This window comes from Schistocerca cancellata, chromosome 7 (genome assembly GCF_023864275.1).
Source record: "Schistocerca cancellata isolate TAMUIC-IGC-003103 chromosome 7, iqSchCanc2.1, whole genome shotgun sequence".
Classification (NCBI taxonomy): Eukaryota; Metazoa; Arthropoda; class Insecta; order Orthoptera; family Acrididae; genus Schistocerca; species Schistocerca cancellata.
Window position 1 is genome coordinate 4,553,769 of NC_064632.1, and position 144,179 is coordinate 4,697,947.

At 43.4% G+C, this 144,179-nt stretch overlaps 1 pseudogene; it reads left to right on the plus strand.

Moving 5' to 3' along the window:
• Nucleotides 1-1,623: 1,623 nt before the first annotated feature.
• LOC126092390 (twinfilin-like) lies at nucleotides 1,624-110,109 on the plus strand (annotated as a pseudogene).
• The last annotated feature ends 34,070 nt before the right edge of the window (nucleotides 110,110-144,179 follow it).

Sequence of the window (144,179 nt, forward strand, 5' to 3'; positions counted from 1 at the left end):
ACAATACTGCTTACAACAACAAAAATTTACAGATGAATTAGCTTCCTGGATGTCGGGAAATGACTCATTGCTCACTGAAAGAATACATACAAAGGTACAAGAAGCAATCGGTAGAATGAAAAATAAGGTTACGTCTGAACAGGATCGTCCAGTCAGTTATGCAGAAATGGAACTGTAAATTAAACGAAAATTAGAACAGCATTTGGAACTGTGGTGTAACGCCATCAGTGAGCAAATAAAGAACGAGAAAAAATAATTATCTGAGGTAAAGGACAGTTCGATAGGTATTCACAATTTACAACCTACGTGGAGGAAGCGGCAGTGAGGCAATGTGAGATGTTGGCGATACTGCTCGATGCACCAAGTAATGTGGGGCTGCAGCCTCGTCACTTCTGCTGGAGGAAAATGTGAGCAGACATCGGCAATTACAGGTGATTTTCTCTCACGAAAGAAATACTCATTCTGATCCAGCGGCCACTATGAATTAAGATAGAAGAATTAGAGACATTGGCTGTGAGCGGGCAATGATTCAAATCAATGGGGAATTTGAAAATTTGTGGCGGACCGGGATTCGAACCCAGGCCTCCTGCTTATTAGGTAGATGCGCTGACCACTTTTTTCTTTTTGTGCAGTAGAGTTGATAGCGTTTGGCAGGGGCGGACGTCACGTGACACCCGTTCCAAGTTCATCGTTGATCCTTTCACTCAGTTTTTTTTATTTTTTATTTTTTTCTTATTACAGAGGCCAGTCTTGCCCTCTGACCGAAAACATGCTGAGCTACCGCGCAGGCACCACTGAGCCATCCACACACAGCGTTCATTGCAAATGCACGTACTACTGTAGCACGCAGCCAATGTGTGTAATTGCTTTATGTTTTAACTCATGTGGCTGCTGGATCAGAATGGTGTCTGTTCTTTTGGACATATTTAAGTAAGGTGAGGACGACCAAAGATCTCTTCAGGGCTGATACACACCAGGTACGAACCGATACGGAAATCGCTGAAATGCCGGCGAGTAACGAGGACAGTTGACGTGGGACACTGCGTTAGTTTTGTTTGGGTAAGATGAGAATTTGAGTCTGGTGGGAGACGTGTTAGGGTAGTCCATGCATTGTGTCTCGATGGCACAGTGTTCAGTGCATCTGCCCAATAAACAGGAGACCCCGGTTCGAATCCCGGTCGAGCAGAAATCTTCAACATTTCTATTGATTTAAATCAATCCCTGCTCACAGCCAATGTCTGCAATTCCTTTGTGTCTTAATACATAGTGGCTGCTAATTCAAAATGGCGTCTGTGCTTTTGGACATGTTCGAAATAATAGACACCACACACACACACACACACATATGTATACATAGTAAGGCGAGGGCAGCCAGTGGTCCCTCCAGTGCAGATGCACACCAGGCTCGAACTGTTACAAGAATTGGCGAAAAGCTGCGAGTCAAGAGGATCATGTGTAAGGGGCTGAGTTAAAAATTTGGTTCTGTTGGGAGGCGTGCTGGGTGATTCCAGGCAGTTGCGATGAATACCGTGTCTCGATGGCATTGAAGAGTTTGGTAGGTTTTCCGAAAAAGGAGGGTTGGGAAGTATTTTGTTTCTATATTTATATTTTCTACAGTATTAAATGTCTTATCAGACGGTAAAACGCGAAAATGATGCCCTCAAAAAGTTTTTTTTGAAAATGTGAAGAAGGAAATATTCCTGTATTTAAGGTCTCTAAAGAGAACGAGTAACTCTCTTTGAAACATTTAAAGAGGCAGTTCGAACATGGAAAGAAGATTTTGACAACGGTATTATTCCTCTTGTCGAAGATGAGCAGCCATCATACATATTATACAGGTTGGCCTCAAAAAATACGTCTATGAATGGGTAGTCATTACATGGTCGCCAGACAGCTCTCGTATCTGCCAGGAAGTTCTTTATGCATCAACAAAGCTACCCTTAGACAAGAATTCAGTAGTGGTCAGATGAAACAAGAACTTCATGGTACAACTTTGGAAGACATTGCATTACATGGTTTTATGCGTCATAAACAAGCTGCGAAGGAGCCAGCGCCTTTGACAACAGCCGAAGAAGAACTAGCAGAACTCAAATGCACTGAAGTTCGTGTCAATGCTGACGCCAGACACCAGACTGTGTCAGGAGTTGCCTTTCCCATCACAAAAGAAGCTCGGCAAGCTATTTGTGGTATGCTTGATGACGCATACAACTAAGTACAGGTAAGGATCGATCTCGATGAAGAAAAGAAACATCTTCCCACTGCTAGAAATGTTCCTGTAGCTAAATTAAGCCAGAAAGTTCTTACTAATAACGCCCGCTATCACTTATACAATTTCAAGCACACTCATGAAGGGGATTACATGGAAACCATAGTGTTTCATATATTCAGTGGCAGGGTACTAGTTTTCGATAAAGGAGTGAATGTTGTATTCAAGCTGCAAAGGTCCTCTTTTAGGAACGATTGAGACAGATATTGGTCTCTCAGTTACACAAAAGATGAAAATACATGGTAGAGATGGAAGCTGGATTGTATGATGCAATTCATCCAAAAACAAATCTTCACCAGCCAAAATTCGCAAAACCAAAGAGCCCACCAAACCGTGGAACTGCATTCCTAGAAAAAAAATGGCAAATTGGTCAGCGCATCTGCCTAGTAAGCAAGAGACAAGGGCTCGAATCTTGGCCCAGCGCAAATTTTCAAATTTCTCCGTTGATTTAAATGAATGCCCGCTCGCAGCCAAAGTCCGTAATTCCTTTGTGTCTTAAATAAATATTTGTAAAATTCTGTTCATTTGAGCGTTCTGCAGAGCATTGCCGTGGTCCTGGTACCATCCTCAGAAAACAGGTTTTGCTAGTCGTTACAGTGAGGAACACGCCCTATTCTGGGCTAAGGCGGTAGCCGAGTATTACCAGACACAAGACAGTTTTGAGAAGTCTTTTGTAGCCATATACAGGTCTGTGGGAATAGGGGAACGACTCAACAGTGAGGATTTCAAAACTGAACTATTTCATGCCCGTCGAGGTAACTTGTGCAAATACATCAACAAAACAAGGTACTGGGATATCGCCATGTCTCACCATGATATATTGAGAATATTAAGGACTAAACGGCCCAGAAACGTAAGACGAAACTCTTATTTTTTCCCAAAACAAATCTTGAGAAGTTCCTGTCTGTACTTGAATCCTTTGATGTCATTCATGGAGGGTGAAAATACGGACACACAGTGTAAAATTTAAATACAGCGACACCAAAAGTCACAATTCTGGGCCAAATCAAGATGTAAATCCTACCGAGCTACATACTGTGCCAGGAGGGCAGAACAATGGCAATAACAGCCACCGCCAGAATCATTATAATCATTCAAGCAGATGCAGACTAAATTACAGTAGATACTGCCCTGATCGCTCAAACAGCAGCACACAAAGTGAGTGGAAAAACTGACAACAAGGGCATCAAACTGATGAAATCTGAGGCGATCAGGTTCCTGACAGAAATGTGGCAGAGAAGGGCAGTCGCCCATTTACATCAGCACTGGGAAACTAATTGCGGTGTGCTTGTACCCCGAGATGATTATCACGAAGTGGGGTAAGTGCAGTGACGAATCGATGTAGCTGGTACCATATGACAACACAAATTACATTATAAATGAATTTCAGTCCGATCCAGTTCATTGGAAAGATCGACACACTACAACGTCACAGTCGCCGAAAACTTCATATGTGGGTAACAGCCTGACAACAATAATGTGTAACCTCCCCCTCACTTATCGACCTTTCTGACAGTCAAAAATTAAACCACGTGTACCTAATGGAAATTTGGGATAAGCAATCGTCACCGAAGTTAATCTGTCGGTAAAGAGGGAGGAAAGGGTTACTTCTAAATGAAAGGAAACATGAAAATGAAATTGGTGGAAATTAATTTTTAGAAAAGGGTAAAATTAATAAAGAAAGTAAATGTGCGGCCGTTACGTTAACAATTAATTGGCGTTAATTAGATCTTTGAGATTTGGGGAAAATTACGGTCGCCAGTCCTATGGACAACTACTATAATAACTGAAAATTGAAGATTAATGCACATATAATTAGCACTAAAAGCGTGGCAACTGAAGGTTGACACGTGTTGTGTGAAAACCGAATGTTTGCCAGAAGTCATAAATTTCGGTACACTCTTGACTTAATTTAGCAAAGGAATTAATAAAACTGGAAAATTGAAAGTTAATTTAGTGACTGAAATTAATAGTGAGCTTTGTTTCTGAAGCACATCGAAATTCAGTAAAATACGGTTAGTATTGGGCTACCTCAACAATCATTTCAAAAGCTACTTGAATCTACGCAATTTAGAAATAAGAGATTTAACTCTGAACTTGAATTAAATGATTCTGAACAATTAACAATAGTAAAACTTAGTACGTACCAAGCTGAGCTGCAGTCACAGGTAAGCTAAAATATGGTAACAAAACTCGCACTCTTGATTTGTGTTTGTATAATCTAAATGTTGTAGCCAGCTATGAAAGCCTTAACTGAACTTTGAAATTAAAGCAGTTAGATCCAATGATATTACTTTAATCATGGCGTTTGAATTTCAACGACACTCGGGCTCATTCCGGAAAAGGAAGGGACCCTGCTTGGTGATGCAATTGGGACAATGAGCAACAAAGGTTCATGCTAAGTTGCTGTATTTTTGTGAGGCAAATGGGACAGTTTGAAAAGCTGAGGTCTTCCATACAGTTCTAAAACTTTTCGTGCTTCCTGTCTTCCTTGTTGGTTGATTGAAGGTTTGAAGCCGTCGAACAAGGAGGTGGCGACAGTCACTCATTGTCGGCCGTCGCTGTTGCAGAAGCTGGATGTTGGCGCGCCTTCTTCTCGACACTGTCACCATGCGAAACGGGCTCTTGATGTGCGCCATCTAATGCTCCCCGTCCGCGACACCGTGTCAGAAACTATCGTAGCAAGTAGCGCAATTACATGCTGCCAAACCCCGAAAGCGCGGCAACTCGTGGGAGCGTCACACAACACACCTGCTCCACCGCCCTACCCCAGCCAGACTCCCCGCTTGCGCTCCACGCGGCAGAGTCAACACCGCCAAAGATCCTAAACACTTCGGTTCTCCACACGACCTATCGATGTAATAGTTGATAGCATAGTTTTCCCTAGGCAAGACCCAGCAAAAAAGTACAAGTAATATTTACAAAACAAACTAATTATACATCGACATAAATGCATAAATATACATATATACAAATTGTGAAACAGTTACAATATATAAAGACACAGGAATGTCATATCTTCAGGTAACATAATAAGGAAAAAAAATTATAATACAATAGATGGAAATAGGAGGATATGTATTTCCGGCGTTACAAATGTAAAAGAATAAAGTTACAAAATGATACAAGGAAGCAGCAGAGAAAAGCCATATTAAAACCAGGCCACCAAGGTGGTCCCAGCGGACCAGAGGACTGCGTAATAAACTATTCTGCGACGACAGAAAACGCAGCCAATTCGTGAAGCAGCCTGCAGGAGTATTAGGACAGACTCACGTCAGCCAGGGCACCACCGACCCATTCCAGATGATTTGGTGCGACACTCTAACCGTGGTAACCATCAGAAATCAGCACGAAGAGGCAGGACGTCTGAACCAGCCCGCCATCGCCGAACAGCTGGCAGTGATGTAACGTCGAGCCAATGGACTCTGCGTCACGCCGATGATGCAAACGTTTCTGCCTCTGCTACGGCATGAATCACTGCCTGACACATAAGACTGCACACACCTGAGGCAGCTCCACACTTGGCCGCCTTCCCATTAGTGTGAGAGGAAATTCCAGCTATCTTTGTTCTTGCTGGGGTGCCTACAGAAAACCACTTCACCCCCAACACAACGCCCCTGTAGCTGTCGCAACCATCCACACTCACTGCAAGATTCTGGTGACTTGAGACACCAGATCTCGTAATTACCTGTTTAGCAAACCAATACATATTTTTACGTATTACTTCTTCGGTTGTAGATTGTATTTTACATGTAGATTGGTTCGACAAAGGGATGAAATGATTGATAGTTCTTCCAGGAAATGCCACTTTGTATTTGACTGTGCTGTGGTGAACGTGAAATTCATGAAAACAGTTACTGGCCAAGGTAAATATTACCGAGGCATAGAAATAAAACTGATCAGGAGTAAGACTAGTAGTACACAAGGGCAGCACTTGAGATAAGTATCATTATCTGTGGTAAGGGAACAAACCATTAATAAAGTAGATGAATCTAAATATTTAAGCGGTAATCAGCAGTTTGATTTAGCAAGAACTTTTTATCGTATTCAGACGGCTTTGAAGGAAGGTCTAATCAAATAGGAGGTTATAATTGCCACCTTCATATCATTCGACATGAGATCTTCTGTTATAATTGCTACTCCATTCCATGGGCAAAATCCCTGACATCACTAGCGTAATAAGGAAATTTGCTGAGTTGGAACGCAACTGAACCATTCATGAGCAGGGCACTACTTGCAGTAGCGAAACCAGGAGGGAATACCAGACTGATTATAAATGCCCGAGCTATTAATAAATTAATAAGATCTTTGTACCTGTTTGGACCCAGCCAGAAGATAACGAGGAATAAATCCCAAAATTCCATGGAATTAAAAATCTAAGTAGTACAGATCTCTCTACCTCCAGTTCGCAAATTCCACTATCTGAGGAGTCATGGAAATATACCTACTTTGTCTACGCAGGTAGAAACTGTCAGTTTTATGTGTTGTCCTTCTTCTTAAACGCTAGTTCAGGTGTCTTTAACGCAGGGCCGTATCTGTACTGGATCCAGAGCTGGTTAATAGGGTATCCCTCTCCGTCAACAATTTCTTAATAGCGACAAAAATATGGCAAGATCATACTGAACTTATAGAAAGCGTATTACATGAAATTCAGGATGCTGTCGTAAGTACCAACTTACGAAGATCAAAATTCGGATACCAAATCTTTCTTACAGCATATTGAAACCCATGGAATACATCTGGACAGCGTAAGGAAAATAATAAATGGGAACTCTATATACAAGTCCACTTGAGATTGCTATCGTGCCATACGATGGAGCTTTTTTACTTAGATTCAGCCGACTGCACCCCATGTTGGATCTGAAAGGAAACTTCCAGTAGTATTCTGTAAGTGTATGTGTAAGTAATTATGTGAATGTAGAATGTATGTTCTGAGGAGTGAATATCTGTAACTGGACGTTTTACCAGTAGCGTGAGAAGTTTTTAACCACTAGACAGGAACTGCTTTACACTTAAAGAAGTATGCATTGTACAAGATGTATTTATATGTGGAATGAAGTTTATATGCCTTTGTATTGATTAATGTTGACTCCACAGGAAAGAAATCTAAAACGATTTTTAATTAATTGCTATTAGTAATTTGGTGGATTGTGTTTTCCCTATAGACAGATGAACTTTTGCAAGTAAAGAACAAATTTCATACAGCCGGGAGGCTGGGCATAATTGTGTGCACAAAGGTATAATAATGATTTCTGATACTGATTAAAAGACAACCGTTACTATTACTTGTGGCTATAGAGTTACATTAGCGTTGAATATGATGTAGGCTTTTGAGCACTACAATGAAAAAGTTATTTTTGGCGCTGCTAGCACATGAGTTGTCTACGTTACTTAAATGAGTACAAATTGCAACAATGAGAAGGTATGAAATGAAATGTGCGTGTGGCTATGGTCTCGAAGAGTTAATGATACATTAAATGTTTTGCTGGGTTTTGAATAGTCTAAATTGAGCAAGGTAATATAAGTTAGGTGCAGTCTTAATTCAGATTTAAACTGATGTTAAAAGTTTTCTGTTTGACTTATTGTTGACGTCAGTGCATGTCCTATTCTGCGTTCATGTTAGTAACGATGGTTTCGAATAGAATACGTAATAAGACGTGCGGTATTATTTACTGTGGAAGTTCTGTACACTTTTTCATTCATATTTGTAGGCCATACGATGTATTCATGTTAATGTACTAACTTTATTTAATCACACGTATTATCTAAAGTTGCTTCAGATTTGGGAAGACAGTCTTAAAAGTTGTATTGCGAGGTTGCGATATGAGTCTGTTGAAATTGTATTCTCAGACGGTCACTATAAACATGCAACCCTTCGTTGATCAGACTACTTGTATGTGTACTGAAATGAGAGTGTGGCCGACAGAAATGAACTTAAGCTATGCATGTTCAAAAGCTGAGAATAACACATACCTTCAAGCAGCAACTGTGCTATTGAGGATGAGAGCTTCCCTTGTGTATAATGAATTCGAGGCGACAGTTAAAATATCCAAACAGTGCTGTTAGTGAAATAGTGTGCATTAAGTATTTTCATAATATACAGTCTATAGGTTCTTAAAAAACAGCGAAGACGCTATGTGAGTGCGCTTGTACATTGTATGGACAGTACTGAAGTAATATGAATTGTAGGTGCGTTTTGAGTCATAAGATGAACAGAGAACAACTTAGGAGGAGACTGAGTTATTTATTACATTAGTGAAAAGTTAAGTCACGTAGGTATGATGAGATATCAAGCTGACTTATGAAGAAACACTAGTTCGTAAAAGTACTTTTTTTTAAATAAAGGGGATAAAGAGTTGCTAGATATAAACATCTGTCAGTATCATTGCTATAAGTGGTTTTCAAGACTTTCGGGAATTCAGTTTACAAGAGCATAGTTAACATAATTAGTTGTCAGACTCGCTGCTACATTTAAAAAGAGGGACATAAACAGAAAATGCGATCTGTTCTATTGTGTGGGCTGTACTATGCAGGACTACATGATAACCTGAGGACAGCAGGTATTTTCTTTTATCTAACAAAAACCTAAATTGGAACCTTATAGCGTCAGAGGAAACTTGAACAACAGTTCAAGCTTCTTCACCTCCCAGTACCTACTGAAACCTATATCCTTCTGAATCTGATTAGTGTATTCATCTCTTGGTCTCCCTCTACGACTTTTACCCTCCGCGCTGCCCTCTAGTACTAAATTTGGTGATAACTTAATGCCTCAGAATATGTCCTACCAACCGATCCCTTCTTCTAGTCAAGTTATGCCACAAATTTCTCTTCTCCCCAATTCTATTCAATACCTCCTCATTAGTTGTGAGATCTACCCATCTAAGCTTTAGCATTCATCTGTAGCACGACATTTCGAAAGCTTCTATTCTCTTTTTGTCTAAACTATTTGTCGTCTACGTTTCACTTCCATACATGGCTACACTCTATACAAATACTTTCAGAAAAGACTTCCTGACACTTAACTCTATACTCGATGTTAACAAATTTCTCTTCTTCAGAAACACTTTCCTTGCCATTGCCAGTCTATATTTTATATCCTCTCTACTTCGACAACCATCAATTATTTTACTCCTCAAATAGCAAAACTCATTTACTACTTTAAGCGTCTCATTTCCTAATCTAATACCCTCAGCATCACCCGATCTAATTCGACTACATTCCATTATCCTCGTTTTGCTTTTGTTGATGTTCATCTTATATCCTCCCTTCAAGGCGCTGTCCATTCTGTTCAACTGCTCTTCCAAGTCCTTTGCTGTCTCTGACAGAATTACATTGTCATCGGCGAAACTTAAAGTTTTTATGTCTTCTCCATGGATTTTAATACCTACTCAGAATTTTTCTTTTGTTTCCTTTACTGCTTCCCTTTCATGCCCTTCGACTCTTATAACTGCCATCTGGTTTCTGTACAAACTGTAAATAGCTTTTTACTCCCTGTATTTTACCCCTGCCACATTCAGAATTTGAAAGAGAGTATTCCAGTCAACATTGGCAAAAGCTTTCTCTAAGTCTACAAATGCTAGAAACGTAGGTTTGCCTTTCCTGAATCTTTCTTCTAAGATAATTCGTAGGGTCAGTATTGCCTCACGTGTTCCAACATTTCTACGGAATCCAAACTGATCTTCCCCGAGGTCAACTTCTACCATTTTTTCCATTCGTCTGTAAAGAACTCGCGTTAGTATTTTGCAGCCGTGGCTTATTAAACTAACAGTTCGGTAATTTTCACATCTGTCAACACCTGCTTTCTTTGGGATTAGAATTATTATATTCTTCTTGAAGTCTGACGGTATTTCGCCTGTCTCATACATCTTGCTCACCAAATGGTAGAGTTTTGTTAGGCCTGGCTCTCCCAAGGCTATCAGTAGTTCTAATGGAATGTTGTCTACTCCCGGGGCCTTGTTTCGACTTAGGTCTTTCAGTGCTCTGTCAGCCTCTTCACGCGGTATCGTATCTCCCATTTCACCTTCATCTACATCCTCTTCCATTTCCATAGTATTGTCCTCCAGAACAACGCCTTGGTACAGATCCTCTATATCCTCCTTCCACCTCTCTGCTTTCCCTTCTTTGCTTAGAACTGGGTTTCCATCTGAGCTCTTGATATTCATGCAAGTGGTTCTCTTTTCTCCAAAGGTCTCTTTAATTTTCCTGTAGGCAGTATCTATCTTACCCCTAGTGACATAAGCCTCTACATCCTTGCATTTGTCCTCTAGCCATCCGTGCTCAGACAATTTGCACTTCGTGCCGATCTCATTTTTGAGACGTTTGTATTCCTTTTTGCCTGCTTCATTTACTGCATTTGTATATTTTCTCCTTTCATCAATTAAATTCAGTATCTCTTCTGTTACCCAAGGGTTTGTATTTGCCCTCGTCTTTTTACTTATTTGATGCTCTGCTGCCTTCACTATTTTATCTCTCAAAGCTACCCATTCTTCTTCTACTGTATTTCTTTCTCCCCTTCTTGTCAATCGCTCCCTAATGCTCTCCCTGAAACTCTCTAAAACCTCTGGTTCTGTCAGTTTATCCAAGTCCCATCTCCTTAAAGTCTCACCTTTTTGCAGTTTCTTTAGTTTTAATCTACAGTTCATAACCAATGCTATTGACAGAGAAATATATTTGAATCCGCCCTGGACGCCGGAAAGTTCAGGGCTTCACAGGGTTCCATCCTTCGTCCACTGCTTTTCCTACTGTTTATGAACCATCAACCAATATCGTGGAAGGTAAATCAAAAACGTTTCTACATGCAGGTGACACTAGTGTCAGTTTTATAGATGTGGAATGTAACATAGACGTTACGGCAAGAATGGTAGTGTGGAAGATCAGATACGAAACTGACGCATAACTGCAACAAACGGTTCAAATGGTTCAAATGGCTATGATAACTATGGGACTTAACATCTGTGGTCATCAGTCCCCTAGAACCTAGAACTACTTAAAACTAACTAACCTAAGGACATCACACACACGGTTCAAATGGTTCAAATGGCTCTGATAACTATGGGACTTAACATCTGTGGTCATCAGTCCCCTAGAACCTAGAACTACTTAAAACTAAATAACCTAAGGACATCACACACATCCATGCCCGAGGCAGGATTCGAACCTGCGACCGTAGCAGTCGCGCGGTTCCGGGCTCAGCGCCTAGAACCGCTAGACCACCGCGGCCGGCTAACTGCAACAACATTGGACTCAGAAGGTAAATTTTACTGTCGAAAGGTGATCAAATTGTCAGTAAAATCGAATACTTTAATGTTTCGGGACTGTTGATAGATGGAAACCTATTTTGGAATTATCGCTTTCCGGATCCAGTGTATTAACTAGATTTCGCTATCTACATCTACATCTACATTGATACTCCGCAAGCCACCCAACGGTGTGTGGCGGAGGGCACTTTACGTGCCACTGTCATTACCTCCCTTTCCTGTTCCAGTCGCGTATGGTTCGCGGGAAGAACGACTGTCTGAAAGCCTCCGTGCGCGCTCTAATCTCTCTAATTTTACATTCGTGATCTCCTCGGGAAGTGTAAGTAGGGGGAAGCAATATATTCGATACCTCATCCAGAAACGCACCCTCTCGAAACCTGGCGAGCAAGCTACACCGCGATGCAGAGCGCCTCTCTTGCAGAGTCTGCCACTTGAGCTTATTAAACATCTCCGTAACGCTATCACGGTTACCAAATAACCCAGTGACGAGACGCGCCGCTCTTCTTTGGATCTTCTCTATCTCCTCCGTCAACCCGACCTGGTACGGATCCCACACTGATGAGCAATACTCAAGTATAGGTCGAACGAGTGTTTTGTAAGCCACCTCCTTTGTTGATGGACTACATTTTCTAAGCACTCTCCCAATGAATCTCAACCTGGTACCCGCCTTACCAACAATTAGTTTTATATGATCATTCCACTTCAAATCGTTCCGTACGCATACTCCCAGATATTTTACAGAAGTAACTGCTACCAGTGTTTGTTCCGCTATCATATAATCATACAATAAAGGATCCTTCTTTCTATGTATTCGCAATACATTACATTTGTCTATGTTAAGGGTCAGTTGCCACTCCCTGCACCAAGTGCCTATCCGCTGCAGATCTTCCTGTATTTCGCTACAATTTTCTAAAGCAGCAACTTCTCTGTATACTACAGCATCATCCGCGAAAAGCCGCATGGAACTTCCGACACTATCTACTAAGTCATTTATATATATTGTGAAAAGCAATGGTCCCATAACACTCCCCTGTGGCACGCCAGAGGTTACTTTAACGTCTGTAGACGTCTCTCCATTGATAACAACATGCTGTGTTCTGTTTGCTAAAAACTCTTCAATCCAGCCACACAGCTGGTCTGATATTCCGTAGGCTCTTACTTTGTTTATCAGGCGACAGTGCGGAACTGTATCGAACGCCTTCCGGAAGTCAAGAAAAATAGCATCTACCTGGGAGCCTGTATCTAATATTTTCTGGGTCTCATGAACAAATAAGGCGAGTTGGGTCTCACACGATCGCTGTTTCCGGAATCCATGTTGATTCCTACATAGTAGATTCTGGGTTTCCAGAAATGACATGATACGCGAGCAAAAAACATGTTCTAAAATTCTACAAGAGACGACGTAAGAGATATAGGTCTATAGTTTTGCGCATCTGCTCGACGACCCTTCTTGAAGACTGGGACTATCTGTGCTCTTTTCCAATCATTTGGAACCCTCCGTTCCTCTAGAGACTTGCGGTACACGGCTGTTAGAAGGGGGGCAAGTTTATTATAAGAGTAATGCAAACAACTCCGGCACAGAAATGCAAAACTTCCTTATTTTTCGTACTTGCAACATTCTCAATATCGAGTCCATGTTATTGTTGATTTACTTTTTGAGAAATACGGGAAGATTTTCTTCATAAACTTGTTCTCATTCATTTGCATGTACTATTATAAATCTTTTTTTTTTTTTTTTTTTTTTTTGAGGTCCTTCCTGTGAAGTATTTACTGGCTCGTTCCATGAAAAAGTAACTGAGGCTCTCATAGTCCCTACTAACTGCGTAAATTAATTTGCCCAGTCTGTTGTATAAAGTTCTTTTCAGTTATGTGCTCCTTGTTGTTGACATGGTCACACACTGACTCTGCTGCAGACAGACGTCGCGTGTGGTAACATAGAGGATGTGCTGTTAAGCGTGCTACGACCTCATACTTGTTGGGGAGCTCTCCAGAAACAAGAGGTGGCTTTCTACTGGTCTCCAGTGACAAATGTTGCCCCTTCGGCAGAGAATCAACAGGCTGCAGCCTCGGCTTCAAAAATGGGTTTGTCGCCGACACAAGGGCTCTCGCAGCCGGCAGGTGTGTGAGATGAGATACTGGCGAGCCGCGGGCGCAGAGTCGCGCAGGTGCGATTATCGAGTTAGCCGGAGGCAATCGAAGCGCGGCCTGTTGCCACCTGTTGCGGTACAGCACACACAGGCGCCAGAACTCAACTTCCCCGCCCCTATGCACTCGTGCTGCCTGCTGACAGATGGGGAACTATACTGAGGCACCGCTACCGCAATGATCGACTGCAATGGAGTCGTTCAGTGAGCCTATAACATAGTTGTCTGTTTATTTACCCACAGTCATTTCAAAATTATGTTAGTTTTATGAGCATGAGGCAGATAAAATAAATCACTCCAAGTTCAGACTGACAAATAATTACCTACAAAATTTATTAGCACTAGTACGTACACTATGTGATCAAAGGTATCCGGACACCCCCAAAAACATACGTTTTTCACATTAGTTGCATTGTGCTGCCACATACTGCCAGGTACTCCATATCAGCGACCGCAGTAGTCATTAGAGATCGTGAGAGAGCAGAATGGGGCTCTCTGCGGAACTCACGGCCTTCGGAAGTGGTCAGCTGATTGGATGTCACTTGTGTCATTCGTCTGTATGCGAGATTTTCACACTCCTAAACATCGCTAGGTCCACTCTTTCCGATGTGATAGCGAGGTGGAAACGTGAAGGGATCCGTACAGCACAAACGCGGACAGGCCGACCTCGTCTGTTGACTGACAGAGACCGCCGACAGTTGAACAGGGTCGTAACGTGTAATTGCCAGACATCTATCCAGACCATCACACAGGAAGTCCAAACTGCGTCAGGATACACTGCAAGTACTATGACAGTGAGGCGGGAGGTGAGAAAACTTGGATTTCAAAGTCGTGCGGCTGCTCATAAGCCACACATCACGCCGGTAAATGCCAAATGACGCCTCGCTTACTGCAAGGAGCGTAAACATTGGACGATTGAACAGTGGAAAAACGGTGTGTGGGGTGACGAATCACAATACACAATGTGGCGATGCGATGGCAGGGTGTGGGTATGGCGAATGGCCGGTGAACGTCATCTACCAGCGTGTGTAGTGCCAACATATAATTCGGAGGCAATGGTGTTATGGTGTGGTCGTGTTTTCCACGGCGGGGGCTTGTAGCCCTTGCTGTTTTGCGTGGCACTATCACAGCACAGGCCTACATTGATCTTTTAAGCACCTTCCTCCTTCCCACTGTTGAAGAGCAATTCTGGGATGGCGATCGCATCTTTCAACACGATCGAGCACCTGTTCATAATGCAAGGCCAGTGGTGGAGTGGTTACGCAACAATAACATTCCTGTAACGGACTGTCCTGCACAGAGTCTTGAGCAGAAACATAGAGCACTTTTCGGATGTTTTGGAACGCCGACTTCATGCCAGGCCTCACCGACCGACATCGATATCACTCCTCAGTGCTGCACTTCGTGAAGATCGGGCTGTCATTCCCCAAGAAACCTCCCAGCACCTGATTGAACGTATGCCCGCGAGAGTGGAAGATGTCATCAAGGCTAAGGTTGGGCCCGCACCATACTAAATTCCAGCATTACTGATGGAGGGCGCCACGAACTTGCAAGTCATTTTCAACCAGGTGTCTGGATAGTTTTCATCACATAGAGGATAAGTTGCATATAGTGGTTTGTTGTGTGGAATACAAGGTGCATCTGGAAAGTTCGGTGAGTGGTCTCAAAAAATAAAGGAAACAAGAGTTACAAACGAAGTACCTTTACTGCCTTTCAAAGTACTGAGCAAAGGTACAGCTCACTTATTGCATCGGTTGTATAGCTGTTGGAAACTGTCAGAAAATCCTTCTTGTGGATTTTCTAGCTGCACCTTGCTCACACGTTGTCGGCTATCCACATCATTCCAGGAGATGAGACCTTGTGTGACCAAAACGTTCCAGAGACAAATTCTTACGGATTATCTGCGGCTCGCGCCGCCTCTTCGCCCCTTAATGCCATCTTCCGTCTTGATTTTCCTCAACGATCATAATTTTGCTTACATAGCCTCCTCCACATCACGTTTCCGGTTGCAACGTAAGTGATACCTTTCCTTAATCTGGGATGGTATCTACTGAAGTTTCCCATCTGGTATCTCGTCTTCATTCGTGCTGTTCACATGGCCGAGCAGCATCAGCTGTATCGTCACTGTCCACGTAACCGCCGTACAACCCATGATGTGATGAATTGTCCAACCAAAGGCCATATAAATGCATCTAGATTCCACTCCTACAGTCACGGACGATTCTAGAAGTCGGTCAAAGGTGGGCGGTGGGGGGGTGGCTAATGGGGGGGGAGGAGGTTTGGATGAATGGAATATCGCTTAACAAAGGAGAGTTGGGGTCCTCCACCGACAAATTGGTAAAATTTGGTGTTGCTTAGAGTAGTTTTTGGTAACTGTTTTGGAGTTCAGGGTAAAAACGTGTCTACAGAATATGTGTTCCAGAAAATAATACGATTTGACCCAGGCGTCCGGCGATTTCGAAGTTTTTGTCTGGGGTCAGCAGTTCACGTGTAGGTAGGCATACCCGGCATATTTAGCTTGCTTGATTATTGCAAGTGGTACTCTTACATTAATATACATCCAGTGTATATTAATAAATAATAAGACGCCCATTTTAAATTATATTTATTGGTTTGGATAGTAAGCTATTTGTCGCTATTATTCTTTTGTTAAAATGTGTTTGAAATACATTGCAACCTATACTGCTACATAATTATAAAAAAATATTGGCTGACTTCTGAAGTCATTTTATCCAGTGTAATATGGCACTCCATTGGGGGGGGGGGGGCTATAGCCCCCATAACCCCCCCGCCCTTGCCACCGCCCCTACCTGCAGTCATATACTCCTTCACTTACCCCACCTCTTCACGTACCTCGCCTCCTCAACTAACACTTGTACATCGCTACTAGATGGGCTCTGATAATCAGTCAAATCTTTCACCACTTCTGCCTCTAACCACATCGCCACCAAACAAACCACCAAAGTCCGAAGCACGACTATCAGGATAATCATATGCAGTAGTAAACGTAGCACCATCACCAGTTCTGTCACGAACACCATTACCGTCTCTGTTTTCAAGGCCATCGGACATCACCAGACACCCTTCCTCCCCCCTCCAAGAAAGAAGCTCAAGCATCATTTGTGATTCAATCATTCTGACCGAGACCTCCGAAACGAAATTCCATTTACCAACATCTCAACAAAAACGCAAAGAACATCCAGACGAGACAAGAAGATTTTAATAAATATTATGTGCATTCAACACCGACTTCTTCTTACTTTCAACCAACTGCTTCCACGAGGTGCGTTTACTTACTCTCCAAATCAGACCAATCCAGAATCTTGACGCTTTAATCAAAGAAGGTAAAAAGTTTTCACTTGCTAAGTAACTCGCACATATCAGCTTCATGAAGTTACTGTCATTAAATCCAGAGATCTCAACTTTCGCACAAACCTATTCTGCCAAGTTCTCACTCTTGGAACTCATTCCAATCTCTGTGCCTCGCAAGCAAAGAAATTCGCCCTTTCACCGGTGTCCAGTGATCCATAGTGCCATGGCCTGGAGGAGATTGTGCAGGAAATTCGTTCTGTTCTTGTCAGGGAGATCTGAACAGATGCAAGCCTAATATTAAATTAATACGAGGCGTATTTCGAAATTAAGGTCGGATTAAGTGCAAAATGGAAACCACTGTGCAAATTCGATGGAACTTTGCACAGATGTATTGGCCAGGGTCTTTAGTGTGCCTGTCGATCGTTTCACCTCGCTCTTTTCAGTTCGGAGCGCAATGTGATCATGCAAAAATGCTTAAAACAACAGTTTCTCCCGCCAAGTATGTGAGTCTGGTGAGATTTCGCCTGAAGCTATGCAGCCCACATAACATAAATGGCATGTGTTTCATTCTTCAAGACAATTTTCAGCCGCATTCTGTTGGGGCAATGAAGACGCTCCTCCAGTATTTTCAATGGGAAGTGTCTGATGACGCACAATACAGCCTTTAATTGGCTGCCTTCGTTGTTCATCTCTGTTCACACGAACCACTGGCTACGAAGACAACATTTTGGCACAAACAACGAAAGGCAGACCAGCGTAGACAATTGGCAGACAGCGCAGGAGGCTGTTTCCTGTGACAAGGGTACTTCAAAGTTTATAAAAGGGCACGGCAGATGTGTAAGTCGCAGTGGTGGGTATTTAGAGAGATAGCTGGAAGGTGTTGCTAACTGTCTCGAACAAAAAATGTTTGATTTTTGCTGTGGTTTTCACGTCGCCACCGATCGGAACTTATTTTCCGAACAGCCCTAGTAACAAATAATACCGAACATCCTTATGTTGCTTATAATCCAGTGGAGTTCTCTTCTCTAATGTAGCCACTTCTTCTTAGCAATAACAAAACTTGACAAATAGAGAAATGAAACAGTAGTACACGGAATTACAGAGAAATGAACATGTTCTGTAACACGAAAATATCAAAAGGCTACGCTTAACGAAACTCATAAAGTGCTAGCCAGTATAGACATATAAACCTGAGTGTTTTTGCACAGTGAAGAAGTAACCGGAATGTCCTCTGCTTAATATTATGAGCAGAAAAGAAGACACGAGGAGTAGCAGGCGTTTGTACGACGGGAAATAAATACTACAACAGTCACAATTTATCCTAACTTCGGATGTCGGTTCATCTCTCGAGGGGAAGACAATTTAACCTCTTCTGCTTTTATTAATATCATATCGCGTATATCCATTGCAGTACTGCCAGGGTGAAGCCGAACGTTATTTTAGCAAACAGATTCAGAACTTTGGGGGGCAATTAACTTCAGGTTTGAACAGAGAATCAATGTATGTAGTTAGGAAATTAGCTCATCAGTTCGGTGGAGAACTAGCGAGCACAGGTGAGCAATTATTGCATCACGGTCAGCAATTCACAGTGGGATGAGTTTCGTAATGGAACGTTTAGTAAATAGGTTTAAAATCAGTGGGCTTTTCAGTTCAGTGTGAAAGTATCCTCCAAATATTTTAATACTTGTATAATGGTGGGGTCAGACCGTAATATGCGAAAATCTGAGAAAATGAGAATTTTGGCTGAAAGTATGTGAAGCTTAATTGTGAATGAAACGTGTGAAGCCTGAAAGATTGTGAATTTTAATTGAGAATGAAATGCGTGAAGATCACGGTATACGATGTGAAATCAAGTAACCGACTGTTGAAACCATACGACTGCGAGAAATAAATCTATCTATATCTGGATCCCGTTCCAGCTACTGTTGGGTCTGGGTGCTGACAAGTCCTCTCCATTTGGCTCGGTCCTCCCACCACTTTTCTTCCTCTACTTGCTGCCAGGTCACACTTCTCCTTTCCACAGATATTCTCACTCCCATTTTCCTCCGTGTTCTTGGGCGCCCTCTAGGTCTTTTCCCATCCATCTTTAGTTCTTCCATAATTTTGGGGAGTCTCTGCCCATGCATCCTCTTAACATGCCCATACCACCTTGATCTCTTTTTTTCAGTTTCTTCTCTCGTATTTTCTTGGTTTAGGTCCTTTCTAATCTCTACATTCCTAGAGGTCTAAGGCGCTGCAGTTATGGACTGTGCGGCTGGTCCTCCCTCGAGCATGGGTGTGTGTGTTTGTCTTTAGGATAATTTAGGTTAAGAACTGTGTAAGCGTAGGGACTGATGACCTTAGCAGTTAAGTCCCATAAGATTTCACACACATTTGAACATTTTGAATCTCTACATTCCTTACTCTGTCCGTTCTTGTTTTTCCCTAAACTGCTTTGAGAAATTTCGTTTCCCCTGCTTGCAGTCTGCTCCAGTCCCTTTCGTTATTGTTCATGTAGCTCCACCGTATGTGAGTATAGGGAAGTAACAGTTGTTATACATAAGGAGTTTTGCTTTTCCTGAAACTTCATTATTCCAGATCAGGTGTTTTATTGTTTGGTAGGAATTTCCTCCCTTCTGTAACCTCCTATTAATTTCGTTAGTTATTCTTCCATCCCTAGATATTTCACTCCCTAAATAAGTGGAACTTTCTACCACTTTGAGGGGTTCTCCATTCAAGGTAATATTTCCGTTGATCCCTTTCTCTCTTCCAAATACCATTACTCCACTATTATCTTTACTTATTTTTAATCCATACTTTTTTAATTATGTCCTGCTCTCAGTAAAATTTACGTATGCTATCTGTGACAAAATGACTGTGTTAAATGTTAGCTATGAATGTTGCGAATCTTTGTTAGCTTAGAAAACAATTTGTATACTTGAATTGTTATTCTTAATAACACAACGATTATCACTGAATAAAACGCATCTGACTTTATCTGTTGGTCCGGTATTACGCTATGGTTTTTTTTTTTTTGGTCATGTACCAAATATTTATGGTTTAATACGGAACTTTGACAAATCTCGCCTGTCGTCAAATAAATATGATCAAATCTAGAGCCTCGCCGTAGATTTGACCCATAAAAGTCGTTCATCTTCTGTTCACTGCAATGTGAAATGTAACCTCTTGGAGCGCTGGCGTCTCCACAACTATTCGACGTCTCTGCGATGTGTTTGTAAGAATGGGTTCAAAGTTGGTGTGTTCCTTCGATTCTTTTCTTTCTTTAGTAAACTTTCTTCGACTAGGCTGGGGGCTGAGCAAGAGGCACATTCCATGCTATTAATTGTGTGTTGATGGGCAGGCGGAATATGCTGCAGGCGACTTCAGTCACCGGTACAACCATCCACTTCCACATCTGGAAACATCCAGGCAGCTTTTCAGCAAGCCGGAATAGACGACATGGTCACACTCTAAAATAAAAAAAATTCTTTCTTAACTTTCCATTCTACTTTTGAACTCTGGATGTCACAAGCTAAAAAGCGCTTAATCTGTTTCGTATTGTTTATTAATTTTGTAGTTGTTGGAACACTAATCCATTACTTAAATTATTCAAAAAAGAAAATAGTTCTTATTGTACGAAACACTTATTTACACATTCCCTCTTCAGTTGTTTATAAATCGCTTTACACGTTTCTGGGATTATTTTGGTTAATGGGCAAGGTGATATTCGAGTGCTGTGTTGTAAACTAGAGTAGCTCTCTCCTCTGTTAGGAAATCACAGTGTCACAGTTTGCCTGTCTTCTACACGTATACAGTTACTCAAGAGAGTATGCTGTTTAGTAATATGAGAAGACACTTTGCTGCGCAAATACTGAAATACGCTCTCATACATTGCAAGTAATATGCTCAATGGTTTTGCTATGTCGGCGTAATACCTTTGGCTTCATCCATACATGTTTCCCCTTTTTCTGCTGCTTTTTTTCCAAATGTACATACAGTACAAATGTGGTGCTAGTAACTGCAGCACATAGTAACAAGCTGTTGTTCGCCATCTTGAAATCTGACGAAAAATTTGACGGCAGTGTTATACCCCTTTTAAGGTGAATTGAAACGCTCTATCCCGACAACGTTAAGTTTAGTGACTTGGCTTCCCAGTATTTCAGGAACCACTGTAGCCATTGACATGAAACTTTTGCAGGACATTAAACTGTATGTTCTGAGTCTACTGAACTACAATACTTGTATTTCAGCCTCTACGTTCGGAAATAAAATATTTTAATTACACAGTTGAAATGTTGTGTACTTTTTTTGTACGCTATCCTAATAATTTTAATTATACATTACATATATTCTTCTTTTTGTTCAGTAGACTCAGGATATGTATGTTATTACTCCAAGAAAATTTTAGTACTCTACTGGAAGTGGTTTCTGACATTTAGGAAAAAATGCAACAGAAAATGTATATTTCCAGGAACGGCTTCTAAAGTTTCAAAGGGTTGTAACTCAATTAGAATATGTTTAGTTTTTTTTTTTAATTTTAGTCACTGGGAAGCACCCTGCACCATACTGTAAATCTTCCTCTTGATCTTTTTCCAAGTTTTTTCTCCTTTTCTTGTTTCTGGGCTCCTTAGTGGCCTACTGTGCTGCATACTCTGCTTTATCAATGCGAACCTTGTCCATCCGTTCAAGTACTCTGGTGCAGTGTGCTCCAGGATTAATTCACATATGCTGTATTACTTTTACCCTACCAATGCTGCCAACAGCATCACTGACGGACATTATGACTGTATGAACTGTCTGAGTACAGGGCATTGCGGTAATTACACCATGAATCAGCTCTGGGAGGGCAAAGTTGGTGTACTCGTTTTTCATCAGATGACAGTCTGTGGAAGAAGGTAGGCCATACTAGCTAGGTCATTTTCAACAAATCTTCACTATTATTTCTAATGGCCATCCCATAATGCAGTGTGCTCCAGGATTAATTCACATATGCTGTATTACTTTTACCCTACCAATGCTGCCAATGCTGTAGTTCATCAATCATTTTGTCTGTCAACCTGTCTCTTATGGTTTTACCATCATAAAATTTCTTGTCTGTCAAACATCGTTCCAACTTCCTCAACCTGGTGCCCATCCTCTTCTGGACGTGACCAACACATTCCAGTTTTCCGATGCTCTTCTTACCAAAAGGCTGAGCAGCTACTACACTGTTATATGCTTCTGAGTCTCCATCAACCAAGAACTTAGTGTAACACTCTCCCTATTTGTTCACAGATCGACTAAAAATTTCAATAGGTGCAGAGGCCTTGATACCACCACTTGTTCCTTTATAATTTCTGTCACAGATATGCCCTTCTTCATTCCCTGATTTACACTTATAACAATGTTTGGTTAAAATTTGGAAATCTATTACCTTTCCAGTATCCACACTGGCCACCGTAGCAACAGAATTCTCAGAACTGTAGCCACACTTCTGCCAAGTGCCATCAAAAGCTACTGGTATATCTGTCATACCATCATTTATTTCAACAGTTTTGTTTGCAGCACCCTTCATTGACTAACATGCAACAGATTCCACTACAGCTGCAACAGATCCTGCTTACTTGTCGATTTTACAAGGTGGGTGTGACGTATTCATCATGGCACACATTGTGTCTGCTGCAGTGTGTCCTTTGCCAATAGCTCTCAATCCATAAAACTACCTAACTTCAGCTTCAAAATAATTATCTGTACACCTATCAAAATTCCAAAATGAATGGGTATATTTACAACTGGCACAATTAATAAGTTTCCTGGCTAGCCCATTTAATACCACAGTGTCTTCATGTAAACTAACTGGTCCTCCACATATTTTATAACACACACATTCACGTAACACTCTTGTTAGGATGAATAAATCTATCAGAATATAACCTAACCTACCATTGTCATCGCTTTCGTTTTGAGAAAACTGTGTATAACAACGTTTTATTTTCATCTTTGAAGTATTAATGGGTGTTTCTCTAGATACTGACGAGTTTGTGTGTATTTCATTATCTGTAACTTCACACACCACATGTTGAACACAATGTTTCCCTTTATTCGAAAATCTATTACCATGAAACACACGTTTCTTAAAAACACTTCGTTTTGGGGTGACACATTACTTTCTGAGATATTTACCAATCTATTCGCCACTTTTCCTCAGACAAACGTTAGCACTTCGACATACAACGCGTGTTTATGCTATGAAACGATACGATACTGTTTTTGACAGTGCTACCAATACGATCACGTAATTTAACCTTTATAACACAACTACCCAAGCCTTCGAGATAAAAAGTTACCGATTTTATTAGGTCTTCAAGTAATGCACGTAAAATTAATAACATTTTCAACTGGTGTAGATTGTTGTTGTTGTGGTCTTCAGTCCTGAGACTGGTTTGATACAGCTCTCCATGCTACCCTATCCTGTGCAAGCTTCTTCATCTCCCAGTACTTACTGCAACCCACATCCTTCTGAATCGGCTTAGTGTATTCATCTCTTGATCTCCCTCTACGATTTTTACCCTCCACGCTGCACTCCAATGCTAAATTTGTGAACCCTTGATGCCTCAGAACATGTCCTACTAACCGGTCCCTTCTTTTTGTCACGTTGTGCCACATACTCCTTTTCTCCACAATTCTATTCAATACTTCATCATTAGTTATGTGATCTACCCATCTAATCTTCAGCATTCTTCTGTAGCAACACATTTCGAAAGCTCCTATTCTCTTCTTGATCAAACTATTTTTCGTCCATGTTTCACTTCCATACATGGTTACACTCCATACAAATACTTTCAGAAACGACTTCCTGACACTTAAATCTATACTCGATGTTAACAAATTTCTCTTCTTCAGAAACGCTTTCCTTGCCATTGCCAGTCTACATTTTATATCTTCTCTACTTCGACCATCATCAATTATTTTGCTCCCCACATAGCAAAACTCCTTTACCACTTTAAGTGCCTCATTTCCTAATCTAATTCACTCAGCATCACCCGACTTAAGTCGACTACATTCCATTATCCTCGTTTTGCTTTTGTTGGTGTTCATCTTATATCCTCCTTTCAAGACACTGTCCATTCCGTTCAACTGCTCTTCCAAGTCCTTTGCTGTCCCTGATAGAATTACAATGTCATCAGCGAACCTCAAAGTTTTTATTTCTTCTCCATGGATTTTAATACCTACTCCGAATTTTTCTTTTGTTTCCTTTACGGCTTGCTCAATATACAGATTGAATAACATCGGAGAGAGGCTACAACCCTGTCTCACTCCCTTCCCAATCACTGCACTGCTTCCATTTCATGCCCCTCGACTCTTATAACTGCCATCTGGTTTCTGTACAAATTGTAAATAGCCTTTCGCTCCCTGTATTTTACCCCTACCACCTTTAGAATTTGAAAGAGAGTATTCCAGTCAACATTGGCAGAAGCTTTCTCTAAGTCTACAAATGCTAGAAATTTAGGTTTGCCTTTGCTTAATCTTTCTTCTAAGATAAGTCGGAATGTCAGTATTGCCTCACGTGTTCCAATATTTCTACGGAATCCAACTGATCTTCCCCGAGGTCGGCTTCTACTGGTTTTTCCATTCGTCTGTAAAGAATTGGCGTTAGTATTTTGCAGCTGTGACTTATTAAACTGATAGTTCGGTAATTTTCACATCTGTCAACACCTGCTTTCTTTGGGATTGGAATTATTATATTCTTCTTGAAGTCTGAGGGTATTTCGCCTGTCTCATACATTTTGCTCATCAGATGGTAGAGTTTTGTCAGGACTGGCTCTCCCAAGGGCATCAGTAGTTCTAATGGAATGTTGTCTACTCCCGGGGCCTTGTTTCGACTCAGGTCTTTCAGTGCTCTCTCAAACTCTTCACCCAATATCGTATCTCCCATTTCATCTTCCTCTACATCCTTTTCCATTTCCGTAATATTGTCCTCAAGTACATCGCCCTAGTATAGACCCTCTATATTCTCCTTCCACCTTTCTGCTTTCCCTTTTCTGCTTAGAACCGGGTTTCCATCTGAGCTCTTGATATTCATACAAGTGGTTCTCTTTTCTCCAAAGGTGTCATTAATTTTCCTGTAGGCAATATCTATCTTACCCCTAGTGAGATAAGCCACAACATCCTTACATTCGTCCTATAGCCATCCCTGCTTAACCATTTTGCACTTCCTGCCGATCCCATTTTTGAGACATCTGTATTCCTTTTTGCCTGCTTCATTTACTGCATTTATATATTTTCTCCTTTCATCAATTAAGTTCAATATTTCTTCTCTTACCCAAGGAGTTCTTCTAGCCCTCGTCTTTTTACCTACTTGATCCTCTGCCTGCCTTCACTTCTTCATCCCTCAGAGCTACCCATTCTGCTTCTAATGTACTTCTTTCCCCTATTCCTGTCAACTGTTCCCTTATGCTCTCCCTGAAACTCTGTACAACCTCTGTGTCTTTCAGTTTATTCAGATCTCATCTCCTTAAATTGCCACCTTCTTGCAGTTTCTTCAGTTCTAATCCACAGTTCATAACCAATAGATTGTGGTCAGAGTCCGCATCTGCCCCTGGAAATGTTTTACAATTTTAAACCTGGTTCCTAAATCACTGTCTTACAATTATATAATCTATTTGATACCTTCTAGTATCTCCAGGATTCTTCCATGTATACAACCTTCTTTCATGATTCTTGAACCAAGTGCTAGCTATGATTAAGTTATTCTCTGTGCAAAACTCTACCAGGCGGCTTCCTCTTTCATTTCTTAGCCCCAATCCATATTCACCTTCTATGTGTCCTTCTCTCCCTTTTCCTACTCTCGAATTCCAGTCGTCCATGACTATTAAATTTTCGTCTCCCTTCACTATCTGAATAATTTCTTTTATCTCATCATACATTTCATCAATTTCTTCATCATCTGCAGAGCTAATTGGCATATAAACTTGTACTACTGTAGTAGGCGTGGGGTTCGTGTCTATTTTGGCCACAATAATGCGTTCACTATGCTGTTTGTAGTAGCTTACCCGCACTCCTACTTTTTATTCATTATTAAACTTACTCCTGCATTTCTCCTATTTGATTTTGTGTTTATAACCCTGTATTCACCTGACCAAAAGTCTTGTTCCTCCTGCCACCGAACTTCACTAATTCCCACTATATCTAACTTTAACCTATCCATTTCCCTTTTTAAATTTTCTAACCTGCCTGTCCGATGAAGGGATGTGACATTCCACGCTCCGATCCGTAGAACGCCAGTTTTCTTTCTCCTGATAACGACATCCTCTTGCGTAGTCCCCGCCCGGAGATCCGAATGGGGGACTATTTCACCTCCGGAATATTTTACCCAAGAGGACGCCATCATCATACAGTAAAGCTGCATGCCCTCGGGAAAAATTACGGCCGTAGTTTCCCCTTGCTTTCAGCCTTTCGCAGTACCAGCACAGCAAGGCCGTTTTGGTTAATGTTGCAAGGCCAGGTCAGTCAATCATCCAGGCTGTTGCCCCTGCAACTACTGAAAAGGCAGCTGCCCCTCTTCAGGAACCACACGTTTGTCTGGCCTCTCAACAGATACCCCTCCGTTGTGGTTGCACCTACGGTACGGCCATCTATATCGCTGAGGCACGCAAGCCTCCCTACCAACGGCAAGGTCCATCGTTCATGGGGAAGGTGTTGTAGATTATATTTAAGAAAATAAAATACTTCCTATGTATGTTTATAATTATTCGGGAAATTGTAAATTTTATAATGAGGTAAAAATCCGGAAATGTGAAAAATAATTTTTCCGATCAAACTTCCCTTAAGCTCCGCTTCAGAGATGTTTGCCAAAGAAATTTTACGAATATTTGATCATATTTGTTAGTCAAAGAAATATGATAGTGCAATACCGGCCTTAAATCTGTTTGAAATCACAATGTACCACTTTGATAAAACAGGAGATTAGTCGAAAAAATTCTGGAGCTTTGTCCAAGAAATTTTTCTGCGCTTACCTTTTACTTATTGTGCTTGGTCTTCTTCGAAATACTCTCATCCACAATTGATACTCCGGTCCCAACGCCTTTTCCGCTTCCGGAAAGAGTCTGTCGTTCGATCGCGGGAAGCGCGGTATGCGAATTTTCTTTTATTTCATCTATAGTAGCAAATCTTCGTCCTTTAAACATGGTTTTGAACTTTGGGAGAAAAGAAGAAATCTGCAGGGGCCAAGTCTGGAGAGTACGGAGGGTGAGGCAGCATGGTGATTTAGTTTTTTGTGCAGTTGCCTCACACCACCACGGATGGTGCATTATCGTGATGCAAGAGCTGTGAATTGTCTCGCCACATTCCAGGCCGTTTCCTTCTCATATTTCGTCGCAGGTTTCGCAACACGTCCCGATAGTTCCATCGATAAACAGTTTGTTCAAATTTTCAAACGTGTGTGAATTCCTAAGGGAGCAAACTGCTGAGGTCATCGGTCCCAAGACTTACACACTAGTTAAACTAACTTATCCTAAGAACAACACACATAGCCATTCCCGAGGGAGGACTCGAAGCTCCGTCGTGAGGGGCCTCGCAACCCCTGACATGGCGCCTGAAACCACCTGGCCACTCCGCGCTGCACTGTGTGTCCCTGTGGAACGAATTCATGATGAACTAATCCTCCAGATTCGAAGAAAACTATCAGCCTGACATTGACATTACACCTGACCTGACCTGACGAGCTTTTGTTGGTCTCGGGGAACGTTTCCCGACCCACTGTGAAGACTGAACCTCGGTCTCAACATCATATACGTGGACCCACGTCTCATCACCAGTTATGATTCTCTTACGGAACATCTTTTTCGCATATGCGTAATCCACAAGATCTTCACAGATTGTGTGGCGAAGATCTTTCTGGTCATAACACATGAACTGTAGTTACTCAAAATGAAGATACTGAAAATTAGGAACACACTAAATTTTGTGGTGACACCGGCAAACGAACACAGAGTTACACTACTGGCCATTAAAATTGCTACACCAAGAAGAAAATACAGATGATAAACGGTTATTCATTGTTCAAATATATTATACTAGAACTCACATGTGATTGCATTTTCACGGAATTTGGGTGCATAGATCCTGAGAAATCAGTACCCAGAACAACCACCTCTGGCCGTAATAACGGCCTTGATACGCCTGTGCATTGAGTCAAACAGAGCTTGGATGGCGTGTACAGGTACAGCTGCCCATGCAGCTTCAACACGATACCACAGTTCATCAAGAGTAGTGACTGGCGTATTGTGACGAGCCAGTTGCTCGGCCACCATTGACCAGACGTTTGCAGTTTGTGAGAGATCTGGAGAATGTGCTGGCCAGTATCCAAAAAGGCCCGTACAGGACCTGCAACATGCGGTCGTGCATTATCCTGCTGAAATGTAGGGTTTCGCAGGGATCGAATGAAGGGTAGAGAGACGGGTCTTAACACATCTGAAATGTAAAGTCCACTGTTCAAAGTGCCGTCAATGCGAACAAGAGGTGACCGAGAAGTGCACCATCGCAGGCGCTCCTCTCTGTGATGCAGCGTCAAGGGTAACCGCAGCCATTGCCTCCGAGCTGATAGTCCATGCTGCTGCAAACGAAGTCGAACTGATCGTGCACATGGTTGTTGTCTTGCAAAAGTCCCCATCTGTTGACTCAGGGATCGTGACGTGGCTGCACGCTCCGTTACAGCCATGCGGATAAGATGCCTGTAATCTCGACTGCTAGTGATTCGAGGCCGTTGGGATCCAGCACGGCGTTCTGTACTACCCTCCTGAACCCACCGATTCCGTATTCTGCTAACAGTCATTGCATCTCGACCAACGCGAGCAGCAATGTCTCGATACGATAAACCGCAATGGCGATAGGCTACAATCCGATCTTTAGCAAAATCGGAAACGTGACGGTACGCATTTCTCCTCCTTACACGAGGCATCACAACAACGTTTCACCAGGCAACGCCGGTCAATTGCTGTTTGTGTATGAGAAATCGGTTGGAAACTTACCTCATGTCGTGACGTTTTAGGTGTCGCCACCGGCGCCAACCTTGTGTGAATGCTCTGAAAAGCAAATCATTTGCATATCTCAGCATCTTCTTCCTGTCGGTTAACTTTCGCGTCTGTAGCACGTCATCTTCGTGGTGTAGCAATTTTAATGGCCAGCAGTGTAGTTCCGTTTAGTCGTAGGCCAAAGTAGGCGAAAAAATCACTCTAATACACAACGTTCGATGTGCCCGACGGTAATTACGTTTCGTTTTCCACTGTCGACAATAGCAACGTCATAGCATTTGTGTCATTTTAGTTGTCCGGTATAAGTGCGTTACTGAAGATGAACTACCTGCAATATTTAAACATGAACGTCCATAGCATGTAGCTTCAAGAAACTTTGTTACTTTCATGTGTCGTTTCTACCATAGCACCCGATCGTTACCCGTCGTAGAAGTCTGTAGCAATGTCGGAGGCAAAGAAAAACTTTTCACATGTGTGTCTACTTCCTTTGACCTCTCCTAATGGCTATGTGTAAACACGATTTTTTCTTTTCTTCACATCTGAAGCGCAGTTCTATTCGAATTGTGTACGTTTTATTGGCCACCTTCTATAATTAATTTTAAAAAATCGATGCTTCAATTTTCGATTCTCGCGTATTGATATTATGATCGTCAAATAAAGCAGATGCATTACCGTTATGAATGTCCACATTGCTATTACTTTCTCTATGCAAAAATTGTGTATCTGTCTCTGCGTCTTTCACTCTGATCCGCTGGCATTCTACTTCTAGGCATACCATAAAAAATATAGTTTCCGCATAATAAGGGAAGTTGGAAGTTATAGTTATTCAAAATGAAGTAATTAAAAATTAGGAACTTACTTGAAATTTTCTGGTAGTGGTAGCAAATGACCACACAATTACTCTTAGAGAAAAGTAAGCAAAATAACGACGCCAATATGCAACGTTATTTACAGACTTCGTTACTGCGATATGTTGATTTTTACTGCTCACATCATCAACCTAGCAGTTTTACGCTTGTTTCACTGCAAATGAACGATGTGAACATGAAAGCCCCTAGAATGCGATTTCACGAGATGTTGTTACTTTCGTGTGCTATTTTTATCATAGCGCCTGATCGGTGCGCAGGGCAGAGGTAGGTAGCTCTTCAGTTTTCGATGTTCAGATATTGGAGGTTTTGATGAATGATAGAGGAATGTAAAAGTGTTGAGAGGAGCTAATTTGGACTCTGATCACTACCTCTCCAAAATAAAGCTGAGATTTCTGCCTAGGAACACTAGGAGAACCAAGTCACTCAAGCTTACTAAGTTTTATATAGAAAAACTTTCAACTTGCAACCAGTTCGCAGAGAATTGGAATCACTGGAAAGTAGAGATTGGGGAGAATTGAGGAAGAACATAGTGAAAGTTGCCACAGTGACTGCACCATTACTGAAACTATAGAAACATGCTTGGTGGACAATTACCTTTGAGGAAGCAGTGATGCTGGGATAGATGGCTTGGCTGCAGTGGAACTAGCAGAAGACACAAGAGAACAGAGAATAGTTCATGGAACAATGAAAGTTATCTGTCAGAACCATCAGACAAGTAAATCGGCAGGTCACAAAAGACCAACTGACACAACTGGATGATGACTTCAAGAAAAACAACACCACGAATTTCTACAGAAGTTTTAAACGGAACCAAAGCCACTACAGGCAGACAGAGGACCAGATGGGAAGCTAGCCTACAACGATACAGACAACTGCCATCTTGTGGCGACGTATTTTGAGAATATCCTGAACTATGAATCACTTGACACATTTTTTTATTACCAGGACAGCACCATGCATCCAAACTCGCAACCACCGACGAAAGAAGAAGTAATAGAAATCATCCAGTCCTTGAAAAACGACAACGCATCAGTAGAAGACACAATACTGGCCGAACTATGGAAGCAAGCGGGAAACATTACTGTAAGCAAGTTGACGGAAGTCTTAAATATTTGGGAGACTGAAATACTACCCAGTGACTGGACCTCTGCCCTGATTCATCCCTTACATATGAAAGGGGACTTGACTGACATCACTAATTATTAAGGAATATCATTGGTACCTGTCACATACAAGATTTTTTCCGAGGCCTTATTAAACAGAACCGAACCTCAACTGAAGCGACAGGTAGGGGAATACCAGGCAGGATTTAGAAAAGGACGGTCTTGTACTGAACAGATACTAACCCTGATGTCAGTGCTACGACAAGTAAGAATGGCTGGTAAGAAGTATGTCGTCATCTTCGTTGACTTCAAGAAGCATATGACTCAGTTGCTAGGCCCACTCTCAAGAAGATCCTGCGAGAACTCGGGCTAGACGAGAAGACCCACAGCCTTATCCAACAGACTTGAAGCAACACCAGGTCACGAGTAAAGTTCAGAGTAAACCTCCCAAAAAGTTATGAAATCAAATCGGCAATACGACAAGGAGGTGGTATGTCCCCTCTCCTCTTCAACTGTGCCCTGGAAAAGGTAATAGGAGAGGGGCGGAAGCAGTCAGCTCGAGAGGGGATTCCAAATGGCATCTCTCTGGGACATAAGTGCGATGGACGCAGTGTTGATTACCTGGCATTTGCCGAAAACCTAGTACTATCATATTCAATGGAAACTTCCGTGAAGCAACTCAACGTTCTCAGACAGCAAGCGCCCAGGTTTGCGCCTCGTGTATCACTTGTAAAAACGCAGTACACCACGAACATAGGTGAATATCCTCTTACACTGCATCTAGACAATGGAAAGATCATGAAAACCAACAGGTTTAAATACTTGGGAGAATGGCTGGAGCTTAATCTATCTGAAGGAACAGCACTATCAACTCGAGTCAACAAGCTGGTGCTGGCATACCAGCTGACCAAGAATACTTATAATAAAGAATGTTTCTCCTGTAACACTAAACTGAAGCACCCGTCCTGAAACCTTATATGCATCAGAATGTTTAATACTCAGTAGGAAGGGACTTACTGAAAAGCTTGAAATCTAGGAGAGAAAGATAATGAGGAAGATACTGGGGCCAGTAAAGGAAGGCGACAATTATAAAAGGCGACCCAGCCGAGAGTTCTACGAGTACTGTGAAAGAATCACAGATGTAGCTAGGAAAAGACGTCTAGCATTTTAGGGACACGTTTACAGGATGTATCGTGACAGATTGACCAACCAGCTTGTCCGTTACTGGCAAAAGAGGAAGACCAAGTCAGCATGGTTGATGGAAGTGGAGAAAGATCTTCAGGAACTGGCCAAAACAGAAGGAAAATTGAAGGATCGGACAATAATCAGGACGAAGCTTAGACAGAAGAGGTTCAAGGACAGACTATCTAGAAAGAAGATTGGTAACCTCTGGACACAGGAGAGGAAGGAAGAACACAGTCAGAGGATGCGTAACTACTGGGAAAACTTCAAAGCCCACTCCAAGCGCAATAGCTGAACGTCGTGGTCCTTAGTTGGCCTATACGAAATAAGAAGATAGAGAATGTAACATCAATGTTATGAAAGTGAAAGCTTCTCTTCCTCTTGCCACTCTTAAGAGACTACATCAACACATTAATTTTGCTTTGCGCACATCTGTGGTAAGGTACCTTTCGAATCGTATAAGGATTATTGGTCCTCTGGACACAGGAGAGGAAGGTATAACACATCCAGAGGATGCGTAACTACTGGGATATCATCAAAGACCACTCCAAACGTGATAGTTGAACGTTCACATTGAAAATCGGTACTTCAGTTTTCGTCTTCAAGTATCAGTATTATGATTTGTGTTAATCTAATTTGATCCATTATAAATGGTTCTGAAAGCCTGCGACTGTGAAAACAATAGGTTTGTTTATAAATAACTCATCTGCTGCCAGTCACGATTAGTCTTTGTTCCCATTTTCTCTCGAAAATGGGAATCATTTCCCGAAAGGCGTCGTGCGAAAAATAAAATAAAGAAAAATAGTGACTGGAAGCAGATGAGTTATTTATAAACAAATCTGTTGTGATTTGTGCTGTTAGCAGCAACTACCGTAAAATAGCTATTAGTAACCATATCGACCTAAGGAGAAATAACCACACAAAACTCATTGCAGGCAAATCAGATGTTAATCTGAGTCCGCAGCTCGTGGTCGTGCGGTAGCGTTCTCGCTTCCCGCGCCCGGGTTCCCAAGTTCGATTCCCGGCGGGGTGAGAGATTTTCTCTGCCTCGTGATGACTGGGTGTTGTGTGATGTCGTTAGGTTTAGGTAGTTCTAAGTTCTAGGGGACTGATGACCATATATGTTAAATCCAATAGAGCTCAGAGCCATTTGAACCATTTTTTTGTTAATCTGAGTTGAAGAGAAAGAATCTAAAGGAAAAGTAATTCATCGACGAAACTAGTGTCTTACAGAACATTTCCTCGAGCAGTCGTTGAGTATTGCTCATTAACCTGCGACACTTATCAGGTTCAATTTGTTAAAGGAATACACAAAATCCAACAAAGAGCTGCGTTTTTCGTTACGGGGTCGTTTAGTCGGCAGGAAAACATTACGAAGGAGCTCAACAAATATCCAGCGACAGACGCTACAAGAGAGATATTGTAATTCATGAAATGGTCTATTAACTAAAGTCCGAGGCAGTACGAGGAGGCGCATAACATACATCTACATCTACATACTTTCTCCGCAAGCCACCGTATGCTTCATGACGGAGGGTACCTTGTATTACTAGTAGCAATGTTTTTGCCATTCCACTCGCAAACAGAGCGAGCAAAAAACGACTGTCCATATTCCTCCACACAAGCCCTAATCTCTATCACCGTGGTTATAATGCGCAATTTACGCTGTCGGCGGTAGAAAGGTTCCGCAGCCAGCTTCAAATGCCGATTCTTTAAATTTTCTCAACAGCGTATCGCGAAAAAAGTGTAGCCTTCTTTCCCGAGATTCACATTCGAGTTGACGAAGGATCTCAGTAATACGTGCGTGTTGATCGATACCACCAGAAACAAATCCAGCACCAGGCCTTTGTATTGCTTCGGTCTCTCTCCTCAGTCTGGCCTACGGGGGATTCCGAACACTTGAGGAGTGGGGGAACCCGGGGCACGTTTCCACAAACATCACGGAACCAGCTGAGTAAACTTCTTAGCGTGGAGAACATGTTTATGTTTTTGGGCAATGTGAGAAAGTTTTGGTACTCAAATATCGAAGCTCCTAGTGACCATACCTTTTAGAATGTGGAATAATTAAACATATGTTGGTTTGCAGGAGCTTATTCTATTTTACAAAGTGCATTTGTACAATTTAAAAGCCTGAAAGTTGCTACTGTTGTTTCAAAACCATCTCAAGCATTGCAATGGGGCACAATTATGCAGTTATCCAGGGACACGTTTACGCACTGTTTTGCATTGACGTCCTAACTAATACCACAGTCAAGGAAACTTTAGGACGATAGTCGCTGGAAAGGGAAAGTAAAAAAAAAAAAGGCACACGAGAATAAAACGCAGAATTTGCTAATAAAACTATTTGAGCCTAATGAGTCTCAAGCAGAGATAATTATTTCTGTGATAACACAGAGACAAGTGCAAGATATTACTAGAAGCAAGAATAAGGCAATATGAGGATTGTCCTACTTTGACGTCAACTTTAGTGTTCTGACCAAAGGTGGATTCTCACGCAGTAACTCTCCATGCAATCCTGTTTTCTGCCATCCCCTTCAGGTCAGCGTAATATCCTGTCCCCTTTATGTCGTTCGTCATCTTGTATCTCCTCCTTCCTCTAAATCTCCTCTCACAAAATACTTCTTCCAAAGCGTCTGTTAATAAGCATTCTCGTCTTAATTAATGGCCTATTCAGCTCTTCTTCGTTTCTCTTATAACTTGTTGCCTTCTGATAAAGATGTTGAAAACCGACATTGTATCTGCTGCTTGAAACGAAACAACCAATCAAAAGAAGTCAAGAAGGGGTCCATTGCCTTCATTACGTGGAAAAGGTGCGTTCACGACGATTATGCCACAGGAAATACATTACTTTCTTCTGCGCATTAATAGCAACTCGGACAGTGATGGGGAATAGAGCTTTAATTAACTTTTAAACTTCTCTATGGACCTTCACAGTAACAGGTGGAATTCGCCAAAAGATTTGATCACTAGAAGAAAAATATATGTATTTTACCATGTTAATTGGTGAAAACAAGCCTGTAATTTCATGTACTCCAAATGAAACTCATATTGAAAATTTTGGTACTGGATTTTGTTCACACATTATGTTGTATGATAGGCGTAAATTGTCCCCATTGATGTGTAAACTAGTCCCATGCCCGGCACACATTTACGCACTCGACCTGAGACTGTATAAAATTATTTTCCACTCTTAAATGTAATGTTGAAATTCAAGTATTTTTTTTGTGCTCTTCAGTCCAGAGACTGGTTTTATGCAGCTCTCCATGCTACTCTATGCTGTGCAAGTTTATTCATCTCACAGTACCTACTGCAACCTACATCCCTCTGAATCTGCTTAGTGTATTCATCTCTTGGTCTACCTCTACGATTTTTCCGCTCCACGCTGCCCTCCAATACTAAACTGGTGATCCCTTGATGCCTCAGAACATGTCCTATCAACCGATCCCTTCTTCTATTCAAGTTGTGCCACAAACACCTCTTCTCCCCAATTCTATTCAATACCTCCTCATTAGTTATGTGATCTACCTATATAATCTTCAGCAATCTTCTGTAGCACCACATTTCGAAAGCTTCTATTCTCTTCTTTTCCAAACTATTTATCGTCCATGTTTCACATCCATGCATGGCTACATTCCATACACAAACTTTCAGAAACGACTTCCTGACACTTAAATCTATACTCGATGTTAACAACTTTCTCTTCTTCAGAAACGCTTTCCTTGCCATTGCCAGTCCACATATTATATCCTCTCTACTTCGACCATCATCAGTTATTTTCCTCCCCAAATAGCAAAAGTCCTTTACTATTTTAAGTGTCTCATTTCCTTATCTAGTTCCCTCAGCATCACCCGACTTAATTCGACTACATTCCATTATCCTCGTTTTGCTTTTGTTGATGTTCATCTTATGTCCTCCTTTTAAGACACTGACTATTCCTCCAACTGCTCTTCCAGGTCCTTTGCTGTCTCTGACAGAATTACAATATCATCGGCGAACCTCAAAGAGTTTATTTCTTCTCCATGGATTATAATAACTACTCCAAATTTTTCTTTTGTTTCCTTTACTGTTTGCTCGATATACAGATTGAATAACATCTGGGATAGGCTACAACCCTGTCTCACTCCCTTCCGAACCACAGCTTCCCTTTCATGTCCCTCGACTCTTACAACTGCCATCTGATTTCTGTACAAATTGTAAATAGCCTTTCGCTCCCTGTATTTCACCCCCGCCACCTTCAGAATTTGGAATAGAGTATTCCAGTCAACATTGTCAAAAGCTTTCTCTAGGTCTACAAATGCTAGAAACGTCTATCTTCTAACATACGTCGTATGGTCAGTATTGCCTCACGTGTTCCAACATTTCTACGGAATCCAACTGATCTTCCCCGAGGTCGGCCTCTACCAGTTTTTGCATTCGTCTGTAAAGAATTCGCATTAGTACTTTGCAGCCGTGACTTATTGAACTGATAGTTCGGTAATTTTCACATCTATCAATACCTGATTTCTTTGGGAATGTAATTATTATATTCTTCGTGAAGTCTGAGGGTATTTCGCCTGTCTCATACATCTTGCTCACCAGATGGTAGAGTTTTGTCAAGACTGGCTCTCCCAAGGCTGTCAGAGGTTCTAATGGAATGTTGTCTACTCCCGGGGCCTCGTTTCGGCTTAGGTCTTTCAGTGCTCTGTGAAACTCTGCACGCAGTATCATATCTCCCATTTCATCTTCATCTACATCCCCTTCCATTTCCATAATATTGTCCTCAAGTACATCGCCCTTGTATAGACCCTCCATGTACTCCTTCCACCTTTCTGCTTACCCTTTTTTACTTAGAACTGGGTTTCCATCTGAGCTCTTGATATTCATGCAAGTGGTTCCCTTTTATCCAAAGGTCTCTTTAATTTTCCTGTAGGCAGTATCTGTCTTACCACTAGTGAGATAAGCCTCTATATCCTTCCATTTGTCCTCTAGCCATCCCTGCTCAGCCATTTTGTACTTCCTGTCGATCTCATTTTTGAGATGTTTGTATTCCTTTTTGCCTGCTTCATTTACTGCATTTTTATATTTTCTCCTTTCATCAATTAAATTCAATATTTCTTCTGTTACCCAAGGATTTCTACTAGCCATCGTCTTGATCCTCTGCTGCCTTCACTACTTCATCCCTCAAAGCTACCCATTCTTCTTCTACTGTATTTCTTTCCCCTTTTCCTGTCAATTGTTCCCTTATGCTCTCCCTGAAACTCTGTACAACCTCTGGTTTAGTTAGTTTATCCAGGTCCCATCTCCTTAAATTGCCACCTTCTTGCAGTTTCATCAGTTTTAATCTACAGTTCATAACCAATAGATTGTGGTCAGAGTCCACATCTGCTCCTGGAAATGTCTTACAATTTAAAACCTGGTCCCTGAATCTCTGTCTTACCGTTATATCATCAATCTGATACCTTCTAGGATGTCGAGGCTTCTTCCATGCATACAATCTTCTTTCATGATTCTTGAAAGAGGTGTTAGCTATGATTAAGTTATGCTCTGTGCAAAATTCTACCAGGCGGCTTCCTCTTTCATTTCTTACCCGCAATCCATAATCACCTACTACATTTCCTTCTCTTCCTTTTCCTTCTATCGAATTCCAGTCACCCATGACTATTAAATTTTCGTCTCCTTCCACTATCTGAATACTTTCTTTTATGTTATCATACATTTCATCAATTTATTCGTCATCTGCAGAGCTAGTTAGCATATAAACTTGTACTACTGTAGTAGGCGTGGGCTTCGTGTCTATCTTGGGCATAATAATGCGTTCACTATGCTGTTTGTAGTAGCTTACCCGCATTCCTATTTTTTTCGTTATTAAACCTACTCCTGAATTACCCCTATTTGATTTTGTATTTATAACCCTATATTCAGCTGACCAAAAGTCCTCTTCCTTCTGCCACCGAACTTGACTGATTTCCACTATATTTAACTTTAACCTATCCGTTTCCCGTTTTAAATTTTCTAACCTACTAGCCCCATTAAGGGATCCTACATTCCACTATCCGATCCGTTGAGCGCCTGTTTTCTTTCTCCTGATAACGACGTCCTCTTGAGTAGTCCCCGCCCGGAGGTCCAAATGGGGGACTATTTTACCTCCAGAATATTTTACCCAAGAGGTTTCTATCATAATTTAACAATATAGTACAGCTGTATGCCCTCGGTAAAAACTACGACAGTAGTTTCCCAATACTTTCAGCCGCTCGCAGTACCAGCACAGCAAGGCCGTTTTGGTTATTGTTACAATACCAAATCAGTCAATCTTCCAGACTATTGCCCTTGCAACTATTAAAAAGGCTGCTGCCCCTCTTGAGGAATCACACGTTTGTCTGGCCTCTCAGCAGATGCCCCTCCGTTGTGGTTGCACCTATGGTACGGCCATCTGTATCGCTGAGGCACGCAAGTCTCCACACCAACTACAAGGTCCATGGCTCGTGGGTGGGGGCGTGTGAATTGAAGTCTATTTAGCAATATATGTTCCACTAGCCATGTGATAAGACTAAACAACTTCAAACACAACTAATATAAGCAAAAAAGCTTAAAAAATCCCGTAAAGAAATCCGCGGAAATGTGCCCAGATCTCCACTCCTAAAAAGTGGGCCGCGCTATTTCTCCATACCAGGTCTCTTATATAGATGAGCTATACTGTCGTAAAATTCTCGTAATAAAACGACGTCAGCCATTCGCCTTCCCTAATACCGTTCTTCGTGATCGTTCCATTCTATGTCGATTTGCAACGTTCCGCCTAGGTATTTAATCAACATGACTGTGCCAAGCAGAGCTCTACTTACTCTGAATTCAATCGTTACTAGACTGTTACTCCTAGTGATATGCATTAACTTACCTTTACCTACATTTAAAGCAAACTGCCATTCATTATATCAAACTGAAATTTTGTATAGTTATCTCGTATCCTCCCTCCGTCACACAGCGACGACACATTTTCGTAGACCGCAACGTTATCATCTTAGGGCTCGGATTTTAATGCAGTAACAGTCCCTTGAATACGTATGCATTTATACAGCACAGAATCAATACTATGCACATAAAATATGCACGTAACATGTTCGCATAAAATGATGTAGAAGCTGAACTGTTATCGTTTTAGTACAAAAAGGACTTACTTAAATGACTGTGAATCATTCACAGAGAAACGTAAACAAATCATGCAATTGAACTAGTATTTGATATTAATTTACGGAAAGCTACCGTACTCACAATTAGTTTTCCACTTCCCTTCTGTTACACTTGAGAATCGCTCTACATTTTAGGTGTTCGAAAGCAAGCCGTCTAATGTTGTCTCGTAAAAGCTGCTTGTGGCTGAAGGAACTTCTCTCTGCCTCACAGGGAAAGGGTGTATTAATCATATGCCAAGCTTGCCATTTTTGACTGAAATCGATAGTCTGACGACAGTTTCTTTGTGATCATTGATTGGAATTAAGAAAAATAAATTCTGTACTTCGTGGAATACTGTCATTGTCCGGGATACGTCGTAACTTATTGCGTGAATATCGCTGCTGTTCGTTTTACTCGTATCAATATAACTCTTCTAACAAATTCTAGCGTTACCACCTACTATGTCGCCCCTAAATATTCCGAATTGAACTTTACGCCACACAACACTTCATAGCGACACACTGTAAACCAGTGCTCTCGCAACTGTATATCAAATAATACCCTTCAGATAAGGAGGAGTCTTCGATACGAGTCGTTGGCTTCGGCAAGTGACGTAATAAACATGCGACAAACGAGGTAAATATTTTGCCTACTGTGACGTCATATATGGATTTCTCCATCGTAAGAGAAACAGTGAGAAAAAAAATTAAATAACATAAGAAAATAAATAGAAAAAAAATTACAAAATCGCAAAACAAAAGCTTCGATCTACGAGTATTGTAATAAAAGAATTATATAAAGATAATTTCATTGCGGATTTACAAGCACTGTAGATGAACTGTTAGAAACTACATCTAACCATAATGGAGAACCATAACAACGGATATGTGTTGAAAACGCAAGAAACTATAAAAGTAAAAAATACACATTAATTTTCTCAAAATACAGTTCACGGAAGTGAAAAAACCATGCTACTAAACGAAAGAGTCGAAACTATCACACAAAAATGTAAAGTAGAGGTAGGCTCAGCTACTTTTCCTAAGTTTGGTACCTTTGAAAATAACTTCGATGATACTCGGAAATAATATTTGCGTCGAGAATAAACGTAGCTCATAATATTCACTGAACAGCGAAATATTTCTAATAAATAATTCCTAGCAAAAGGAGTCAGATTCAGAACTAAGTCAAAGAAGTATCACAAAACGTTAAATCGTTAGTATGCTGTCAGCCAGTGAAAATATTCATTCGTAGATAATATCAGCTGCAGTTTTCAACTAATAACTCTTAATTGATCCACACAGTACACATATTCGGCGAAATAGTAAATACAGGTAGAATGTTGCGAAGAACATCGTATATCACGACAACCGATACAGATCTCGCACAGGTACCGTACATTCGTGTTGACAAGAAAAATGTTGAATTATAACCTAATCAAGACCACGGGTTACGCTAAAAGTCAGCCTGGGACCACAGAAAGCCTTACCGCTATCAGACTAGTAGGCAATTCACACCAAACTATGGCATTCCAACCTAACCTGGACCTCAGTCTGTCACTACAGAAAGCTTTTCCGCTGTCACATTCGTTGGCTTCTCCAACGTACATCCAAACTGTTGCGTTCCATCCTATCTAACCCAGACGTCGGGTTACGCTACGTGTCAGTGTGTCACCATAGATAACTTTTCCATTGTAAGATTCGTCGGCTTTTCACCCCAGTCGTCACATTTCATCCTAACGTAAGTACCAGGCTAAACCAGTGCATGATCGTGGTATTAAGCTGGTCTGTTCACTCACGAGGTAGCCGCTCTCTCGGAAATTCGGAACTTCTTCAATAATCTCAAAAAATACACCTCTCTTTCCTCTCCATCTTCTTCTCGATATGTACCCAACTGCTATCTACAAATTCGCTATCACCTACGTCAAACAATTACCAACATCAGCACACAGTGCAAGAGCCACTGCACAGCAAGTCACTTAGATAAAACAAATATAAAAATGAAAATTATTGTAACAGGGTACGCAGCAGTACTTACCAATAGCAGATTAGTATCCCCAGTAGGTTGACGTCCAAGAAATCAAGGCTACCTACGAACTATTAAAAAGATCCTAATTCTTGAAAACCAAACGTGAGACAAAATTAACGAAATAAAAGTAAATGCAAAAATTAAAATAAAAAAAAACGAAAAATGCACCTCCCTTCCAAAATAGAAACTTAACTTTCTTTCTTTGACACATCCTTTCTTCACACACTTTCCGAAAACAACTTAAGCGCCGATTTTGTGGAACATTCTTCCTCCAGATACACTAACCTAGATAGCTACGTGATGCTGGAACTTTCCTTTTTCCTCGCTCAATAACACCTTTTATTGCCCCCAATACCCTTGACCTGTGTTTCTACGTTCCCCCTTTTTTTGTCTCTAACTTCAGCGGAATGATTCATAGCCAAATGCATGCACCCAATTTCGTCTAATCCATTATAACTAGACCACCCATCTGACATTATGATTGACCCATCTGCTACTCCTGTTTAGAAACTGAAACCTCCTTCTAGTGTTCTTTCTTTAATTACCTTAAAAATAATGTTTGGAGTAGAGAGATTCATTGAAACAACTGCGCCCCTCTCCCTCAGACACACATGATCCAACAACATCATGCCCTACCACCCCCCACCCCCCCTTTTTTTTTCAAATAACGATTCGTCAATAATTTTAATAATACTCGGCCCATCAATTTTACCCCTCATCATAACCTAATCGGAACAAACTTTCTGGCAAGACGAATACCAGTCTAAAACAGTTTTTCGGTCGGTTTCTGTGTCATGAGTAGAAAGCCAAATAGGAGATCCTAGACAAAGAAATAAGTAAGTAAAAAAATAATTTTCATAAGAAGCCTTGATTTCTCAAACCGCGTCCCTCTACGAACAGACCGCCAAATCTTTTGCACAACGCCTCTTACACAAGTCGCTCTTGCGTTTCTTCCAAACATTACATAATGTCATCTCTTTGCAACAAACACTATACTTACAACAGCAAGCAATTAATTCCATCTGGCAGAACTAATGGTATCCATTGCTTCCCTCAGCTCATCAGGCAGTTTCACAATACTGAAACGAACGCGAGGAAAATGTTGTACACTACGCCTATTCCCATTATTTCATCTTCAAAATCAGGAACAGAACTTGGCCCGCATTTGCCTCCATATTTCGCGATGCTACTAATACTTGAAAAGCAATTCCAAGCGCCGCACAAAGATTAACAGATTACTTTATACGTAAATCAACGAGATTACTGTCGATAGATAGTAAGACTACACAGAAATTCAATTCGGAATACGCATCAAAACGTGTCCTCACAATAGCCATTACGTCACAGGCCAAACCCGATGGCTTCGGACTTATAAATTCCTCTTTCCGTTCGGTCTAATACAGAGGATACAGAAGATCAGTCACTCAAAGAAATACAAAATATCATTGAGTGTAGGACATTCTCAAATGACTGAGAAATCCTAACACTAGTAACACGTCTTAAGAGTACCTGTATGCATGGATGTTTCCTGCTATGTTCACTTTAGAAAACAATATTTATTGTAAACATGTCCCATTGTGGAGAAGTATTCAGAAGTTAAATAAGGAACGAGAAAGCTTGCCTGTTTTGTGTACACATCTTTCAGGTTACAAAAGTTGTTTTTACGTTTATGTAAGTTCATCGAATTCTACGTACAAAGTTTTCGTATATTCTATGAGTCAAACAATATTCGTTTTTCTTCTTTGCCTTGTTCTTATCAAGTAGTTGCACTAGACGAAATCGAATGTGTATGAAACGGCTGCAGTCTCCCTGCCCTTGAGCTGAAACTGCCTCCCTAATCTGTTTGATATTCACGCCCTCTGCCAAACTTCCAGCAGGCGCGTCGCTGGCACATACTTCTTGCGAAATGAGCGGAACCGCGTATCTATGGAAACGCTTCAAAGAAATTGGATTATCCAGAAGGGCTTCCCTTATCTTCATTCGGGGCAGATTGGATGGGTTATTTTAGGTATACGTCCTCCTTTCCTTTCCGTTGCGCGCAGGAGGAAGCAGAGGCCACCGCAGGTCGATCGTCTATCGAGCGAGCGCGCCCTCATAGCATCGCATCGCATCGCATCGCATCGCGCCGTATTCCCATGCGCCGAGTTGCGCCCTCTTACACGGCCAGCATACTGTGTAGCAGGAGCAGGCAGCACGGGTAGCCACCCCGTCCAGGGGCTGCAGCTGTGGACGCGTGGTTACCGTTGACGGCGCGGCGTCTTCAAGGTGAGTCCTAATTGCACCGACCACACTTTGGAGGTTATTCATAGAAGTACGCTACTGGCCATTAAAATTGCTACACCAAGAAGAAATGCAGATGATAAACGGGTATTCATTGGACAAATACATTATAATAGAACTGACATGTGTATACATTTTCACGCAGTTTGGGTGCATAAATCCTGAGAAATCAATACCCAGAACAACCAAATCTGGTGATAATAACGGCCTTATACACCTGGACATTGACTCAAACAGAACTTGGATGGCGTGTACAGGTACAGCTGCCAATGCAGCTTCTACATGATACCACAGTCCATCAAGAGTAGTGACTGGCGTATTGTGACGAGCCAGTTGCTCGGCCACCGTTGACCAGACGTTTTCAATTGGTGAGAGATCTGGAGAATGTGCTGGCCAGGGCAGCAGTCGAACATTTTCTGTATCCAGAAAGGCCCGTACAGGACCTGCAACATGCGGTCGTGCATTATCCTGCTGAAATGTAGGGTTTCGCAGGGATCGAATGAAGGGTAGAGCCACGGGTCGTAACACATCAGAAAATAACGTCAACTGTTCAAAGTGCTGTCAATGCGAACAACAGGTCACCGAGACGTGTAACCAATGGCACCCCATACCATCACGCCGGGTGATGCGCCAGTATGGCAATGACGAATACACGCTTCCAATGTGCGTTCACCGAGATGTCGACAAACACGGATGCGACCATCATGATGCTGTAAACAGAACCTGGATTCATCCGAAGAAATGACGTTTTGCCACTCGTGCACCCAGGTTCGTCGTTGAGTACACCATCGCAGGCGCTCCTGTCTGTGATGCAGCGTCAAGGGTAACCGCAGCCATGGTCTCCGAGCTGATAGTCCATGCTGCTGCAAACGTCGTCGAACTGATCGTGCACATGGTTGTTGTTGTCAAACGTTCCACCTGTTGACTCGGGGATCGAGACGTGGCTCCACGATCCGTTACAGCCATGCTGATAAGATGCCTGTCATCTCGACTGCTAGTGATACGAGGCCGTTAGGATCCAGAACGGCGTTCCGTATTACCCTCCTGAACTCACCGATTCCATATTCTGCTAACAGTCATTGGATCTCGACCAACGCTAGCAGCAATGTCGCGATACGATAAACCGCAATCGCGATAGGCTACAATCCGACCTTTATCAAAGTCGGAAACGTGATGGTACGCATTTCTCCTCCTTACACGAGGTATCACAACAACGTTTCACCAGGCAACGCCGGTCAACTTCTGTCTGTGTATGAGAAATCGGTTGGAAACTTTCCTAATGTCAGCGCGTTGTAGGTGTCGCCACCGACGCCAACCTTGTGTAAGTGCTCTGAAAAGCAAATCATTTGCATATCACAGCATCATCTTCCTGTCGGTTAAATTTCGCGTCTCTAGCACGTCATCTTCGTGGTGCAGCAATTTTAATGGCCAGTAGTGTATTTTAGTATACGCTAATCGTGGTCTCAAGTGGCTCGTTGTAGACTACCAGGGTAGTTTGGAAAAATAAAGATACGAATTAAATTCTTTATTTATTAGCAGATATATTACACCAAAATCTGTATCGAAATTTACATACATCGGAAAACACCTTACGGTGAATGGTAGAGGGTACCTCCGCTCTCTGACAATAGTTCTGTTTCCTTTTCCATTCTCAAGTGAAGTGACTGTCTACATCGTTCCTCATACATCCTGATGTACCTTGTCTTCGCCGTCTCTATGCTGCTGTTTGTTGGTGGCTGTAGACACGTTGTGAACTTCGTCGCAACTGGCCGTTCTCGAAACTTTCTCAATACTGTTTCGCGAAAAGGACGTCTTCTTCTTTCCTGCGATTCCCATTTAAGGTCACGGAAAATGTTATTAATACTCCTATTTTATTAGAAACCCCTGATAACAAATAACAAATTTAGTAGCACGCCTCTGATTGGCTTTGATGTCTTCCTTTACTTCGTCCTGGAGGGCATCCCAAACACTAGAGCAGCACACAAGAATGGGTCACACAAGTGTCTTGTAGCATGTCTTCTGTTTATAAGGGGCAATCGAATGACAACGAGAGAGGTGGAAATAAAAGTCTGGATACGTGCTAAGAGCACTTACCTGTGTATCAGATAATTTCTCCCTCTCGGGAATAGAGAATTTCAATGTTTCTTGCCTGTTATCAATACTGATACTGGCAAGAAATCGAATTATATGAAATAAATGGTCGTATCTTTTAATTGCATTGCCGGCCGGACTGGCCGAGCGGTTCTAGGCGCTACAGTCTGGACCCGCGCGACCGCTAGGGTCGCAGGTTCGAATCCTGCCTCGGGCATGGATGTGTGTTATGTCCTTGGGTTAGTTAGGTTTAAGTAGTTCTAAGTTCTAGGGGACTGATGACTTCGGAAGTTAAGTCCCATAGTGCTCAGAGCCATTTGAGCCATAATCGCATTGACGTAGAAGCTGAAGGTTCTTACACCACCGAGGATCTATAAGTGACATAAATTTCAACTTGATCGTCCACCCGTTCATGAGAGAAAGGGCTGTTAACAAACGGGGACACAGACAGCCGGATAACAAATGAGAAAAAAAGAAAAGAATTCGCATGATGTAGGTCAAATTAACATTTACCAGTTTTTTTTTTTTTTTGGTTACTTGTACTGTGAAACCTTGCTTGTTGTTAAATTCCATAACTGTAGATCAACACGAAACATCCTATGTGTTTCGATGAGTTTGTATCAAAGTATCTGACGTAAATGGTCATATCTTTTGATTGCATTCGCGTAAGTTTTAAATTATTTACACCACCAAGGGACCGTAGATCGTATTATGTTCCAGCTGTCTTGCTTTCATTTGACTGCAACGTATGAGACATGGTTTGCACGAATTCTCCCTATAAAACGAGGCCGACCAATCGAATTGTAAAACGTAAACTTTCACGGCCGTAAATCTCACTCTCATTGAAATATTGCGGGCTATTACGCTGCCGTCTAATGAATTCATTATTGAATCCCAACGCTACATCCCCTGCTGTGGAAGACATCTTCAAGGGTGATGGTAGCCGCCGAGACTAGAGGACGCGGGGCAGCAGGAGCAACACTTATATGATAAACAGTAAATTAATTTAGTCTTTGTTTCTCTTTCACACGCTTCTGCAAACAAGTGAACTACACGTGCGTATTTTACTGTGTACACTAGTGGTTAGAAAGTTAATCATAGTTTTTGTTTGTGTGAAATTTCCCGTCGCCAGAAACTCTGTCATGCCACTAAGTTTTACTTTTGTTCTAGTAGACAGCACACAGTCTAGATCAGTGCATTCTAGTTTGAATATTTATCTCGTGCAGTAACTTTTCGGTAAACAGGGTTTTTACTGACGGGTATCTGTAAATACATCAGTTTCAGTAGAGAAATTTATTTCTGTTTAATAGCTTGCGCTTTCACCCGCCAGGGTATCCGAGAGCACTAATGCGCTGCTTCCTGGACTCGGGTAGGCGCGCCGACCCTGGATCGAATCCACCTGGCGGATTAACGACAAGGGCCGGTATGCCGGGCAGCCTGGATGTGGTATTTAGGCGGTTTTCCACATCCCGCTAGGTGAATACCGGGCTGGTCCTCACGTGCCGTTGCAGTTACAAGATTCTCAGACAATTGAAAAAAAAAGTTCGCACTATTCTGTGACTTACACTGCATCCAGACAGCTGCCGTACACTAATTCTGTCCCGGCGGAGGGGGGGGGGGGAGGGGTGGCAGGAAGGGCATCCGGCCACCCTCTGCAGCTGACACTGCCAAATAATCAGTAAAACAGCCGCGCCTGCACTGCAGCAGGAATAAGGCCTCAGGAAAATGATGAATGTAGATAAGTTATACACAACTGCAACCAGTCACTTTTTTCAATAATAATGTTTTATTACATGAACCGGTTTTCGAACCCTTTCAGGTTCATCTTCAGATGATTTCGGGAGGATCCGGGAAGTTACATCATTACTGGTAGTAGCATAATGCTGGGTGCTGGTTGTATGGCAGAAAGATGGGTCACACTTTAATGTATCGCCATGACTATAGCTTATCTGTCGATATGGATGTAAATTTAGTTTTTACTTACTGCGACAGTATAGGCGGTTTTTTTCGTATCTGTCTACCTCCATTTTGATGTCCAGAACACTTTCACACGAACTATATTAGTTCACACCTTAACAGTGACACTTTACCAGCATCCAGCATGTGCTTTACAACTGTTGCTTGTAACAAAGATCTTGACAGAGAGATATGGCATAAGCCTACTTTGTACAGAGATGTAATTTGTTGTTCTTTACATGTGTTAAAGTCGACATAAGGGCAAGTTTTTTATCAGAATGGCGATAACATGAGAGCACTAGATAAAATAATAATAAATTACTACAAGAACAAATTTCAGGTGATCTGATATGTTATTTCTACTTGTATGTTACAGGCAGTTTTATTTATAGCAATTATCATGTTTGGCATGAACATGAATCCCAAGGAATCAATAACACAGAGTTATTGTATCTGCAGTGAGATGCAGATGAACTGTTGGCTTATTTATGTTGTTATGTTAACGTGATCTGGAGTATTATCAAGAGCAGATTCTGTTTATTTTAGCTAAATGTATATGTATAAGAGTTATAGTGATTGTAATGGATTAAAGCTGTTTGTATGGCTGTACATTTAATATTTTAAAATCATGAACAAAAATTCTTTAACTGTTGACTTATTTTTATTCTAACATTAGAGTGATATGGGATATTGGTAAAGGCAGCTTCTGTTTGTTCCAGCTAGAATTAATATGTATAAAGTACTGATTTATGTTATCAATGGAGGGCTTTAACATTTAGAGATATGGTACATGTCTTATTCTGTGGTAGTATATTACATTGACACCGGTGTGGTTAGGATGTAAGGAGAGGAATGGGGTGGGTCATTGGGAGGGGGGTTGGGGTTGGGGAGCCGGTGTAGGGTTCGTTGGGTGGTTACTTGTTTTGAACCAGTAGATCTTCAAAGTTCTGAAGGAAAAATTTGTTTCTCAGTTCAGTTTGATCATTGAGTAGGTAGTCAGGTGCTGTATTTGTGTAGATAAACATTTCAATTTCTTCAAGAAGGTCAAGCATTGTGCCTTTGTTGGCAAAATGTAGTATTTGGAGATTCTGTTCTATGTTGTTTGCAGAATGATTGTATTGGGCAAGATGTGAGACAAAGCTGGACTTGTTCAGGTTGTTAAGACGGTGTGCATCCATGTGTTCTTTAAATCTCGTTGTGAAGCTTCTACCAGTTTGTCCAATATAGAAGCTTGGACATGAGTTGCAAGTGAGCTTGTACACACCTGACTTTTGATATTTTTGTATAGTGGTTTTGGTGCTGTGTATGATTTTATTTTGTACTTTGTTGTTGGTGAAGAAACTTATTTTTATATTGTATATCTTGAAGAGGTTGGCAATTTGGTGAGAAATATTCCCTAAGAAAGGCAGGCTAAAAAATGTAGTTTTCTTGTTTGTGGGTGGTTGTTCAGCAGTTGGTTGATTTAGTGTTGCTGTATGGATTAGTTTATCTATTATTGCAGGGTTGTACCCATTGGTGGAGGCAATTGATTTAATGATTTCTGTTTCTTTTTGTCTTTCATTTGTGTCCATTGGGATTTTAAGCATGTGATTGACCATTGTCCTGAAGAATGCTTTTTTATGTTGGTCTGGATGGCAAGAGGATTTGTGTATGGTAACATTGGTGGTTGTTGGCTTTCTGAAAATTTGAAATTTATGCTTCTGATTTTTATTTGAGATTGTTAGATCAAGATAGTTAATGCCTTCTGGTGTTTCATGTTCTACTGTGAATTGGATTTTATTGTGTATTTTATTAAGTTCCTTGGCTAGATTATGTATTTCTTCTGTTGCTCCATTGAACAGAATGAGAGTGTCATCAACATAGCGTTTTTAATAAAGCAGCTTATCTTTTAGTTGGGTTTGGGACCTGAAAAAATTATCTTCAAGGTTGTTGATATATATGTCTGCTAGCAAGCGTGCAAGACTACTACCCATTGTCTTGCAGGCTTGCTAGCAGACATGTAACTTCCCGGATCCTCCAGAAATCATCTGAAGATGAACCTGAAAGAGTTCGAAAACCGGTTCTTGTAATAAAGCATTATTATTGAAAAAAGTGACTGGTTGCAGTTGTGTATAACTTATCTACATTAATACACAGTCACGGTTCTAAAATATCCGTAATGGATAAGCATAATAAAATGATGAATGAGCTTGCGCTCTCAGAGTACAATGAGAAATCTGCACAGCAGCCTTCATTTCTGCTTTGGAATATTTTGGTATACATTTTAAACTCAGTAGCCCCATTTAAGACCTTGTATCTATTTCATACATAGTACAATATGGCTAGGGACTGGGCTTGTGTTGATGGTAACTCTGAGCCAGCACGGGATGCCTCTCCTGTTGGGTCAGAGGTAGATTTTCCTGCCCAGTCTGGATAAGTGCAGAGGGTAGATACGCTTGTCATTGGGAGCTGCAATGTTAGGTGGATGATGGAGCCCCTCAGGGAGATCTCAGACAAGGCGGTAAAGAACTCCAGTGTTCATTCGGTACGTTTGCCGGGAGGTCTCATCTGTGATGTGGAGGAGGCCCTGCTGGCGGCTGTCGAGCGCACTGGGTGCCACTGGCTGCATGTAGTGGCTCATACGGCTCGAATGACGCCTGTCGCTTGGCTTCTGAGGACATCCTCGGCTCTTTTCGGCGGCTGGCGGATTACGTGAAGGCAACTGGGAACGCGCGCGGGGTGCAGGCCGGGCTGTCTGTTTGTAGCGTCCTACCCGGGGTTGGTCGCGGTCCTCTGGTTGGGAGCAGAGTGGAAGGTCTAAACCAGAGGCTCCGGCGATTTTGCGACGGTATCGGATGTGAATTTCTCGACCTCCGCTATTGGGTGCAGAATTGCAGCGTTCCCCTTAATAGGTCAGCCGTGCACTACACGCAGGAAGCGGCTACTAGCGTAGCGGAGTATGCGTGGCGTGCGCAGAGGGCTCTTTTAGGTTAGATAAACCCACCATTGGCATGAAAGACCATTTGCCTGTTAAATCAGCCATACTTGACCTCATAGAATCTTGGTTCTCGCAGGTCACGCATAGAAAAGATTAATATGATTTTAGTAAACTGCAGGAGCATCCAAGGGAAGGTCCCAGAATTAGTATCATTTACTGAAGGTTATAACGGACAGATAGTAATGGGAACAGAAAACTCGTTGAAACCAGACGTCAATGACAACGAAATCCTAAGTTCAGATTGGAATGTTTATCGTAAGGATAGGCTAGTCGCCAATGGTGGCGGCGTGTTTATTGCAGTAAAAAATTCGATAAATTCTAGCGAGGTTATCACGGATTCCGAATGTGAATTAATCTGGATGAAACTGAGTGTCAAAGAAAAGTCACAAATGGTGATCGGGTGCCTTTATGGATCAAAATGTTCAAATGTGTGTGAAATCTTATGGGACTTAACTGCTAAGGTCATCTGTCTCTAAGCTTACATACTACTTAATCTAAATTATCCTAAGGACAAACATCCATGCCCGAGGGAGGACTCGAACCTCCGCCGGGACCAGCCGCACAGTCCACGACTGCAGCGCCCTAGACCGCTCGGCTAATCCCGCGCTGCTTTATGGGTCACCTGAGTCAGGAGCTGTAGTTGTAGAGGGATTCAGACAGAACTTGCAGAATATCATTAGAAATTTTCCTGATCATGCCGTTGTAATAGAAACTTTCCAGGTATAGGCTGGCAGTGATATGCCATCAAAATTAGTGCCAGTGACAGGGATTCGTGTGGCATTGTTCTGGATGTGTTGTCCGAAAATTACCTTGAGCAGATAGCAGAGAACCAAGTCGTGAGGCTAACGTCTTAGACCTCCTGGCAAGAAAAAAAAAAAAAAAAAGTTACAGGGTGTTTCACAAATGACCGGTATATTTGAAACGGCTATAAAAACTAAACGAGCAGCGATAGAAATACACCGTTTGTTGCAATATGCTTGGGACAACAGTACATTTTCAGGCGGACAAACTTTCGAAATTACAGTAGTTACAATTTTCAACAACAGATGACGCTGCAAGTGATGTGAAAGATATAGAAGGCAACGCAGTCTGTGGGTGCGCCACTCTGTACGTCGTCTTTCTGCTGTAAGCGTGTGCTGTTCACAACGTGCAAGTGTGCTGTAGACAACATGGTTTATTCCTTAGAACAGAGGATTTTTCTGGTGTTGGAATTCCACCGCCTAGAACACAGTGTTGTTGCAACAAGACGAAGTTTTCAACGGCGGTTTAATGTAACCAAAGGACCGAAAAGCGATACAATAAAGGATCTGTTTGAAAAATTTCAACGGACTGGGAACGTGACGGATGAACGTGCTGGAAAGGTAGGGCGACCGCGTACGGCAACCACAGAGGGCAACGCGCAGCTAGTGCAGCAGGTGATCCGACAGCGGCCTCGGGTTTCCATTCGCCGTGTTGCAGCTGCGGTCCAAATGACGCCAACGTCCACGTATCGTCTCATGCGCCAGAGTTTACACCTCTATCCATACAAAATTCAAACGCGGCAACCCCTCAGCGCCGCTACCATTGCTGCACGAGAGACATTCGCTAACGATATAATGCACAGGATTGATGACGGCGATATGCATGTGGGCAGCATTCGGTTTACTGACGAAGCTTATTTTTACCTGGACGGCTTCGTCAATAAACAGAACTGGCGCATATGGGGAACCGAAAAGCCCCATGTTGCAGTCCCATCGTCCCTGCATCCTCCGAAATGATTACTGCATCACGCTATCTGGACATTCTTCGTGAATTTGTGGCGGTACAAACTGCCTTAGACGACACTTCGAACACCTCGTGGTTTATGCAGGATGGTGCCCGGCCAGATCGCACGGCCGACGTCTTCAATTTCCTGAATGAATATTTCGATGATCGTGTGATTGCTTTGGGCTATCCGAAACATACAGGAGGCGGCGTGGATTGGCCTCCCTATTCGCCAGACATGCACCCCTGTGACTTCTTTCTGTGGGGACACTTGAAAGACCAGGTGTACCGCCAGAATCCAGAAACAATTGAACAGCTGAAGCAGTACATCTCATCTGCATGTGAAGCCATTCCGCCAGACACGTTGTCAAAGGTTTCGGGTAATTTCGTTCAGAGACTACGCCATATTATTGCTACGCATGGTGGATATGTGGAAAATATCGTACTATAGAGTTTCCGAGACCGCAGCGCCATCTGTTGTTGACAATTGTAACTACTGTAATTTCGAAAGTTTGTCTGCCTGAAAATGTACTGTTGTCCCAAGCATACTGCAACAAACGGTGTATTTCTATCGCTGCTCGTTTAGTTTTTGTTGCCGTTTCAAATATACTGGTCATTTTTGAAACACCCTGTATCAGTGATCAAAAGGATGTGACACCACCTATGACGACGGGTCCTACAAGGAATGTTAAGAAAAGTAGGAAGATATACTTACTCAGCAAGAGTGACAGATACAAATTTGAGAATATCTCAGCAGTCAGCATCAAATATTCAGTGATGACGAAGACGTGGAGAACAACTGGAAAAAATTCAAAGGCATTGTTCAATATGCCCTAGACAAGTATGTTCCGACTAAGGTTTTAAGGGATGGGAAAGATCCACCATGGCTTAATAGTCGTGTTAGAAAAGCGCTACGAAAACCAAGAGCACTTTATCTCAGTTTCAAGAGAAGTGAAACCCTAGCTGCCAAACAAAAGCTGAACACAGCGGAATGAGCGTAAGGAGAGTAATGAGAGCAGCGTTCAATGATTTTGAAAGTAAGACAATGTCAACCCACCTGAGTAATTAGAATTAGTAAGTGGGTCAATATCATCTATTCAGTCTCTCAGCGACCACACTGGCACCGAAAGGGAAGATAACAGAGAGAAGGCCGAAATACTGAATTCGGTCTTCCGAAGTTGTTTCAGCGCGGAAGATCGAAACACTATCCCTCTTTTCAATAGTCGTAGGAACGTCGAAATGGCAGATATTGAGATAACCTATCGTGGAGTTGAGAAACAGCTACAATCGCTTAGTAGTGGAAAGGCTTCAGGACCAGATGAGATACCTATAAGATTCTATAAAGATTATGCGAAAGAACTTGCTCCGTTCCCTTCTAGCAGTAATTTATCGTAGATTGCTTGAGCAACGAAAGTTACCTAACGACAGGAGAAAAGCCCAGGTCATTCCGGTTTTTAAGAAAGGCCGTGAGACAATTCCACACAATTATAGACCTATATCGTTGATGTCAGTCTCTTGTAGAATTATGGAACATGTTTTATGCTCAAGAATTATGACGTTTTGTGAAAATGAACATATCCTCTTTAAAAATCAACATGGATTCCGCAAACAGAGATCCTGCAAAACTCAGATCGCTCTGTTCCTCCATGAGTTCCACAGCGCAGTGGACAACGGCGATCAGGCTGATGCCGTGTTCCTTGATTTCAGTGTGGCATTTGACACCGTCCCGCATTGCCGTTTAATAAATACGAGCTTTCGGAGTATCATAGTAGACTTGCGATTGTATTTAAGACTTTATTGCAGATAGAACTCAACACGTCGCTCTTAACGGAGCTAAATCGACAGATTTAAACGTAATACTCGGAGTACCACATGGAAGTGTGGTAGGAACTTTATGTTTACAATATGTATAAGCGATCAAGTAGAAATCGTCGGATGCTCTTTAAGGCTATTCGCAGATGATACAGTTGTCTATACAAAGTAGCATCGCCTGAAGATGTGTAGGACGACCTGCAGACAATTGATGAATGGTGCAGACTCTGGCAGTTGACCCTGAACGTAAATAAATGTAACGTATCGCGCATACGTAGGAAAAGAAATCCACTACTGTAGAGCTACACTATTGGTGAGAAACAGCTGGAGACAGCGTCTGCCGTAAAATATCTAGGCGTAACTATACAGAGCGACCTTAAGTGAAATGACCATATAAAACAGATAGTGGGAAAAGCAGACACCAGACTCAAATTCATCGGAAGAATCTTACGGAGATGTAACTCATACACGAAAGAAGTGGCTTATAAGGCGCTTGTTCGCCCCATTCATGAGTACTGTTCATCTATCTGGGAACCCTATCAGGTAGGGCTGATAGAGGAGGTAGAGAGGATCCAACGAAGAGCGGCACGTTTAGTCACGGGATCGTTTAGGTGGCGAGACAGCGTTACGGAGATGCTGAACAAACTCCACTGGCAGACGCTACAAGAGAGGCGTTATGCGTCGCGGAGAATTTTACTTTTGAAATTTCGGGAGAGCGCTTTCCAGGAGGAATCGGTCAACGTGTTACTTCACTCCACATACATCTCGTCCATTGACCACGAGGAGAAAATTCGAGAAATTAGAACCAATGCAGAGACTTACCGACAATCATTCTTAGCACGCACTATTTGCGAGTGGAACAGGGTTTGAGAGATCAGATAGTGGTACCGAAAGTACCCTCCGCCACACAGCATTAGGTGGCTTGTGGAGTATGATGTAGACGTAGATGTAGATAGATGTAGCTTTTTCTAAGGTCCAATGCACACCGTGGTCGCTGATAATTGAAACAAAATATCGTTTCCGCGTGGTCCCACTCAGAGGCACGATGTCACATGTGCAGTTAGCCATTGCCGGTTCCTGTCCTCCGCTGTTAGTATCATCCCGTGGTGGATGGCTGTTACACATTTCCTTCAGTACCAGAATCCACATATCATCTACTTTCACACCATTACCTTCGCTACCTCATATGGGAGTCTCACATCAGATTCCATCGTTAGAAGCTGCAAGAAGTTAGGCTTAAGATAAAGCATACCTCCTCTTGACCTTGCTTCATAGGACATAGTTTCACGTCAGTTACCATTGTGGTAAATAGAAATCATGCTAACATCTAGTGAATCAGAATGGGCACCAGAAAACTATTTCTTATATGGGAACAGAGTATTATTTGAGTGAATCGCTTCTGTTGTGCGTCATCACAGGGCGTCCCTCAGCTGCGGCAGTTTGAGAAGCAGTGCGGAGAGAGCAGCGGCCTCCCTGAGGGCGCTGTTCGCGAGACCACCCCGACGCCAACACCGGCGCAGTGCGACTTGCGAGACCAGCTGGACACATCGGAAGATCTGGGAGTGCGACCGAGTGACTAACATGATAGCGAACTCCGGAGTACCACAGAGCATCCGAAAGGGGCGGATCAGACGGGACGCCTGGGTAGCCCTAGTCTACGCAGCGGCTGATAGTAAGAGTGTGCTGTCCGAATAGTGAAGGTACGGCACGCCCGATGCTGTTTGCTATGGGGCAGTGTGTTGCTGGCGGTTCGTGGAAGGCACGAATTGCGCAGCGTCCTCTTTTGTGTGAGATTGTTGTCATACAGTGCTTCTTTCGTTTCTGGTGCTGGTCGTCAACTTACAACCCTTACACCACTGGTAATGACTTATGGGAAAGAGCAGAGAATGTTATTCGTGTGTCCATTGGTTCTTGCTCTGTCCAAGGTTGACTATTTATAACTGTATGTCTGTTGTGCTGTAGTATGTACTTAACCGCCAGGTTACGTAATTGTACCTTTTGCCATACGAGGTAAGCGCGTCTAAGTAAAGCAAACCCTAGGGATATTTTTCTGCCTTCGATATGATCTTGCTGTAATTACCGTCCTGGTTCCTTCTGCAGAGTGAGTTATGAACCCTGCAAAATCTTGCTAACACCATAATGCCAAGTCTGAGTATAAGGCCTAAAATCATTTTGGGAAGTTATTTGGAGAGGTTCTCTCATTATTTTTTTATTCTGAACCGTGATGCCATTTTTACGCCTTATTGTGTTTCTGGTTTCTTGTCACTGTGGTTTTTGGCAGAGACATTGACCATCGTTATTTAGAGCAAATATTCAGATGCAGTATATGAACTACTAACTGCAGAAAGAGAACAAATTCACCTTTCAAATATTGCAGGACAGACGGAAAACTGCTTTATGCAAAAATTCTAAAGCAAAATGACTCTGTACTTTTCCTCAAAATATGTAGTGGTACGGTGCTTTAGATATACATATCAAAAAAAGTTTTCCATCACCTCGGTTCCGAGAGTTCCCGAACGTGTACAGAAATTTGGAATAGAGATTAACATAAGCATCATTTCCGCCATTTTTATTGCTCATGAAAACCACAAATTGCATGTAGTACCACCATACATCAGGCCCTTCAGAGGTGGTGGTCCAGACTGCTGTACACACCGGTACCTCTAATATCCAGTAGCACGTCCTCTTGCATTCACGCATGCCTGTATTCGTCGTGGCATACTACCCACAAATTCATCAAGGCACTGTTGGTCCTGATTGTCTCACTCCTGAACAGCGATTCGGCGTAGATCCCTCAGACTGGTTGAAGGGTGACGTCATCCATAAACAGCCCTTTTCAATCTATCCCAGGTATGTTCTACAGGGTTCATGGCTGCAGAACACGCTGGCCAGTCTAGTCGAGCAAAGTCGTTGTCCTGAAGGAAGTAATTCACAAGATGTGCACAATGGGTGCGCGAATTTTCGTCCATGAAGAAAAGTTCCTCGCCAATATGTTGCCTATATGGTTGCACTGTCCGTCGGAGAATGGCATTCACGTATTGCACAGCCGTTACGGCGCCTTCCATGACCACCAGCGGCGTACGTCGGCCCCACAAAATGACAACCCCAAAACAGTAGGGAACCTCCACCTTGCTGCACTTGCTGGGCAATGTGTCTAAGGCTTTCAGCCTGACAGGGTTGCCTCAGAACACTATTGTCTGGTTGAAGACATATGCGACACTCATCTGTGAAGACAACGTGATGCTAGTCCTGAGCGGTCCACTCGGCATGTTGTTGTGCCCATCTATACCTCGCTGCATGGTGTCGTGGTTGCAAAGATGGACGTCGCCTTGGAAGTCGGGAGTGAAGTTGATCATCATGCAGCTTATTGTGCACAGTTTGAGTCGTAACACGACGTCCTCTGGCTGCACGAAAAGTATTATTCAACACGGTGGCGTTAATGTAAGGCTTCCTATGAGTTATAATCCGTAGGTAGCGGTCATCCGCTGCAGTAATAGCCCTTAGGTGTGCTGAGCGAGGCATGTCATGAACGGTTCTAATGTCTCTGTATCTCCTCCATGTCTGAACAACATCGCTTTGGTTCCCTCCGAGACGCCTGGACACTTCCCTTGTTGAGAGCCCTTCCTGGCACAAAGTATCAAAGCGGTCGTGATCGAACACCGGTATTACCCTTCTAGGCATGGATGAACTACAGACAAAAGCCCCAGCCGTGTACAGCCTTCCTGGTGGAATGACTGGAACTGATCGGTTGTCGGACACCCTTCGTCTAAGAGGAGCTGCTCATGCATCGTTGTTTACATCTTTGGGTGGTTTAGTGACATCTGTGAACAGTCAAAGGGACTGTGTCTGTGATACTATATCCACAGTCAACGTCTGTCTTCAGAAATTATGGGAACCTGGGCGATGCAAAACTTTTCTTGATGTGTGTAATTATTTCTTACCGACCTTTTTACTCCACTTAGCTTTTTGTATTTTTAATTTCTCTCTTTCTTTTTTTTATAGTACTCCATTTTAGAAGTTTCCAATTCACTATGATTCATTGTTGCAACAGTTCATATGGAGTACATGAAATGATTACATTTACAGATGAGTATCACAAGCGGTTCTGTGGTCCCAGGTATCTTTAGTTGCTGGAAGATCCATATTAGTTTGTGGTGTAGCGTCCACAGGCGGCACTGTAGGCGCTAACTTCGCCACCCAGGTGGTCGTATAGATGGCGAATACTGTCCTGGGATACGCTACGTCATGCCTGCTCGACCGGTTTAGTAGTTCCGTAAGCGTTGTTGGTTGACGGGTCTATCGAGTCTCTTCTCGGCTGATCGTATAACACGCGTGCACGATTGGAGACAAGTACGGAACTGCTGATGGTCAGAGAAGTTGCTGCACGTCTTTCTGAGCACGTTGAGATTAACGGGCAATGTGTTGGCGACCATTATCCTGTTGTAACAACGCATCACCTTTCTGCTGCGATTACGGCGAAAGAACGGTCTAACAACATTTTGCACGTACCGAGCGTTGGTTAGCGTCCTCTCCAAAAATACCATAGGTGAAAAAGTGTTGTACGAGGTGCATTCAAGTTCTAAGGCCTCCGATTTTTTTTCTAATTAACTACTCACCCGAAATCGATGAAACTGGCGTTACTTCTCGACGTAATCGCCCTGCTGACGTACACATTTTTCACAACGCTGACGCCACGATTCCATGGCAGCGGCGAAGGCTTCTTTAGGAGTCTGTTTTGACCACTGGAAAATCGCTGAGGCAATAGCAGCACGGCCGGTGAATGTGCGGCCACGGAGAGTGTCTTTCATTGTTGGAAAAAGCCAAAAGTAGCGAGGAGCCAGGTCAGGTGAGTAGGGAGCGTGAGGAATCACTTCAAAGTTGTTATCACGAAGAAACTGTTGCGTAACGTTAGCTCGATGTGCGGGTGCGTTATCTTGGTGAAACAGCACATGCGCAGCCCTTCCCGGACGTTTTTGTTGCAGTGCAGGAAGGAATTTGTTCTTCAAAACATTTTCGTAGGATGCACCTGTTACCGTAGTGCCCTTTGGAACGCAATGGGTAAGTATTACGCCCTCGCTGTCCCAGAACATGGACACCATAATTTTTTCAGCATAGGCGGTTACCCGAAATTTTTTTTTGGTGGCGGTGAATCTGTGTGCTTCCATTGAGCTGACTGGCGCTTTGTTTCTCGATTGAAAAATGGCATCCACGTCTCATCCATCCACCGACGAAAAGAAAGTCCCATTCATGCTGTCGTTGCGCGTAAACATTGCTCGGCAACATGCCACACGGGTAGCAATGTGGTCGTCCGTCAGCATTCGTGGCACCCACCTGGATGACACTTTTCGCATTTTCAGGTCGTCATGCAGGATTATGTGTACAGAACCCACAGAAATGCCAACTCTGTAGGCGATCTGTTCTACAGTCATTCGGCAATCCCCCGAAAGAATTCCCTCCACTATCTCGATCGTGTCGTCAGACCGGCCTGTGGGAGCCCGAGGTTGTTTCGGTTTGTTGTCACACGATGTTCTGCCTTCATTAAACTGTCGCACCCACGAACGCACTTTCGACACATCCATAACTCCATCAACACATGTCTCCTTCAACTGTCGATGAATTTCAATTGGTTTCAGACCACGCAAATTCAGAAAACGAATGATTGCATGCTGTTCAAGTAAGGAAAACGTCGCCATTTTAAATATTTAAAACAGTTTTCATTCTCACCGCCGGCGGTAAAATTTCATCTGCCGTACGGTGCTGCCATCTCTGGGACGTATTGACAATGAACGCGGCCTCATCTTAAAACAATGCGGATGTTTCTATCTCTTTCCAGTCCGGAGAAAAAAAATCGGAGGCCTTAGAACTTGAATGCACCTCGTAGCTTATCGCGTTCCGGACCATAAGGCTTGGTGTGGGACCAGTGTGTTTTGGGCGAATGCACGCTTTGGGACGCGCAAACGGCCATCACTGGCATGCAGGCAGAATCTGCTTTCAGAATGAAATTTTCTTTCTGCAGTGGAGTGCGCGCTGACATGCAACTTTGCTGGCAGATTAAAATTGTTTGCCGGATCGAGATTCGAACTCAGCAGAGGCTTTTAATTGCCAGAATATACTTTCATCGCCGAAGACCACGGCTCGCCATTGCAAGTGAACCCGTGACGGTTAGTATTGAAACGTCTTGGCTCACAAACTCCCTTATCTGTGCTGACGGAGCTGTGTGATCTGCCACTGCTGCCCTTACAACATGACGATCCTGGTGAACGTCTGTGATGCCTGGACGTTCAGAACCTCGACTACGGGTGTGAGAGTGTTTACGTGATCACTAATACCAGCATCGTTCCACAGCTGATGCAGCATCTGCAACACGTGTGACAGTTCTCCGAGAGGACCCTCTCGCCAGTGTGATGCGTACTATTTGGCTCCTTTCACTCTCGCTCAGTTGGATGTAGAAAGCACGAGTGCGTGTCCGTGGTATGATTGCCTTCTTCCTTCACACGTTTGGGCCACGCTGAGCCTTCTGGTTGTGAATGTTCCCCATTAAAGGGTAGACACAGACGTCACCCTGGCAGCTACGCCACTACGCTGCCTGTTGCTGGACGACGTTGAAACCGTTATCAATATATCTACTATCCCCCAGGTGGTATATTCCGTTATCAGATCAGATTCGCCACTTACTTCCAGGTGTAATGACGTTTCTCCGGATGTGTATAAATTAGAAGCCTTGTGGTTTGAGGACACAAATTTATTTTACATATATTCCACAAGCTAAATACGTTAAAAAATTATTACAACAGAAAACCTTGTTTCATCTCTTTTTGTTGTCGTATACGTCTAAATTTCATTACAACTTTGCAACTTTTCTTCCGATAAATAAGTTAAACGTATTCAATATCTACCATTTTAAAGACATTTATGTGTAATCTAGCTTTTCGGGGAGGTTCCTTGGGATTTTCTTCATTCATCTGAGAATTCTTTATATATAAGTGATTCAGCTCGTTGGCCATGGATGTTTATTTTACTGTGAGCTGCCTGTGGTGTATCTCTCCTGAACCTAAAGTGATGCTATTTTGGTAAGACAAAAGAGATCTTTCGCTCTTTTGGATAATCTTTTCCGTAAGAATCGTAACTATAGACAAGTTTGTTATAGAATTTAGACCACTCGTTATACTATTCAAAATCTTTGGTTTTCATGAGAACAACACTAAATTTTTCTTCTGCGAAGAATTCAGTGTGAGGCATATCACCTCATTGACATAGCAATATCGCTGCCTACAGGAAATGTTCTTTACAGCAGAAAGGGAAATCGCCCAGGACATGTTCCCTTCCTGCAGTAAGCACTGAAGTACATCTGTTGTTACACGCACTCTGTATTGACTATGGATATGTTCCGTACAAGTAGCAAACGATGCACCTACCTGGTAGGACTTCTTTGATACAATAAAACGCATTTTGAAAATTATGGACATGTTTAGGTTCTGTAGTTAGCCATTCATGGTTCTCATTGTTAGTGATACTGTATTTGATGCACTGGTCCGTGTGATGCTAATTCATTTCTGAATCTTCTCCGTTCATTCATTAATCCTTGTTCCAGAGATCATGAATACGACATTTCGTAATGATGTGGAACGTGTCACTTTAACACAACTTATCTTTACACAAAATAATAAATTTCTTTTTCTACAGTTACTACTTCTTATTTAAAAATTCATCTATTGAGTGGGAATTTTCATTCAGAAATTCTTTTAATTTGCTTTTAAATGTTGGTTGCCCATCTGTCAGACCTTTATAATTATTTGAAAAATGACCAAAAATTTTTGTGGCAGCGTAATTCACCTCTTTCTGTGCCAAAGTGAGATTTAATCTAGAATAGTGAAGGTCATCCTTTCTTCTAGTGTTGTAGTTAAGCACTTCGCTGTTATTTTTGAATTGGGATGGGTTATTAACGACAAATTTCATAAGTGAACACAAGTATTGTGAAAGTACTGTGAATATCACAAGTTACTCAAATAAATGACTGCAAGGTGACCTTAGGAGAGCTCCAGCTATTATTCTGATTACACACTTTTGTGGTAATGAATACTTTCTCTCTTAGTGACAAATTGCCCCAAAATGTGATGCCTTATGAAACCAGTGAATGAGAATAGACATAGTAGGCTAATGTACTGATACGTTTATCACCAAAATTTGCAATAATCCTAATAGCATAAGTAGCTGAACCTAACCATTTCAGCAGATCATCGATGTGTTTCTTCCAGTTCAATTTCTGATCAATGTACACACCCAGAAATTTTGAATATTCGAACTTAGCAGCAGACTTCTGTTCAGAGTCTATATTTATCAATAGTATTATGCCATTTACTGTACATAATTGTATAAACTGTGTTTTCTCAAAATTTAGTGAGAGTCCATTTGCAGAGAACTACTTAATAATTTTCTGAAAGACATTATTTACAATTTCCTCAGCTGATTCTTACTTGTTGGGTGTGGTTACTGCACTTTTAACATCAGCAAAAAGAATTGGCTTTGCATCTTCATGAATATAGAATGGGAAGTCTTAGATATATATTAAGAACAATAGGGAACACAAGACTGAATCTGTGGGACCCCATTCTTGATATTTGCAGACCATCTGTACTGTTAATTTCAACCTTCAGCATTCTTCCAGTTAAATATGAATTAAACCATCTGTGCATTGTCCCACTCATACCACAACATTTAAGCTTATCTAGAAGAATTTCATGATTCACTCAGTAAAAAGCCCTTGAGCGATCAAAAAATACCCTAATGGGTGATGTTCGGCTATTCAATGCATTTTATATTTGATCAGTGAAAGAATATATAGCACTTTCCGTTGAAAAACTTTCTGAAAACCAAATTAGCGTTTTGTTAGTACTTCATTTTTACGAATATGTGATGCTACTCTTGAATATACTATTTTTTCAATAATTCTGGATAAAGCTGTCAGAAGTGAGATTGGGCGGTAAATGTTAGCATCAGACGTATCCCCTTTCTTATGCAATGGTTTACGAATAGCGTATTTCAATCTATCTGAAAAAATGCCCTGTTTCAGTGAGCTACTACATATGTGGCTGAGAATCCTACTGATTTGTTGGGAACAAGCTTATAGTACTCTGTTGGAAATGCAATCAGTTCCATGTGAGCTTTCACTTTGAGCGAATTTATTATTTTCCTTATTTCAGCAGGAGAGATGGGTTGAATTTCAGTTTTATCAAATTGCGTAGGTAGTGCCTCTTCCATATAATGCTTTACATTTTCTAATGATTAGCTGGATCCCATTTTCTCTACAGCACTTAAAAATGATTATTAATAATGTTTTATACTTCTGACTTCTTGCTAACAAACTTTTCATTGAGTTTGACAGAAATACAGTCTTCCTGTGCTCTCGGTTGTCCTGTTCCACTTTTAACAATATTCGAAATTGTCTTGATTTTATTACCAGATGTCCTAATCTCAGATATAATGCACATACTTCTGGAATTTTTGATAACTATTCTTAATACAGTGCAGTAGTTTTTATAATGTTTCACTGTTTCAGGATCATTACTCCTCCTAGCAATAAGATACATTTCTCTTTTCTGTTTATAAGATATTTTTATCCCTTTAGTAAGCCATGGTTTTTTACATGGTTTCTAACAAATATATTGCACTGTTTTCTGTGGGAAACTGTTTTCAAATATACTCACAAAGGTATTATGAAATAGGCTAAATTTTAAATTACGATCAGGTTCCCTGTACACGTCATCCCAGCTGTTGCAAGCTTACCCTAAAATTTTCAATTGTTAAATCATTAATTGAACGCGATATTTTGGAGAAATGTTTTCCATTACTGTATTGAGCTATGTTGTATGCTGTAACCAGCTGTGCATCCTGATCAGGCAGACCATTGTTAACAGGAAAAATTTTTATTTGATTCAAGTTATCTTGGTTATGAAAATGATGTCAATTTGAAGGAATCAAGTAATATTTCAAGGTCAACCTTTCTATCGGATTCTTTCAGAAAATCTACATTGGAATACCCAAATACTATAATTTGTTTTCCTCTGTCTGACAGACAGCACAACAAAGAATGCAAGTTTTTTTTAAAAAAGTTGTAAATTTTTCAGTGGGGACCTATACAAGGCTATAATTATAAAAGTACCATTATTTAGTTAAAAGTCACACGCATATGCTTCTATAAGTTGCTGTACCCAAAATTTTTTTGTTTCCTAATTTTTCACACTGTGAGAGAATTTAACACATAAAGCAGCTTTTCCCCTCTCCATAGTGTCTCTGCTACCGTAAAATGTATTCCCTTTTTATGTGACGTTACGTTCGCTAAGTATTAAACATTTGAAAGTTAAATTGCTGACAAAGGAGTAACGCGTCATACAGTGACAAGGAAAGCAAAATATTTCGCTGGTAAATTCAATTATATGTTGCAAGTTTATCTATGTAGCCATAAAATACCTTTCCTAGTCGTAGCGTTGAGATTGTCATAGCCAGAGGTCATAGTTTGGAAAGAGTAAGCTTGGTGACGGCAGCTTTCCATGAAAATAGAAATAATGACCGGACTTCGCTGAAATTGTAGACTGCACTCATGGTGCGCGATCGTTGCATCACGAATCCGACCACTTAGAAATAATTTAACAGGCTGAAAAGTACATAAAAAGTATTGGAATAGTGTAGTAAGGTATTAAATATACTCTGCTAAATAGAACATAATGCATTTAAAGAATCTGATTATTATTTCATCATTCGGTTACGTTAACAAAATATACAGCATCTTCTGGTATAGAAGCTGTAGGAGGGAGATGTAAACCGATTTAACATTTTTTATAAGTTTAGAAAAACTAAATTTCAGTAGATAGCAGAAGATGCGCGAGAGACAAACTTTCCGCAGTACAATGCCTTGACGTCCAGTCAGGACGACTTGCTACTTATGTGTTTTGAAGTTGTTCTCATTCGACAGGTTGCCTCGGTGAAATTTAATTATGTTATTTGTTTTTGACATTACGGTTAGTACACAATACAGTCATATTGAGTTGAGCACCGCCTATGTTAGGCGGCAGCATACAACAACCAGTCACAGACGACCGCTGGAAGCCCCAGCAGTGGAGGGTATGTGAAGTGTGTCGGGAAAAGGGGCGGGCAGGTGCACGCGGGAAACAGCGCATTCTTTATCGTAATGTAAAAACGGAGCCATTTATCTGACGTCCAGAAGGGCATAATCACTGGTATTCGTGCCAAGGATGGAAGTATTTCCGAAACAGCTAATACTGTAAACTGTTCGTCCGCCGACGTGATGAAAGCATTCAGTGTATGGCAAAGTAGTGCCACCCAAAACAGGCACTAAGGTAGCTCTGGTGCACCACGGGTCACAGATGACAGGGGTGGACGGCGGATGCAGAGGCGCGTGCGGTCGAGAAGGCGTGCAGTTGAGGACCAACTCACCGCCTAGACAGACGAACCAAGGAGGTACAGGTAGTGTCTTCTCAAAGACCGTTCAGCGGACTTTGCTGCGTACGGGCGTCCACATGAGGTTCCTGGTTGACACTCTCATACTAATTGCTGTTGCTTGACGACGAAAGCTGGAACTTGTACGTCATACCGGAACTGGACATTGAATGGTGACAGGTGGCCTCTCCAAGTGAATCACGTTTTGTGCTACAGTGGACGTAAGGACGTTGCCGTATACGGTGTGAAGCGTCCGAAATCAAACACCTCACTACAGTTGCCTGGAGGGTCCAGGCTGGAGGAGGGAGTCTGGGGAATGTTCTCGTTACATTCCCCGAATTACATCATCATTCTGGACGGCAAAATGGATCACTACGTGTTTGCATCTATCCTTGGGTGACCGTATCCACCTCTACATGGAGTTTGTTTTTTCCTCGGCACCATGACACGTACCACCAGGACACTCCAACTTGTAACACAGTTCGCATTGCACGTGGGTGGTCCGCAGAGCACCATGACGAGTTTCCGGCACTCTCCTGGGCACCAGACTTTGGACGCTAATCGACAATCTGTGAGAGCACACCGATGCGGCTGTTGGCACCATGGATTTTCAACCGAGAAACATACCGCAGCTGTCTACGGCACTCGAGTTAGCATTGCTCTACATCCCTGTCTGTGCCCTCCACAGCCCCACTCACTGTTACTGCACGTGCTGCAGCGGTTCGTCCTGCAAAATGTGGCTGTACTTGCTTCAGCATCTCGTTTGTTACAAGAGAGGGTAGTACAGGCTTCCTTTCCTACTATCATTTGTCGAAAATTATGACTCAATATTTTGAAAAGTTCTTAAAATGAAAGGGTGCAGGATCTAAGTTATCCAACCTATGTACAGGATGTTTCAAAAATGCTTCAAGAACTTTGGGGACAGGTTATTTACCACAGAACAAAAGAAGACGGTCAGATTAACACTTGTCCGAAAATCCTTCGCTTTCTAGTTATTAATGAATGTTTACAATTTGGGTGATTCGAGCTCAACAACACATAAACTCATAATAAAAGCTCTAAACGTCCTCCTCTTTCTTGTAAACATACATGCACTCGTCGAATCATGGAATGACGTACACTTTCAAATACTCCCTGACAGTTTTGAATGGTTTCGCAGGCTTTTATGAAACGTCGATGAAGAGTTTCTGTATCCGGATGTTGTGCTACATAGAGCTATTTTATAAGATTCTCCAGAGATAATAATCATAGGATCGACGTTAGGAAATCGTGCAGACCATGGAAATGATTCTCCTCTACCTATTCATTTGTCATGGTAGATATGAGTTAGAGCGCCTCGAACTCTGAGACTGAAATGTATTGGAGTTTCATCGTGCATGAAGTTCTTCTTATTTGCAGGGACACATCTGCTGGCACGTCTTGAAGGGTGTTCTGAATAAACTCCCTATAGACAGCGCCTGCAAGAGGTGCTGAGGGAGCGCCTGGTGCGACCGCACAGTCGCCTACAGTCTCAGCCCACTCATCAATGTTACACTGACGCTGATGTCTGGCCTGTGCCATGGCATGAAGACTGCGAATGGCCCAGAGCTGTTGGTTGCGGACATTCGTTATGGCACCCGTTCCAAACGTTGCCTCATCTGTAAATAAAACTGAGAAGACAAACAACGGATTGACCGTTCATGCAACAAGCTTTATGCAACAAGCCATATGCAAAAGTTCTCCCGTTGTGTATGATTGGCAGCCTTAAGGCCCTTCACGTGATGAAGATGGTACGGCTACGTGTGTTCCTCGCTAAGTATCCTCCATGCTGAACTTGGACAACATGCCAGGGCACATGTCTTGAGCTGATACCAGGCCCTTCTTCCACAGACCGTAGAAAGTGCTCTTCCTGGTCAGGCATACGACCAACACAGGGCTTCCTCGCTCAATAGTTTGGGGTGTTGCGGATCCTGTCTCTGCAATGCGACGGTACACATCACCGGGGGCAACCTAGCGTCCACTAACATTCGTGGCGCCATACCTAAAAATCATGTACGCCTGTTCACGAAACGATTAGCCTGCCGTGTTTGAACGGAGCAGTTTCACTCAGCGCACTACCTGTGGTACATGTACGCATGTACGCAATGAACACGTTTCTGACAGATTAATGACCAATGTTAACATGTCTCCTGTAAAAAAATTGCCGTCTACGATACAGTGACTCAAACAGGTGCGTAGGTAAGTGAAGTTGCTCCGCTGTACCTCGAAAGACGTTTGACGTCAAATTTCATTAATAACTCGAAAAACCAAAGATTTTCGGACATATGTCCGCATTATCTGTTTTTCCTTGTTTTAGAATAAGAATCCTGTCTCCAATTTTTGGAAATGTACTTTTGACGCACCCCATATACAATCTATAACTGAATAGTAATAATATACTGAATGGTGTATACGTCACCAGTAAATTTTCGGTCTCTTCATTACTTTCAAAAGCTTCGAGAGGCGTAAAAAATACAATTTTTTTATTTATCCTCATTTTCTCGTTGTTGGCTGCAGTACGCCTGGGTGTAGCCTCTTGAGGCTACAATGTTGACTTTCTGGGTTCCAATTGACATAATAATTAATGAAGTACTTTCTGTTTCTATGACTTTTTTTAAATTTTATCGCATTCTTCTATATCACATTGACTTCACAATCTCCATTTTCATAAAAACAAAAAATTACATTATTATTGCCACAATTAAAAACACATTCGTTTCCATCAGAGGCATGCCCACTACTAATAATGTGGTACTAACACATTCCAAAGAGTTTGCTGAACAAAAGAGATTCATATACATCTACAATTACAGAGATACTCTACATATCATACTTAAGTGCATGGCAGAGCCTTTATCGGACCACCTTCACAGTAATTCCCTTTTATTCCTATCTCGGACAGAGTGCGAAAAAGCGAACACCGGTATCTTTCCCTTATTTTATCACGATGATCGTTTATCCCTTTCTAGGTCGGCGTCAACAAAATGTTTTCGCATTCGGAGGAGAAAGTTGGTGATTGAAATTTCGTGAAAAGATTCCGTCGCAACGAAAAAACGCCTATGTTGTGATGATGTCCACCCCAAATCCTGCATTATGTCACTGACACTCTCTCCCCTATTTCGCGGTAATAAAAAACGTGCTGCTCTTCGTTGAACTTTCTCGATGAACTCCGTTAATCGCATGTGGTAAGAATCCCAGTCCGCGCAGCGTTACTCTAAAATAGGACGGACAAGTGTAGTGTAGGCAGTCTCCTTAGCAGATCTGTTACTTTTTCTAAGTGTCCTGCCAATAAAACGCAGTCTTTGGTTAGCGTTTCCCACAGCGTTTTCTATGTGTTCCTTCCAATTTAAGTTTTTCGTAATTGTAATTCCTAGATATTTGGTTGAATTTACGGCCTTTAGATTTGACTGATTTATCGTGTAACCGAAGTTTTACGGATTCCTTTTAGCACTCATGTGTATGACCTCCGAGTTTCAGTACTTATGGTCAACTGCCAATTTTCGCACCGCACAGATATCTTTTCTAAATCGTTTTGATCTTCTGCTGACTTTACTAGACGATAAAGGACAGAACATCTACAAACAACCTAAGACGGCTGCTCAGATTGTCTCCTAAATTATTTGTATAGATAAGGAAACACAAAAGGCCTATAACATTACCTTGGGGAACGCCAGAAATCACTTCTGTTTTAATCGATGACTTTCCGTCAGTTACTACGAACTGTGACACGTCTGACAGGAAATCACGGATCCAGTCACTTTGATATTCCATAAGCACGCAATATCAGTACAAGCTGCTTGCGTCGTACCGTGTCAGAAGCCTTCTGGAAATCTATAAATACGGAATCAATTTGAAACCCCTTGCCCATGGCACTCAACACTTCGTGTGTGGTTCTCAAACTACTGATGACTCGCTGGACGTGGCTTCACCCACAACATTCAATGACCGGAATAGAAATTTGCGGAAGGGCCAGTCCAGTGGGCGGAAGGAAACCGCCAAAATCTCTGTGCCTACATAAAAAAAAAAAAAAATAGGTTCGAATGGCTCTGAGCACGGTGGGACTCAACTTCAGAGGTCATCAGTCCCCTAGAACTTAGAACTACTTAAACCTAACTAACTAAAGGACATCACACACATCCATGCCCGAGGCAGGATTCGAACCTGCAACCGTAGAGGTCTCGCGGTTTCAGACTGTAGCGCCTAGAAGGGATTTTATAACGCTGAATTCGGTCTTGGTTTGAATAAATAATTAGTACAACTGAAGCAGATCTCTCTAAATTAATTAGTATGCCAATATGTCTGGCAATGCTTGGCAGTGTCAAATACACGGTTTAGTAAAATCACAAGCAATAGCTGCCGCCCCCCCCCCCCCCTCTTCCTTGCGAACGCCTGTGAGCGTACATCACGATAGGGAGGCGTCCTCCAGCGCTGGGCAGTGAGACAGGACTGGCGGCTGAAGACACCACGTGGCCTGAGGGATAGCCCCGTGTCCAGGGGGCGACGCGTGCTGACGGGAAGCGCCGCCCCCAGGGAGCCGTATTGCAGGCCGCCGCCCCCCCGCCCCCCCCCCCCCCCCCCCCCACTGAATAAGGCACGCGGCTGCGTCACGGGTCCGGCGCGCAGCAGCGTCCGATGCGCCGGCGCCCACCACACTGCATAAACACGCATGCGTTACTAGCTAAACACGCGCTCCCCGGGGACCGGCGAGTGGCCGTTTTAATTAACACTAAATATTAACGGGAGAGTTATTACGTGGCACGACTGCACTGGGGTACGTGTCAAAGCGGCCAGTTGCAATGGCGGGAGCGAACTCGAGGAGCAGTGGGGTGGTGCACGTGGACCAGTGGACCAGTGTGTCAGAAGCCCGGATATTATATGAGCTTGCCGGGTGCAGTATTATTAATAACCCTAACCCGTCAGTCGTGTGTGGGTGGGTCAAGCTGTGGTACAAGCCCGTTGACGACCTCCTGCAGTTAATCGCTCGATGGCATACCGCACTGGTTTTTGGTTGCAGGTAGCTGCTGCGAGATGTCACCAGAGTGGTACAAGTGTGTTTCTGTAACATTAGGTGAGGATAGAACTTCGTGAGGCGGAGTTAATAGCAATATATCGATTCTTATGACCTGGAGTGGGGAACAGTTCGAGTGTTGAACGATTATGTACTTGCAGAATGAGATTTTCACTCTGCAGCGGAGTGTGAGCTATTATGAAAGTTCCTGGCAGATTAAAAGTGTGTGCCGGACCGAGACTCGAACTCGGGACCGTTGACTTTCGCGGACAAGTGCTCTACCAACTGAGCTACCCAAGCACGACTCACGCCCCGTCCTCACAGCTTTACTTCTGCCAGTATCTCGTCTCCTGCCTTCCAAACTTTACAGAAGCTCTCCTGCGAACACTGCAGAACTAGCACTCCTGAAAGAAAGGATATTGCGGAGACATGGCTTAGCCACAGCCTGGGGGATGTTTCCAGAATGAGATTTTCACTCTGCAGCGGAGTGTGCGCTTATATGAAACTTCCTGGCAGATTTAAACTGTGTGACGGACCGAGACTCGAACTCGGGACATTTGCCTTTCTCGGGCAAGTGCTCTACCAATTATGTACTTGATTAGGAGCTGATCCCAATGATCGACATGAAGAGGATGCCGTTGTCAGTGATCACGACACATCAGCAGAACAAGAAGAAGATGGAAACGATGATAATGAGGTCAGTGATGTTATCTGGGAAAAGGTGGAACGAGTAAATGGAGAAAGAATTTCCACGGCGTAATTTTGGAACGAGGTCGCATATTATTACCCGTTTTTCAGGCGTTTTCGGTGGTGCCAAACAATGAACTCCACCATTAAAACGCTGCAAAGAAATTGTTTTGTTTACTTGTAAGCGGATGGATAGTCAGAGAGAAGCTACTCACTGGGAAAGTACTGAAACGCATAACGAAGCACGAAATGACGGCAGTGGACTCCTGTACTAAAAGCCAAGTAGAATGGATTTGGGCATATCATGGAAGGGAAAGAAGATTTTTTTAGGGCTACTACGTTCTTCCAAACATTTAGACTACTTTTGCGCTGTCCTCGTTTTGATGACCATGATACTCTAAGCGGCCAGACAGCAGTAACATTGGCTTCAATTAGAGAAATTCTTGAGCAGTTTATGAGTATCTCTAAGAAATTTTTCTTTGTTAATAAACATGTTAGACGGGATGAAAAATTAGATGCGTATGTCCCAACATTTGTAACTGGTATCTGACTAACAATTAATGAATAATATTCCACTTTGTAGTTGTCATCGCATGTTAATAACATGCAACAATATTAATCCATAGTAATAACTTACGTGTGCTACACCCCACACATCACTACCTCTAGAACACCAGGTCACACCGCAGCCGGGTTAAAGGGGCACACTAGTCGCTTTGTCACGCTGCAAGCGGTACAGGACGCGTACCAGATGCTCACGTGACTCTCCACCGACGATGTGCGTCCCGCCAGTGAAGTGGTGTTTACGTGGCAGTCGCTCGTGTGAACCGAGCAAGGTGGCGTAGTGGTTAGCACACTGGACTCGCCTTCGGGAGAACGTTGGTTCAAACTCACGTCCGGCTGTCCTGATTTAGCTTTTCTTTCATTTTTCTAAATGGCTTCAGGCAAATTTCGGGATGGTTCCTTTGAAAGGGCACGGCCGATTTCCCTCCCCATCCTACCCTAATCCGATGGGACCGATGACCTCGCTGTTTGGTCCCCTCCCCCCAGATCAACCAACCAAGCAGACCAGCCCGTCGTGTGATGTCTGTACATTGAGAGGGGTCGACAGGGAGGTATGGCAGAAACGAACTGTCGTGTGTGGTCCTGCACATGACTGAAGCTACCCGCTTCTTTGCGGTATCTACGCGGCACGAGGTCTGGTGTACCAGCTGCAGCCGAGCAACACGGCGTACTAACTGTTGTTCTAAAGAGATCCGAACTATTATCGACCAGGGACGACAGTCAAATCTTGTCAGTGACAAATGAAAATGTTCAATTTGAAAGGTCTCTGCTGGATTCCTTTCATGTTAATTTTTTGAAACTGTTGTCATTTACGGCATACTTTCCACTTCTAAATTTACTGTGGTGTTTCTGAATATCTGGGAGGAGACTGAGCAGTGGAACGTGTTACTTTTACACATAATCAAGAACGATCTGCCACACTACTACACTTTAAAACACAGTTTATATGTAATTCATGTCACACAGTCATTATACGGAACCTACATCCGCTTTCTTTTAAATACTGTATATGATAAGATACTGTCATCCCCCTTCCCTTCTGTGTGAAAGGATGAATGAGTAAAAGTATTTCTAGTTGCATGCTTGATGGTAGCAGACAAGCCTGTCTGCTAGAGAACAGTAGGACCAACGTCGGAACAGGTAGATACCCTTTCTAAAAGCAAAGAGGTTTCTATTGTTAGTATGGTCCTGTCCGTCCCTTGTCATGTTGGTATAGGAAGCTGCCTCTCTGCTCACTTCCGTTTTGTATCTGGAAGCACCCTCGGTAGGGGCCCACGGGCAGTCTGTCTGCGGCGAACGTCTGAAGTGTCAAGATCCCAGTAGTTGCTGTGTCACTACTTTGTGAGTAAAGTGGAACCACTTGTGGATGATCCGTAACTCTAACTAAGATCATCAATCTTAAATGCGAATGTGCGTGAGATTATAACGTCTCGTCTTGACAATAGTTTTCAATATAGCAACTTTTCTTTATGTTCAACCCACGTGGGGTGTACTTTGTGAGACCAGTACCACGTGCTTATACAATTGTTTGACCCATCAGGTTAATAGTAAGATGATAGTAACCAGTTCGAGGTTTTTCTGTTGTAATTTGTGTTTCGATGTAATTTATTTTAATTATCAAGATTATTGTGGAGTTACACTCTTTGTGTAAACCAAGTTGACAACGTGAAGCATGTAGTGTAATCATCAAAGTAGCCCTCAGCTATTCTTTTCGGGAAGTTTTCACAGAGAGTTAGTATGAATTTAGTATACCAGTATGTGGTAATTTCATGACGGACAGGATTGCGCTACGAACGTAATTTCTGTGGGTGAAAATTGAATCGGATGGTTGTGGTTAATTTCCTCTTGCATATGTTTCAACGTTCTTCGTGTGTTATTTTATGAATACAATGTTGTATGCAGTCTCCCAATCTTGGCTCCATATTTGATGTGTTCCGTAAGATTACAAACTCACATTTTCACAATCCTAAAGAAGGCACCAGTTTAGTTAGGAATCAAGTGTAATATGCTGAAATTTTAACGGAACAATGATGAATGTTAAAATAAATGTCCAAATAATAACTGGTTTATTTCTGGTTGGGAATTTGGTATGCTACACTGCATACCTGGTGAAACAGTTTCTCTGTAATGCAAGGTTAACTTCCCCATATAGCTCATAGCTTTTAACCCGCTTTTATTGTCTTGAATATCAGCACCGCTTTCAGAACAAATCAATGCATCAACATTACAAATTGTGTGTGAAATCTTACGGGACTTAACTGCTAAGGTCTTCAGTCCCTAAGCTTACACATACTTAACCTAAATTACCCTAAGGACAAACGCACACACGCATGCTCGAGGGAGGACTCGAACCTTCGCCGGGACCAGCCGCACAGTCCATGACTGCAGCGCCTTGGACCGCTCGGCTTGTCAGTGACCGATGGTTTCAAACACAAGAGGAATTGTTATTCACAGTAAATGCAGGTCCATATTAATGAGTCTCCGCCCAATCAGTGCGGACATAACGACAATTTATCCCTGTAGTGCACCATTCTCAATGCAGTGGACAGCTGTTGATGGTCAGTTCTCTGCGATTTCAATCGATCATGTGGCTGAAAATGCATGCACGGCACATCACCAGCAAGGAGCGAGCACTGCAGTGGACTCCGTGCATTTGCAGCCTTAGGAGAGATTGAAAACCCTAAAGAAGCTACCATTAACAGCCGTTCAGAGTAGTGCAAGCTATGCGCCATGGGGTTACCAGCAACTACGAGTCGGGTACGCGGGAAAGCGCCACTGCCCACAGCACCACATTAAGTTGCCCGTCCTCAGTGCGCCAAAGAACGCCGAAACTGGACACTAGCTGGGTAGAGGCGTGTGGTGTGGTCTGACGAGTTGCGATTTTGCCTCTTTTGCGAGTGATACGAAATGCAGAGAACACCGGCTTCATAATGAGGCGTTTAACACCCAAACTGGGGAGGGTGTAGTTAAGTTCGGAGGCGTGTCTTCTGGGGATGACTAATTTGTTATCCAGTGTCTCTGTTTTGTAGTTGGCTCAGATGGCTCTGAGGACTATGGGACGTAACATCTGAGGTCATCAGTCCTCTAGAACGTAGAACTACTTAAACCTAACCTAACCTAAGGACATCACACACATTCATGCCCAAGGCAGGATTCGAACCTGCGACCGTAGTGGTGTCGCGGTTCCAGACTGAAGCACCTAGAACCGCTCGGCCACACCGGCCGGAACTGTTTTGTTGTAATCATATCTGACAGTTGAAGGAAATTTCCAGTAGAAGTGGTATCTCAAACTCTGTACCTATTTGCACCAATCAAAGTGACGCAGTTGTCGCACTTGTATTGAAAATGAATGGGTCTCAAATCCATAGCTGGTCTCCGTGATTGAAATATCTGTGGCTTAGTAACGCATCCTCTACGTTTGAAAAAGATAAGAAATATGAACGATAGGGTTTAACAAACCGAGAATGATGACGTAATTAGAAACAAGTTCTTTAGGGGGAAAGACGTCAGTCTTGTTCTTCTGAAACGAATTATCTGGAGGGATGGACGAGGATTTAAACCACCTTCTCCAATGCGAAATCAGTGCATTCTACCGGGAACTCGTGAGAGATGGTACAGACCGTTAAGAAGCTGCATGGGCCCACTGACACAACTTACATGCTCTCCTCGTGAAAGCCAATCAGGCTCGACTAGATCTCTGGATTCCAGCGGCTGTCTGATTTGGTGAAGGCTGCCGGTCTTGCTTACGAGATGAAGCCAGAGCTCACCATCTGCAGCATCGTTGACAGGACCGACTGCGAACCTTTGGTGCAGAGCCGGGTGGAGAGTCTGAATCAGAGGCTGAGACGGTTTTGCGACCATGTTGGCTGCAGATTCCTTGACTTGCGCCATAGGGTGGTGGGGTTTCGGGTTCGGCTGAATAGGTCAGGAGTTCACTGCACTCAGCTGGCGGCTACACGGGTAGCGGAGGCTGTGTGGCGTGGACTGGGAGGTTTTTTGGGTTAGAAGGCCTCGGGAAGGTACGGGATGGGCTGCAATCTCAAAGGGTGCATGGCAAATACAGGACGTGCTTGAATCAAGGAACAGTCGGAATTGTAGTTGTAAATTGTTGTAGTTGTGCTGGGAAAGTCCCTGAGCTTTAAGCGCTAATAGAAAGCACAGAAGCTTAAATCGTTAAAGGTACAGAAAGCTGGCTAAAGCCTGAAATAAGTTCTGCAGAAATTTTTACGAAGTCTCAGACGGTGTTCAGGAAAGATAGATTAGGCAGAATTGGTGGTGGAGTGTTTGAGTCTGTCAGTAGTGGCTTATCTTCTAGTGAAGTCGAAGTAGATACTCCGTGCGAATTGGTATGGTGGAAGTTATACTTAACAGCCGAACGAAGTTAATGATTGGCTCCTTCTACCGACCCCCAGGCTCCAATGATATAGCTGCTGAACAGTTCAGAGAAAATTTGAAGCCGGCCGGGGTAGCCGAGCGGTTCTAGGCGCTACAGTCTGGAACCGCGAGACCACTACGGTCGCAGGTTCGAATCCTGCATCGGGCATGGATGTGTGTGATGTCCGTAGGTTAGTTAGGTTTAAGCAGTTCTAAGTTCTAGGGGACCGATGACCTTAGAAGTTAAGTCCCATAGTGCTCAGAGCCATTTCAACCATTTTTGAAAATTTGAGTCTCGTAACAAATAAATACCCCACTCATACGGTTATAGTTGGTGGGGACTTCAACCTTCCTTCGATATGTTGGCAAAAATAGTTGTTCAAAACCGGTGGTAGGCAGAAAACATCTTCCAAGATTGTCCTAAATGCTTTCTCCGAAAATTATTTCGAACAGTTAGTCCACGAACACACGCGAATTGTAAATGGTTACGAAAACACACTTGACCTCTTAGCCACCAACAATCCGGAGCTGATAGAGAGCATCATGACTGATACAGGGATTAGTGATCACAAGGTCGTTGTAGCTAGGCTCAATACCGTTTCTTCCAAATCCACCAGAAACAAACGCAAAATAATTTTATTTAAAAAAGCGGATAAAGTGTCACTTGAAGCCTTCCTAAGAGACAATCTCCATTCATTCCGAACTGACTATGCAAATGTAGACGAGATGTGGCTCAAATTCAAAGATATAGTAGCAACAGCAATTGAGAGATTCATACCTCATAAATTGGTAAGAGATGGAACTGATCCCCCGTGCTACACAAAACAGGTCCGAACGCTGCTGCAGAGGCAACGGAAAAAGCATGCAAAGTTCAGAAGAACGCGAAATCCCGAAGATTGGCTAAAATTTACAGACGCGCGAAATTTGGCACGGACTTCAATACGAGATGCCTTTAATAGGTTCCACAACGAAACATTGTCTCGAAATTTGGTAGAAAATCCGAAGAAATTCTGGTCGTATGTACAGTACACAAGCGGCAAGACGCAGTCAATACCTTCGCTGCGCAGTGCCGATGGTACTGTTACCGACGACTGTGCCGCTAAAGCGGAGTTATTGAACGCAGTTTTCCGAAATTCCTTCACCAGGGAAGACGAATGGAATATTCCAGAATTTGAAACACGAACAGCTGCTAGCATGAGTTTCTTAGAAGTAGATACCTTAGGGGTTGCGAAGCAACTCAAATCGCTTGATACGGGCAAGTCTTCAAGTCCAGATTGTATACCGATTAGGTCCCTTTCAGATTACGCTGATAAAATAGCTCCCTACTTAGCAATCATACACAACCGCTCGCTCACCGATAGATCTGTACCTACAGATTGGAAAATGGCGCAGGTCGCACCAGTGTTTAGGAAGGGTAGTAGGAGTAATCCATCTAACTACAGACCTATATCATTAACGTCGGTTTGCAGTAGGGTCTTGGAGCATATACTGTATTCAAACATTATGAATCACCTCGAAGGGAACGATCTATTGATACGTAATCGGCATGGTTTCAGAAAACATCGTTCTTGTACAACGCAACTAGCTCTTTATTCGCACGAAGTAATGGCCGCTATCGACAGGGGATCTCAAGTTAATTCCGTATTTCTAGATTTCCGGAAAGCTTTTGACACCGTTCCTCACAAGCGACTTCTAATCAAGCTGCGGGGTATCGTCTCAGTTGTGCGACTGGATTCGTGATTTCCTGTCAGGAAGGTCGGAGTTCGTAGTAATAGACGGCAAATCATCGAGCAAAACTGAAGTGATATCAGGTGTTCCCCAGGAAAGCGTCCTGGGACCTATGCTGTTCCTGATCTATATAAATGACCTGGGTGACAATCTGAGCAGTTCTCGTAGGTTGTTCGCAGATGATGCTGTAATTTACCGTCTAGTAAGGTCATCCGAAGGCCAGTATCAGTTGGAAAGCGATTTAGAAAAGATTGCTGTATGGTGTGGCAGGTGGCAGTTGACGCTAAATAACGAAAAGTGTGAAGTGATCCACATGAGTTCCAAAGGAAATCCGTTGGAATTCGATTACTCGATAAATAGTACAATTCTCAAGGCTGTCAATTAAACTAAGTACCTGGGTGTTAATATTACGAACAACTTCAGTTGGGAAGACCACGTAGATAATATTGTGCGGAAGGCGAAACAAAGGTTGCGTTTCATTGGCAGGACACTTAGAAGATGCAACAAGTCCACTAAAGAGACAGCTTACACTACACCCGTTCGTCGTCTGTTTGAATATTGCTGCGCGGTGTGGGATCCTTACCAGGTGGGATTGACGGAGGACATAGAAAGGGTGCAAAAAAGGGTAGCTCGTTTTGTATTATCACGTAATAGGGGAGAGAGTGTGGCAGATATGATACGTGAGTTGGGATGGAAGTCATTACAGCAAAGACGTGTTTCATCGCTGCGAGATCTATTTACGAAATTTCAGTCACCAATTTTCTCTTCCGAATGCGAAAATATTTCGTTGAGCCCAACCTACATAGGTAGGAATGATCATCAAAATAAAATAAGAGAAATCAGACTCGAACAGAAAGGTTTAGGTGTTCGTTTCTCCAGCGCGCTGTTCGGGAGTGGAATGGTAGAGAGATAGTATGAGTGTGGTTCGATGAACCCTCTGCGAAGCACTTAAATGTGAATTGCAGAGTAGTCATGTAGATGTAGATGTAGATCAATCAAGACCATGTATTAATTTCAAACTCTTTCAAAAGAACAACGTCTTTCATTTGATGACCCATGAACAAACCGAAATGCTTTAGCAGCACATATCGGTGTTAAATGAAGCTTCCACCACTGGAATATATTGTTGACGATTTTTGCTACTGTATTGGAACTGCAGTATTTTTTCACCATCACTGCATTATTACGGATTATCAGAATGCAATAATGGGTTTGAGCACATGAGCGAAAACACCTATCATGGTTTGTTACAGGACTGCAAAACAGTTGAAGGAATTTTTTGCACAGTTTCAAAGTGCAAGACGCCTCTGTACTGTAATGTCGCAGAATAGTGTACTTGGTGTGGAGATGTTATTCCTAGCTAGGCATACGTAATAAGGCTCGAAAGTATTTTATTTTTGACTTGAACAAAGCTGTCTAATTTTAGACCATTGCTTTCTAGCAAGTAATTTCACGATTTCTCAAAGTTCCATTCTGATGAAGACACCCTTAGAAGGTGTCGAGACTTAAGTCAATTGTAAGAAACAGTTCTTTGGAACCTTATGGCTGTGTATTTCCGTGTATTTGGTACTTGCTGTAGTCGTGTAAAAATTAAGATGGCTTCCCTGACAACACAAGAAGCCACGGAGCGGAGGAGTGTTGAGGGACTGAACAGTCTGGTGGCAAAGCGGCAAAACGACTTCATAGGGAGAGCGGTTCCATCATTGTGGTGACCACACACTGCGAGGTTAGGAGACTAAATCAGACTGCGCGAACGATTGTTCGGGAAGCCGACAAAGTGGAAGGAGCTAGCCAGTACATCTGAAGAGTGAAGCTGTGCAACTTACAGTTCGGGATTGGTTCCTTCATTAGCTGACATAACAGGAAGAAAAGAAAGAATGAAATCATCGACAGTCAATGGCGACAACTGCGTATACCTACTCCTACATGACTATCCTGCAATTCACACTTATTTGTGCCTGCCAAAAGTATCACTGAACCACTTTCACACTATTTTTCTATCGTTCCACTCTCGAAGAGCGTGCGGGAAAAATGAACACACAAGTCTCTCCGTGCGAGCTTTGATTTTTCTTATTTTATTACGATGATAATATTTATCCCTAAATAGGAAAAATATTTTCGCATTTGTTGGTGAAAGTTGAAGATTGAAATTTCATGGAAAGATCTTACCGCATCAGAAAACGCCGTTATTTTAATGATTACCACCAGAACAAGTGTATCATATCACCCTCTCCCTTATTTTGGGCCCGCCGGTGTGGCCGAGAGGTTCTAGGCATTTGTCTGTAACCGCGCGACCGTTACGGTAGCAGGTTCGAATCCTGCCTCTGGCATGGGTGTGTGTGATGTCCTTAGGTGAGTTAGGTTTAAGTAGTTCTAAGTTCTAGGGGACTGGTGACCTCAGCTGTTAAGTCCCATAGTGCTCAGAGCCATTTGAACCACTTCGAACCTTATTTTGGCATAGTACAAAACAAGCTACACTTTTTGAACTTCTTCGATGCCGTTCATCAGTCCTGTCTGGTAAGGTCCCATACCGCACAAGAACACTCTGGCGCACAGCAGAAGTGTTTTTGAGGCAGTCTCTTTAGTGAATGTGTTTCATCATCCAACAAAGGACATCTTTGCCCCTGGGCTTAGACTAACACTCGATCATAAAAGCGACAGTTGTCTGCGTCATTTCCATGCAAAACTACGCACTTGGCTCCACGCGCGATCAGATGTTGGCAAATTGTAGCTGCACTAATAAGTGTTCGAGTTGCGTGAATGATATAACTGCAATACGAATGGTTCTTTGAGGGTTCTTATGCGGTTTACTCTGTAAACTATGTACAATGTCACATCCCTTATCACGAAGAGAATTAATCCTACGAATGTGATCCCAGTTTCAGGGACATAGTTACGACGTGCTCCATATGGAAATGAAATCGGTGTTGTGAATAGAGATTTCGTGGATATATTATATTTTTCTTTATTCGTGTCAGAGGTCACTAAAATGAACACATGTACAATACATACAACTATACAGTATTCACCCAGAACTGGGCAACTTTGATAGCATTGGGTACTGTAGACGTTAAGTCCTTCATGCTACAGCTGTTTGGGCCTGAGTTACATTTGAAGAGATGCCGGGTTGTCTGCAATTCACCGCATTCGCACAGTGTTATGTTGGCAGTTGGAAGTTGGAAGTTCCATTTAAGGAGATGGTCCCTCGATCTTGCGACTTCGGCCCGTAGTCTGTTCAAGGACTTCCAGATGACCCACTTCTCCATGTATCCAGGCGGCAGGGATTCTTGTGGTGTCATCCAGTTTGACAGGTGTCGGAATCTTTCTTTCCACTTGGTGAGTCGCGTAGCCGCAGTTGATCCTTCTAAGGGCTGTGAAGTTGTTAGCAAACTCTTCCTCGACTTCAGTCTTGGCTTGGCAGCTTGATGTCCAAAGAGTGGATGAGAGGTCACTGTATTTGATTTATGCCACTCGATGTTAGCGGCGACCTCTCTTCTGATGTCACATGGAGCAATCCCAGCGAGACACTGAACTTTGTCCATGGGGGGTTGGCCTTAGGCAGCCTGTAACAATCCTACAGCCGTCATTTAAGGCTGCATCAACCTGCTTCGCATGTACTGGATTGTACCATACTGGGATAGCATCTTCTACTACAGAATAGCATAAGGCAAGAGCTCTTGTTCTTAATGTTTGTGCCGGCCGGAGTGGCTGTGCGGTTCTAGGCGCTACCGTCTGGAACCGAGCGACCGCTACGGCCGCAGGTTCGAATCCTGCCTCGGGCATTGATGTGTAAGATGTCCTTAAATTGTTATTGTTGTTATGGTCTTCAGTCCTGAGACTGGTTTGATGCAGCTCTCCATGCTACTCTATCCTGTGCAAGCTTCTTCATCTCCCAGTACCTACTGCAACCTACATCCTTCTGAATCTGCTTAGTGTATTCATCTCTTGGTCTCCCTCTACGATTTTTACCCCCCACGCTGCCCTCCAATACTAAATTTGTGATCCCTTGATGCCTCAGAACATGTCCTACCAACCGATCCCTTCTTCTGGTCAAGTTGTGCCACAAACTTCTCCCCAGTCCTATTCAATACTTAATCATTAGTTATGTGATCTACCCATCTAATCTTCAGCATTCTTCTGTAGCACCGCATTTCGAAAGCTTCTATTCTCTTCTTGTCCAAACTATTTATCGTCCATGTTTCACTTCCATACATGGCTACACTCCATACAAATACTTTCAGAAATGACTTCCTGACACTTAAATCTACACTCGATGTTAACAAATCTCTCTTCTTCAGAAATGCTTTCCTTGCCATTGCCAGTCTACATTTAATATCCTCTCTACTTCGACCATCATCAGTTAATTTGCTCCCCAAGTAGCAAAACTCTTTTACTACTTTAAGTGTCTCATTTCCTAATCTAATTCCCTCAGCATCACCTAACATAATTCGACTACATTCCATTATCCTCGTTTTGCTTTTGTTGATGTTCATCTCATATCCTCCTTTCAAGACGCTATCCATTCCATTCAACTGCCGTTCCAAGTCCTTTGCTGTCTCCGACAGAATTACAATGTCATCGGCGAACCTCAAAGTTTTTATTTCTTCTTCATGGATTTTAATACCTACTCCGAATTTTTCTTTTGTTTTCTTTACTGCTTGCTCAATATACAGATTGAATAACATCGGGGAGAGGCTACAACCCTGTCTTACTCCCTTCCCAACAACTACTTCCCTTTCATGCCCCTCGACTCTTATAACTGCCATCTGGTTTCTATACAAATTATAAATAGCCTTTCGCTCCCTGTATTTTACCCCTGCCACCTTTAGAATTTGAAAGAGAGTATTCCAGTCAACATTGTCAAAGGCTTTCTCTAAGTCTACAAATGCTAGAAATGTAGGTTTGCCTTTCCTTAATCTTTCTTCTAAGATAAGTCTTAAGGTCAGTATTGCCTCACGTGTTCCAGTATTTCTATGGAATCCAAACTGATCTTCCCCGAGGTCGGCTTCTACTAGTTTTTCCATTCGTCTGTAAAGAATTCGTGTTAGGTCCTTAGGTTAGTTAGCTTTAATTAGTTCTAAGTTCTAGGTGACTGATGACCTCAGATATAAAGTCCCATAGTGCTCAGAGCCATTTGAACCATTTTTTAACCTTAACGTTTGTCGATGTGTACCGCTAGTTTCCGAAGACGGCAGTTTCTGGAGGATACTTTCTGCTACAGTTTCAGACAATGTTCCTTGTAGGTCAGTGTGTGACAGAAAGTGACACCCAGATACCTGGGGTGGGAATAATATTCTAGTTCATTTCCATTCCAAAATATTTCAAGTTTCCTGTCAGCTTGTTTATGTTTCAGATGGAATGAACACACTTGACTTTTCTTAGGATTGGGTGCGAGTTAATTCTTTTTATAGTAAGTACCAAGCTGTTGCAGATCGTGTGTAAGCATCGGTTTGAAGATGTATTATATGACATAATAATGCAGAAATAGAATGAAGATGACACAACACATGGCGTTACTCCGGATAGATATACTGATTTTGAAGGACATGAAGAACCTGTTCAAACAATACGCGACGTTCATCGCCAGAGGAACAGTCCTGTCAAAGTGAGTACAAATTATCTCCACCCAAACAGTCGAGGCCCAGTGTATTAGAAGGTATTGATGACATCGCGTTAGAGAACATTTATGTAGGTTATTACAATCGTGCCGCGCGGGGTAGCCTCCCTTGGGCATGGGTGTGTGTGTTGTCCAAAGCGTCAGTTAGTTTAAGTTAGATTAAGTAGTGTGTAAGCTTAGGGACCGATGACCTAAGTTGTTTGGTCCCATAAGATCTTACCACTAATTTATTACAATCATGGCTTCAATTCCTATAGCAAAATAATGAAGCGCTATAAGTAAATTAAAAGTAAATAAACTTGTACATTAATTCTAAATTATGTGTCTAGCAAGAGGCGACTGGGAGCTCGTTTGAAAGGAAACAGACTGTCTCAAGTACGAAATATAAAGGAGAATGTAATAATGCAATGCGATAGAGGAACGTCGTATAATTGTACTGTCCACTATCATACCTACAAATGTGGGTACTAGAAGCGTTGGCTTGGGCAATTTCAAAGATTCGATTTCTTTTATCGACAATCTTAAGGCTGAATATGGCATTTCATCCAGGCATATTACTACATTTGTCACACGGAAGGACACAGAAGACGATAATAGTATACGTCAGAAGGCACAACGGTTTGTGGAGTAATTGAACAAATTTACGACAGAGCAGGGTATGGAGAAAGCAAACGTTTGGAGCAGTGAACACAGTTAATGAAATGTCTTCTTCATCAACACTGCCTCACAGAGAGGATAAAACTACACGTCGTGTGTCGCAGTCTGTACATAGCGCTACCCACAGCTGCACAAGTGATACGGCTTCGTCATTGACAGGTAGACTAGCCAATAAGCTGTACATCTGCTTTCAAGTGGCACAAGGCACTTTTGGACCAAATATATCAAAGAAACGTGAAACAACCTGCCCACGATACGTCGTGTGGAGTCAAGGAAATGTAGAAAAATGACTAAAGAACACACGGATCGTTTTCTATCTTCAGTCGTTCACTATAATGTAACAGAAGAGTCTATTGCTGTGTGATTCCTGGTCAGGCCATAAAGATCGTACCCTCCTAGACGCAAGTTTTCCAAACAAAGATGTTATACTGAAGATATTGCCACCGAAAACAACAAAACATTGCCAGCGCCTTCATGTTTACTTCTTTCCGCAACGTAAGCTCTATATCAGAGGGACTACTGATTATGAAAGCATACAATGTACCAAATCACAAGTGAAGATACATGGTCCTTATTCCATCATCAAACTTCACTCTGCGATTTACAGTCAATTTTCTGCACCAGAGTACACTCCTATGTTGTAGTATACTTGGCGAAAGGCAGATGATGATGTTGACATACCCACATCATCATTTGAAAATATAATTAGTGCTGCTTTTGATGTTGGACTGCTTACGTGCAGAAGTGATTTTGAATGTAAAAACGCGGCTTTAGTGAGGCGTGCATTTGTTCTCCTTCACTTCGTTTTAACCACTTCATCGAAATCCCGCATCTGCACTACGAGCAGTAATATAAGTGCCATCAGGTGAGCAGGATACGTTCGTTTTGCGCAACTGTTATTAATCTAAGCAGAGGCTTTTTAGCACTGTTGCTTAAAAATAAAATAATACACTAACGTAATTGAATTATGTATAATTTCTCTCCTGTAATTTGATATCGTGTTGCTTGTTTCACTCTGTTAAAAAGTCGTTTGTGACAGAATGTACATTTTGCGTGGAAATTACACAAGACACTATTTTTAGTGATCGAGTGTTATTCTAAGCCGTTCTGAGCGTTCGAGATCAAAGGTGTCCATTGTAAGTGTTCTACCAGTAAAAGACGGTATTTGGTTCGCCTTCCCACTACATCCTCTACGTGACGTTTCCGATTTAAGAGATTCGTATTTGTAATCCCTAGACGTGTAGTTGTATCGACAGCCTTTACTTTTGTGGCAGTTTGACGGATTCCTTTTAGTACTCACACTTCTTCTTATTGAGCGTCAATTGTCGCTTATTGCACTATATAGATATTTTGTGTAAATCACTTTGCCATTGGTTTTGATATCTGCTGATGACTTTGCTAGACTGTAAAGGGAATCCGTGGTGTAATGGCAGTCGGCCTTTGGCTGTGGCGAAGTGAGCACGCCTTGTTTGCTTCTCGCCTGTTGGGTTACTTGCGAGCGAGCGCACGTTTGTTTACTTCCGCGTAGCGGCTTGTCTCAGCGTCTGACTTCATCGACCATCATCGCTTTTTCTTACCGCCAAGCCACAATTAAATTCACTTTCCCACTGGATAACGAACGGCTGAAGGCGTATGAAGTAGAAAATGTTATACAGGATGAAATGCCTCTCCCGCCACAAGATGTTCTCGGAATTAATTTTTCGGTCCACAGTACTACTGTGTACATGAAACCGGAGAATCACAAGCTGTGCGCTAACGCTCTCAACTTCCGATACTCTGACGGACGTAAAGGGACTGTCGAGGTTGATCACGTTGGTTCTGGCCACCGAACTTTGTGGGTTTTCAAACTTCTACATCTACAAAAAATGGTTAAAGTGGCTCTGAGCACTATGGGACTTAACTGCTGCGGTCATCAGTCCCCTAGAACTTTGAACTACTTGAACCTAACTAACCTAAGGACATCACACACATTCATGCCCGAGGTAGGATTCGAACCTGCGACCGTAGCGGTAACGCGGTTCCAGACTATAGCGCCTAGAACTGCACGGCCACTCCGGCCGGCTCTATATCTACATCTACATGATTACTCAGCAATTCACAATCATACTATCTCTCTACCATTCCACTCCCGAACAGCGCGCGGCAGAAACGAACACCTAAACCTTTCTGTTCGAGATCTGATTTCTCTTATTTTATTTTGATGATCATTCCTACCTATGTAGGATGGGCTCAACAAAATGTTTTCGCATTAGGAAGAGAAAGTTGGTGACTGAGATTTGGTAAATAGATCTCGCCGCGACGAAAAAAGTCTTTGCTTTAATGACTTCCATCCCAACTCGCGTATCATATCTGCCACACTCTCTCCCCTATTACGTGATAATACAAAACGAGCTGCACTTTTTCTGCACCCTTTCGATGTCCTCCGTCAATCCCACCTGGTAAGGATCCCACACCGCGCAGCAATATTCTAACAGAGGACGAACGAGTGTAGTGTTAAGCTGTCTCTTTAGTGGACTTGTCGCATCTTCTAAGTGTCCTGCCAATGATACGCAACCTTTGGCTCGCTTTCCCCACAATATTATCTATGTGGTCTTTCCAACTAAAGTTGTTCGTAATTTTAACACCCGGGTACTTAGTTGAATTGACAGCCGTGAGAATTGTACTATTTATCAAGTAATCGAATTTCAACGGATTTCTTTTGGATCTCATGTGGATCACCTCACACTTTTCGTTATTTAGCGTCAACTGCTGCCTGCCACACCATACAGCATTCTTTTCTAAATCGCTTTGCAACTGATACTGGTCTTCGGATGACCTTACTAGACGGTAAATTACAGCATCATCTGCGAACAACCTAAGAGAACTGTTCAGATTGCCACCCAGGTCATTTATATAGATCAGGAACAGCAGAGGTCCCAGGACGCTTTCCTGGGGAACACCTGATATCACTTCAGTTTTACTCGATGATTTGCCTTCTATTACTACGAACTGCGACCTTCCTGACAGGAAATCGCGAATCCAGTCGCACAACTGAGACGATACCCCATAGGCCCGCAGCTTGATTAGAAGTCGCTTGTGAGGAACGGTGTCAAAAGCTTTCCGGAAATCTAGAAATACTGCATCATCTGCGAACAACCTAAGAGAACTGTTCAGATTGCCACCCAGGTCATTTATATAGATCAGGAACAGCAGAGGTCCCAGGACGCTTTCCTGGGGAACACCTGATATCACTTCAGTTTTACTCGATGATTTGCCGTCTATTACTACGAACTGCGACCTTCTTGTCAGGAAATCGCGAATCCAGTCGCACAACTGAGACGAGACCCCATAGGCCCGCAGCTTGATTAGAAGTCGCTCGTGAAGAACGGTGTCAAAAGCTTTCCGGAAATCTAGAAATACGGAATCGACCTGAGATCCCCTGTCGATAGCGGCCATTACTTCGTGCGAATAAAGAGCAATCTGCGTTGCACAAGAACGATGTTTTCTGAAACCATGTTGATTACGTATCAATAGATCGTTCCCTTCGAGGTGATTCATAATGTTTGAATACAGTATATGCTCCAAAACCCTACTGCAAACCGACGTCAATGATATAGGTCTGTAGTTCGACGGATTACTCCAACTACCCTTTTTAAACACTGGTGCGATCTGCGCAATTTCCGTTTGATCTACCTTCGGACGTTGTGGTGGCCGCCAGTAAACCTTATGGCTGAAACGTGGAACACGTTCGAAACATACCGTGACGTCAGTGGTGTCCGTCAGATGAAAACTGAAGTACGGAAACAGGCGCCCTTCTACTCGGTCACTGCTGGCTGCAGGACCGTCGTCATGTAGGACGGCCAGGCGCGCACCTGTGCAGGTTGTCGCCATGAAGGCCACGTCCGTTACGAATGTTTCCGACGTAGACTGGTTCACACGCTGATAGGGGACGTCGGTCTTCCTGCTGCGCCCAGCCCCGCCAGAGGTTCGAGTCCTCCTTCGGGCATGGTTATGTCTGTCGTCCTTAGCGTAAGTCAGTTTAAGTTGGATTACGTAGCGTGTAAGCCTAGGGAGTGATGACATCAGCAGTTCGGTCCCACAGGAACTTACCAGAAATTTCCATTTCCTGCGGCGCCTACTGTGTTACCTCCGTCATACGCGTCTGCGGCGGTGCTGCCAGCTGTGCCCCCTCCGAATCAGTGAACACAGCGTCGACTCCGCTCGACGACGCGATGGACGTTTCGCCCGCCTCTCCTGCACTCCAGCCGGAGGAAATACCAATGAAGGACGACCGTCAGCAGGCACAAGCTGTCTGTCTCGACCGCACACTTGTTGATCACGCAGCTGCACATACCTCCGCTTTCGTGTCATCTGGCCGCCCGCCACCCCACACTCTACAGAATGTTAGGAAGCAACAGTAGCCGAGGCAACGGAAGAGACAACGCTGTAGTCCTTCTGATGACTGCGTCCATCGGAGATTTGCGCAGGATGACGACCCTGCTACTGAAGGTGCGCTGCCCCCTGACGCCGCGACGTCCTTCTCCGCCTCCATCACGTCAGCTTCCATCTCCGGACAGCGACATTCGCCCGCATGCGACTGATGCGGTTCCCTCCCTTTCTGTGTCTGTGGGCGCTCCTCTGATAGTCCACGAGACTCAGAGGGCCATAGACACGGGTTCATAGGTAGATGCCGTGTTTCTTGACTTCCGGAAGGCGTTCGATACAGTTCCCCACAGCCGTTTAATGAACAAAGTAAGAGCATATGGACTATCAGACCAATCGTCTGATTGTATTGAAGAGTTCCTAGATAACAGGACGCAGCATGTTATTGTCAATGGAAAGAAGTCTTCCGAAGTAAGTGATTTCAGGTGTGTTTCAGGGGAGTGTCGTAGGACCGTTGTTATTCACAATATACATAAATGACCTGGTGGATGATGCTGTGGTATATCGAGAGGTTGTAACAATGGAAAATTGTACTGAAATGCAGGAGGATCTGCAGCAAATTGACTCATGGTGCAGGGAATGGCAATTGAATCTCAATGTAGACAAGTGTAATGTGCTGGGAATACATAGAAAGATAGACCCCTTATCATTTAGCTACAAAATAGCAGGTCAGCAACTGGAAGCAGTTAATTCCATAAATTATCTGGGAGTACGCATTAGGAGTGATTTAAAATGGAACTATCATATAAAGTTGATCGTCGGTAAAGCAGATGCCAGACTGAGATTCATTGGAAGAATCCTAAGGAAATGCAATACGAAAATAAAGGAAGTAGGTTACAGTACTGCTTGAATACTGCTCAGCAGTGTGGGATCCGTACCAGATAGGGTTGATAGAAGTGATAGAGAAGATCCAATGGAGAGCACCGCGCTTCGTTACAGGATCATTTAGTAATCGCGAAAGCGTTATGGAGATGATAGATAAACTCCAGTGGAAGACTCTGCAGGAGAGACGCTCAGTAGCTCGGTACGGGCTTTTGTTAAAGTTTCGAGAACATGCCTTCACCGAGGAGTCAAGCAGTATATTACTCCCTCCTACTTATATCTCGCGAAGAGACCATGAGGATAAAATCAGAGAGATTATAGCCCACACGGAGGCATACCGACAATCCTTCTTTCCACGAACAATACGAGACTGGAACAGAAGGGAGAACCGATAGAAGAGGTAATCAAGGTACCCTCCGCCACAAACCGTCAGGTGGCTTGCGGAGTATGGATGTAGATGTAGACGTAGAACCCACCTGGTAACGCGTCTGTCTCCTGCGCGGACGGCGTCGATGCTGAGGTGGACATTCTGGAGGTGTAGAGGGCGATGCACCCCTCTTGGCGGGGTCGGCTCTCTCCCCGTCAGCGTGGTGTGGCCTTCCACTGGGAACTAACAGGCAGTTCCTTGTGCTTGCCCCGCGTTTGAATCGCGCCGATGGCAGCGTCCCAGAGATATCGCATAGCTACGGTCAATGTCAACACCATTTGCGTGCAATACAACCTGGCTTTACTACGTGACATATACCGCAGATGTGGACATTGCTGTCCGTCAGGAAGTGCACGTTGCAACTTTCTGTGGTCTCCATGGTTTTACAACACATGTCTATCATGCTTCCTATACTGGTAGTGGGATGGCGATCCTCTTACATGATGGTATCCTCGCTGATGCAATTGTCTATCTCCCCGATGCTGGCTGTATGGCTCTCACTTTTAGTGGCGGCTGCATCATCAGTGCCTGCGCCATCTGGTTCGTGTCGCCGCAGTGAACGTTCCACCTTCTTCTCAGAGACAGTCACGCCTCTCTTACTGGGTCGGCAGGATGCATTGATCCTGGGAGGAGATTTCAACTGCATCCAGTTACCCAAAGATCAACTATCACGTCACTCTCCGTGCGCGGCGCTAGCGACATTTCTCCAGCACCTCAGCCTCTTAGGACCATGTTCATGGCGATCGTCTGGAGTTTACGCATTTCACTATTCACTACTCCAGCCGACTCGATCGAGTTTACGTCTCCCGCGATATTGTCGGTGGGGTGTTGACTATTGAAGCCTAGCCGATGTCTCTGCCGCCATAGAGTGAGGCGCGGCCGTGGAACATGGACACTGAACACGAGCCACCTTACTTCACCCGACTGCAGGCAGCTTATCGAGACGACGTGGACAGCTTGTCGTCGACGCTGCGGTGCCCGGTCTGTGTGCCCGGTCTGTGTGCCCGGTCTGTGTGCACGGTCTGTGTGCCCGGTCTGTGTGCCCGGTGTGTGTGCACGGTCTGTGTGCACGGTCTGTGTGCACGGTCTGTGTGCCCTGTCTGTGTGCCCTGTCTGTGTGCCCTGTCTGTGTGGGTGCTCTGTGCAATGCCTGCCATCCGCAGGGCCTTGGTTGGTTACGGAAGGGAGGCTGTGGCTTGGCAGCTACGGACTCACCAATCATATTTCACCATTCTCCGGGAATTTACTATAATGCCGTGTTCTCCAGAGCGACTGGCGATGGTGAATTGTGGCAAGGCACAGCTCACATCCCTCTCTCGCCGCCACCTTGAAGGAGCTATGGTCACAGTACCAACATAGGAGAGTTAGTGCAAGAGCGTCCATCTACGTATCATGTCATAGCGGAATGACTACACCATTATTGATGTTCTCACGACCGATGATGGGCAGCGTTTTGATACCCAGTGGGAAATCGGGTCTGCCCTCCATACAAATTATGTTATGCTGTACTCTGAACAACGTCACCACCCTGCCAACATTACGACGGTCTCCAGACTTTGGCTCGGTTGCCGAGGATTCGACGATGGATCTGCTTGCTAACATCACGGAGGACTAAGTCCATGACACTATCCATGCGGTTCTATGAACAAGTCACCTGGACCTGACGACCTCACAACGGACTTTTATCAGACATTTCGTGTCGTTATGGCGCCAGTGTGGACGGAGATTTGTCAGAATCTCATACCACCTTTCGTGCCTGTTCCAGATGCCTTCCTTGATGGATTCCTTATTTCCATCTACAAGCCTCGAGTTACAGCATGGATAGGTGATTACTGCTTGATGTTACTCAACAGTGGCACGACGATCTTTACCTGGCTGTTGGCTGCTTGGTTTAAACAGACAGCCCGGTACGTGTTATCCCCAGATCATTGGAAGGTACCAATAACATCCGTAATCTCCTCTGCCGCTATCGTCACATAATGGGTCTTGGTCACGCTCGTCGTGTGCCTCCACTTTTAGCAGCTCAGTGACTTCAGCCAGGCGTTCAATAGGGTCGATCACGACTACCTGGAAGCGGTGCTCCACAATATCGGCTACCCTGATACTACCGTCGACGTCGTAATGCGTCTCATTCTTCGAGCTAAGTCCCGTGTATTGAAAAATGGCCGTATCACTCCTGCCATCTCGATTTGTCTACCAGGGCTTCAAGGCTGCCCGCTCTGTGCACTGTTGTATGCTTTTTCCGCCGAACCATTGAGCTGTGGCCTCCATCAACGCCTCTCTGGGATGTCTGTCTTGGCCGACTGGTGTGGCAGAGCGGTTCTAGGCGCTTCAGTCTGGAACCGCGCGACCGCTACGGTCGCAGGTTCGAATCCTGCCTCGGGCATGGATGTGTGTGATGTCCTTAGGTTGGTTAGGTTCAATCAGTTCAAAGTACTTGGGGACTTAAGACTTCCCATAGTGCTCAGAGGCATTTGAGCCATTTGGATGTCTCTCGGTGATCATGAATTCAGTTGCACTGCTTACGCAGAGCATCTCGTTTACATCTACATTTACATCTACATTTATACTCTGCAAGCCACCTAACGGTGTGTGGCGGAGAACACTTTACGTACCACTGTCATTACCTCCATTTCCTGTTCCAGTCGCGTATGGTTCGCGGGAAGAACGACTGCCGGAAAGCCTCCGTGGGCGCTCGAATCTCTCCAATTTTACATTCGTGATCTCCTCGGGAGGTATAAGTAGGGGGAAACAATATACTCGGCACCTCAACCAGAAACGCACCCTCTCGAAACCTGGACAGCGAGCTACACCGCTATGCAGAGTACTCTCTTGCAGAGTCTGCCACTTGAGTTTGTTAAACATCTCCGCAACGCGCCGCTCTTCTTTGGATCTTCTCTATCTCCTCTGTCATCCTGACCTGGTACGGATCCCACACTGATGAGCAATACTCAAGTATAGGTCGAACAAGTGTTTTGTAAGCCACCTCCTTTGTTGATGGACTACATTTTCTAAGGACTCTCCGAATGAATCTCAACCTGGCACCCGCCTTACCAACAATTTTATATGATCATTACAATTCAAATCGTTCCGTACGCATACTCCCAGATATTTTACAGAAGTAACTGCTACCAGTGTATGCTATCATATAATCATACAATGAAGGATCCTTGTTTCCATGTACTCGCAATACATTACATTTGTCTCTGTTAAGGGTGTAGTTGCCACTCCCTGCACCAAGTGCCTATCCGCTGCAGATCTTCCTGCATTTCGCTGAAATTTTCTAATGCTGCAACTTCTCTGTATACTACAGCATCATCCGCGAAAAGCCGCATGGAACTTCCGACACTATCTGCTAGGTCATTTATATATATTGTGAAAAGCAATGGTCCCATAACACTCCCATACGGCACGCCTGAGGTTACTTCAACGCCTGTAGACGTCTCTTCATTGAGAACAACATCCTATGTTCTATTTGCTAGAAACTCTCTAATCCAGCAAAACAGCTGGTCTGATGTTCCGTAGGCTCTTTCTTTATCAGGCGACAGTGCGGAACTGTATCGAACGCCTTCCAGAAGTGAAGGAAAATGGCATCTACCTGGGAGCCTGTATCTAATATTTTCTGGGTCTCATGAACAAATAAAGCGAGTTGGGTATCACACGATCGCTGTTTCCGGAATCCATGTTGACTCCTACAGAGTAGATCATGGGTTTCCAGAAATGACATGATACGCGAGCAAAAAAATCTTGTAAAATTCTACAACAGATCGATGTCAGAGGTATAGGCCTATAGTGTGCGCATGTACTCGTGATCCTTCTTGAAAACTGGAACTTCCTGTGCTCTTTTTCGATCGTTTGGAACCTTCCGTTCCTCTAGAGACTTGCGGTACACGGCTGTTAGAAAGGGGGCAAGTTCTTTCGCGTACTCTGTGTAGAATCGAATTGGTATCCCTCCATGTCCAGTGGACTTTCCTCTGTTGAGTGATTTCAGTTGATTTTCTATTCCTTGGACACTTATTTCGATGTCTTTGTAGCGGTGATGAGATCAGGAAGTCACAGGCATGTATTACCACCTACGGCGAAGCTTCTGGTAGCTGCCGTAACGTCCGCAAATCGAGTGCCATGGCTACAGGTGTGGGGCTTCCTGCGGTCAATGCTGCCCCTTTGCGTCTGCTGATGCTCTCTGACGCTTAGGACTCGATTTCGCAGGTGATCTGCGGCGGACTATTTCCCACAACCGCCGACGTCTACTTTCACAGCTACGAGCTGGGCTGTTATATCACCGTTTACTAGCACTCGATCCTCTGCAACAGAAACAATACGTAAATGTATATTTTGCGTCACGTATCCCCCACTTCCTATCCCGCCATCCATGGCCCGCCGCATGCTAGTGGTTTTGGGCTCATCTGCTTGCCACAGCTTGCTGTTCAAGATAAGGTACGAGACACTCTCCCTTCCCGCGGTGCAGTGGCGGTTTAGGTCTGTATCGTGTGCCTGTCAGAGCGGTAGCCCTTTTCAGTGGCTCTGACATGACGTTGTGGCGCAGTAGCCCTACGTGACTTACCAGCCTACCGCTGGAGGCCCTTGCGCCACACTCACTCTCAGCACCTACCCAGCTTTCAAAGTTCTGGCGCCCTACTTTTACTTCTGCGACTCTCTTCTCGAACTGAATTACGTCCATACTGTGATACTGCCAGCGCACTTGCCATCCACGAACGCGATTTGTGGTTTCTTTCACCAGCATAGCTCACCTAATGTGGTTGAGGGGAAGCATCCCCCGTCGGCTGGCATGTGTTTTGGCCATTGGTGTGCGCTCCTTGTCTTGACACCGGCGTCCAGTCTGCATTGTACCTTACTCTCAATGGGAAACAAGCATGCCGGTCACGCATTTACTGGCTTCACCTTCCAGACGCCCTGGTGTGTGTCGCCAGTGACGTTCTGGATACAGACGATCACCGCCTCGTGTGCAGATCGGAGAGAAGTGTCTGGTTCTTGGTGCGACAGATGCTGTCCCTAGTTACCCGTACGACTACTCATCAGATACCTACTTAACTGCTCCTTCTTCCCAGGCAAAGGGTACATCTCACAAGCGATGACGAACGCCGTGAAGTGGATTTGCGGACACTCAGCTCACTAATTGTTTGCTGGTTGCGAGAAAAGGGTTCTTGATTTTTGGTAGTTCCTTACTGAACGCCATTTTGCAATTGTCCGCAATCCAAAATACAAATTTCCTTTGCACCGTCTTCCTTAACACACCCCACAGCTGGGGTGTTCCTGTTGTCAGTAGCCTGTTTATACGTTCTGATGTTGGCAGCCCTGTGGACTGCATTAATATCACTGACAGTGTTCTGAGCCCTGGCCAAGAGGCTCTGCGGTTGGACGGACTCGCAGTCAGGAAGTTAATAGTTAGCAGTGGTGGAAGTTTGGAGAGAGAGCGCGAGTGGACGATTTATACGTGTGTTCTTCATGGAGATTTAGTATTGGTTGGATATGGACTGTAAAATGATAATTGATGTATTTGCTAATGCGTGGATAATGGAATGACGATTATATAATTTTTGGAACTGGATGTCTCATGAATAAGGTAAAATCTGCTCAATACATTGTTTGCGCTGCAAAAAAAATCTTTCCTTTGCTAATCACATGTCTATCAGTAGTTAGAGCCTATGCTAGTTAGAATCTTTTCATTTAGCTGACTGTAATTGCTGCTTGCTGTATTTGCTGTAGTTCGTGTCGTGAAGATTTTCTGTGAGGTAAGTGACTTATGAAATGTACGGGCTATTGCTAGGATTTTTTCTAATTTACGGGCATTGTTTTGCGTTAATTATTTGCAGTCAGATTGCGTTGCGTTTGTATAGTGTGGGTCATAAATCGATAGTTTCAGTTGTACCTGTCAGAGAAATTTCTGTAGGTCAGTGTTGAAATGAAGAAAACAAATGAAGAGACGGTAGGTTCAGTTACACTCTGTTTCACACAGCAGTTTAAGACGGTTCAGTTGCATTCAGCAGTTTTAGAATGAAACCAAGAAGTTTCACTATCATGAAGAGTTGATCCCCGCCTCTTCCACACTTTGAACCGATATATTCTCCGGTCATCGGAAGAAGTATACGTTGGTAGTCTCAATGGGTCTGACGTCTTGCTGGGCCCCCCTCCTCGCGACGCCGGTTTCCCGCTATTCTCGGTAGTATTAATGTTAAAATAAAAAAAATTAAAATTAAAAAAAGAAAGAAAGAAATGGAAAATACATAAATAAACGATGTTCATTCTACCTCTACTCCACGTTCTCTACGCTCCTTTGTTCCTGGGCGTCAGAACGGGACATGGTGGCAAGGCCTCGAGCTGCAAGCCCTGCCCACTGCGCCCCACCCTCTCTTTGGGTGCCGGGAAGCTTCTTCAAAAGAAAAAAAGAAAAAAAAATGGGGTGGTGCCTTTGATCAGTAATAAAAACGTTCTCGGTCACGGGTTCGAAAACCGCGACCGCTTACATTTTGAATAACAATCAGCACTGGCGGCCAAAAATCTTCCAGCATCAGAAGTCTATCCACAGGACATGTGGCCTCTAACTGAAGAAAATGTCATGATGATCTCTCCATTGGAAAAAGATTCCGGAATAGTCCACAATTCGGACCTCCGGGAGGGGACTGCCAATGGGGAGGTGACCATGAAGATACTATTTATTAACCCACGAAAGGATAATGTTCTACGAGTCGAGGCCTCTAATTTCAGAAGCTTGAACGTGGTAGGGAAGCTATAAAATCTGAAAAGGGGAAATGCAAAGGCTCAACCTAGATACAGTAGAGATCAGCGAAGTGATATGGAAAACAAGATAAGGATTTCCGGTCAGATGAGTATACGGTAATATCAACAGCCGCAGAAAATTGTATAACGGGAGTCGGCTTCGTTCTGAATAGGAAGGTAGGGCAGGAAGTGTGTTGCTGTGAACAATAAAGTTCTTATCAGCATCGACGGGAAACCAACACCGACAGCTATAGTTCAGGTATAAATGCAGACGTCGCATGCTGAAGATGAAGAGATAGAGAAAGTATATGAGGAAATTGAAAGGGTAATACAGTACGTAAAGGGAGATGAAAATCTAGCCGCCATGGGGACTGGAATGCAATTGTAGGGGAAGAAGAAAAGGTTACAGGAGAATACGGGCTTCGGAACAAGGAATGAGAGAGGAGAAATACTAATTGAGTTCTCTAACAAATTTGAGCTAATACTCTGTTCAAGAATCACAAGAGGAGGAGGTGTACTCGGAAAAGGTCGGGTGACACGTGAAGATTTCAATTAGACTACATCAAGGTCAGCCGGCCGAAGTGGCCGTGCGGTTAAAGGCGTTGCAGTCTGGAACTGCGAGACCGCTACGGTCGCAGGTTCGAATCCTGCCTCGGTCATGGATGTTTGTGATGTCCTTAGGTTAGTTAGGTTTAACTAGTTCTAAGTTCTAGGGGACTAATGACCTCAGCAGTTGAGTCCCATAGTGCTCAGAGCCATTTGAACCATTTGAACATCAAGGTCAGACAGAGATTCAGAAATCAGATACTGGATTGTAAGGCACACCCAGGAGCAGATATACTGTATTCTCAGATCATAATATGCTACTATTGAGGAATAGGCTGAAGTTTCAGAGGTTAGTCAAGAAGAATCAATATGCAAAGAAGTGGGATACAGAAGCGCTATGGAAATGGCGATATTATCTTGAATTCTCTAAGGCTATAGACACACAGTAAGGAATATCTAGGTAGGCAGTACAATTGAAGAGGAATGGTCATGTCGAAAAAGGGTAATCATAGAATCAGGAAAGAGTAACATAGATACCAAGAAGGTAACTGTGCAAAAATCATGGGTGACAGAAGAAATACTTCAGCTGATTGATGAAGGGAGGAAGTACAATAATATTCAAAGAAATTCAGGAATACAGAATTAAAAGTCGCGGAGGAATGAAGTAAATAGAAAGTGCACTGAAGCTAAGACGAAATGGTTGCATGGAAAATGTGAGGAGATCGAGAACGAAATGATTGTCGGAAGGACCGGCTCAGCAAGTAGGAAAGTCAAAACAACTTTCGGTGAAATTAAAAGCAAGGGTGGCAACGTTATTACTGCAACTGGAATTCCAATGTTAAATGCAGAGGAGAGAGCGAATAGGTGGAAAGAGTACATTGAAGGCCTCTGCGAGGGGGAAGATTTGTCTGATGTGATAGATGACGAAACAGTAGTTAATTTAGAAGAGATATGCGATCCGGTATTAGAATCAGAATTTAAGAGAGTTTTAGAGGAACTTAGATCAAATAAGGCGGCAGGGACAGACAAAATTCCATGAGAATTTCTAAAATACTTGGGAGAAGTGGCAACAAAACGACTATTCACATTGGTGTGTAGAGTGTATGAGTCTGGCGACACACCATCTGACTTCCGGAAAAATATCATCCTCACAATTCCGAAGAGTGCTAGAGCTGACAAGTGCAAGAATTATCGCGCAATCAGCTTAATAGCTCATACAACCAAGTTGCTGAAAGAATATTATACAGGAAAATGGAAAAGAAAGTTGAAGATGACGGTCAATTTGGCTTTAGGGAAAGTAAAGGCACTAGAGAGACAATTCTGACGTTGCAGTTAATAATCGAAGCAAGACTAAACAAACATCAAGATACGTTCAAACGATCTGTCTAACTAAAAAAAGCGTTCGACAATGTAAAATGGTGCAAGGCGTTCGAAAACGGGGTAAGCTTTAGAGAGAGTTGAGGAATATACAATATGTACAAGAGCCAAGATTGGCATGATAAGAGTGGACGACCAAGCACAGCACTGCATGCTAGTGAAACATGGACTGTGGGGAAACCGGAACAGAAGAAAATCCAAGCATTTGAGATGTGGTGTTACAGACGAATGTTGAAAATTAGTTGGACTGATAAGATAAGGAATGAGGGAGTTCTGCGCAGAATCGGAGAGGAAAGGAATTTGTGGAAGACACTTACAAGTAGAAGGAACATCTGTTAAGACATCAGAGAATGACTCCCATGGCACTAGAGGGAGCTGTGGAGGCAAAAACTATAGAGGAAGACAGAGATTGGAATACAACCAGCAAATAACTGAGGCTGAAGGTTGCAAGTGCTAAACCATTTATGAAATCAAATCAATCTTAGATCCTGTGTCGAAGTCACACATTACTTCATAAGCATAAAGAACTAGTTGTATTGCACAAGTACGATATTTTCTGAATCCTGTCTGACTCTTTGTCAATAGATCTTTTACTACGAGGAAATTCACAAATTCACAGTATACGTTCCAAAATGCTAGTACAAATTAGCGTCAGTGATATGGATCTGGATTACTCCTGCTTCCTTCCCTGAATGTTGGTGATTCGTTATACAGAAAATATCCACTTCGAAGTTACTCAAGTTTGCAGCCGCTTTCGTTTCAAATTCTGGAATATTTACTTGTATTCTTTGGTGACGGAATAACGGAGAACTGTATGTTGTAACTACGTTTTAACGGCACTGTCATCGGTAACATTACCATCGCTATCTCGCGGTGAAGTTATTGATTTTGTCTGTCGCTGTTGTCCTGCACACACGACCAGGATGTCTTTGTAATTACTGCCAGATTTCGAGACAGAGTTTCGTTGTGGAAACTGTTGAAGGCATCTCGTATTGAAGTCCGCGCTACATGTCGATTTTTCGTAAAAACCCGCCGCCTTGGGGATTTAGCATTCTGTTAAATCCCGTACGCTTTTTTCGTTGACTCTGCAGCAGTGTTCCGACCTAACTTTAAAACGCTGCTCAGCGGTCGGGATATAGGTTGGCGTTTCTATCATCTCCCCTTAATTTTTCTCTAATCTCTATCCGGATCTGGTCGTATTTTATTCACTTCGTCAGAATCCGCGAAAGCATTTTGTGGGGGGAGATTTCAACTGCGTCTTAGGTCCAGTGGATCAGACTCCCAATCATAACTATTTTCGTGAAATTTAATAATATAGTGGAGTGGTTGAGTCCACAGGATGCCAGGATCTGCAAATACACCACATTACGACGTTTTACATATTTGACAGCTGATTTTGGTAGTCGAGTGGACCGTTTTCATTTGTCTGCTTCCCTATGTAGCCTACATTTGTCGGTTTGTGTAATTCCTGCCAGCTTCACTAATCAGTGTAGTGTTTCAATGACTCTTCGACACGTCCCGCAGAGGGTACATCTTTCTCGCCCTATTTGGCGGACCCTTTGAGGCCTGGGGACTTATAACGCTCCTGCTCAGAGCCTGTGTATCGAGAGAATGACTCGTGCGTGCACAGTGACACATCGTCTGAAGCGGGTTCAGTCGAGCACGTGGTTCTAATTTTCAGCTGCTAGAGGACAGTAGCGGACAGGACTACTCAGAAGGAACTATAATGTAGTTAAGAATTTTGACCACAGAGAAATTCATAGAACAGACCAAGAGAATGTTTTTGTGGATTATTCCGTTTATTTCTTCAAGATTGTATTGTTTGTTTATGTTTGCAAAGTTTTGTATATGCCTTTAGTAATGTGAATGATGCGTGAATGTATTCTGAAGTAAGAATGTAGATCGTTGTTCTACAGATGAACGCTGTACGAACTAGTGTGATAAATCATAATATGTTAAGTAAGTTTATGGTAAAGGGAAAGCTAATTCGAGTGCAAATGAAAATAGTTAACAACGTGAAGTATAAACAAAATATCAGAATGTTAAATATTTATTTCGGGATAAAGTACAGTTCGAGGGTGTATTATTTGTTGATTGGCTAGTCATCAAAATCGCGAACTAACGCGGGAAAATAAAGTTTTTCTATTGGCCTTATACAAAATTGGCCAATCGGAACGGAGTATTCTTCGCACGTCGTTCTCTTGGAGATGGAGAATGGCTTGAGTGCCGGCCGGAGAGGCCGAGCGGTTCTAGGCGCTACAGTCTAGAACCGCGCGATCGCTACTGTCGCAGGTTCGATTCCTGCCTCGGCCATGGATGTGTGTGATGTACTTAGGTTAGTTAGGTTTAAGTAGTTCTAAGTTCTAGGGGACTGATGACCACAGAAGCTAAGTCCCGTAGTGCTCAGAGCCACGCCACGTCAATGCCTTCAACAGTCTAAGTAGTCGGAGCCCAGCCTTTCAGTGGTACGGTCGTGTGCAGTATGATCTCCAAAAGAAGTTACAGTTTGCCTGTTTTGGTTGTGCCACATGTTTCAAAAGTGTTTTAGAGGGAAGGCCTATTTATTCCGGTGTCTTTTTTTAGGAAGTACTGAAACGTCCCCTTGGAAAAATTTATACAAGACTATGCTTAAACTGACACACAATATTTTTAGCGCAACGCAATCTGACTTTCAAAAATCCCTACAAACGAATGGCCCTGACTAACATTAACCTATACCTTTCACAAATCACTTACTTCACAAAAATCTTCATTACTCGAACTACTGCAATACAGCGAGCGCCACTACTGCCAGCTAAATAAAAGATTCAAACTACGGAAGGCACTAACTACAGATAGGCATAGTTAGCAAATGAAAGATTTTAATAGAGAACAAACAATGTATTTACCTTAATATTCATAATTGACATCCAGTCTTACAAATTTCAAAACTCCGCCATCTCTCTCCCCACATCCACCACTGCTGGCGGCTCACCTCCAACTGCGCAACGCTACGCGCTGCTGTTAACATCCAGCTGCCGCTGCCCAACACTACAATGCCAGAAAAACCTTGAGTGCATTAGACAACGATAGGGGTATCCGAGCTGTCTCAGGCCTCTTGCCACGGTCCACGAGCCCGCCCTCTCCCCCCCACCCCTTTGTCGGAGGTTCGAGTCCTCCCTCAGGCATGGCTGTGTGTTGTCCATAGCGTAGGTTAGTTTAAGTTAGATTAAGTAGTGTGCAAGCTCAGGGACCGATGATCTAAGCAGTTTGGACTGATAAGATCTATTTTTAAAATTTTTTAGACACCTATAAACTTAACACTATGGCGAGCAGTTTCATTTAAGAACAATCCTTGCTTAGTAGCTGTTCAGATTTCGGGAAATACGTCACCATAAACTTGCTAACGTGAATGAAAGGGTCTGTGCATGACTGTGTTAAGATTAGCACGGGCTTGGCAGTGAACGTGTACGTCTCTAGGTTCAGAATATACCGAAGTTTTGTCAGTATTTCGATGTTTCATTCAGAATAAAGACCTTTCGCCGATTCTTGGAATAGTTACGTTGTATTCAGACTGGTGCGACTTGCAGTACGGCAGGTTTCTGCTCGGCTTTCCTACCGGCGATCTGCTGCAGCGAGTTCACAGGTAGGCGCAGGTATTGGATGAACGTAACCGTGCCGCTGCCCTCTGTCTGGATGATATCATCGCTACCGTGTGGGGGCCATTTACAATATACCTCGGTTAAGAAATGCTGGGTTGCTATTGTCAAACCTCGGTTTCGTACTGCACTCGTGGGTTTTAGCGCTGGTAAAGAGGTTGAAAAGAATAGGACTCGCTAATTTTATTGTACTGTCTTTCGTGATCTTTATGAATGTGCTGGAGACTTCCATTTGAGAGTTACGGATATTCAGCGCTTGAAGGCGAAATTCCTGCAGCTAAAAAGACTACAATTAGATGGTCTTCGATTTCTTTAGATTCTCCAGGATGAGTTGGCGTTTCTGTATCGTCAATTTCGGTTTCGAACGCAATCTCATAGCCCGTGTACCAATAACATTTGTTCTATAAATGGGCGTGTGTTGTCTTCCCAACCTGATGTAATACGTGAACTTTTCCAGTATTTTTCCGACCTTCACACTGGAGTGGAATCAGATGGTAAACCGCGTGCTGATTTTACTTCCCTCCATGATAGTGTTGCTACGCCAGCTCCCCCTGAGGAGTGTTTGGCCATCCTTTAAGTTCGAAAAAATTGTTTAATTCTCAAAAAGACGAGACGTCTGTCAGTGGATCGGGTTCGACCGATAACGCTACTCAATTCTGATTATGAGATCGTAGCGCGGGTGATACACTACTGGCCATTTAAACTGCTACACCAAGAAGAAATGCAGATGATAAACGGGTATTCATTGGACAAATATATTATACATTTTCACGCAGTTTGGGTGCATAGATCCTGAGGAATCAGTACCCAGAACAACCACCTCTGACCGTAATACCGGCCTTGATACGCCTGGGCATTGAGTCAAACAGAGCTTGGATGCCGTGTTCAGCTACAGCTGCCCATGCAGCTTCAACACGATACCACAGTTCATCAAGAGTAGTGACTGGCGTATTGTGACGAGCCAGTTGCTCGGCCACCATTGACCAGACGTTTTCAATTGGTGAGAGATCTGGAGAATGTGAAGGCTAGGGCAGCAGTGGAACATTTTCTGTATCCAGAAAGGCCCGTGCACAACCTGCAACATGCGGTCGTGCATTATCCTGCTGAAATGTAGGGTTTCGCAGGGATCGAATGAAGGGTACAGCCTCGGGTCGTAACACATCTGAAATGTAACGTCCACCGTTCAAAGTGCCGTCAGTGGGAACAAGAGGTGACCGAGACGTGTAACCAATGGCACCCCATACCATCATGCCGGGTGATGCGCCAGTATGGCAATGACGAATACACGCTTCCAATGTGCGTTCACCGAGATGTCGACAAACACGGATGCGACCATCATGATGCTGTAAACAGAACCTGGATTCATCCGAAAAAATGTCCGCCCCCGGTAGCTGAGTGGTCAGCGCGACAGACTGTCAATCCAAAGGGCCCGGGTTCGATTCCCGGCTGGGTCGGAGATTTTCTCCGCTTAGGGACTGGGTGTTGTGTTGTCCTAATCATCATCATTTCATCCCCATCGACACGCAAGTCGCCGAAGTGGCGTCAGATGGAAAGACTTGCACCGACGGGAGGCCCTCGTCACACGACATTTCATTTCATCCGAAAAAATGACGTTTTCCCATTCGTGCACCCAGGTTCGTCGTTGAGTACATCATCGCAGGCGCTCCTGTCTGTGATGCAGCGTCGAGGGTAACCGCAGCCATTGGTCTCCGAGCTGATAGTCCATGCTGCTGCAAACGTCGTCGAACTGTTCGTGTCGATGGTTGTTGTCTTGCAAACGTCCCCATCTTTTGACTCAGGGATCGAGACGTGGCTGCACGATCCGTTACAGCCATGCGGATAAGATGCCTGTCATCTCGACTGCTAGTGATACGAGGCCGTTGGGATCCAGCACGGCGTTCCGTATTATCCTCCTGAAGCCACCGATTCCATATTTTACTAACAGTCATTGCATCTCGACCAACGCAAGCAGAAATGTCGCCATACGTTAAACCGCTATCGTGATAGGCTACAATCATTTGCATATCACTGCATCTTCTTCCTGTCGGTTAAATTTCGCGTCTGTACCACGTCATCTTCGTGGTGAAGCAATTTTAATGGCCAGTAGTGTAAATTGTGGTTTGTCGGTTGTGCTTGCTGACATTGCGGCTTGTTATCGAAGTAGTTTCCCGTGTCGCACGTCCCTGACTCTAGTTGCTGAACGTTGTGATCTCATATATTGCTTCCACTGTTTCTGTGTCGGGAGATTTACTTTTTTAATTATTTTAATCTTGCATTTGACAGTGTTAGTCTTGATTTTCTGTTGCCAGTGCTGATGGTTATTGGTTTTGATAGTCCTGCACGACAGATATTCACTTCTTTAATTACTGCTATTCAGGCGTCTATTGACGTGAATGGTCGTCTTAGTCCGCCCATAGAAGTCTGTCGAGGCGTCCTACAGGAGAGCCCACTCTCTGCGTATGAAACTGGCGATATACCATCAGACTTTCGGAAAAAACATGATCCATACAATTCTCAAGATTGCAAGAACCGAAAAGTGCGAGAATTCATGCATGCAAACTGCTCGCAATGATAGTACACAGAAAAATGAGAACTAAAATAGAGGATGGGACAGACGATGATTACTTTGGCCTCAGGAAATGTAAAGGCGCCGGAGAGGCAGTTCTGACGTTGCGGTTGATAACGGAGGCAAATCTGCAGAAAAATCAAGACACTGTCATAGGATTTGTCGACCTGGAAAACATGTTCGACAATGAAAAATAGTGCAAGATGATGGAAATGCTTAAGACATATAGTAATAAGCTATAGAGAAAGACGGGTAATCTACAATTTGAACAAGACCGAAGAGGAAACGACAAGACTGGAAGACCAAGAACGAAGAGTGTTGAATCTGTACGTCGAAGAAGCAATAGCGGAAATAAAAGCAAGAGCCAAGACTGGAATTAAAATTCAAGGTAAAAAGGATATCTGTGTTAAGATTCCCTGATGACATTGCTATCCACGGTGAAAGGGAACGAGAATTACAGTATCTGCTGAGCGGAATGCATCGTCTAATGAGTGCAGAATATGGTTTGAGAGTAAATCGAAGAAACACTAAATGTGTTCTAGCAGAAATGAAAATAGCGAGAAACTTAACATCAGATTTGGTGATACTTAAGAATTCTGCAACCTAGGCAGGAAAATAGCCCGCGACGGGCGCGGAAAGGACATAAAAAGTAGACTAGCAGCGACAAAAAACGCACTCCTCTCCATGAGAAGTCTACTAGTATCAAACATAGGTCCTAGTATGAGGAAGAAATTTCTGAAAATGTACAGTTGGAGCACAAAATTGTATAGTAGTCAGGCATGAATTGTGGAAAAACAGAATAGAAGCATTTGAGATGTGCCGCTACAGAAGGATGATGAAAATTAGGTGGACTGCTAAGGTAAGTAATGAGAAGGTCGTCCGAAGAGTAGGCAAGCAAAGGAATGTATGAAAACTATTGACAAGAAGCGAGGACAGGACGACACAAGATCTGTTAAGATCGTGGTAATAGAGGGAGCTGCAGAGAGGATACAAGTGGCAAATAATTGGGGATGTAGGTTGCAAGTGTTACCCTGAGATGAAAACGTAGCCACAGGAAAGGAATTCGGCCGCATGAAACCAGTCAAAAAACCTCAGAAGACTCAAAAAAAAAAAAAAAAAGAAAACTTAACTCTACAAATGAAAGCCCTCTTGCGGAAGAGGGCTGTAAATATGTTGACACGAAGCATAAAGATATAGAATGTTAATAACGTATGTCTTATTTAAAAAGCTTCAACAGTTTTTAAATTAAAATTTCGAAGGCATTACCTTTCAATGCGCTCCCATAATTTAATGGGACTATTATCTGCAATACTCGATGTTATTATAAATTACGTATTTGCTACAATTCTCGTTGAATAGGCCAACAACTGGAATGTTTTCGCAGTTGCCACAAATCTTATCATGACTGCCACAAGTTACAGAATGGAAGATTTACTTGTTATGACACTTTTTTCTGTAATATATATATATATATATATATATATATATATATATATATATATATATATATATATATATATATATATATATATAGCTTTGTATTGGTTTATGGACTGTGTAACGCCGGAAATGCATATCCTCCTATCTCCATCTATCTGCACTATAAATTTTTTTTCTTATTTTGTTACCTGAAGATATGACATTTCTGTGTCTTTATATATTGTAATTGTTTTACTGTTTGTATATATATATTGAATGCATTTATGTTGATTTGTTTTGTGAATATTATTTGTATTTATACGCTTGGTTTGGCCTAGGGAAAACTATGCTATCGAACGAATACATCGATAGGTCGTGTGGAGAACAAAAGTGTGTAGGATCTTTGGTAGTGTTAACTCTGTCGCGTGGAGCGCGGCCAGAGGGAGTCTGCCTGGAGTAGCAAGTAGAGCAGGTGTGTTGTGTGACGCTCCCGCGAGTTGCCGCGCTTTCGGGGTTTGGCAGCATGTAATTGCACTCGACGTGCTATGATAGTTTCTGACACGGTGTCGCGGACGGGAAGCATTAGCTGGCGCACATCAAGAGCCCGTCTCGCCTGGTGACCGTGTCGAGAAGAAGGCGCGCCAACATCCAGCTTCTGCAACAGCGACAGCCGACAATGAGAGACTGTCGCCACCTCCTCGATCGACGGCTTCAAACCTTCAATCAACCAACAAGGAAGACTGGAAGCTCGTAAAGTTTTAGAACTGTATGGCAGACCTCAGCTTTTCAAACTGTTCAAATCACAAAATTACAGCAACGTGGTATGAACCTTTGTTGCTCATTGTCCCAATTGCATTACCAAGCAGGGTCCCTTCCTTTTCCAGAATGAACCCGAGTGTCATTGAAATTCAAACGCCAGCATTAAAGCAATATTATTCTATTTCACTGCTTTAATTTCAAAGTTCAGTTAAAGTACTCATAGCTGGCTACAATATTTAGGTTATACAAGCACAAATTAAGAGTGCGAGTTTTGTTACCGTATTTTAGCTTACCTGTGACTGCAGCTCAGCTTCGTACGTACTAAATTTTACTATTGTTAATTGTTCATAATCATTTAATTCAAGTTCAAAGTTAAATCTCTTATTTCAAAAATGCGTAGATTCAAGTAGCTGTTGAAATGATTGTTGAGGTAGTCCAAGACTAACCGTATTTTACTGAATTTCGATGTGCTTCAGAAAGAAAGCTCACCATTAACTTCAGTCACTAAATTAACTTTCGATTTTCCGGTTTTATTAATTCTTTTGCTAAATTAAGTCAGACTGTAGCGAAATTTATTACTTCTGACAAACTTTGTTTCCACACTACACGTGTCGACCTTCAGTTGCCACGCTTCTAGTGCTAATTATATGTGTAATAACCTTTCTTTTTCAGTTACTATAGTAATTGTCCTTAGGACTGGTGACCGTAATTTCCCCCAAATCTCAAATATCTAATTACCGCTACTTAGCTGTTAACGTAACGACCGCACATTTACTTTCTTTATTAACTTTACCCCTTTTCAAAATTAATTTCCACCAGTTTCATTTGCATTTTTCCTTTAATTTAGATGTAACCCTTTCCTCCCTCTTTACCAACAAATTAACCTCGGTGACGATTGCTTTTCCCAAATTTCCATTAGGTACACGCAGTTTAATTTTTCACTGTCATTAAGGTCGATAAGTGAGGGGGGGGGGTTACAACTGCATCATGTTTGTATCTTGCTGGTAAATATCTTTTTCAATGAATTTGAGCAACTTAGAAAATAAACTACTCCTTCATTCAAATGAAATTACGAAACGGATCTCGATCTTTAAATCTGTGGTGAAGTTCGTTACTTCAGAGTGATGTTAGTTAATGCGGTTTTGAGAATATGGATATTATGTATGCGCAGACTGACAATAGACACTATATGCCAACTGCATTGAATTAAAACCGAAAATGCCACGAAGCTGCAACAGAGTTAACGAAGAATTACTTGTATGTACGTCATATCGTTGTACATCGTTAGTCGCTGTTCAAACCATCGACAGGTCCAGAATCTTCTTCTCGATTTCCTTCGGTTTTCTTCGACAATCACTGAGTTAACGCAGATGTTTAATGCGCGTCCACTTTCGTAAAGAAACTGTGTAATTAAAGGGACCACACCGTGGTTCAGGTTGAAAAAAATCGATTTTCGGTTTTCATCATATTTCGGAAGATTAAGCTTTTATTTAAGTACTCTGAAAAGGATTTTGCTGAAAAAAAATTTTTTTCAGCATTTAAAGAGGATTTTCATACCACGTGTGTTTATGTGCCATGCCCACTTTTCTGTCACACACCTTTCTGCATAAATTTTAGATCTTTGTATCCCCTACATTGCACATTAGGGAGTTTTTTCACTCCCAAGTGTGTTGGCTATCCTTCGAATGCAACGGTCGGTATTCTTTTGCTTCTGCTGTTAGTAAACAACACTCTTTCAAACACGCAGTTAGTTTTGTTCAAGTGTGATTGAAAACTTGCCGGTATACTATGGGCAGGCAATTAAGAGAAATGAAGAGAATCTGGAGGCAATGAAGAGAGATGTTTGGGTCATATTCTTCGATACGTCCTCTACTGATGATAAACCATGTCATTGATTGTGTCCATCAGGAGAAAATTCGAGGTGCAAATACAATAGGTCTCAGGCAACTGGAAAATCTTATTCTCACCAGCATTCTCTCCCTGCTGCTGTTATTACAGCAATTAAACCTGTTTTCAGAGACTTGGCTGATCCTGACCTTATAAGGAAATGTGTGCATGGGCAGACACACAACCCAAATGAATGTCTCAACAGCATAATTAGGAACTGCCTTCCTAAAACTGTATTTGTAGACATGCATACAATGAAACTAGGAGCTCATGATGCTGTTATTACATTCAGTTGTGGTAATATTGGAAAGTGTTTGTACTGATAAAGCTGGGAATTAATCCTGGTGAAAATATGATCACTGGGCTGCAACATTGCGATAAAATGATGATAGCCGATGCAGACAGGTCTGCATCTAATATGGCCAAGAAAGCAAGACAAACATCCAGGAAGGTGAAAAAGAAGCTGGAAGACCTGCAAAAGGCCAAAGAAGGGCCATTGTATACAGCAGGACAGTTTCAATTAACTGTAAGTAACAAATTTCAAAAGTTTTTTCTTTAAAGACAATTCCCCGCTAACTAAAATTTTCAGTACGTATGCCCCATTATATCAGAAACTCTCATAGATAAATGAATGATAAAACTCCACCTCTGGTACTACATTCATTAATATCCCCCCATTAGGAAGTTCACAAAAATATTTTCGGCAGAAAAAACTTAATATTTTTTGTTAATAAATTTAAAAAAGTATTTCTTAAAAACTATAAAATGCATAAAGTAGATTTTAGTACAGTTGACTCTGTTAGCATCGTGTAACATTCAGTAAAAATATTAAGGTCGTGTATCAAATAGTTTTTTTTTCAGAAATGCGTCAAATACTTGCCTAAATTAACATGGGTTAAATAGGCGGGGTGTGGTCCCCTTAAGACGGTAGAAATCGCAGATAGTCGCTGGAGAGCGCTGGAGTGATATGTAGCAGGCCTTTTCAGAGCGTGCAGCAGCCACGACGGATACCACGTGTGGCGTGCTTCGCGATGACAAACGCGTTCCGTGTGAGGATGGCTTAAGCGGCGCACCAGGCGTGCCGGGGAGCCCACTGCGTCACCTCGGCGGTCGCACTGTACCTCTGACGTCATCAGGTCTCACGCGCTGGCTGCAGCATCCGCCGGCGGGGCGCGCGCCGTGTCCTACCTTAAGAGCGCCGACTCGCTGCCCGGAGTGACGGCTCCACTGTCGCTGTACCCTGAACAATAGACGTCTGTGCTGCCGGTACTGTTTCTGTGACGACTCACCGGTCGTCCAGCAGCCATCCGCTCGCTCACCACTGCTCACCCTCACTTGCCCTGGCGTAGCGGTACATCGACCTCTTGACATTTGGCCACCGTGGCCCGCCTCAACGGCCGGCTAACTAGGTCGTTCCGGTACACATGGATCGCGTACGACTGAAACCGCGGGTAGTGAGTACTATAATGAAAAGACGCAACAGCAGTGGCGACAGATTTTAAACAGAAGCCTCAGTCTCAACACAGTTAGCATTTATCACGAATCTCTCGCCCAGAACAAAGTACCAAGCGACTGGAAAGTAGCGCAGGTGACTCCAGTATATCAGAAGGGTAAAAAGAACGGATCCGCAAAATTACAGACCATTATCCTTAACTTCCGTTTCCTGTAGAATCTTTGAAGAAATTCCCAGTTAGAGTATAATGAACTTTCTTGAGACAGAAAAGCTTAGTTTCACGAATCAGCATGGTTTTAGAAAACTCAACTTGCCCTTCTATCACATGATATACTGCAAACACTGGATGATCCCGTATTTATAGATTTCCGGAAAGCATTTGGTACGGTGCCCCATTGCAAACTGTTAATGAAGGTACGACAGCACGAAATAAGTTGAAGATATGTTAATGGCTCCTAGACTTCTTAACTTATACGAGGTGCATTCAAGTTCTAAGGCCTCCGATTTTTTTTCTCCATACTGGAAAGAGATAGAAACATGCGCATTGTTTTAAAATGAGGCCGCGTTCATTGTCAATACGTCCCAGAGATGGCAGCACCGTACGGCAGATGGAATTTTACCGCCAGCGGCGAGAATGACAACTGTTTTAAATACTTAAAATGGCGACGTTTTCCTTACATGAACAACGTGCAATCATTTGTTTTCTGAATTTGCGTGGTGTGAAACCAATTAAAATTCATCGACAGTTGAAGGAGACATGCGGTGATGGAGTTATGGATCTGTCGAAAGTGCGTTCGTGGGTGCGACAGTTTAATCAAGGCAGAACATCGTGTGACAACAAACCGAAACCACCTCGGGCTCGCACAAGCCGGTCTGACGACATGATCCAGAAAGTGGAGAGAATTGTTTTGGGGGATTACCGAATGACTATTAAACAGATCGCCTCCAGAGTTGGCATTTCTATGGGTTCTGTGCACACAGTCCTGCATGACGACCTGAAAATACGAAAAGTGTCATGCAGGTGGGTGCCACGAATGCCGACGGATGACCACATGCCCGTGTGGCATGTTGCCAAGCAATGTTGACGTGCAAAGACAGCATGAATGGGACTTTCTTTTCGTCGGTTGTGACAATGGATGAGATGTGGATGCCATTTTTCAATCCCGAAACAAAGCGCCAGTCAGCTCAATGGAAGCACACAGATTCACCGCCACCAAAAAAATTTCGGGTAACCGCCAGTGCTGAAAAAATGGTGTCCATGTTCTGGAAGAGCGAGCTCGTAATCCTCACCCATTGCGTTCTAAAGGGCACTACGGTAACAGGTGCATCCTACGAAAATGTTTTGACGAACAAATTCCTTCCTGCACTGCAACAAAACCGTCCGGGAAGGGCTGCGCGTGTGCTGTTTCACCAAGACAACGCACCCGCACATCGAGCTAACGTTACGCAACAGTTTCTTCGTGATAACAACTTTGAAGTGATTCCTCATGCTCCCTACTCACCTTACCTGGCTTCTAGTGACTTTTGGCTTTTTCCAACAATGAAAGACACTCTCCGTGGCCACACATTCACCAGCCGTGCTGCTATTGCCTCAGCGATTTTCCAGTGGTCAAAACAGACTCCTGAAGAAGCCTTCGCCGCTGCCATGGAATCATGGCGTCAGCGTTGTGAAAAATGTGTACGTCTGCAGGACGATGACGTCGAGAGGTAACGCCAGTTTCATCGATTTCGGGCGAGTAGTTAATTAGAAAAAAATTCGGAGGCCTTAGAACTTGAATGCACCTTGTAGAACCCAGTATGTTGTCCTCGAACGAATGTTCACGAGAGACAGGGGAATCGTTAGGAGTGCCCCAGGGAATTGTAGTAGGACCTCTGTTGTTCTATGCATACATAAATGATTTGGCAGACAGGGCGGACAGCAATCTGCGGTTATTAGTTGATGATGCCGTGGAGTACGGTAAGGTGTCGAAGTTGAGTGACTAAAGGAAGATACAAGACGACTTAGACAAAATTTCCAGTTGGTGTAATGAATGGCAGGTAGCCCTAAATGTGGCTAAATGTAATCTCATGCCGATGAGTAAGAAGATCGAACCTGTAATGTTCGGATACAGTATTACTAGTGTCCTGGTTGACGCAGTCACGTCGTTTAAATATCTGGGCGTAACGTTGCAAAGCAACACGAGGTGGAACGAGCATATGAGAAATTTGGTAGGAAAGGCGAATGGCCGACTTCGGTTCATTGCGAGAATTGTAAGACAGAGTGGATCACCTGTGAAGGAGACTGCATATAGGACGCTCGAGTAGTGGTCGAGTGTTTGGGATCCGTACCAGATCTAACTGAAGCCATCCATGGACACGCTGCTAGATTTGCTACGCTTTGGGAATTCAAATACTAATCCCTGGAGGGAAGGCGACATTCTCTTAGAGAAGCGGTATTGAGAATATTTAGAGAGAAGGCAACTAAAGTTAGTTGCCGAAGGACATGCACTGCGCGTGGGGGCCACGAAAATAAGATACGAGAAATTAGCGCTCATACGGAGGCATGTAGACAGTCGGTCGTTTCTCCCTCGCTCTATTTCCGAGTGGAACAGGAAAGGAAGTCACTAATAGTGGTACAGCGTAGCGTAGATGTAGATGTAGAACTTACGGACATACTAAATGGACTAAAATACCCTGAAAACAAAGATTTCGACTGAGCCACAAGGATATGTGGAGCGAGGTCAGGGTGAACAGTATGGAGAATGCCAGTTCCAAGCGTTTCTTTTTCGAAAACATACACTAGATAAAAGGAAATAAATTTTTTAAATGAATTGTTTATGGCCAAATACCTACGCAAAATTTGTACAATTATAAAACAACACAACTAGTTAACAATGATTTTTCGAATGGAATGAGGAACTGATATTGAAAGTGGTAAAATTATTTTAAAACCAGTCACAATTTGGCAATTTAAGAAAATACAACCGGTTAATAAAATAATCTGTAGCAACCGGGATGAGAGGTCAAACGAAAGCAGCATACAACGTGTGCAGTATCATACAAAAAATACCGATGAGAATTTCTCGTAGTAAGTCCACAAGTTTAGTGTCTAATTTCAGCATAGGCATCACAACAGGTTACATAAGACGATAGCTGCGGTCATCTGATACATAAAAACTACTAGCCTTCATCAAACCACCATTACATTCGTATCGCACAACTCTGACCTGTGCTTATTATTACAGTAGATTTCACCACTACACAAGTTACAATAAACCAATGACACTCAAAGTTATTTTCCAGATTACAACAAGCAATTTTAACTAAAATGTTATTGTTATTTACCATAAGGTTACAGCAACTCGAACTAACCAGTTTGCTACGAAACCAGAGAACAAACAATTTAACACTATACTCCATGAAGTTACTGTAGAACATAATAGCATTTAACTTCTAAAGATCTCGTCATCCCATAAAAGGAAATCACAAAAATCCAACAGCAACAATTACAAAACACAATTTTTATTGTGTAGTCCTCATTGGGTGCACTAAACATCAACTGAAACGTATGTACTTTAATGATTTGCTAAACGTGACGGCATATAATTAATGCCAGCTACACGTGGTGACAATACGTTGACAAATAAAAAAGTGGCTCTGAGCACTATGGGACTTAACATCTGAGGTCATGAGTCCCCTAGAACTTAGAACTACTTAAACCTAACTAACCTAAGGACATCACACACATCCATGCCCGAGGCAGGATTCGAACCTGCGCGTGGTTCCAGACTGACGCGCCTAGAACCGCTCGGCCACACTGGCCGGGGACAAATAAAAGCCCCAACGTCTGACTGGAAGGAGAAATCCCAACGTCAAAGCGGAGATGTCACCTGTAACCAGTGTGTTAGTAATTATTTACATTATATGATTATATGAATGTTTGGTGTCTTTTCTTCCGGACATGTCCGAAAGAATAGACACCACGGAGAATCCGCAGCTGTTGTATATCGTATGTAAATTCACTGCGAACGGGTGGCGCTCGATGGAGTTGTGAATCGCCCGAAATAGTCCGCGCAAGTTGCTACAACGCCGTGTACCGGATGGAGCACTGGTTACCACACCTGCGGATCCCGGTGTGGCACACATTTTCATTCGTCGCCGTTAATTTCGCATAATGTCCCGATGCAGCTGACAGCAATGATTCCTCACTTTCCTTTCCTTTCGCTTCTTCCCCTCTTCACCGTCAATTTACATATGAAGTAATAGTTTCACCAAACGGTAGAATTCGTCAAAATGACTCACATGCAGTTACTCAACTCACGAAGTGTGAAATACAGCAGTCAAGTATGATTTAGCAAAGACAAGTAATTGACTAGAAGAAGGGATCGGTTGGTAGGACATGTTCTGAGGCATCAAGGGATCACCAATTTAGTACTGGAGGGCAGCGTGGAGAGTAAAAATCGTAGATGGAGACCAAGAGATGAATACACTAAGCAGATTCAGAAGGATGTAGGCTGCAGTAGGTACTGGGAGATGAAGAGGCTTGCACAGGATACAGTAGCACGGAGAGCTGCACCAAACCAGTCTCAGGACTGAATACCAGAACAACAAGAAGCACTTTTAAGTTTCTGAGGAAACGTATCGGTATATTTAATGTTCCTTGCACTGGCTTGGCTCAATGAGGAACCAATTCCACACCTGGCAGTTTAGCTGTACTGATGCAATCCACCACAGCCTCATAGCTAATTCCACTTCAGTCAATACTGTCCGGTAATAGTGATTGTGATACCAATGCCATTCCACAAACATGTCGCAGTATCCTACGCAGAGCGGACCACTACCACAACTCACATCCTGAACCTACCCCGGCTAACCAGGCCCCGCATTACCACCGGTTGCCAGAACGCGCTGCCTCACGCCTCACCACGTACTGACTCTCCTTCTGGCACGGCCTACAGATGACGTCACTGCTTCGAGCCAAAGATCTCCACTGCAGCCAACTGTGCCTACAATCGGTGCATGACATACTAACAATTTTTCCGTAATCGTGTGTGCGTTGTTGCTGTCAACGAACCATTTAGGCTACAACTCCATTGATCACTTGGCTTACGAAACAGCACAACAGCTAGTAAAATCGTTTGGCTGTGGCATAAATATCTGGAGAGTTGAGTGGTAAACGGAAGACTCGCAAGTCAACTGCAAACTTGGACGGTTTAATTTCTTAGCCCATCTCTACAAAAATCAAAAAGGGACGATCACAAAGAAGCACATAAGGAGAAAGTTTCAAGTGGAACTGACCACGGAGCAGAGGCTGAATAGAGCGAGAGTGAAGTGGTTTAGTGGTGAAGAACAGACATAGACTTCACTGGTTTTCACATGGGACGTATGTGAAACATTCTCGGTATTCTTGCCACGTCAGTTCTGGATAAAATCTCGAGCTTTCGACGACTACCTCCATCGTCATCGTCAGGAGCAACTGATAGTCTTCACCACTGCTGTGGTAGCCTCTTTATAGCCCGTGGGCGGCTTCTGATTGGTCGGCGTCTACGTACTGCTGTAGCAGGCGGTGTCCCAGTACGTGGAGGCATGGGACAGAATTTGTGTTTCATAGAACAATATTTTATTTTATACCTGAATGCACAGAGTTTCCATCATCCTGCTCAAAAGAGAGACGTTTTGAACTCGTTGGTATATAGAGCAGAAACTTTTTCTGACGAGGGTCACTTAAAGTCCGAGATTAACCATCTGAAGTACGTGTTCCGAAAGAATGGCTATGGTGCACGCGATATAAAGGCAGCGTTCTCCAAAAAAAGGAAACGTGAAACACACACAGGATGTAACACTGATTGCGGTTCTTCCTTTTTGTGGTGCGACTTCCAGCAAAATAGGAAGAGTCCTGCGTTGACGAAGTATAAAACCTATTTTTCCTGCTCCTAAGAAAATTAAGGAGATGATGCGCCCTGTTAAGGACAATCGCGGCCTCAGGGTCCCTGGAGTTTATAATATCCCCTGTGAGTCTGGAAGCAATTATATAGGTCAGACGAATCGTACGTTTCCGACCGCTGTGCAGAACACCAGCGCCATATTAAAAACAGAGAACTGGAGAAATCAGCAATTGCGGAGCACAGCTTCACGAGCAAACATAGAATATTGTTCGATGAAGCAAATATTCTGTCGCATGCCCCCACGTACTGCGATTCTGTTATTAAGGAGGCTGTTGAAATAAGAATGAGCCAAAAAGAACTTAAACTGCGATAGCGGATGCCATCTGAGTGTGCATGGAAACGCGCGCTTGATGCAGAGAAGTAGCAGAGACGTCTCTTCCAAGGTTTACGTTCCAACGAAAGCGGTGACACTGTCTGCGACAGCAGTACGTAATCGCCGACCAATCATAAGCCAACCAATCAGAAGCCGTCCATGGACTATAAAGAGGCTACCACAGCAGCAGTGAAGACAATCAGTTGCAATGTTTTACATGTAAGTGCCGTCGCGAAAAACTTCGTTCCCACACGGGACGTGTTTCTCGTCGTGAAGCACGGAGTTTGTGGGGTCCGGCATGGTTGCTGCACGCTCTGAAACGAACTGCTACAGCTCACGAAATGAGCTTGTCGTCGTGATTTCCGACCACAACGCTCTCCAGCGGCAGTTCTTGGCTCAGCTAGCGCACAAATCACACAGTTAATAAAATGGACGCGCGTACAATAGCTGCGGTAATTCTGTTATCGACTATCGAAGAAGAATAGATGTAATCGGGTTAAAGATTCTTGACTCGTTGATGGCTCGAACAGAAAATTGCTGGCAGCAGAACGCTGCAAAACGAAATTATTCGCTAACTCAATTGAATCTCCATCTGACTTTCGGTTTTAAAACGAATATAGTTAAAGTATAGTGTCTAGTGTCAGTTTGTAAATACAGAATGTCCACATTTTCATTATTATATTGATTATCATCATTCTCAAGTATAGTGCTTCACATAAGTTTCAAGATGGGATTGGTTTCGTAATTTCACTTACATGGATGAGGAGATTTTCTGGCAGCTGCTCGTCATCTTCGAAAAAGATATTTACCAGCAAGATACAAATACGAGGCAGTCAACAAAACCAAGAAAGTTTACGAAAGTTTCACAATAGCGTAAACATGTGTTTACTTTCTGCTATAGACGGGTTGTCACGTTAAGATTTATGGGCACCAGGGAAACATTCTAATCGTTGGCTTTTGCAACAAGAATCGCAGCAGATTCATTATTTATAATAAATAACATCGACTATTGTAGTTAATACTTCTATTAAATTATACGTAAACCGACGTGCTTTTGATGTATACTATGTTCCTATGATTGAAATGCTATACTTTCGTGGCACATAAGTTATAACACTAAAAACATCAAATAATGGAACTACGTATATGCAGTTTCCTATCATTTTATTACAACAATTCGTACCTAACGCGACGGTTTTTCGAGAGAGCTTCAATGTTCTGGAGGTGATGCCTAGAAACGGTTTACATTCATACCGCTTGTAACCTCCCCCTCACTTACCGACCTTAATGACAGTGAAAAATTAAACCGCGTGTACCTAATGGAAATTTGGGAAAAGCAATCGTCACCGAGGTTAATCTGTCGGTAAAGAGGGAGGAAAGGGTTACATCTAGCTGAAAGGAAAAATGCTAATGAAACAGGTGGAAATTAATTTTGAAAAGGGGTAAAGTTAATAAAGAAAGTAAATGTGCGGCCGTTACGTTAACAATTAACTAGCGGTAATTAGATATTTGAGATTTGGGGGAAATTACAGTCGCCAGTCCTAAGGACAATTACTATAGTAACTGAAAAAGAAAGATTATTACACATATAATTAGCACTAGAAGCGTGGCAACTGAAGGTTGACACGTGTAGTGTGAAAAACTGAAAGTTTGTCAGAAGTAAAAAATTTCGCTACACTATGACTTAATTTAGCAAAAGAATTAATAACACCGGAAAATCGAAAGTTAATTTAGTGACTGAAGTTAATAGTGAGCTTTCTTTCTGAAGCACATCGAAATTCAGTAAAATACGGTTAGTCTTGGACTACCTCAACAATCATTTCAAAAGCTACTTGAATCTACGCAATTTAGAAATAAGAGATTTAACTTTGAACTTGAATTAAATGATTCTGAACAATTAACAATAATAAAATTTAGCACGTACCAAGCTGAGGTGCAGTCACAGGTAAGCTAAAATACGGTAACAAAAATAGCACTCTTCATTTGTGCTATGAATACTTTAACTGAACTTTGAAATTAAAGTAGTGAAGTGGAATGATGCTGGCGTTTGAATTTCAACGACACTCGGGTTCATTCCGGAAAAGGAAGGGACCCTGCTTGGTAATGCAATTGGGACAATGAGCAACAAAGGTTCATGCTAAGTTGCTGTAATTTTGTGATGCAACAATTTTAAAAGTTTGAAAAGCTGAGGTCTGCCATACAGTTCTAAGACTTTACGTGCTTCCAGTCTTCCTTGTTGGTTGATTGAAGGTTTGAAGCCGTCGATCGAGGAGGTGGCGGCAGTCACTCATTGTCGGCCGTCGCTGTTGCAGAAGCTGGATGTTGGCGCGCCTTCTTCTCGACACGGTCACCAGACGAAACGGGCTCTTGATGTGCGCCAGCTAATGCTTCCTGTCCGCGACACCATATCAGAAACTATCATCGCAAGTGGAGCGCAATTACATGCTGCCAAACCCCGAAAGCGCGGCAACTCGCGGGAGCGTCACACAACACACCTGCTCAACCGCACTACTCCAGCCAGACTCCCTCTCTGCTCAGCCCGCGCTCTACGCGACAGAGTTAACATTACCAAAGATCCTACACACTTTGATTCTTCACACGACCTATCGATGTAATCGTTCGATAGCAGTTTTCCCTAGGCAAGACCCAGCATAAAAATACAAATAATATTTACGAAACAAACCAATTATACATCGACATAAATGCATAAATATATATATATATACAAATAGTAAAACAATTACAATATGTAAAGACACAGAAACGTCATATATTCAGGTAACAAAAATAAGGAAAAAAAATTATAGTACAATAGATGGGAATAGGAGGATATGCATTTCCGGCGTTACACGCTTACACTATAACTAAAGAAACGACCAAATACAGACTTTTAACTTCAGACAGTTTCTTGTCTCCTAACTACTGCTTGTTAAAACGTTGCCGGATCACACTAGCAACGTTCCTCTCCATGAGGCAAGAGTATGACATGCCGGATTCTTTATTCCACGCTTCCCAATGTAGAGTGAAAATTTCATTCCGGATACATCGCCCAGGGTGTTGCTAAACCATGTCTTCGCAATATCCTCTTTTCCAAGAGTGCTACTCCTGCAGTTTCGCAGAAGAACTTCAGTCAAGTTTCGAAGATAGCAGACGACATACTGGCTGAAATAAAACTGTGAGGACGTATGTGAGTCGTGCTTGGCTAACACAGTCGGTATAGCACTTGCCCGCGGAAGGTCCTGCAGCTGAACCAGCCGTGTTAATCTGCCGGAAGGTCCGTTTCAGCGCACATTCCACTGATATATATATATATATATATATATATATATATATATATATATATATATATATATATATATATATATATATGTGTGTGTGTGTGTGTGTGTGTGTATTTGTGAGTGTCTGAGAACGTGATATGTTCCAAAAAAAAATGTCCAGAGACTTACATTGTTTCCGTAATCGAGAAAAGAAAGGATGGAAAATTAGAGTTTATCGTTCCTTAACAAAAGTAGCGGACATGTGCTAGTTTCATGATGCATAATGTTCTAGTTTCTTCTTTAATAGCAACAGCCAGTCTCATCACTAAGGTTTCGGAACCATTTTTACCTCAAAGAAGTTGTATGCAACATTGGACATTCACACGCCATAATTCAGGTTAAAGTAAAATAAAATCATCTATTGATGAACCCATTTATTTGTCCATCACGCCAAGTATTTTATTCGTCTCCGAATAAGCAGCACGCTATGCAACACGCAGCACTTAAAGCGTGAGAATAGCACTGTTAAAATCGTTCAATACTCTGACCTGTTTTAGTTTAATTGTAATAATAATCGCAGATTAACGACCTTTCGTTCTTAGTGTCTGTAAGGTGATGAGCCTGAGGTTTGCATGGCCTATTATTTATAATTTTTAGTATAGTCTCTTCAGTCAATTTGCCTTGGAATAATTCTGTATCAGTCATAAAAGGTGCAATTTTTCTGACGACCAAGAAGATGAGAATAACAATCTGTTGGTCTGTTGGTAGTCACAGCTCGTATCGTGTCCTCTACGAACACGCAAACTGTCAGAAACTTCATCCATTTAGATTTTGCAACTGTACTGACTTCCAGTTTCCCCGTTTAAATCGTCAGACATTTCTAAAAGTTCATTTTCATTACTAATTGTAGTAGTATCTGTTCGAGGAGTGTAGCTGACCACTGGACATTTATACCTGATTTCATTGTCATTTTAACGTCTTCGTCTTGGATTTTGAATTGATCTTTTGAACACCACGAAAACAGAATCTATTTCTCGACATAAAGATTTCAAGTTAATGCAAACGTTTAAGAGCAGCCCAAATAAGAAAAACCAGCAGTAGGTTCTAGACTAATGGAAACGGCTTAGATGAAGCGGAAGTAGGCTGCGTCGCACATGTAACTGATGTACGCAGTTGTGATGTCCGAATACTTTCCATTAGCGGTTTACTTGCACTGTATCGATGCGTCATAAACAGACAGAGAAACCTTAAGGTATTGTTAGTAGGAGAGCTTAGTGTCGTCAGAGCCAAATGAAGGAAATATACGACGAAGAAGGTAACACATTCCAGAGTGCTGTCTTGCGTACAGGCCACTGCTTGTGCAGAGTAGGAGTGTTGGTTGGAATCTGTGCACTGTGGCCCTCCCACGCTGGAACATCCTCATTACCGTTAAATAAGAAATGGTATCAAATGTTCGCTTCTCCTTACAGTCGTTATAGTATGTGGCATGTCACGTCGGAAGACGGTTAGTTTAGAACTGGCAGAACATCCAGCTAGACTGATCGTATGCGGCCTGTGAGGTTTAGTATCCTTTTGGACGCATGTCCATGAGGATCGCTGGATGACGATTGCTGCAATTTCGATATAGCCACGCTCGTTTATGCGTGCTGCAAAACCTGGTAGAAACAGACAAGGTGTCTGCCTCTCTGTGTTACCACCTCCTCCATTCCACGTTCACCGTTATTCCGATTGCGGCTGTGGTCGTCACGAGTACTTAAATGTTCTTTTATTTTTGTGCTGCTCCGAAAAAAAATTTCATTTTGACTGTGTTGATTCAGCAACGGACGGTAGCGTATTATTTACTGACTGTGCTCTCCTTTGCGTTGGGCACACATTTGACCTTCAGAGAATCTTTGTCGAATTGGTTCTAAAATAATTGAACTGATTACATTCGTTTTGCGAGGGGCAATGAAATGCACACTGGGTAAATTAATATGTAATTGGTTGCTAACCGTTGTTCAGGGCAGCAGCTAATATTACAATATCTCTCAGACTGCTTACTCAAACGCTTATTACCTTGATGTTATTAAAATATTTTTTCCGTTCTGAGAATACAGATTTGATGTAAAGTGTTTTCCAACCAAATAGGAAATAGAACTTATACGTTAACTTACAGGTCTGAATTAAAATGACGAAGTCACATATATTGATTGCCTTTTCTTCTTTTGGATAACATTATTCCTAGAATTTTGGAGTAATTTTACTTATTACAGGTTGCACCTCAAGTTTCTCTTCATGAGCAATCAAAATAATTTTAGCACTATGTGGACCCTAATGAAAAGAGCCAAAGAACATGTAGACAAACGTCACCAAGCCCTGGGAGTTATGTATGAATCGATACTTAAGAGCATTCTAAGAAAACTCACCATAAGAATCAGAATACATGGGTCATTTTTATTAACAGTAACAATCTGTATGTCTCAATTGGCTGGCAAGCATTTTCCAGCTTTTTGAAGAAATCTGAGATTGACAACAAAACGGGAACAGTCATTCAACAAATCCTGGCTGATGTATCAGCCGGCCAGTATGGGTTACTTTCCCTACAATTACTTTGTTCAAAAAAATTTATGAAAAATTTGCCAATAAATATAAAGACATGGGAGCAAATCAAGCAATTGTAGGGTAAAATGAAACAATGAAATATATTTCTTTACCATACTATGGGGCAGTTAAAAATGCAGCTGTTTTCAGGAAACTCAAGGTTCAGATTGCTTTTTCTACTAAAAATAAATTTTTGATCATGGCGTAGATAAAGTAAAAGTTTTACACGAGTCGGGGGTTTTCAAAATACTTTGTCCAAGCTATAAAGAACGTTACGTAGGTCAGACTGGATGACAAATTGAAACTAGTTTTGCTAATCATGTCGCCGTTGACAGAAAAGATGCGGCTGATAGGTCGAATTTTGCGGCCCACATTATAAACAGTGGACATGAACTTCCTCGAATTGAGATGCATGTGAGGTCATTACATAGAGCGGAAAAGGGAAATTATCTTGATTTGCTAGTGGATATGGAGATCCTTTGTCATCATAAATCAACAAGCGTGTGCCTTCTCAATGAGCAGGTGACAGTGAATGGAGTTCATTTTTGGGAGCTCTTTGCCGAGCATTTGCTTGATGGGAATGGAAATTATAAGACAAGGAAAGGCGAGAGAGGGGTGGAGGTGGGAAGAGTGAAAGGGGGTGATATGAATAATGTTATGGTAACCTACTTCGCGTTGACGCCCTTTAATTGGACTTTCGCTGTCTTGTCGCCTGTACCAACAGTCATAAGGTGTATTTTTTCCCTTTATTGTTATTTCAGCACCTTACATTAATAAGGTAGGTCGGCAGCAGCAATAGTACGCCGCTCTTCTGCCACAGACAGTACTAATAGAAACTAGGAAGACATAGAAACACAAAACATAACGGTGGACGAAAACGGTAGACACAACAGCAAAACACACGAAGCCGTTCACAGGCGTAGAAAAATAAAAAAAAAAAAAAACTGTCAGCACTGTACACGAACACTGATGACTGAGATGACACACGTGAACGATAGAGCGTGGGCGGCGAAAAACATTGAAGCACTAACACGACGACACACACAAAGAACCGATGGCGATGATCTCCGGCGCCGGAATGTTAAAGTGATGTTTGCAAATCTGGGGACCTGCCAAATAGGAAAAGGTGTGGGAGGAGGGAGAGGGGAGTGTGTAGATGCCAGTGGCAGAGGAGATGGGGGGAGGAAATAAGGCATGGGCGGTAGGGGAAGCCTGGGGGGAGGAGGGGGAGGAAGGGAGGAGGGAGGGAAGGGAGAGAGGGTGCCCTAAGGAAAAAAACACAGGATGTGGAAGAGTAGGATCAAAGTTGATAGGAGGGGTAGAGGGAAGGGATGAGGACATCATCAGGAGGGGGGGAGCTGGTAGAAGCCATCTTGGCAGAGGATATGGAGAGTGGAGAGATGGAGAGCAGGTGGGATGTGAGAATACAGGTGCGGCAGTGGATGGGGGTTGGAGAGAATGGGAGAGACAAGTGGGTGAGGGGGATCAAGTTCACGGGAGTTGTAGAGGATCTGTATCCGTTTGAGGAAAAGGAGGTTCAGGAACACAATAAGGTCATACAGGATCCACGTGGGGGAGGGGAGACAGATGTGATAGGTGAGGCGGAGAGCATGGCTTTCTAGGATTTGAAGGGATTTGTAAAAGGTAGAAGGGGCAGAGATCCAGGCAGCGTGAGTGTAGCAGAGGATATGGTGGATGAGGGATTTATAGGTGTGGAGGATGGTGGAGGGGTCCAGACCCCATGTGCGGCCAGAAACGAGCTTGGGGAGATGGAGTCGGGAGCGTGCCTTGGCTTGGATTGTTCGGAGATGGGGGTCCAGGAGAGGCGACGGTCAAGGGTGACGCCAAGGTACTTAAGGGTAGGGGTGAGGGTGAGGGCGATAGGACGACCATAAATGGTGACATAGAAATCGAAGAGACGGAAGGAAGGGGTGGTTTTGCCTACAGTGATCGCCTGGGTCCTAGAAGGATTGACCTTGAGAAACCACTGGTTGCACCAAGCAGTGAACCGATGGGATTGGAGAAGGTGTTGGGAGCGTTGCAGGGTAGGGGCAAGGGCGTGGAAGGCGGTGTCATCGGTGTACTGGAGAAGGTGGATGGGGAGTGAAGGTGGCGGCATGTCCGCCGTCTACAGAAAGTAGAGAAGAGGGAAGAGGAGAGACGCTTTGGGCACACCAGCGAAGGGGTAGAAGATGTAGGACTCTGGTTTATGGATGGTGACGTAGGTAGGACGATGGGAAAGAAAAGACCTAATCAGACAGATGTAGTTGATAGGAAGGACGAAGGTTTGGAACTTTAAGAGGAAACCAGAATGCCATACTAGGTCGTAAGCATGCTTAGGGTTGAGGGAGAGGAAGATGGCGGATTGACAAAAGGTGAGCTGTTTGGAGAGGAGATGAGTGAGGTGAAGAAGGTCATCGACATAGAAGAATGGTCGAAAGCCACACTGGGTAGTGGGAAGGAGGCAGTGCTGGCGGAGATGCAGGTGGATGCGTCGGGTAAGGATGGATTCCAGGACCTTGCCGAGGACCGAGGTAAGGCTGATGGGATGGTAGGAGGAGACAGCTGATGGTGGTTTGTCGGGTTTAGGGATTATCAAGGTATGGGAGGTTTTCCACAGGTTGGGGTAGTAACCGGTGGACAGGACCACATTTTTAGCCTGGACAGTGTGGAGAGGAAGGAGGCAGGAGCTTCACAAAGATGGCGATAGGTGACACGATCGTGACTGGGAGCGGTGTTGCGTTTTGTGTGGAGTGTAGTAATGATATCCTGAGTAGTGATGGGTGCATTGAGTTCGTTGCGTGCAATGTTGTCCAAGTACTGGAAGCCATGGGCGAGGGGAGGGACAGAGGTGTCAGACAGTGTCTGCTGGAGAATGGAGTAACATCATCAGGGTGGTGGTAGGTGAGGGGTGGGTACAAAAACTGGGTACAGAGGTATTCTGGTAGGCATTCCGGTCGGCACAGGAATAATCATGGATGTATTCTGCAGGAGGGTCACTACGAGGATCAGGATGGGGGCAACGACCGTCTGAAACAGTGAAGAGGACAGGGAGATGGTCACTACCAATGGGATCCAGGACATCCACCAATATGCAGCCAAGGAGATTAGGGGAGGAGAGGACGACATCAGGAGTGGTGTTGGATTCAGGGTGGGTGTGCTGGGGAATGGGAACGAGGTCGCCTTGGAGGGAGGAGAGGAACTGATGCCACCGGCGTAACTGGGCGGCGGAACGACTATGGATGTCGAGGTCGGCGGCGATAATGTAGGAGGAGAAGGTGTGGTCAATGTGGGAGAGGAAATCAAAAGGAATAGGGTCGTTAGGGTGGACATGGATGGTGGTGCAGGTCATGGTAAGGCCAGGGAAGAAGAGACTAAGGATCAGGTGTTCTGTGGGATCGGGAAGGAGGGGCTGGAGCAAACAGGGATCTGGCGGTGGTGGCCATTGGCTACTCTGCTACGTGCTATCAGAAGGGGATTATCGGAGTGGTGAAGGAGGTAGGGCGAAGTGTGTACAGTGTCCTGGGGCTGAAGAAAGGTTTCATTGAGGAGGAAGGCATCCATGCGGCGGGTTGTGAGGATGTGCAGGAGGAGGTTCTTATTGGTGGGAAGGGAATGGATGTTATTAAACAAGATATAGTGCTGTCGCACCATGACAGGGATTTAGACAAGGGTGGCGAGACGGGTGAAGGTGAAGTGGGCTTGGTTATTGGAGTAGGGGTCATATGTGTTGAGGTGGAAGACGGATTGGGCAGCAAAGGATATCTGCTGGAGGGTGTGGGGGCACTGGAATGGGTAGACGTTTTGGAGGACAGTAGTGACGAACCTGATGATATCCTCAGCAGTGGGGGAGCGGGGACGAAAGGAACTGTCAAGAAGGGTGACAGCATCCAGAGGGCGGTCAGGGATGGTGAGTTCAGGAGTGGTGGTGGGGGGGCGGTTGGGCCTTGCATTTCTGGGAGTAAGTGGGATGTGGGAGGTTGCAGGTGTTGCAGGAAGGAGGGGCTGTAGGTTGGGGCACTGCCGGAGGAAGTGCGCCTGTTTACAGTGCGGGCAGTCGGGGGCTTCGTGACACTCAGATGTTGGGTGTGCATTGTAGCGCAGACACCTCTGGCAGTGGAGGGATTGAGGAGGGGTACGGGAGGGGTTGACTTTGTACCATTGATGGAAGAGGAGGGTACCCTCTTTCAGGAGACGGTCGATGGACCTTGCATGTTCGGAGACCAGCCATATACGGCGGATGGGGCGGTGGGGTTGAAGATCTGGCTTACTGCCCATATTTCTAAATATGGGTGCGCGTTAAGCTCCACCAACATCTCCTCCCCCATGGTCGTCGGACTAAGCTGAGTGATCATGGCAGTGAGGGTCAGTGGGCGATGTGGGGGTTGGTGTTGGTGGGAGGGGGACAGGGAAGGAACAGGGATGGGGGAGGCATTGGGGCCAAAGTGGGTAACAGGGATTCTGGAGAGGATGTTTCTATAAATGTTGAGGCTGGGGGAGGTGATGAGAACAGAGTCTCGGCGGGGAGTTAGGAGGCAGATAGGGGCTCCAGGAAAGTGCTGGTGGAAGAGAAGGGCGTGGTTTTGGGCTTCAAGGAGCATGGGATCTGGATGGGTCAGGAGATACTTGTAGGAGGATGGGGAGGAGGGAAGAGGAGGTGATAGAAGGGACAGGCAGGGAGACATCCATGGCATCTACAGGTGTGGGAGGAGGAAGAGGCTGGGACTTTTTGGGACCAGAAGAGGCAGGGGTACCACTGGGATGTTTGACTGCTACAGAAGGATGAGAGGAGGCGTGGGGTACAGGAGCAACAGGGTGATGGCTGGAGGTGGCAGGTCCTGTTGCGGGCGCTGGTGCTGGTTTTGGCGGAGGCGATGGCGAACGCGACGGTGAAGGCGATGGTGAAGGCGAAGGTGATGGAGACAATTGTGCATGGACCATGGCCCTCTGGGCCACCGCCCTGGCAGGTGCTGCTGGGAGAGTGAGGATGAGGGAGGGGAGGGAAGGGATCAGAGGAGGAGGAAGGGGTCGAGGACGGAGCGACTAAGAGTGCAGGAGAGGGGAGGGTGAGAAGCGGGGAGATGGGATGAGGGGGTGGTGACTGGGCAAACCATGTAATCGTGGTGGCTGCAGCGGACAGTGATGTATAGATGACGGCGGCGGTGGTGGGGGTAGTCACAGATGTTGTTGTTGTTGTTGTGGTCTTCAGTCCTGAGACTGGTTTGATGCAGCTCTCCATGCTACTCTATCCTGTGTAACCTTCATCTCCCAGTACCTACTGCAACCTACATTCTTCTGAATCTGCTTGGTGTGATCATCTCTTGGTCTCCCTCTACGATTTTTACCCTGCACGCTGCCCTCCAGTACTAAACTGGTGATCCCTTGATGCCTCAGAACATGTCCCACCAACCGATCCCTTCTTCTAGTCAAGTTGTGCCACAAACGTCTCTTCTCCCCAATCCTATTCAACACCTCCTCATTAGTTATGTGATCTACTCATCTAATTTTCAACATTCTTCTGTAACACCGCATTTCAAATGCTGCTATTCTCTTCTTGTCTAAACTATTTATCGTCCATGTTTCACTTCCATACATGGCTACACTCCATACAAATACTTTCAGAAACGACTTCCTGACACTTAAATCTATACTCGATGTTAACAAATTTCTCTTCTTCAGAAACGCTTTCCTTGCCATTCCCAGTCTACATTTTATATCCTCTCTACTTCGACCATCATCAGTTATTTTGCTCCCCAAATACCAAAACTCATTTACTACTTTAAGTGTCTTATTTCCTAATCTAATACCCTCAACATCACCCGACTTTATTCGATTACATTCCATTATCCTCGTTTTGATTTTGTTGATGTTCATCTTATATCCTCCCTTCAAGACACCATCCATTCCGTTCAACTGCTCTTCCGAGTCCTTTGCTGTCTCTGACACAATTACTATGTCATCGGCGAACCTCAAAGTTTTTATTTCTTCTCCATGGATTTTAATACCTACTCCGAATTTTTCTTGTCTTGTCATGATGACAACGGGAAAACAAGGAAAAGAACAGGATAGAACCGGACAAAACGAAAGAAGAAAACTAAGAACTCACGTAGACGGACGAAGACGACGAAACGCTGACTGGGGCCGAATCCCCACTCCGCTGCTGACGAAGGGAGGCGACCTCCCTACGAGTTCTCAATTCATCCTATCGAGCCAGTGTTAACTTTCCCACGTATGTAGCGTACTAGCACTTTATTTTTGGATTTGGTCTTGTTTCGTTAATACGTTTGTTTCGTTCGTGTCCGTAATTTTCTTATCTCAACATAGTTTACATTACATGTGCATTCAGCAATGTGGCGCCATCTGCCGAAGAGAAAAAGAAATCCGATTTCCCAGAATGACATTAACTGTACGGTAGATGGATGCCAACTCCGTTTTACGTTTTGACATTATGATTAACTTTTGCTCTTGGATAAAAATATGATAAATAATTTCAAAATTTTTTAAAATTTTTTTTAAAATTTTTTTCGATGGTGTGCCTCTCATCTACGTTTTTTTCCTTTTTAGTAATTTGTGCAATCGCTTTTTGGCGTATATAACTGTACTATGTGCTTGACATAATCTTTCTCAATATATCCATTTAATGTTAATATTTTAGTATTATATCTAATTTTACCTCACTTTGTATGTCATACCTCTTTCTTCCTCGTCGCATTTTTCGTTCTCGCTACCCGAGCACGGGGTCCCGGGCTCGATTCCCGGCGGGGTCGGGGATTTTCACCTGCCTCGAGATGACTGGGTGTTTGTGTTGTCCTCATCCTTTCATCATCATCCAGGAAAGTGGCGAAATTGGACTGAGCAAAGGTTGGGAAATTGTACGGGCGCTGATAACCACGCAGTTGAGCGCCCCACAAACCAAACATCATCATCATCATCATCATCGTCGCATTTTTATTTTAGCTGTATCTTTTCGTATAGAGGGCGGGTGGGCTTTGCAGCGCCCCCTTATGGTTTCTCGTTGTCATAGTCAATTCTCGATGTATCACTTTATGTTTGACCTGTGCTTGAGACAGTATTACTACTCAAGGCACATATTAGTTAAAAGGTAAATTTGTATGTTCATTTTAAATGGTTAAATACGTCTATATACATTTAATTTCTTTACGTTGCTTTATGTACATTTATTCATTTGGTCAGTGTCATTAATTATTTTTATTCTTGTATATGTAGCACCGATGATGGCTGTTAATCAGCTGGAATCGATTTGCAAAAGCGAATAAATTAAACACGATTTTACGACTGGTTCTGCATATTTGGTAATTGTATTGTCATCAGTCAGATGGTTCAATTGGCTCTGAGCACAATGAAACTTAACATCTGAGGTCATCAGTCCCCTGGACTTAGAACGACTTAAACCTAACTAACCTAAGGTCATCACACACAACCATGCCTTAGGCAGGATTCGAACCTGCAACCGTAGCAGCAGCGCGGTTCCGGACTGAAGCGCCTAGAACCACTCGGCCACAGCAGCCAGCTGTCTTCAGTCCTCTTCAGCATTATGTAGGGGAAAAGTGTACAACTTGGAGGAAAGAAAACAACCTGGGAGACTGGTGTGTCAGCCCAGCTGGTGGTCTTGGCCTATTAACTCATAACCGATAAAAAGTCTCAGAGATGCTGGATATCCTGCATGGCATTGCTTTAAAACCAAGTTTGAAAGTTTCCAATGAAAAGATTAAAAACGAAAAACGTAAATATCAAAGAGAGATTGACATGAGACAAACACAAGGGAAATCACGTGAACTGAAAAATTTAGATATCTGGGGGGAATGAGTAACAAAGAAGGAACCAAAAATCTCAGATTAGCCGACAAAATCATCTAGGATGCGCACAATACCCAAGTGGTAAATTACAAGGCCAAAATTGGATAGTGCAATGCGATAGAGAAACCAGAAGGCTTAAATGGCTCAGAGTATCTTATACTGAACAAGAGAGTAGACCTTCCAAGTCTTCAAAAAGCGGAAAGGACCATCTCGAGGAAAATTTCACCAACTTAAAAAAGGGCACATGAAATTACGTAATAAATTCATACATAAAACATACCGAAGAGTAACACAGGCCTAGTGAGGAACGGAAGGCTGGAATTTTGTGGACGTTTGTGTCAGAGAGAACAAAACAGATGAGCAAATATGTTTATCTTAGGATGTAGAATAAATATCAAAGGAAATGAATGCAATGCCATCCAGCCAGAGATAACACATAACAGAAATGAGTATAGGAGCTGCAGTGGAAGCGTCAGAATAATCCAGAAAAAACCATGCAGAATTAAAACCCACTTTTTATTGATCGTAGTACAGAGGTAGAGAAGGAGTAAATAAAAAAGACTGTAGAAGAATCTATTGGAAAGCAATCTTAAATATAAAAAAGTCAATAGTTTAATGAAGCAGTAAAATAATTTCTAGAAATATCAGGATTTCTGTTTCAGTAACGTCTGCTTCTAGTCACGTCAAAGCAACACAAACACAATGTGACTTGTATCGCACACGTGATTCGCAGTGAATAGGAGGAAATGTGTGGTCACATCGTGTAGCTCCGGTTGCTCGTTGACTTCGTTTCTCAGATTGATCATAGCATGCCAGTTCCATAGGGCTTTGTGTCTGCATCTACATAGACACTCAAGAATCCATCGTAAGGTGCGTGACGGAGGATACCCAATACTAGTAATAGTCATTTCCTTTCCTGTTCCAATGGCTAACAGAACTGTCTATATGCCTCGCTATGAGCCCTGTGGTCTAGGGCTCCCTCCCTCCGGAGGTTTCATTCCTCTCTCGGGCATGGGTGTGCCATTCTTAGGATAAGTTGGTTTAAGTAGTTTGTAAGTCTAGTGACCGAAGACTTCACAGTGTCGCCTTGCGCGTCGAGCGAGCAGGTCGTAGTTAACTTCAGCTGGTGCCGCAGCGCCGCTTGTGTCGAAGCCACTCAGTCTTGTTGGAGTATCGGCCGCAGTCACATCGTAGTTGCGGAGCGGAGTTTGTCGTCGTTTTTCTCTTGGTGGCGGTGCTTTCTGCCGGCGCCATGGTGTCTTTCGAGTCTGTTCCTCATCGAGCTACTGTTTGTTTCAGTTTTGACTAGAGTACGTCCGCAGCTCGTGGTCGTGCGGTAGCGTTCTCGCTTCCCACGCCCGGGTTCCCGGGTTCGACTCCCGGCGGGGTCAGGGATTTTCTCTGCCTCGTGATGGCTGGGTGTTGTGTGCTGTCCTTAGGTTAGTTAGGTTTAAGTAGTTCTAAGTTCTAGGGGACTGATGGCCATAGATGTTAAGTCCCATCGTGCTCAGAGCCATTTGAACCATTTGAACTAGTGTACGCGTCGAGTTCAGCCCGGCTCTTCAGAAATTCACGATTGGTTGGCTGATGTTATCCGTGTTACACCTGATCAGGTAGATACTGGTTACTTTGATTCTGATTTGTATGCTTTCTTTGTGAAGTTTTATGATACTGTTTAATTAGAACGGCTTCTCTCTCCGGTTAGTTCTAAAGTATTGTTTACACTTCGAGGTCGTTCCGTTAATCAAGTCCTCCTTGAAAATGCGGCACTCGAGCATACAGGGCTATTACAAATGATTGAAGCGATTTCATAAATTCACTGTAGCTTCATTCATTAACATATGGTCACGACACACTAACGATACGTAGAAAAACTCATATAGTTTTGTTCGGCTGAAGCCGCACTTGAGGTTTCTGCCGCCAGAGCGCTCGAGAGCGCAGTGAGACAAAATGGCGACAGGAGCCGAGAAAGCGTATGTCGTGCTTGAAATGCACTCACATCAGTCAGTCATAACAGTGCAACGACACTTCAGGACGAAGTTCAACAAAGATCCACCAACTGCTAACTCCATTCGGCGGTCGTATGCGCAGTTTAAAGCTTCTGGATGCCTCTGTAAGGGGAAATCAACGGGTCGGCCTGCAGTGAGCGAAGAAACGGTTGAACGCGTGCAGGCAAGTTTCACGCGTAGCCCGCGGAAAATTGGCTCATGCCACAACTGGAGACCGACAGCGCCGACTTCATCTTTCAACAGGATGGTGCTCCACCGCAGTTCCATCATGATGTTCGGCATTTCTTAAACAGGAGATTGGAAAACCGATGGATCGGTCGTGGTGGAGATCACGATCAGCAATTCATCTCATGGCCTCCACGCTCTACCGACTTAACCCCATGCGATTTCTTTCTGTGGGGTTATGTGAAAGATTCAGTGTTCAAATCTCCTCTACCAAGAAACGTGCCAGAACTGCGAGCTCGCATCAACGATGCTTTCGAACTCATTGATGGGGACATGCTGCGCCGAGTGTGGGAGGAACTTGATTATCGGCTTGATGTCTGCCGAATCACTAAAGGGGCACATATCGAACATTTGTGAATGCCTAAAAAAACTTGTTGAGTAGTTCTAAGTTCTAGGGGACTGATGACCATAGATGTTAAGTCCCATCGTGCTCAGAGCCATTTGAACCATTTGAACTAGAGTACGCGTCGAGTTCAGCCCGGCTCTTCAGAAATTCACGATTGGTTGGCTGATGTTATCCGTGTTACACCTGATGAGGTAGATACTGATTACTTTGATTCTGATTTGTATGCTTTCTTTGTGAAGTTTTATGATACTGTTCAATTAGAACGGCTTCTCTCTCCGGTTGGTTCTAAAGTATTGTTTACACTTCGAGGTCGTTCCGTTAATCAAGTCCTTCTTGAAAATGCGGCACTCGAGCATACTATGGTTAGAATTTATAACCTTACTCCTGAAGTGGACGATTCATTTCTTAAAACAGCGTTGCTTCCTTTTAGAGTAATACAGCATGTCCGATGGGAACGCTGGTCAGCACAACATCGCTTCCAGTGTTATAGTGGTATCCGGACTGCAAACGTGTGCGTTAAAAAGAACATTCCTTCCCACTTAACTGTTTGTGGTTACCGTATGCATGTTACGTACGCAGGGCAAGAAGGAACTTGTTTTCTCTGCAACGAAAGCGGTCGTCTCAGATCCGATTGTCCGCGACGTACTACTGTTTTGACGTCCTATTATCAAAAACGCCTTCCTTTAACATTAGCAGACATAGTGTAATCGAAGTCAGCTGTCAGTCAGTCTCCAGCTTTAAGCGATGTAGGGGCAACATTACCCCCTACTCCTCGCGAATTTCCACCGTTACCGGCGCGTCCCAGTGTGGCCTCTGTCCACGAGGGGACGACGGCTCCTGCAGCGCAAGTCTGAGCCGGCGGACTGAGCACGGTGCAGATGTCGAGGACGCCCCACTCCAGTCTCGTTCTTCTGATGCGACGTTGACAGAAGGTGCACCTTCTGGCGGTAATGAGTTGTCTACTGACGTTAATAGTGATTCCAGTATTACCAGAGATGATGTAGCTGCTTCTGTTGATGTTGAAATGTGCGTTCAATCTGCGTCCCCCACTTCACCCGTCGACGTGACGGTTCCCGTGGCTTCCGTTGTTCCCGCAGAGACGTCGCCTGCCAGCCAGCCTTTCCAGTGCTCCAGTGCAGCACCGCCCCTCCTCCACGCTGAGACCGTGGGGCAACAGGGTTCTACCGGTTCTCTTCCTGATGTTCAGGAGATGCCATCCGACACCGGCACTGCATTACCTGTCTCTTCTGTACCTGACGTTGCTGTCAGCCTTTCTGAGTTGTGTTCTCCGATTTGCGATGAGCGCAGTTGCGATGGCTCCTCTATGAAATCGGAGCTTCACGTGCCCCCCAGCCGTTCCACATCAGGAGTGTATGTTTTCACGGAGTGGCGTGAAACTGCGTTTTCAACCTGCACGTCCAACGGCGCGTCGTAAAAAGAAAAAAAAAAAACGAGAATTCCTCGGCATCCGGTGGGGTGCATTAGAATTATACCTTCTTTCCTCCGCCCCCGGACGTTGAGGAGAGAATGACTTGCTGAGTGCACTTTCCTTAGTGCTGTTTCATTGACCTTACCTGTGCTAACGGACGCAGGCATACACACTTCTAACCCTGAATGTTAATAGGATAGGTTCCCAATTACGGCTTTCTGCGTTACGCCAGTTTATTTATGATTCCGAAGCTGATATCGTGTGTTTACAAGAGGTATTATTTCATTTATTTTGTTTTCCTGGATTCTTTATGTTTTTCAATGTAGCGCCTGAAAATTCTAACGGTATGACAAACTGCCTATTGGCTTCTGTCTCGGGTTCTTCGGCCGACGTTCATCTAATGATTTTTCTGACGTTTCGCCAGCACGAGTGGCTGGCATTGTCAAAGCTTCACCCTCCATTGCCAGTGGTGAACTGGAGCCGAGCTCGCGACCGCAGACTGTATGTACCTGGTGCGTTAACGTCCGAGGGCTTCTCCGCGGTCATTTCCGGTGCGTTTCTCCTCTTGCTACTTGCGACGGTCGTTCGCTGCAGTACGGGAAGCTAGGATCTGTTTACCTTAAGGCTTTCCTCTTTCTTGTTCAAACCGTTCGCGTGTTTTTGGATTTCTACAGCTTCTCTGAACAAGCGCGTGTGATAGTGCTTCTCTACAGGCAGAACTTCCGTGTCGGCGAATTTTATTACGTGGTCGGTCTCATTCAGTGCGTGCTCTGCCACGGCCGATTTCTCCACCTGCCCCAGCCTGCAATGTCGCTTATGCTCTTTGATCCTGGTGTTAATGGATCGTCCAGTCATTCCGACATAAACTTTTCCGCATGTGCAAGGTATACGGTATATTCCCGACATTGCAAGTGGGTCTCTTTTGTCCTTCGCCGATCTAAGACACTCTTTGATCTTCCTTGTCGGTTTGAAAATTCTCTTTACGCCGTGGTTGCGCAATATACGGCCGATTCTGTCCGTCACTCTGGGAATGTATGGCAGAAAGGCCGTACCCGACATTTCTTTTTCTGGTTCCTTACTTCGCCGAGTGTTTGGCTCTGTTACACTTCTAATGTAATTTGTGGAGTACCCATTGCTCCTCAGAACAGTTTCCAGGTGTTGCATTTCTCGTTTGAGGTGTTGAGGCTCACGTATTCGTCCTGCTCTCGTTACGAGCGTACTAATCATGCCTCTTTTCTGGCTCGGGTGGTGGTTTGACAGTTTGTGCAGGTATCGGTCCGTGTTGTCGGTTTTCGATACACGCTGTCTCCCAGGTTTTCGCCGTCCCTTGTGACCAGCACATCTAGAAATGGCACTTTCTTGTCCTTTTCTACTTCCATGGTAAATGTTATGTTGGCATGGAGGCTGTTCAAGTGTCTCAGGAATTCATCGAGCTGTTCTTCACCATGGCTCCACACCACGAAAGTATCATCGACGTACCTGTACCACACCTTAGGTTTGCAAGTCGCCGAGTCCAGTGCCTGTGCTTCGAATTGTTCCATGAAGAAGTTGGCCACCACTGGACTGAGAGGACTACCCATGGCGACGCCTTCCAGCTGTTCGTAGAAATCGCCAAATCTGACGGTATGGCTTTGCTTTATCGAGATGGAATCCCGCTGACGGACTTCGAAACGCTAGATGATCGTCGCTGTATAGGCTGTAGTTTTTATGACCTCGCCTTAATTTTTCTTTACACTCCGTCTGGATCCGGTCGTTCATCCGATCGCGTGCGGTTTTATAAGGAAGAAGTTGTTTCTTTACTCCGACGGAACCCGCGCAAAGTTTTATTGGGAGGCGATTTTAACTGCGTCTTACATCGTGTAGATTAGACCCCCAATTATACATATTGTCGTGAACTTAATGATATGGCGGCGTCTTTACGTCTCCAAGATGCTCGGGTTTGCAGATTGGTGCGGTTTACGTTTTTTACAGCTACTTCAAGTAGCCGATTTGACCGCTTTTAATTCTCTATCCCTTTATGCAGTCAGCTTCTATCGAGTGATGTAATTCCTGCCAGTTTCACAGATCACTGTGCTGTTTCAATGACTTTTAACCACGTTCCGCGGCGGGTCGATCTCTCTCGCCCTTTATGGAAGCTTAATACTCTACATCTCACGGACCCCTTGTGGAAGCCATCATAGCAGTCGTAAGGCGGCGGACAACCCAGTCCCAGGCGCGTTATCCCGCACTTCTAGAATGGTGCGTTACCTTTGCTAAACCCCGGATTAGAAAGACACTCAAGCATCTTAGCGCTGAAAAAGCGGCTGAAATAAGGCGAAACAGGGAATTGTATTATGCTGTCATCACGATCTTTACGTTAATGCTGGTGGTGCCCCTTGAAAGTCGTCGACGCCCACCGTGTGAAGACGAAACTTCTACAACTCAAACGTAGGCAAATGCAGGGTGTCCGATTGCGTTCCCAGCCTCGTTCAATCGTAGACGATGAGTTGACCTGTATCATCTTCTTTGGCTTCACAATCGTTCTCAGAGGAAGTTTCTTACTACCATTCATTCCCCAGATAGGCGTGAGTGGTCCTCCCAATCTGATATCATGCGTGAACTTTCCCAGTACTTTTACGAACTTTATACTTTATACTTTATACTTTATACTTTGATAGCCGCCTCCGACGATTTGAGGAGAAAAGCCACTTGTCGGCGAAGCCATCTCCAGTGGCCATGACCGCAATAGATCAACCAATGATGTATCAGTTTCATGGCAACGACTGCAGCGATCCATTACACTGAGGCCAATACGAAAAAGTCGAACGTTGGTAGGTACAATATCATGAAAACTTGGTACCACGAGGACGTCACTTCCATCGGGAAAATCGGGAGGGTAGCGTTAAACCAGTCTTCCAATTCAGACGGTCCACCGTCTGTTGATTTCACCCCCTCCTTGATCGTGTTGTTACGCCAGCTCTCCAGGAAGAGTTTTTCTCTGTACTCCATCGCGATGATATACTTGATATTGTGGCTCGTTCGCCTTCCCACAAATCGCCTGGCTTTGATGGCCTTCCCAAAGGATTTTGTATTCGATTTCGGCCCCTGATAAGAGATACGATAACTTCTATGGTGAATGAAGTATTCCACGGACGCCTTGTCCCACCCAGCTTTAAGGTCGCCAAAATTGTCCTGATCCCCAAAAAGCCGGGACGTTTGCGTGTGGATCGGGTCTCCCCGATAACCCTATTCAATACTGATTATAAAATAGTGGCGCGAGCGGTAAATATCCGACTATCGGTGTCGTTGGCTACCATCATTGCGATCCATCGTTGTTGTCTTCCGGGTCATGCTCTCCTGACTCCCGTTGCTGAATGTCGTGATTTATTACGATTGCTTCCACAATTCCCGTGACAAGCGCTTTGCTTTTCATTGATTTTCACCAAGCGTTCGACCGCGTTAATCATGGGTTCCTTACGCGAGTATTGACGACTGTTGGTTTTAACGATGCCGCACAACGGCTGTTTAGCACTCTAATTTCTGGTACTCGGCAGTCCATTGACGTAAATGGCCGTCTTACTTCCCCCATCGCGGTGTGTCGGGGCCTCCTTCAAGGGAGTCCATTATCTATGTCGCTCTACGTGCTGTTTCTGGAACCCTTACTGCGATCTATAGCTGCTCGTTTGGGTGGATGGTCGCTGTTCGGAGAAAAGTTTACCGTTCGTGCATATGCCGATGACGTCATGGTTCTTCGCCTTACCCATGATGATATACCACTGCTGAAGGAAGTTTTGGATGCCTTTAGCCGTGTTACGGGAGCGCGGGTTAATGATCAGAAATGTCGCTTACTCAGTTTTCGAGGATTTGACACTGTTGAAATTCCATGGGCTTTGAAGGTCACCCGATATCGATCGTTAGGTGTTATAACTGACAGTTGTCCGCTGAAGATGGCTACGATAAACTGGAAGTCTTTCACGGATAAGATTCAGGGAACAATCATTGAACACGAGCGTTGCTCCCTAACTCTTCTTCATAAGGTCAGAGCCATGGAAACGTATGTGTTAAGTAAGGCTTATTTTATTGCACAAATCTTTCCATTTCCTGCAATGATGTACCGCAAGTTGAAAAGTTTAATTGGAATGTTTATATGGCGCAACTCTATATTTCACGTGCGTTATGGGGTCATGGCGCACCCCCGTCTGCTGGAAGGTTTGAGCCTCCCTGACATTCGGGTTAAGGCTTCTGCCTTATTCATCCGTCGCACCGTTTTAACATGTCTATGAGCTCCCCCCCTCCCCCCCCCTCAAGTCACTTACAGCTCACCTTCATGAGTGTATCCGACCGGCGAATTTAACATCTCCAGTAGATATTAGTAGGATTAGTTATAAACTACGGCACTTTTAAGGAATTTTTTCTTGAAGTCAGTGATTTAGGAGTAAATATCCTTTCCACACCGAATCTCTCCCTAAAAATGCTGTTAAGCCGCTGGCCAATTCCTCGTAGCATTCTCTCTTTGGAAGCCCTGTCGCCAGAAACGAATTGGAAGACTGGTTTAAAGTTAGCCTCCCGATTTTCCCGATGGAAGTGACGTCCTCGTGGTACCAAGTTGTTCATGATATTGTACCTACCAACGTGCGACTTTTTCGTATTGGCCTCAGTGTAATGGATCGCTGCAGTCGTTGCCATGAAACTGGTGCTTCATTGGTTGATCTATTGCGCTCATGGCCACTGGAGATGGCTTCGCCGACAACTGGCTTTTCTCCTCAGAACGTCGGAGGCGGCTATCAAAGGGGGAGATTCTCGTGCGTCCCGATTCAACCTTCTTTCCCCGAGCGAAGAACAATGTCATCATGTGGTTTGTTGGACATTATGTCCACTACGTGGTGGTGAGTTGATATGACGCAGACCCGTGTGCCTTTTCCCAATATATGGCCACAGCCCATTGGGCGTGGCTCCGGATGCCACGTTATCGTGAGCTTTTTTTGTAATGTGCTGTATCTTGTTTTTCATCGACAAGGAGTTGGATGAGTTGAAATCCCCCCCTTTTTTTGTGGACACTCTTGTTTGGATTTAAATGTTACACGATGTAGAAGTGACTGAGGAAAGAAGATGTGGGCTCGTTAAAATTAACGCCACATGTCTTCGTATAACTTTTCTGATTTAACCGTTTTGTTTTTGTCGAAATGACTTCTTTTGTTTTATTTTAATTGACTACCTTAAATAAGTGCTTTGGAGGGGAAAAAGTGGAGGTTTGTAAAGTGAAAGCACCCACGTTAGATTCCCACTTGGGTCAAAAAAATTTTTTCCACTTGGTAAGTATAAAAAAAGGCTCACTAAGATCGAGCGTCTGGCAAAAACAAATAAATAAATAAATAAACAAAAAAATAAAAGTAAAGAAGGTGGTAGCGTCTTTTATCAGTAATCGAACGTCCTCGGTCCCGGATTCGAAACCCGCCACAGCTTCAATTTTGATTAATAATCAGCACTGGCTACCGAAGAATTCCGGGGTAAGAAGTAACCCTCATTCTGCCAACTGCCTTCTCAAAGAATGCGGAGTAGCGAACAGAGTTTCAGGGCACTCTCTTGTCCTTGGAGTGGGAAACTGCTCCTAAAGGCATCAGCAATGATCAACGGGATGATGATGCAGAACACAACGGAAACCACTGCATTAAAGACACACAAAGCGTATCCACAGGACTTATGGCCTTATTTATTTACACGTCAAGTTCCGTAGGACCAAATTGAGGAGCAATCTACATGAAATTACAACATAGAAGTAATAAAGGATAAAAATAGAATGTTTATGAACCACAAAAAACGTCAAGCCATAAGTTGAAGTCAACGCAAATCAACAAAACAAGAATCAGCTTAATTTTTCAAGGAACTCTTCGACAGAATAGAAGAAGTGACCCATGGGGAAATTCTTCAGTTTCGATTTGAAAGAGCGTAGATTCCTGTTAAGATTTTTGAATTCTAGTGGTAGCTTACCAAAAACGGATGCAGCAGTATACAGCCCACCTTTCCGCACAAGAGTTAAGGAAGACTGATCCACATGCAGGTTTGATTTCTGCCGAGTATTAACTGCGTGAAAGCTGGGTATAAGCTTGGGAATAAACTAATATTGTTAACAAGAAATGACAGCAAAGTATATATATTGAGAGGCCAATGTCAAAATACCCAGACTCGTCAACAGAGGTCGACAAGAGGTTCTTGAACTTACACCACTTATTGCCCTAACCATCCGGTTCTGAGCCAAAAATATCCTTTTAGAAGGGGAGAATGTACCCCAAAATATAATACCATATGACATAAGCGAACGAAAATAAGCAAAGTAGACTAATTTTCGTGTCGAACGATCTTTCACTTCACATACCGTACGAATAGTAAAAATGGCAGCATTAAGTCTTTCAATATGATCCTGAACGTGAGCTTTCCACGACAGTTTAATACCTATCCCAACACTTAGAAATTTGAACTGTTCATTTTCACTAAAGTTATACCCATTCTGTGAAATTAAAACGTCAGGTTTTGTTGAATTGTGTGTTAGAAACTGTAAAAACTGAGTCTTACTATGATTTAGGGTTAGTTTATTTTCTACAAGCCAATAGCTTATGCCATGAACTGCACTATTTGAGACCGAGCCAACGTTGCATACAACATCCGTTACTACCAAGCTATTTTAGAATTACCCACAATACTAGAGGGCATATTATTTATATAAATAGGGAACAGGAGTGGCCCCAGCACTGATCCCTGGGTCACCCCCTCCTCTTGACCATACCCCACTCAGATACCACATCACAAACATTCTCAACACTGTGAATAATGACCTTTTCTTGTCTGTTGTTAAAGTAAGAGGTGAACCAGTTGTGAGCTACTCCCCATATACCGTAATGGTCCAATTCTTGAAGCAATATTTTGTGATCAACACAATAAAACGTCTTAGTTAAATTAAAAAATATGCCTAGCGTTCGAAACCTTTTTTAAATCCATCCAGTACCTCAAAGAGAAAAGAGAATATAGCCTTTTCACTCTTAAACGAATTCTCAAGCCGAATTGTACATTTGATAGCAAATCGTGTGATATAAAACGATCAATTATCGTTACATACGCAGCCTATACAATAATTTTAGCAAACACTGAATACAGAGAAATAGGTCTGAATCTGTCTACATTATCCCTTAATCAAGAGAATATAGCCTTTTCACTCTTAAACGAATTCTCAAGCCGAATTGTACATTTGATAGCAAATCGTGTGATATAAAACGATCAATTATCGTTACCTACACAGCGTATACAATAATTTTAGCAAACACTGAGTACAAAGAAATAGGTCTGAACCTGTCTACATTATCCCTTAATCGTTCACGAAACTGACCATTCCTAAAGGAAAAATTACAAATATGGCTAAATACTGAGCTAACATGTGCAGCACAGTACTTTAATATTCTTCTAGGCATCCCAAGATATCCGTGAGAGTCCTTAATCTAAGGTGATATAATTATTGACTTAATCTCCCCATTGTCTGTATTACAGAGGAATATTTCATACATCAATCTCGGAAAGGCATTTGTCAAGAGAGTTATATGAATCTTTGTAGAAACTAAATTTTTATTTAATTCACCAACAGTGCTCAGAAAATGATTGTTAAATATTGTAAATATATCTGATTTATCAGTAACAGTTTTTTTTCTACGAACGGACTTTATATCGTCGGCCTTCTGCAGCTAATCAGACCAACATCTTCTTTCTAGCTCCATAATGTACAAAATTTATATTGAAGTCACCGCATATAACTAATTTCTGGTACTTCCTATAAAGTTAATCAAGAGCCCTCTCTAGCTTGAGGAGAAACGCTCTTAAGTCAGAGTAAGGGACCTATAAACAGTAACAATTAGAAGTTTAGTTTCGCTAAATTCAACTGCCCCTGCAAAACATTCAAATATCTGTTCAGTGCAGTGCCTTGATACGTCTATGGACTCCTCCAGCCCTCAAGGAACTCCTTGAAATGCAGCCAGCCAGTCCGTATCTTGCTAAAGAAAGCCCCTGAACTGTCAAATTATTTAAGTGGTTCTCCGATATACCAATAATTTCAAAATCAACATCTATAAGTGGTTCAATAATTTTATCTCTTATACCTCTTACATTTTGATGAAATATGCTAATTCCTTCTCTACTTTGAAACATGAAGTCCTCTGAAGATGAGCCCTTAGTTATTGGGGCTTCCTTTAAGCAGGTATACCTATCAGCAGACTTCAATCTAAAAAAGGTGCATTTCTAACTCCAACTTCTACAGGAGTTTTTACATGAGTGATCCCACTATTACCCACTACACTGTCACGTATAAGCTTTGCCAGTCTTCCCTTCCAAAATCTATTGAGGTGCACGCCATGCCTAGTGAAGCCCGATTTACTGATGGGTTCGACTGGCACCACTGAAATGTGACCCATGCCCTCTGCCATCAGTGCCTTCTCCAGCCCCAGGTTAACGCGCCTAACAGCCGCACTGAGATGAGGCCGATCATGACGCTGACAGTTGCACGAAAGGTACATTAGTGGCACTAGTTTGAGTAGCTTGCTTTACCAGGTCACCACCTACATTATATACCCCGTCCCTATCAAGTACTGTTATCTGCTCCACCCACTATCGCTACCTGATCCTCCTTCGTAAAATTCCTACATAACTCCCATATGGTGTCAGTCACCTGACCCAACCATGCACTAGGCTTCACAATACTGGCGAATGGTTCTCACTCCCCAACACTTCCTGCAACTGCTGGCCCACACCTCTACCATGCGAACTACCTAGCAGCAGAACCTTCTTCCTTCCGTTAGACTTTGCAACTGACCTCGGCCTCCTAACTGCTGCGGACTGCTGCATGTTCCCTACACCTACAGCCACAAGAGGCTCCTGTCTACTCAGCTCTGACATCTGGTCAAATCTATTGCATATACGAAAGTACAACTATCTGAATACCTCCTCCTCCTAACTGCCTTCTCACCAACTGCCAGTGCCCATTCCCCAGCACCCTTCACCCTCCTAAACCTATCCAGCTTCTCTTTTATGTGTTGTAACTTCACCTGAATGGCACAGATCTTACCCACCCGCTCCTCTATCAACTTATTTCTACTACACATTCTGCATTTCCAGGACAGGATCACGCTAGAATACCCACTGGCTTCCCCACTGCATTCCCCCCCCCCCCCACCACCACCACCAATGAAAATAGTTTGAATAACTGCCTGTAATTGAAAAGTGTCATGATGGTCACTCCATTGGCAAAAGATTCCTGAGTAGTCCCCCATTAGGATCTCCGGGATGCGACTGCCACGGCGGAAGAGACTACGAGAAAAAGATTCTATAACCAACGAAAGTATAAAGTTTCACGTGTCGGGGCGTGGAATGTCAGAACCTCGACCGTGGTAGGGAAGCTTGAAAATATGAAAAGGGAAATGCAAAGTCTTAATCTAGATATAGTAGGGGTGAAGTTAAACGGAAAGAAGGTAATGATTTCTGGTCAAATGAGTACAGAGTAACATCAAAAGCTGCAGAAAATGCTAATTTTCTGCAGCTGGGCTTCGTTGTGAATAGGAATAGGGCAGAGGGTGTGTGACTGTGACCAGTTCAGTGATAGGGTTGTTCTTATCACAATCGACAGCAAACCAAGATCGTCAACGTTAGTTCAGGTATACATGCCGATGTCGCATGCTGAAGATGAGGAGCTGGAGAAATTATTTGAAGATACTGACAGGGTAATACAGTAAGTAAAGAAAGATGAAAATCTTATAGGAATGAGGGACTGGAATGCAGTTGTACGGGAAGGAATAGAAGAAAATGTTACAGGAGAACACGGGATAGGGACAAGGAATGAGAGAGGAGAAAGACTAATTGAGTTCCGTAATAAATTTCAGCTAGAAATAGCGAATGCTTTATTTAAGAATCATAAGGGGAGGAGGAGGTATAATTGGAAAAGGCTGGGTGATACG